The sequence below is a fragment of the Lygodium microphyllum genome, chromosome 17, assembly GCF_053477565.2.
Source record: "Lygodium microphyllum isolate KBCC chromosome 17, Lygodium_microphyllum_v1.1.10, whole genome shotgun sequence".
Classification (NCBI taxonomy): domain Eukaryota; kingdom Viridiplantae; phylum Streptophyta; class Polypodiopsida; order Schizaeales; family Lygodiaceae; genus Lygodium; species Lygodium microphyllum.
In genome coordinates this window covers 78,280,179-78,424,357 of record NC_141151.1, presented here as the reverse complement: position 1 = coordinate 78,424,357, position 144,179 = coordinate 78,280,179, and the positions used below count along the sequence as shown (strand labels likewise).

At 41.8% G+C, this 144,179-nt stretch overlaps 2 protein-coding genes and 1 pseudogene across 3 annotated transcripts in view; all 3 read right to left on the bottom strand.

Annotated features, from left to right (window-relative positions):
• Positions 1 to 32,171: 32,171 nt before the first annotated feature.
• LOC148022068 (CBL-interacting protein kinase 32-like) lies at positions 32,172 to 100,737 on the bottom strand. Of its 2 annotated transcripts, none has more exons than XM_087697679.1 (14): positions 100,034 to 100,737; positions 70,709 to 70,771; positions 70,537 to 70,608; positions 70,307 to 70,414; positions 70,120 to 70,200; positions 44,290 to 44,343; positions 39,057 to 39,182; positions 38,890 to 38,979; positions 33,426 to 33,548; positions 33,226 to 33,342; positions 32,901 to 33,014; positions 32,740 to 32,796; positions 32,570 to 32,644; positions 32,172 to 32,483 (listed from the first exon to the last, which is right to left on the bottom strand). In XM_087697679.1, the coding sequence occupies exons 1-14, from the start codon at positions 100,217 to 100,219 to the stop codon at positions 32,418 to 32,420; spliced, it is 1,332 nt and encodes a 443-aa protein (XP_087553805.1). In that variant the 5' UTR covers positions 100,220 to 100,737; the 3' UTR covers positions 32,172 to 32,417. The 2 variants fall into 2 exon arrangements, with proteins under 2 accessions (XP_087553805.1, XP_087553807.1); XM_087697681.1 differs by lacking the exon at positions 100,034 to 100,737 and adding an exon at positions 97,863 to 97,932.
• On the bottom strand, positions 71,228 to 76,147 carry LOC148022069 (uncharacterized; annotated as a pseudogene).
• Positions 100,738 to 138,664: 37,927 nt separating the features above from the next.
• Positions 138,665 to 144,179, bottom strand: part of LOC148022067 (uncharacterized) — a 6,094-nt gene continuing 579 nt past the window's right edge. The window contains exons 2-7 of the mRNA XM_087696788.1: positions 144,057 to 144,179; positions 143,680 to 143,948; positions 142,924 to 143,001; positions 142,773 to 142,847; positions 142,638 to 142,692; positions 138,665 to 138,725 (exon numbers count right to left, since the gene is read on the bottom strand). The exon at positions 144,057 to 144,179 is cut by the window's right edge and continues 77 nt beyond it. Coding sequence (XP_087552914.1) covers positions 138,665 to 138,725; positions 142,638 to 142,692; positions 142,773 to 142,847; positions 142,924 to 143,001; positions 143,680 to 143,948; positions 144,057 to 144,179 — 661 coding nt within the window. The remainder of the gene's footprint in view (positions 138,726 to 142,637; positions 142,693 to 142,772; positions 142,848 to 142,923; positions 143,002 to 143,679; positions 143,949 to 144,056) is intronic.

The window sequence follows — 144,179 nt, the reverse complement described above, 5'->3', positions numbered from 1 at the left end:
AGTCAAGTCGTCAGCAATGAACACTAGTCGGGGTGTTTCCCCTTCCTGAGCTAAGTTTACCTCCTTGACTTTGGTTGGTCCCTCGATTGGTTTGCTTGTCTGCCCTTGACGTTTGGCACCTAACAGAACTACTACCCTATCCCCTTTTTTTAATTTCATGAAGCGTTTAGGGAGGTCCTGCGGCTTTTGCTATTCTTCTGTTTGTGCATCCCTGGGTTGCTTTGCCTTTTCCTTCCTTCAGGTGGATGGGTAGGTCCCCCTTGGTACGTCTGGTCATGGGCGGCCTAGGGATCTCTGGATCACTATCCGAACTAACTTCTGATTCAGAGTCAAACCCTCCATCTTCGCTAGAAGAGGTGGTCTCCCCTGGTGGCCGCAGAGCAAATGGTGATTCAGTCCTAAGTATTGATGTCGTTCCTAACTGGGCTAGGCATGCTTGCTCAAGGTCTATGGCTCCTATGCGTTCCAACCAAGTGCGATCGCATTCCATGTGCATGACTCCTCGCTCTACTCTAAGGGTCTGCCTTTTCTAGGCTTGGCGTTGACTCGTATCTGCTCAATTTCTCGTCCTTTAGTGTCGTATTATATGGTATCTACTTCACCCTCGCTCTCATCACTGAAGGATTGGCAGTCTTCGTATTCATCGTTAGAATCTTTGTCATCGGATTGCTCGTCGTCTCTTAGGGTTTGCTATGCCTCGTGTCGTTGGTCAGGAACTAGGGCCCAGTTATACATGAGGTTTAAATTGTGCTCCCTGGTCCATTGTCACTTGGATTCCTCTAAGAGATCCTGGAGTGGTTTGAAATTTGTAGCTGGATTGCCAGCTAGCTGGTTCGTTAGGTACTCTAGTATCCCCTGGAGTTCCCTTTTGTTGGATGGTACGTGGAAGGTGATATGCTTAGGCTTTCCACGGAGGCTTCCTGCCATCATGCAGACTGGTGTAGAGAGTGCTTCGTTAGACTTGCCGATCGTTTTGATGGCTTGCTCATATGCCTCATGATCTGAGAATGGCAGGTCGATTGTAGCAACAACGTGCATCTAATCCCGCTCATCCTCTAGGCATGGGATATACTTGGTCAAGGGCCCGTAGGGCTTCTTGACCTGAGTGTTCCCTTTGAGCATGGCAGAAATGGCGTTTAGGTCAACTAGTGAGGTCTTCCAAGTGTCCATCTCTATTGTCATGGCATCCGTTCTATTGCCAATGAAGATCAGGCCGTTACCCTAATCTTCGATGACTCTAGCGTTGTGCATCTAGGATCGGCCTAATAGGATATCGTAGTCCACTCCCTTCATGACTATAAAGTCAACAGAGAACTGGACACCTGCGATCTTCACTGGCCAATTCTTAAGTACCCCGAATAGCTTCACTCTCATACCGTTTACTAATGTGACATTAAACCTAGCAGTTTTAACAGGCGGGTTTCCCCAAGTCTGGAGCACTGTGTGGCTAAGCACACTAACCCCAGCTCCAGTGTCTATGATTCCCTTTCTTGTTGTGTCACCTAGGGCTAGGACCGGTAAGACTGCATGCATCTCAGAGCCTTTCCAAAAGGCATTGACGTGCAAGGATTTAGGCATCGAGTGCAGCGTCAAACTTGGTAATTGCATTTCTGCATCATGGTCTTGAGAGTCTATCGTGACCTACTCTTGTGACCCTTCGACCCACTGCTTAAGATCTTGCCATAGGGTAGGATGCTGCTTAAGCAGATCTCCCAAGCTAAGTGTTACAGGGGTAATCACCAGTGTGGTCAAGAGATCGTTGGATACTCGTCCCTCCCCTAACCTAGATTGTCCGGGCCAATGGGCGCGCTGATATGAGGATCTATCGTGTCAAGGCTTGGTCTTAGCGGCACTGCTTGTGGCGTGGTTACTTCTGTCAACTTAGGTTAAGGCGGTGATATCAACGTGCTTACGCTGGAGAGGTCATCGATCTCGTCCTCTACGATGGGCTCAGCATCTTTGAGGTGCTCTTCAGCCTCCTTCACCCATTCCTTCACCTTTTCTATGGCCTCTAACTGTCGCTTCGGATGTGGGTATTCCCCTATCTTAGCGCTTCCCTTTTCGGCCATCTTAGGGGCTGAAGTCTCTACCTCTACATCTGAAACCTTCTTTCCAGCAAGCAGAGTCGTAGCACTCTCGGTTTTTAGTGCGACTTTAGCTTCCAATCTCTTCTTCTTCCACCTGCGGCTTTTCTTCCCTATCAAGGCTGCGTCAAGGTTGATGGGTCCTGGCAGAGAGATGCCGGCCTGCTTCGTTTGGGCTCTGGTCATGACCTGCAGTGGAATGGTTTCGCTTTGGGAAATCTACGAAAAGATGGGTAATTCCTCACTCTGCGCACCTTTGGTCAGCCTTATCTCTATTTTGCTACTCTCTTTCAGGGCACCGTGATGAGACATGGCCAGGGTGACCGCAAGTCCAACAGGTGACTGGATCCTGCGTCTGCCCTCCTAGGCCCCTACCTCGTCCCCTTCCTAATGCCATCACCGACACAGGTCAATAATCCATGAGGATCGCATTGCCCTTGTCGTTGTGCGAGACGTAAGGGTATATGTAGGTCTCTTCATCATTTGGCTCCTCCACGTAGTGGACTGGAGCATCACTCGGTGGGTGGGTCACGTAAGGACCAGGCGGTCTAGGAATGCTGGTAGGGTTTATGTCCATTCTAGGAACGGCTAGTTTCATATCATTAGGCACGGGAAGAGCCAATGGGGCTCCCCTTTCGAAGAATGGATACGGCCTGTTCGTTAGATAAGGCTGGCTGTAGGGTTGCAAGTATGGAAGCCTTCTTGGTAATTTACAATGCGCGATATCATGGCCGAACCTACCGCAGTTAGCACAAGGTCTTGACCTAGGGTCTTGGCACTCGACCGGCAAGTGGTTTTTGCCACAGTACATGCATTGGATGTGCGGGCATGTTGGTCGTCTCAGCATGTCTTGCAACTTGGCTAATTCTATCTTGACCTCAGCCAATGTCTCGGTGGCTTTCTCCTTATCTTGGGATGATGGGATTGATCGCTCATTGGAGGCTGACGTTCTCTCTGAGCTTCGCGAGTTGGTCTCCTCTAGATTTGAGCTCCTAGAGCTCCGCTCTTTCAGCTGATCATCGACTCTGATGGCTTCTTCAAACACTCTAGCCACCACGTCCCGCTGCAAGCTTGAGTTGCCTGCCAAAGCCTTATATAACTCCTCGTCTCGAATTCTGCTGATGAATACAGTCAAAACTGCTCTTTCAGTCGGTCACTCGCCCAGAGGGATTCTCTTAAAGAGACTCCTCACATGGGTCACGTAGTCGCGGATGTCCTCCTTCTCTTTCTGCTTGATGTTCATCAAGTGTACTAGTAGGTTATTGGAGTATCCGGGCTCGGTGAATCTCTTGACAAAGAGATCCTTGAGGTCATTGAAGTTGGCTCGCTCTACGGCATCTAGGCTTGTGTACCACGTCCTACCCTTGTCGCCTAGGCAAAGCCCAAATTCTTGCGAGCATTGAGTTTGGTCGTTGAGGCCATTGGCTTCGCAGACTTGCTCAAACTGCTCAACAAAGCTGTATGGGTCATCGTGAGGTCGGTACTTATCGAGTTGCTTGGCAACAATCGATATTTTGGCTTGGCTCTTTGAGCCTTGGTTCGCCCCTAATACTGCGAGCAGCGACGTCGCTAGTGCGGTGGCACTCTACTCTACTGCTGTATTATCGAGTAGCCGTTTCATGAGAAGCTCGCTCAACATCAAGTCTCCCTCTAGTTCTCTCTCATGGTCCATTCGGTTTCGGCCAACCAAGTTCAGCACTCACTGCACCTCATGCAGCTTGATGCTAGCTCAAGCATCCTCAATCCTCCTCCATCTCCAAGCTCCATCCTCCATAGCCGTGCGTGCAAGAGAAGAGAAGAGAAGAGAAGAAGAGAAGAGGAGATGGAGAAGAGCTTCACCCTCTTGATCCCTCACTTCCACACACTCACTCCCTCACACTCTCACACTCCCTCTCTCAAGAGCACACACAAGCAAGAAGGAGAGAAGAAGAGAGGAAGAAGAAGACTCTTTTTGCCACACACCAAAAGAATGAGCGTTCTCATTCACTTTTCAACTTTATATACAAAGCCCTAAATCCTTTTTGGGCGGTCATCCCCTTTTCCCTTTTTACATGGCCGGCCGTAGCCTAGGCCCTTTTTCCCATTTTCCACCATTCTAATTTATCATATTCCCAACTAATGAGTACACTTTGCACAGGAGCGAGTCTAGCGCTCTTTTACAAGGATTCGGGAGTGCTTCCACATTTTAATGGTGTGCCTTTTACTCTTTTGTTGTCTCGGGGCGACATGAGACTTTCAGAGGGTCGTGCTAGAATATTTAAATTTTTCAGGGTTTGGTTACTGGTCAAGGTGCCTTTTTCTGCTTTTATCCTGCGCCTTTTTTTGCTATTTCCTTTTTTTCATTTTCCGCTTCTTTGTGCTGCAGGAAACACGATAACACTCTCTATGTTCCTTATTTTATGGACTATTTTTCTCTAAACTTCAACATTTCCCTCCAAACTGCTCTATGATTCTCGCTAGATTTACTAGGTACTTTTTTATACTTCTCAGCTTAACCTCCGTAGGTTGGGGTGGCATCTGCAGCCCTGCGTGCAGAGCTCTGCATACGATACTAAGTTTCTTCTTAACCACCTCCAATGACTCTCCTTCTTCTGGGACAGTGGTGTCCATCAATATATCTAAGAAGGCCTTTTGCTAGGTATTAAAAGCTACCTCAGCGGCTTCTGCTTTGCTCTCCGCAAGGATCTTCTCTTTCTCTACCAGAGCCAGGCGCCATGCCAATGTCTTCACCCTTCTTTCATTTTTCCCTACCCATTCCTCGGCTCTCTTCTTCATCTCTTCCATGCTCTCACCCTGCCTCTAGACCAGGGACATGAGTTTCTGCTCTTGGTCCTTTAGCTCTTTGATCATGGTTTCCTATTCTTTCTTTCATTGGTCCAGCTTGTCAGTCATGGTTTCGATCTCTTTCTGTTGTTGCTCTAACTCATGCTTTCTTTCCTCGTCCCTGGTGGTAAACTTAGCCATAAGCTTTTCGATCTGATCGGTTTTTGCAATCAACTCTTCAAGTTGCACGATAAGGAGCTTGTATTCTCTTTGCATCTTCACGAGTTCCTGTGTTTCAACCTCTAGCTGCTGCCTCCAGCCCTCTTCCTTGCCATTCTTAGCCTTCAACTCCTGTTTGAGATCAGAGATCTCCCTTTACTACATGGCTATTACTCGGGTCTTTTCAAGCTGAAATGCAGCCACCGACTCTTTTTTTATCGCCAACTCAGCCACAACTATCTTCCTTTCCTCCTTAGCCTTCTCCAATTGAGAGATCAGCTCGACGAAGTACTCGTCGTTGGTGGCATCATTGTTGTGTGGATGGGAGTGGTCGAGGCCTCCACTTTCTGGCGCTTCGGATCCTGCCTTGACTCGGCGTCCGTGGCCAGCCTTTTATGCTTTGACTGTGGTCTTGATGCTCTTCCCTTAGGTTAGTTCTTTGTTAATAAAGTATTGTATCCACGCCACGAAGTTTGAGACATCTGTGCTGGTGGGGATGTTCGGGTTTGATTTGCACAAATTCAATGAAAATCCACACAATGGAAGGTGAATCTAGAAAAAGTGTGATATTTTTTAATGAAAATTTTCAAAAATTGGACGGATTGGTTTAAAATCCCCAAATTTTCATGTGTTGGATGTGTGGGAGTTTGTGTGGTGCTGATTGTTGAAGCTGCTGTGGATGAGATGGTTGACACAATGGTAGTTGTGAGCAACAATGCCATGAGGGACACCATGTGTTGGAGTTGACGGTGTGTAACCGGTGCAGCAATGGCAGCAAGGCCAGTAGCACATCAGCTTTGATACCACTGTTGAATTGAATGCATAGCTAAATAAAATATGAAGTGCAGTAAGAGTGAGAGTGAGAGTGAGAGTGAGAATAGACACGTAGAGAAGAGTGCTCGGATCGGGCCCCTCCTCTCTGGGTGGGCTCATAGCCCCTAGGTCATCTTCCCTAATTTTCTTTTTGATTGACCGGTGTGTAGCTTTGGCCAAGTCTTCCTCTTTCCTTCTTAGCTCCTCTTCTTCAGTAGCTCTTCTCTCCCTCTCTTTCTCTGTTTTCCTAGACTCTTCTTCCAATCTATTTGCTTCCTGTTTTTTCTTCTTCTCCCTCTCTTCGGCCTCCTTGTTGAGGGATTCCCTCTTTGCCCTCTCTAAATCCTCTTTCTCTTTTTTCTGGCCTTCATCCTACTTCTTCTTTTGTATCATCTTTTTAACAGGTTTCTTTGATGTCTTCTTGCTCATGTGTTCCTTCTGTTCTTCCCCTTCTTCTTCACTCTTAGTTCTATCACTGGATACCTCTTTGTCTTGGTGAGGGGGCGATCTCTCGGGTGTTTCTCCTTCTCCTTCCTCTACATCTTGAGCCTGTTTTACCGCCTCCTGAATGAGGGCAGTCAATATGCTTCCGTAGCCAATGACTGAGGCTTTGGATGAGGCCTTCTTTCTTTCTTTGGTCTTGGATTCTGGGGAATCCCCACCTGCTGCTTTACTACCCAAAGATAGCGCTTTTCCCGCCTGGTCAATGGTCTTACATACATAGCCATTCCAGTCGACTTCGTCCAAGGTGTGAGCTACCACATTCTCCAGCACATGCACGCTGATTCGATACATCAAGGAGTTGTAGTGCTAGCTGGAGAAGAGCGCATGCACTAGCTTTGCTTGTAGACGAGCTTCCGCATCAGGATGTCCTAGATGCTGATGCCATCATTGGTCGGCACTTCTTCTCTCTTCATCTTAAGCATGGCATAAACATCTCTCTTATGCTTTTTCTCTACCTTCGGCTCCAACCCCAACGCCTTCTCCACCAAGGCTGGGTTTTAGTGTACCTGCACCTACTTGGCCTTTTCTCCCCTTCCCACCGTCACGGTGCCGCACTCCTAGTCTAGGTTGTATGTCCTGAGGAACTTCGCACACTTCGTGTGGTCAGGCTCTTGTGCAAACTTCTCAAGGTACTTTGTGAGGTTGCATTGCTCGACAACTCTCTTGGTTGTTTCCTCCTTGGCTACCACACCCTCTATGTTATGGATGGTTCGAAATTTGAGCTAGTTGTAGGCATAGTTTTCTAGGGTGATGCGATATTGCGTCCTTTCCTCCTCTGTGAACGGGGGTCGGTGGGCACGGTCTTGCCGCGACATCTTTCGTTCTTGTCATGAACCCGAGTTTTCATTAGTGCTTTCAAAATAATAACTTGCTGGAAAAGAAAGACTCTGTGTTTATTGATTGAAAGCATTAAAATCCAAGGTAGATTCTTCCCTTCAAATCTAACTTGTTTTTTTTTCCTTTATTTCAAAGTTCTCGTGTCATTTTCCTTACCTCACTCGTTTTTTACGTGTTTATGCGTTTGCTTAACTTTCCTTGGTTTTGGTTTGATTGTCCTCACCCCCCTCCCCTTCCAGCTTGAGAAGAATCCTTCCTAGGATTGAAAGTTAGGAGGTCAAGGTCATTCTACAATGTATTCTAGGATTTACCTACGTAGGAGCCAAGTATAGAAATTGGGATTGTACTCTAACTGAGCTTCCCGGTCTAGATCAAAGGGTCGACTGCCTACGTGTGTGATGTATGTGAGAACATATGTTAGAAAGTCACTGGAATCGACATGACTAGCAATATGTAACTCTTCCTCATTCAGTAGGCGATCGAGGTAGGGGTGTCCTTTGGTGTGCTCTTCCATGGGTCGGCCACGAAGAGTGGTTAACACTCTATACGAGGTTGGTGCGATGTAAGTGGGGTCGTACTACTCCGCTATTTTGATTGCGTGGTGCTGCTTAGCATTGGTCATTATTTGGCATCCTTTAACTTCCCATTGCAATCAAAGAGTGTACTAGTGCCTTAAGAACGGGGATTCAGTATCAACAAGTTTTGATAATTCTGCAATTTCTTGGTTAGTAATGGTAGAAGTGGTTTGTTTATCGTAGGACGTGATGAGGCACTGTTTGATGGCCTTCTCTTTGGATATTTCGCTGGTGAGCAATTCAACAGCAGAGTTAGAGGCTTTTACAAATGCAAATTCAAACGTCTCCCAAGAACAAGGCATCGTTCGAACTTCATTTGCAAAGGGTTCTTGCAGTAGGCCTAAATCCAAGCAATCATAGCTCAGAGCTAACGACATGAAAGTGGCATCGAGTTGTCTAATGCAATCAACCACATCCTCCTCTGTGTCCTCAGTCAGATCGGTGGCCAGTGTTAAGAATGATTTCCACTCATAATAGTTGCTCTGCTGGTTGGGGTTTGATAGGACTAGAGCCTTTGACAACAAATAGTTGCGGTTGCGAGTGTTCTTGAGATTGCGGTTGGACCTCTTGAATTAGAGCTAGGGTAGTAGCAGTGACGTCTGACGGACTACTGCCTTCGGTATGAATCAGGAAAGTCTGAGCGGCTCTATCGGGTGTTGATTCATGTGACAGTGTTTGTCGTTTGGGTCGATAGGCTTGTTCGACTTTCTTGGGCGTATGTGTGGATGAGCTTGATGGATATGGGTGGCGGCTTCTGGCTTTGAGGTTTTATGGGACTTGGTGTGATCAAACTTGAGAGTGGCATGCGAGTAGTGCCTTTGACCGTACTGGCCTTAGGGATCCATATCCAAGCATTTCCCTCATAGTAGCCTCGTGCATGCAAGAGGACTTTAGGGACCCATCTTGGCTTGATCATGCGTCGATTTCTGTAACTGCGCCTTGGCCTCCTAGGTTTAGAGTTTCTAGTTTTATAAGGACATGAGCGTCGACTCCTAGGCGGCGGTTGTGGTCGCTTGGGCCTCCATTGAAGCCTAGACTGTTGGACCTTAGCCTTTGCTACTATGAGCGGCGATTCTAGAGGTTCGGTGGGTGGTGGCCGAGCACTATCCCTCTCCTTAGACTTGGCTGCTAACATTTCTACCTGTGGTCTTGCAGACTTTGACGAGGTCGCACAGCCCTTGCTGAAGATTGTAACAATGCGAACGTTGCCTATGGCGAGGTGGATACACTGCGACTCATAATCAACATTGCAGTGAGTTTGCTTCTTGAAGGTTCGCCCTAGCAGCGATTCCGTGCCTGTGTCTTCAGCGTTTGGCAACACGTAGAAGATCATTGGTATAGTCTTAGACTCGATAGAAACGGCGGCCCTGCACTTGTTGAGAAGTGTCTATAAGCGGCCCCCATATGGGCTTAATTTGGCATTGGTGGGCTGTAGTGGTGGTTTTCCCAATTGGATCCAATGATTGTGAGCTAAGACATTGAAGTCTACTCCCTCGTCAATCAAGGCATTGAAAGCGCATGTTCACTTGGCAGTGACCGTGATGAGTAGGTATGCAGGTTCTATGGCTTCCTCATCCTCATCATCCATTTTAGTGATCATGGCTACTCGTACTTTGACTGGGGGTTCTAACATTGGTAGCTCATGCAGAGGATGTGTGGGAGGATAGTACTTCTTGACACGACTACCATTGAAGAAGCCTATGCCCTTGCCGTCTAGATTCTGGAGCTCAACGTTGCCAGTTCGGCTGATTGCACAAACTTTGAAAGGTCCAAGACCTCTAAACTTCATTTTTTGCTTATGCCCCTTAACTGAGTACAAGAGTACTAAGTCTCCCTATTCAAAATCGCCCTGCTTGACGTGCTTGTCAAACCAGCTCTTGTGTCATGCATTCTCACATATGAGTGCGTAAGTGGCTAGAAGACGAGTTTCCGAGAGGCGTTCGAGCTTAACCAGGCATTGCGTTCATGCCTCCTTTCCTTCCCATTGTTCTTGAAGTGCTATTCTCAAGCTAGGAACGAAGAACTCTACAGGGAGAATTACTTCAGTTTCGTAGGTCAATCTAAAGGGAGTCTGGCCGACAACCATTTTATAAGTTTTACGGTAAGCCCACAAAGTTGTCATCAACTTGTTATCCCAGTCGTTGCACGAAGCAAAGACTACTTTGGTCAGGACCTTTACAAGAATCTTATTCATGGACTCCTTCATTGATGAAGTGTGTGCCCTAGTCATTGACTAGTTCGATGGGGCAGCCGAATTGTGAAATGACCTCCTTCCACAAGAACTTGGCACTCGTTCTAGCATCATTCTTTCATGTCGCTCTCGCTTCTGCCCATTTCGTTAGGTAGTCTGTGGCCACAATGATGTATTTGGCGTGTGAATACTGTGTTGCTGGACTGATGGGTCCTATGAAGTCAATTCTCCATTTTTCGAAGGGTTGTCGTGCAATGATTGGGATCAACTCTATTTGATCCTTGCGAATCGGGACCTTTGTCCGTTGTCACTCGTCACAATGCTTAACGAATCGTGTTGCATCACAAAACAACATTGGCCACCATAGTTGAGTCTGCAGCACCTTCTTGTGGGCTGTCGTGTCTCCGCTAAAGTCCCCACCAGCGATTCCACTATGCGCCTTTGAGAGCACATCGTGCATCTCATGCTCGTACACGCATCTACGCAGCAGTCCATCTTTCCCTAGTCGATATAGTTGGACTGCTATCAACTAGTAGGGTTGGATCTTGAGAATGAGTTGCCTAAGTCTTGCCTTTTCTATCAATCGCTCAGGCAATCCGTGCTCAAGCACTTGAACTATGTCATCTGCCCAATATGGCATTAGATCAGCCGTAAATAAATCTCTCGCTAGAAAGGTTAAAGAGATGGGCATCTGGCAATAATGCCTTCTCCAGTGGCCTCTCCCGTGGGGATGCATGACATATGGTCAGCCATGTAGTGTTGTTTTCCTTTCTGTATGACCACACAGAAAAGTCAAACTCCAAAAGCAGGAGCCACCGAGCTATGCGTCCTGTAGCGCAAGGTTTATTCATTAGATATAGCAAGGCTTGATGGTCCACAAAAGTAAAGGGTGTAGCCAATAGATAATGTTGGAATTTCTTCACAGCAAACACCATGGACAAGCCCTCTCTCTCTGTCATTGAGTAATTCATTTCCATCTCAGTGAGTTGTTTGCTAGCAATGCTCACTAGGGTAGTCCAGGTTGTGTTCACCAGGTTGGCACAACACTGTCCCCACAGCAAATTTCCAGGCATTGATATGCACGTGGAAGGTAATGGTTCAATCTGGGGCTTGTAGAATAGATACTGTGGTTAGAGACTTATTCAACTCTTCATATGCTCGTTGGTATGCTTCAGTCCATTCAAAGACAATTAGTAGCTTGTATAAAGGTCTGAAAATCAAGGCGTAATTCAACACAAACTGTTGATAGTATCCCATATGGCCTAAGAAGCATTGAACTCCCTTATAGTTGATTGGGGGCAGAAGATCAACAATAACCCTGACTTTCGAGAAGTCAATGGCAATGCCATTCTTTGGCATCACGTGCCCTAGGATGAATCCATGCTTCACCCAAAACTGGCACTTTAAGGTGTTCAGGGAGAGACGATATAGGCGACAACGCTCAAAGACTGCTCAGAGTTTGTCTAAGTGTTCCCTCCAAGTCAAGTGAACACACAAGTCTTCTATAAAGACTTTCAACTCTTTGCAAAGCATGTCTTTAAATATGGCACACATGAGGCATTGAAAGGTGGCGGGGACATTAGTCAACCCGAAGGGCATGACTATGTAAGCAAAGGTACCCCACTCAATGGCGAAGGCAGTCTTATGCCTGTCGACAGGATGCACTTGTACCTAATTGTATCCCGAGAAGCCGTCCAAAAAACTGTAGGCTTCCTTGCCAGCCACTCTTTCAAGCATGTGCTCCGTATACGACAACGGATAGTTGTCCCTCTTAGTAGCAACGTTCACCTTCTTGTAATTAACGCACACTCTGATTTTTCTGTTCTTCTTCATGACAATGACTATGGACGATACCCAGTCTGTGTGCTCAATTTTGTAAATGAATCCTACTCTCATCAACTTGTTAATCTCTTCCTTCACCGCATGATCATGTTTTGGATTCATAGGGTACATGTTGCTTCACCGACGTAGCATCTGGCGTCATGGGTATGTTATGAGTCACTACACTCGGATCTACCCCCTTAAGCTCTTCTAAGGACTAAGCGAATACGTCTATATACTCTCACAAGATAGCGACAAGACTCATTTCATCTTCCTCAGTCAAGTCATCAGCAATGAAGACTGGTCGGGGTGTCTCCCCTTCCTGGGCTAGGTTCACCTCCTTGACCTTGGCTGGTCCCTTGATCGTCCCTTGATCGGTTCACTCGTTTGCCCTTGACGTTTGGCACCCAACAGGATCACTATCCTATCCCCTTTCTTGAATTTCGTAAATCTTTTAGGGAGGTCCTGCGATTTTCTCTGTTCTTCCGTTCGTGTGTCCCTGGGTTGTTTTATCCTTTCCTCTTTCAACCATCTGCGCCTCAAGTGGACGGGTAGGTCCCCCTTGGTGCGTCTGGTCTTGGCTGGCCTAGGTATCTCTAGGTCGCAATCTAAACTTACCTCCGACTTAGAGTGGAACTCCCCGTCTTCGCTAGAAGAGGTAGTCTCCCCTGGTGGTCGCAACTCAGATGGTGACTCTGTCCTAAGCGCACTGGTGTCGTACTGGATTGGGCTAGGCCTGCTTGATCGAAATCTATGGCTCCTACGTGTTCCAACCAGGCACAATCACAATCAATGCGCGTGACCCCTCGCTCTATCCTAAAGGCACTCTTTTTCTGTGGCTTGGAGTCTGCCCATATGTGTTCTATTTTCCGTCCCTCAGTGTCGTATTCTATGGTATCCATCTCACCCTCCATTAGGGGAGTTTTGAGGTCTCGAAAATGCCCTGTAAGAGATCCTAGAGAGAGAAAATAATTTAAGAAATAAAATCATTTTATAGAATTTTTAAATCTAGGTCGCCATAAAGTTGGCAAGGTTGTCATAATGAAGATCTTACCTCTCCTCATTAAAGTGAAAAGTAATATTCAATTTGAATTTTGTTGGATACTCGATTGCCTCCCTCCATCGTTTCTCTCTTCTTTTTTTCTCCTCCTTAGTAGTCTCTTCTTTGTTTTCGTTCTTACTTCTAATCATATCCTTAGCTATGAATCAATCACCCAATGATCTCTGTAACTTAGCTATGGATCAATCATCTAATGATCTCTGTAGCTCTCATAAAAGACCTCTCTATCATCTTCATATTGAGTTGGATAGTGAGTATGAACCAATAAGAAAGAGAACAAAATCTATCACAATTACAGAGTCTATGAAACATATACTGAGGTTTGAAGGAAAGAAGAATATTGATCTTTGGTTAGATGGAAAGCTATATCCCAAAGATCCTAGTAGAAATAGCACTCCTCCTTTCTATAATAGCTCATCATTAATGAGGTTTATTGGTGATGGCTACAATGGATTTTTAGGTTATACACTTAATCTTGTTGCAGAAAAGGATATCCTTGGACTAGAGAATCATCTTTTGATGAAACACAATATAGAGTTGTTGCAGAAGCTAGAGGATTATCAACAAAAAATTCATTCATTGGAAAAGCGTATCAAAGCTTATCAACGAAAGCAAACTTTATTAGGCCTTCGAAATCGACAAAGAGCTCTTAAAAATATTGAGAATCTCAAACGAGGAGGAGGAGGATGTGGTAAAAGAATCCAAGCAGCAAGGTATATTTTTTTTCACTTGAAAAATCTTAAATATGGCTTTATTTAAATTACTTGCATTGATTTGTGATGTTAATTTTTCTTAGATCTCTTCTATAACCAAATGCAAGTGAAAGAGATTCTTTAAAAGCAGCTCAGTTTTATTATCATCTTCTTCCTTCAGTAGTTTCAAAGGATATTTTGGAGAAGAAAAAATTTAAAAAGGCAAAGAAACAATGCTTGGAGTCATTTGTAAAGGATCATTCTTTGGATTCTGAGTTAGTACAGAAGACACTGGATAGTATTGGTATCAGTCGAGATGCTTATATGCAACTTTTTCAGCTTTTACAATCAAATATGAAGCAAGGACAGGTACGCAATTGCATACTTTCAAAGCCATTTGTGGTTAGGACTATCAGACATAGAGTTAATAACAAAGTGATGGAGATTCTAGGTGAGCCTTTTCATATCAAGGCTAGCTTCAAGGGCAAGAAAATGCTTAATGATCAAATTTTATGACTTGTCAGTTAGCAGAGGCATAGGGAGTGGCTAGATTTATGATTAAACTTGATGAAAGTGAGATTCTGAAATGTAAAAAATTGGACAAAATCTCTATCACCTTGATGAATAGAGCACTTTCGTCAAGTCATTGCAATCACTCAACATCATTTAGTGTTCAATCTTAATATAACATTTGGTGGCTAGGAGCATTTGAGGTAGATACTGAGAATTTTGATATACTATATTGGGTTTTTCATCAAACATCAATACCTAATGTTATTCAAAGGCAACAACCAGGAGAAGAGCTATTTGTTGAAGGATTTGGGAACTACAGGATTGAGTGGCACATAGCTGGTGACCTAAAGACACTCAAATGTATGTATAAGGTATCAAAGGGAGCCAACTCGAGATCTCATTGCTTATACTGCATGTCACCAGCTGCAGAGTTAAACTCAAGCAATTGGAATAGAGCACCCTCTAGGCACAATAAGGATCCACAGTTTAAACCAGTCTTGGACATTCCTTTAGTAGCGAATGCCCATATTTGTACACTTCATGCACTTTGCAGGATAATTGAAAAGCTTGTTCATCTCTATATAGGATTTGTATGGAAGCTGAAGCCATTATCAACTAGAATAGATGCTATAACAAAGGTTGAAAAAGTTCTCTCTGCAATTGGTTTGCATGGTGGAAATGTTGTTATTGAACCAGATCTTCAGAAGTCTAAGGATGGTAATTGTGTCCCAAAAAACCATCTATTGGTGGAGTGAAGGCTAGAAGATTTCTAGGCTTTCATGGGAGACTTGGCAAGATAAACTCGAGAAATGGTAGCTCAACTATTAAATTTAATCAGTGGAAATCCCTACCTAATGCAGTTAAGGATCACACTGATAATGGACAAGCTCGGAATAAAAAAGCTAAAGTTTGGGAAACACTAGACAAAGTGTTTTTTTATTGTGATAAGACTGAATGGAATGATGATGATCTCAAAGACTTTAAAAACCAATTGAACATTTTCAAAAAGGCGATGACAGAAGCTTGGGGTGATCAACACTTTACTCACTATATGATAAGAAGTTTTTATATGTCTATTTCTTCATTGTCGAACTCATATAATGTTTTTTAATAACTTTCTTTATTTGTTGACTATGCAGCATATTCTATACAACCATGCTCCATACTTTATTAAACAATATGGATCTCTATCTATCTGGTCAACCCAAGGTATAGAAAAATCACATTATCAAGCAAGAACAAAATATTTCAGACACACAAGACATGGAGATGGAAGACACAAAGCCAACAGTTTATTAGAGGTCTTTCAATGGTTCTATCAACAAATTTGGCATAAATTCAAGCTTAAAAATACAACCACATCAAGCAATATATCATCTTTAGCAAGGACTATACAAATTGTTACCCAAAGAAGAAAAGATAGATATTTAAATTCTTGCGCAAAGCAAAGATTTACCGAATGGTTACAAACCAAACAAAGAGTTGGGAAAAGATGGGTTTCAAGAAACCCTTAATCTTTGGCATCTTCTAGTCTGATTGTGTTGCAGAAGAGTCCTTAGTTTCAGGCACCTCAACAGGGCCTTCAGAGGAGTCCTTGGTTTCAGGTAGCTCGACAAGGCCTCTAGAGGAATCTTTTGTTTCATCCCACTCAATAAAACCTCTGTATTTCAAAAACTCTTGTTTTCGATAGCCTAGAAGAAGCTTCAAATTCTTACTATCTCCTACATAAGAGAGCAAATAGGAGCCAAGAACTCCAAAATATCCAGCTCTAGATCCACTGTATCCAGGCATGAAGCCAAAAACTCTTATGGCTTCTTCCTTCTCCACTAAAATGATCTTGTCCAAACCTCTGCTGAAAACTTGAGATCCAATTACCTTTGAGATAGCTCTCAAAGCCATCATTGGTAGACTTGGAGAGCTTGACAATCTACTATGATATATTACAATTGTTTGATTGTTTAAGTTTCCAATATAATGGCCAAGGCTTTGATTTTTTCCAAGCTTCATTGGCCTAGAGCCCTTGGCCCTTCCAAGAAAGTTGTCCAGATCTTCAATCTCAATCTACACAACAAACCACAACAGTACAAGATATAAGATATCTATCTATAATGCATAATAAAGTCTAACATAAACTCAATGGGTAACTTCGAATTATATTTCATACCTTAGGGTGTTCGTCTTCTTCAAGAAGACTATCATCATAAAGATTTATTGAACTCTTGGGCTTCTCATCTGATGGAGACTTCAATCTCTCTTCATACCCTACATCATCAATATGAAGTTTCTTCTGGACCTGCAAGAACTCTTCTTTTGTAGGTAGCGCCCCCTTTTCGTATTCTATGATCTGATTAATACATGTATGTAAGGCTATAGAGCTATCTTGGAAATTCTCTCCCTAAACATCAAGACTTGCTAGTGGTTCTTGTTCATAACCTATAAAATTCATGTCATTTTTGCCCCAATCTGCGAGGATTGCTAAGCAATAATCTTCTCTAAGATAAAAAAGATGTTGAATATCATTTAGCAACACATATCTCCTCTTGTTGATAAGATAAGTGGAAAATGTTGGAACACATGCAAGAGGACCTTCTTCATCAACCTGTGCACTTGGCTCGATCTCCTTTTCTTCCACCATTGTGATATTGTCACTCTTGAACAAACCTACATCAAAACCTTGGACAAGTTGATTCTTAACATCTTCTTGGAACATCTCCTCCTTCTCTTCGACCTCCTTATCCATACTTGCAATATCCACTAGCTTTCCCTATTGGTCTATATCTAGAGAAGAATTTTCCATGTACTGAAGATACACAATAAATCCAACGTCCTTGTGGATCATAAGGCATTGGTGTTGATAGCTGTGGAAAGGGCAACATGTTTCTTTCTTTCTGAATTCCTCATCAATGAGGTTGAACCTGCCTAGCAAAGTTGACCTGGATGTACTGGTGGCTCCCATGACATCACTATAATGAACAAATCCATTGACTTCCAAACCTTGCACATGTCTATCATAAAAACATCTGTACTCCTTAAGTTTATCTTCAAGATCCTCCAATAACTCCTTCAAATCAAAAGGAACATTGAAAATTTCCCTGATATAGCTAAGCTTGGAAGAATTTCCAGTGGTGTGTAAGAAATCAAAGAGCCTATCATTAGATGTCTCCATTAGCTCCTCCTCATCCATTCCTTCCAAAGATAGCTTCCTCTTTGTCATCTTGACCAGGAAAATGATTATCCCTGAAAACAAAGCAGAATGGCAACAATATCCACAACAGAGATTGGTGGGGATTCGCACCATGAAGGAGATGCGGTGCCTATAACCACGGAAGGCGAAGCCACAGCTTCAACACCTTCTATACCCAAGACATTAAAGAAATGCAAAAGGACTCCTAGAAAGGATAGTTCTCCAAAAAAGAAATATCTTTGACATATCGCCTTGTAAGCCTTCGTATATAGAAATTTGCCCTTCAACCCTTGTATATCTCATAGAGATGGCAGATAGACATTTGCTACAAAATTTGTACATATATTTTATATTGATAGTAAAGATGTCTTTCCTTGAATGTCCTTGCAGTGTATATTATTTTCTCTCCTTTTCGATATCTGCAAAAAATAAATTACAAATGTTTGTTAGTTAGAAACTGAGATCTTGATATATATCTAAGTAGATATAATATGATGTGAAAACTTACTCGTTTCTTGTCAAGTTGGAATACAAAGGAGCATGGTAGTTCAATGTCTTCATTTTGTAAATCCATCCTTACTTGATGTAGCGTACATGATTTTCCGATCTTTAAGATTGCAATAATATCCTCGTTGAACCAAATATCAAGATTCACTATAGGATCTTTGATGAAATCATTAAGATTCTGGTCTAAAGCAACTAGACTACTACCAACAAAATGCCATCGACTATAGTAAAAGCTAAGGATAAAATTTTGAGTAGCAATCATATATTTGCAAGCTATAGAGTCTTGATCTATCTTACATATAATTTTTCCTTCTGTCCTTATATCCCATCCTTCATCAACAAATTGTATGATATGATCATATATTAGTCTCTTCATTGAAAGCATGGTTTTTGTTATTCTTATCTCCATATTAGAGAAGAAATCAATAAATATATTAATAGGCATAAACAAAGTAACTTTGCTTAGCCTACTTGAGATATTAGATTTTAGTGCTTTCTGAATCTCAGAAAATATCTTACATCTATAGCCCTCACTAGTAATTGATCCCCATTGGCAACACCGCATAGGAATAACATAAGAATGGTCATAAAAGAATATTCCATTCTCTGCAAGCTCTATCTTCTTTCTGCCTCTATACATTTCTTCTCCAATTGAACCATGTATAACATCAATAACATCAATAATAGACTCCACTGGTTGCCATTCCTCAAGATTAGAGGGATAGACATCTACAAGACAAACACATATTATAATGGAAAAACCTAAACCATGTTTAAGAAATGAAAAACTTTAAGAATCAAATTCTTACAATTTGGTCTATGCATTGGAAGCTTTGAAGATCCAGGTTTCAAACACAGCTCTCTATGTATGAACACATGTTGCACTAGTACCTCTTTGATGCTATTCTTATTTGCTCCAAGCTTAAAATCTCGGATTCTGCCCATCCAAGCAGAGATAAACGAGCTCTCATGTCTTTGCCTTTTTCCACGTTTTGCTTGTTGCATGGTGATCCAACTACCTTTGCTAATGATAGTAGAAATCCATCTTCCATCAGTTTGGAATGAGTTAAACACTAATATGGATGTGATTTGGGAGCTTGGATCCTTGTTGAAGGTCAAATTTCTGTATCCATCTTCCATCAGTTTGGAATGAGTTAAACACTGATATAGATGTGATTTGGAAGCTTGGACGCCTTGTTGAAGGTCGAATTTCTATATCCATGGTAGAAGAGAGAGAGACATGCACAGAGAGAGAGAGAGAGGACTAGGCTACCATAACAGAGAGAAAAACAATATAGGAATAAAAGAAAGGAGGAAAAAAACTGAGCGCTATGCTTTTCACCAATTTGAATTTCGATTACATCAGTCATTATCATTAATCTAGAAGCATCATTAAATAAAAGTAGTCGAGACTCTATGCCATTAATACAAAAGATGTCATAATCACGAATATAAGAGACTAAAAATAGATAATAAAAGTACAAATTTGTAATATTATTATATTTATATATTTTTGTAAAATAATTTTTTATTTTTTTTAATAGAAGTTCTGTTACAGAGGCTTTGCTCTTATTGGTCTAGAGCACTCTCTCTCCACATCCTAAAAGGCATTTTCGAAACCTCAAAACTCCCCTAATGGCTTTCGTCCCACTGAAAGATCGACAGTCTTCATATTCGTCGTTGGAGTCCTCTTCGTCAGACTGCTCGTCGTCTCCTACGTCTTGGTATATCTCTTGTCTTTGATCAAGGATTAGGGCCCAGTTGTACATGAGGTTCAAGTCACGCACCCTGGTCCATTGCCACTTGGATTCATCTAAGAGATCCTGGAGTGGTTTGAAGTTTGCTGTTGGATTGCCAACTAGCTTGCCCGTTAAATATTCCAGAATCTCCTGGAGTTCCCTCTTGTTATTTGGCACTTGGAAGGTGACAGGTTTAGGTCTCCCCTGAAGGGTTCCTGCCATCATGCAAACTGGTACAGAGAGTGCATCTTTAGACTTACTGATTATCTTGATGGCTTGCTCATATGCCTCATGATCTGAGAATGGCAGGTCGATTGTAGCAAGGACATGCATCCAATCTCGCTCGTCCTCTAGGCATGATACTTGGTCAAGGGTCCATAGGACTTCTTGACTTGAGCATTCCCTTTAAGCATCGCAGAGATGGAATCCAAGTTGACTGGTAAGGTCTTCTAGGTGTCCATCTCTACCCTCAAAGCATTCGTTCTATTACCAAGGAAGATTAAGCCATTACCCCAATCTTCGATGACTCTGGCATTGCACATCCAAGGTCGGCCTAATAGGATATCGTAGTCCACACCCTTCATGACTATAAAGTCAACGGAGAACTGGACACCTACGATTTTCACTGGCCAATTTCTTAGCACCCCGAATAGTTTCACTCTCATACCATTTGCTAGTGTGACATTGAAATTAGCAACCTTAACAGGTGGGTTTGCCCAAGTCTGAAGCACTGTGTGGCTAAGCACACTAACCCCAGCTCCCGTGTCTACGATCCCCTTTCTCGTTGTGTCACCTAGGACTAGGACCGGTAAGACTGCATGCATTTCAGTGCCCTCCTAGAAGGCATTAACGTGCAAGGACTTTGGCACAAAGTGCAGTGTCAAAGTCGGTATTTGTGTCTTTGCATCATGGTCGTACAAATCAGCATCTTGCTCTCGTGATCCTTCAACCCACTATTTCAGGTCTTGCCATAGGGTGGGATGCTGCTTAAGCAGGTCTCCCAAACTTAGCGTCACCAAGGTGGTCACTGGCGTAGTAAGGAGGTCGTTGGCTGCTCGTCTCTCTCCTAATCTAGATTGGCCTGGCCAATGGCCGTGATTGATTTGCAGGCCTGCAACATCAAGACTTGGTCTAAGCAGTACTGCTTGTGGTGATGTCCCATCCCCCGACTTTGGTCGAGGGGGTGAGACTGGCGTGCTTATGTTGGAGAGATCATCGATCTCAACCTCTAGGATGGCCTCAACGTCCTTTAGGTGCTCTTGGGCCTCTTTCACCCATTCCTTCACTTTCTCTATTGCCTCTAGTTGGCGCTTTGGATGCGGGTATTCCCCTACCTTAGCACTTCCTTTTTCGGCCGTCTTAGGGGCTGAAGTTTCTGCCTCTGCATCAGTGACCTTTCCAACAGGCAGAGTAGTAACACTCTCAGTTTTCAGTGCAACCTTAGCTTCAAGCCCCTTCTTTCTCCACCTGCGGCTCTTCTTCCCTATCGATGCTTAGCAGTGATATGCCGGCCTACTTAATATGGGCACAAGTCATGACCCGCAATGGGATAGGTGTGGCCTCCCCATCGAGGTTCTCGACACCAAATAGTCCCAATGGGACAAATGGCACGTTGGCTGAACTCGAAGATGGTTTTCGCTTTGGGCAGTTGACGAAGGGATGAGTGATCCCGCACTCAACGCATCTTAGGTCAGCTTTATCTCTATTCTGCTACTCCCTCTCAGGGCAGCGTGATGAGACATGCCCTGGGTGACCACAAATCCAACAGATGATTGGATCCTACATCTACCCTCCTAGGCCTCTTCCTCGTCCTCTTTCTAATGCCATCACTGGTACTGGTCGATAGTCCATAAGAACTGTGTTACCCTCGTCGTCATGCGAGACGTAAGGGTATACGTAAGTCTCTTCCTCATTCGATTCTTCCACATAGTGGAACGGAGCATCACTCGGTGGATGGGTCACATAGGGACCAAGTGGTCTAGGTATGCCTGTAGGGTTTATGTCCATCCTAGAAATAGCCGGCTTAATATCGTTAGGCACAGGAAGAGCCAATGGGGCTCCCCTTCCGAAGAATGGCTACGGCCTGTTTGCTAGGTAGGGCAGGCCATATGGTTGCGAGTACGTAAGTCTTCTTGGCAATCTACAATGCGCGATGTCATCACCGAACCTACTGCAGTTAGCGCAAGGTCTTGACCTAGGGTCTTGACACTTGGTTGGCAAGTGGTTTCTGCCACAGTACACACATTGGACGTGTGGGCGCATTGGTCGTCTCAACATGTCTTGCAGCTTGGCTATCTCCATCTTTACATCAGCCAAGTCCTGGTTTATCTCCGTGGCTTTCCCCTTATCTTGGGTGGTCGGGCCTGATCATTCGCTAGAGGTTGAAGCTCACTCTGAGCTCCGCGAGTTGGTTTCTTCTGAGTTTAAGCTCCTGAAGCTTCTCTCTTTCAATTGGTGGTCAACTCTGATGGCTTCCTCAAAAACCCTAGCTAGCGCGTCTCGTTGCAAGCTTCAGTTGCCTACCAAAGCCTTATACATTTCCTCGTTTCGAATTCCGCTAATAAACACAATTGACACTTCTCTTTTAGTTGGTCATTCACCCGTAGGGATTCTCTTGAAGAGACTCCTCACGTGGGTCACGTAATCGCGAATATCCTCCTCCTGCTTGACATTCATCAGTCGCACTAGCAAATTGTCGGAGTATCCAGGCTCGACAAATCTTTTGATGAAGAGATTCTTGAGGCCGTTGAAGTTGGTTCGCTCTGCGGCATCTAAACTTGTATACCAAGTTCTACCCTTGTCACCTAAGCAAAGCCCGAACACTTGAGAGCGCTGAGTCAGGTCGATGAGGCCGTTGGCTTTGCAAATTTGCTCGAATTGCTCTACGAAACTGTATGGATCGTTGTGGGGCTGGTGCTTGTCGAGCTGCTTTGCAACGATTGGGATTTTGGACTGGCTCTTGGAGCCTTGGTTTGCTCCTAATCCTGCTAGCAGTGATGTCGCTAGTGGTGCGGCACTTTGCTCTACTGTTGTGTTGTCTACCAGTCGCTTCATAAGAACCTTGCTCAGCGTGAAGTCTACTTCAAGGGCTCTCTCGTGAATAGTTCAATTTCTACCGGCTAGGTTCAACACTCGCTGTACCTCACGCAATTCTGTGCTTTCCCTTTGGCTCCTAACCTACTGGTCTCTGTTGTACTCTACTATGCTTTGCAGTGCCTTATGGGCTAGCTTCCTCTCCTCTATTAAGTCTGCGATGATGGCATCTGATGTCCTGCCACAGTGCTCATACCGAGCATGTGCATCATAGCTACTAACCAGCTACTGAATCGCCTCTATGAAGACTCCTAAGTCGAGTTCCTCGTTCGGCCTGTGGTCTAGGTTTTCTTCTGCCATCGTCGTGTTCTCGTGCTCCACCAAGCTATCGATCAGGTTGAGTAAGTTTGTCAAATCCACCTCCTTGGCACGCTTGCTCGGTCCTACTCCGTGTGTCGATAGTCTGACTATGTCTTTGGGTCTTCTCCTATTGGTGGGTTCCTTGAGTTGTTTATCTAAGTGAGTTCCTTGACTTATTAAATACAATCCTCAATTTATCTCCTCTCAGTGTGTATATTCCTTCCCGTGCACTTGTGCTTAATCAGGCTTTCAGTTTTCCTTAAGTGTACTTCAAGTGTAAAAATTCAAGGTGAGTGCGGCAAATAATATCTAAGCGTATTACGCACTCGCTTCGTTTTGGGCCTGATAGGCTTGTCGATCAATTCTCTGGCCGTCTTGACAGGGTTTCGGGTTTTCCTGCTACGTTGCCTTGCTCATTCTTAGTTCGATCAGGGTTTATGGCTCAACGGGTTGTCTCTAGGACTCTAGGTCTCGTGACAGTCTATGCAAGCTACTAACCGGCTCCAACTTACGATTTTGCCTATTCCTTGCGCCAGAATCGATTTTTGAGCATCAGGAGGACTCTCGACAGGTTGTGCAGCTGAGCTCTAGCTAGGTTTGGTCAAATTTCTGGAAAATTTGGAAAAGTCCACACTCGACTCAACTTGTCCGAATTGCAGGGGCCGAGTAGGTGACTCGGACGGGCCGAGGCGCACGGGCCGAGGGCCGAATGGTTGACTCGGACAGGGTGGACTCGGGCGGGCTAAGGTGCTGACTTGGACGGCAGGCCGAAAAGGACTACTCGGATGGGTCACTCGAATGGTCTGAGGGAGTCTACTGGGACGGGCCGAGGCACATAAGCCGAGGGCCAAATCAAGTTTGTCCGAGGGCCGAGCGGGATGGTTGGCCGAGGGCTGAGTTTGTAAGTGGGACCAAGTGATGTCACTCGAATGGACCGAGTAGGGTTTTGGGCCGAGTCTGCCCAGAAATCGGCCGCTCGGACAAATCGAGTTGCGCGCGACGAGACAACGCCGAGGCGATTTTGATCAAAACTGACGATTTAGCTAATCATTTCATACACGACCTTCCAGATCACAACTTGGGTGTAAGGGAAAGTGATTGATATACGTGAAGCGATCGGTAGGCTCTCCGGCGACAAGATCGAATCGATTCTCCGCAGGCTCTCCGGCCGTTTTCTGGGAGAGGCATGGCACATCAGAGAGCAGAGCACACAGCGGGTCCCAGTCAGAGAGGGGCCCACCCAGACGACTTTTACACAGTTCTTTCAGACAGACAGAGTGAGAGCTACTGTATCAGCCTCCAGCCAAACCTCCGGGCTCACACTACAATAGGCTGAGGACCAGCGCACCCGACGCTGCACGAGGATCCATGGGTTTCGGACCCCACAGCCACACCGACAGGAGATCCGGAGGATTCTTGATCTACATCGACAGCAGACTGAGATTCGACGACACTCGACACATTGGATCTCAGATCTCCAATTTACTCTTTCTCCACCGCCGATGTACCACATCCTGCATCCAAGAGGGATCACCTGCTATTAGCGACTTCGACGACTGCTACTACATCCCAGGATAGTATATCTCCCTGCATCTGTTACATACACACATCGCACCACTTTATCACAGCCGACAGTTGTTCCCCTATCACAGCCGACATTTGTTCCCCCTTTGTAGCCATTATCTGGAGTACCAGAGCTACATACGCACATACACATACACGACACTTATCACACTCAGAGCACCGTATTTTCAGTTTCTAGTTTTTAGCTTTTCATTTAGCACTTTTATTTTGGATAGCTGGACCTCATCAGTTGTATCACAGTTTGTCTCATAGGCCAGTTTTGGTCTTTAGAAGATGTTAATATAACTCTCTCTCTCTCTCTCTCTCTCTCTCTCTCTCTCTCTCTCTCTCTCTCTCTCTCTCTCTCTCTCTCTCTCTCTCTCTCTCTCTCTCTCTGTGTGCAAGGGTTGCAAATGAGCTCTCCCTTGGTCTCTTGGCTCTTAAAACCCTTCCCGCATAAGGTTTGGACGCTCCCAATTACTCACTTGGCGACATTAAGCATCCGAAGCAATCTTTTTTCCATTTTTTGCATGATTTGTACCTTGTTTTGCAACGATAAACCCTATCCTTTCCGGATTCGATTTCCTAATCCTAACCTATGCTAAATGCAATAAGAATCGAAAGCAAAAAACTAAAATGATTTCTCCATGTTTTCAAATCATCAAACAAACAAAATAACCCAAATTACTTACTTGCTTCGAAAATCAAAAAACCCAACTTCCTACCTATCTCATGCTCTGGTTCAAGGATGAATCCCTTACTTCAATGCTCAATATGAGACGTGCAAGTGCTCAAGCTTGAATCTCTTGGTCCCGGCAACGGAACCAAAATGTAGAGGGAGCTCACACTCAACTGCCAAGACCCACGGACCGCTTATTGTTTCAAGTGTTTCAAGCAAGCTCTAATGGCTATCTCTCACCTAGCCAACGCGCCGTCGATCTTACGAGTGTAGTGAGCTTACCTTGATGCTGAAATGAGTTGCCTCCTCTCTCACACACGCCGGTAGCTCCACGATCCTAGATGCTAGCTCAAGCCTCTTCCATCTCCAAGCTCCATCCACCATAGCCGCGCACGTGAGAAAAGAGAAAAGAAGAGAAAAGAAGAGAAGAGGAGATGGTGAGGAGCTTCACCCTCTTGATCCCTCACTCCCACACACTCACTCCCTTACACTCTCACACTCCCTCTCTCAAGAGCACACACAAGCAAGAAGAAGATAAGAAGAGAAGAAGAAGAGAACTCTTGTTAGCCACACACCAAAGAATGAGCTCTCATTCACTTTTTTGAACTTTATATACAAAACCCTAAATTCCCATGGGCATCCATCCCTTTTTACATAACCGACCATTGTGGCAAGGTCACTTTTTCTAATTCCCTCTTCCTGCTTCATGCCCTTAACCTATACCCGTCTATTCTTTTACAAATGGCACAGGAGGGAGCCTGGCTCTCTTTTACAAGAGTTTTTAGAGTGTCTTTCATTTAAAATTACGCTTTTGCTCTAAGTTAGCTTTAGGAGCCGCCTCTACGCCTTTGCTCTTTTTTCAACTTTTTTCACTTTTTCCTTAATTTTTTCGCCATCTCGCATTGGGGTTAACACTAGATGAACAACATGCTAGAACATTCACAAAGATGTTGTCGAGGAAACCCCAAAGCATTCAAACATTAAAGATAATTGCTACCCCTAGTGTCACAGGCCCTAAGTAATACTAGGGTTTAAGGTTTCGTATGATGGTTAAGCCATTCAAGGTTAGGTTTTATCATAAATAGGTACTTTGTGCATCATCAGCACATTAATGTGGCATATTCACTGTGGTCACCTTAACTGTTGCACTTTCTTTCAGTCATTAATACATCACCTCTCATTTTGTGATTGAGTAACATTGTGCATTATCTTTTCATTCTCTATCAATTAATCACGCATTTACTTCACACCTAGGCCAACAACCATGAGGTGCCCTCATAGGAAACCCAAGTCACAAAATTGTACACCATCATTGAAGCATCCAACCTTGCCACGAAAGAGGGGTCCAAATCATCATGAAAACAGAGCACATTAGTGTACAGCCAAGGTGACACATAGCAGAAATAAACAATAGTAGGGGGGATGAGAGAATGAGGAGGGTTGGCTAATCACCAAGGATCAATGATGAATAACAAATAATAAATACAATGTCAGAGCTCCTAATGTCCTTGTCTGACTCAGACTAAGGCTCACATGCAAGAGAGGACCACACAAGACACGGCTACTAATACTCCCTCTCAAATCCCGGATATGGCAAAAGGCTGAAGGAGATATGGATTCGAGGGTAGCAAGAAGAGTGCCAATGCCGGTGCAGTCCATTGATGAAGAAAGCCAGTCACAAGGAGTAAGACCCCCTCTCCATATAAACAACCGATTAAACAGACGGCCATTAAAGGGGAAGGCCAAAGGAGATATGGATCCGAGGGTGGCAAGAAGAGTGCTAATACCGATGTAGTCTGTCGGTGAAGAAAGCCAGCAAGAAGGAGCAAGACCCCCTCTCCATATAAGCAACAGATCAAATGGAAGGCCACCAAAGGGCAATGGAAATAGAGAGGCCTCAAATGGATCACTCCAAAAAACTCCAATCAGTGATGGATGAGCCAAGCTTCTAACCCATTTGAGAGACGATAGCGAGGAACTATCGAAGGCGCCATAAGTTGCATAGAAACACCAGGGACCAAGGGCCAAGTGGTAGGGGATGGTGGCTCAATGGTGAAGAAAAGGGACAGCCGCCCAAAGTAGAATGGAAACCCTAAAGAAACTCCTCACGATCCTAAGAAGCCCCATCACAAACACAAAGAGCCAGGAAATCCAGAGCCGCATCACCAATATCATCCCCCTTTGAAATGGATGGGAGACACAAGGGAACCACCAGAGGAGATAGTGGGGAATGGGATGGAACCTGTGGAATAGATGATGCACAATCAAGAATGGGTGCGGCAATAGAAAACTGCCTCAAAGAGCCATGCACAATGGAAGGAGAATGAAGCATAGATATTCCCCCTCTCCGACCAACCTATCACAAAAATGGCTAATACAAAAGAATCCCCAACAAAGATGGACGGCTCGATGAGGACAACAAAAGTCACAAGTCTAGGAAGGCCATAAACTGAGGGGAGAGGGAAGCCTAAGTCACAAACATATAGGGCCTCAAAAGCAGAGCTCAATGGATGGTCAAATAATAAGGCAAGGTGCCAACACCACTAACAGGCACTGAAGAAATGTCACCACCAGTGACGATACCCTTGAACGGACGGAGAACCAGTAGCAAATCACCTCAGGGAGTCGTAGGACTCAAGGCACCACTAGCAATGAGCCAAGGCTGCTTAGAGGAAGAGACTATCAAAGAAGACTCCTCCAACTGATAAAACCCTTTGCTCACTGACAAAGGTGAGGATATATCCTCCAATACTTCGCCTCTAGGTGCGAGGTCTTTCCACAATGAGGACACATCGGATGTCTTGTATGCTTCCCCACAAAAGGTGTATCAAATTCAAAAGATGACTCCAATTCTTCATCTTTCCTTTCTTATGCTTGACTTGTCCTGTACATGTAGAGAAAACTGCACAAGCACAGCCATCTGCGTGGGCTCCGCAAGAAACCGGCTCACTGTGACGCGCATCTTGCTTAAGCACCAATGAGACTAGCTTCTCCCAAGTGAGAGTCTCCGAACTACAAGTGAGAAGACTAGTGTAGAACACATCATAGGTTGATGACAAAAGATGAAGTGTCCCAACTAGATCCTCGAAAGAAATGTCTATACTAAGGAATGAAAACTCATCCAGAATCTCCTCCATCCTGTGGATGTGATCCCTCATCATAGGGAAATTTGCGACAGAGCCATCAACTCAAAAGAGAAGCAATGCCCAAATATCTTAATCCAGAAGAGAGAGGTCAATCTCCTCTGAATCTCTACAACAATGCAAAGATGTCGAAAATGTGCTAGCACAGAATCTATAAGACTTAAGAAGAGAAAAGAGCGAGCTCTAGCATTCAAGTGATCCCATAAAACTGCCAAATCTGCAATCACACCATCATGAGGATCCATAGTAGGTTGGGATATAGGACTGTAACAAAATCCCAAAGGCCACAATCATCGAGGAGACACTATGCGGCACCACCATAGAGGGTAGTTCATCCCATCCAGCGTGTCAGATGTGAAGAGAGAGGGACTCGCACCTGCTCATGAGATGTTATCAATGCCAAGTGGAGACTAGAAGCACCGAAAGAATATAACAAGAAAAAGTAATACGATGGTGGTTGGTATGAATGATCCCGAACCACACGATCCCCCATAACATACCTATCGGCCATAAATGTCCAATAAAGTACATGCAAGAAAACAAAGATCCTGCCATTGGAATAAAGGTGACCAATAAGAGGGGTCCTCCAGGTAATCGAGGTCCGTCGGGCCACGATACAAAAGAAGATTGATTGGGGCAAGGTAGACAAGGAGCATCCAATGTTGAAGGGAACCCACAATGTCTAGTAGAGAGAAGGGGAACAATAAATGCAAAGGAAAACATGGCTTCAAATTAGAAACACAACCAATCCAAGGGCTAATAAAGAACCAGGAGTGCCCAAAAAGTTAGTCCTTGTAGTAAACGCAAATTTTCCCTCATATTGGTCTGCTATGGAGGTCACCCAACACTGAAAAGAAGTCGCCCCGGTCAAAAAAGACCAACCAATTTGAAACCCAACAAAGATAGGATGTTGTCTACCTATAAACGGGCCGCCCATCAAAGAACAATGCTACCTAGTTGAGAAGAGATGCCACCTAGCCTTAAATGTTGTTGCCTAGCAAAAAGGAGACTACCCTCCAAAAAAACATAGATTTAGGGGGAGCTACCTGCAGAACATGCAAGCAATGCAAGGCCTATTCCTACAACAAGTGTGACGGGGGTTGCCTGCACAAAAACGTAGGTGATATAGGGCCTGGTTTTGCAGCATGTGTGACGCAGGCTGCTTGCAGAAAATGCAAGTCTATTACAGTGTCGCCCAACCAATAGAATGGCCACCCAAGAGCAAAACGCAAATCTGCCCTCATTAACACAACCTTTTTAAAGGTTGAAAATAGACTGCCCTACCCTATTTGACTCCGAGCGCAAGGTCTGCAGCACGTGGCGATGATGCTTGGCAAGTTTTGCCATCAATAGCACACTCCTCTTTGAGATATCCGGCTCCCATGTGTGTTTCTGATACAATGTGGGAGTACGCAACAGAAAGAGGAAAGTGAACACAAAGAGGAAACAAAGAGAGAGAAGGAACAATGTGACTGCAATGGCTAGATGTAAGAGACAACAACAATCAACCCCAACACGCAAATCTATGCGTTAGTGTGGGCACCAAACAGTAGCAAGGGAATGAGAGAATGAGGATTGGTTGATCACGGAAGATCAATCATGGATAATGGATAATAAATACAATATCAAAACTCCTAATTTCCTCGTCTAACTCAGACTGAGGTTCACAGGCAAAAGATGACCACACCAGACACACGACTGCTAACAGAACCCATGTGTTGGTACTAGCACATGTATGTGCACCTTAAAGTGCAAATGCATGAAATTTATATTGAAATTCCAATATATGGCCCTCAAATCCATTAAGCCTTAGACTAAGCAATTTACATTAATGTTCCATCTAAACAAGACAATCCATGCAGATGGATTAAGAATCAGAAACACTTCAAATCAAATCTCACCCATGTCTTTGCATTGAGAAACCTTATACAGACCAATCATTATTCCAAAGCGTAGAATCTTATTAGTGAACAGTGAGCTCTATAAAGTTTCAACATTTGCACCACGTTAAGCATCCTGTATTCCAGCTGATCATTAGGACCTCCATGGATCTTTGTTTGCCTAATAATATAAACAAAACGAAGACTAGCCTGAGGAGCACATTTTTCATTCATCAGCCCAGTCTATGCTCTCTATTCTGTCATACCCTTGACCTTCAAACAGACACAAAATTTATGAGTTTTCAATCCTACATAGTTCTAGTTGGTGGGCAGACACAACTTACCTTCAATAACTTTCAAGCTGTGCAATGGGTTTTCTACATTCTGTCCCTCTAAGATCTCTTCATTGTGTTTGCTTGAACATGTTCAATGGATCCCATTGTTGGAAAATAATATTTCCAAAATGCCCTGTTTGCTTTGACAACAAACAATGGTTTGATGAAACAAGCCCCAGAAGTGAAAGTGGCAAGTGGAACCCTGAAACAAAATCAGGAATGCTTTCATCGAGTCTACTACTGGACTTTGGAGAAGATCATGAAGGTGTCTGACAGTATGCTACAAAGAAAGCCTCTTTAGAAAGGTTACTACAAATCCAGTTCAACCTGAGAAGGATTTGGCTTTACATCTAAGCAATGCAAACTTGGATTGAAGAGTGGTGAGAAAACTTTTTTAACTATAGCAAAGACTGGTTGCTAAGAAATAAGAAAAGATTTGAATTTAGCAAAGATAGGCATTTCTTCTTTTTCAGGACTACCGTGCTGAGTTTGTGCATCACTTGCCAATGCAAGATAAAACTTTTGACTCCGTCCAACAGATAATAGGAATTAAGAAGGAAGAAAAGCCCAGTCCCTTTGTCCTTCACGTATAGTAGTATTACTGTTGAATGTAAGACCGTGTTTTCTTATGTTTCCAAGGGAAAAACTGAGCATCCTAGTTTCTTTGAGTGGTATCTTCACAACCACCACTATCCGTAAGCATTCAGTATTTTGTTAAATCTAGGACCTTGTCATCCTGATAAAAAATTGTGGTAAGTTCTGAAAATATCGAAATACATAATTTTCTTAGGTTTTGAACCGGAATCCTCCGATAGCTTTGTTCAGGAGGATTCTCCCTTCAAGCCCCAGATTTTTCAAAACCTTCTCTGAAATCATGGTCCTCCAAAAGCCTAGCCACAAGTAGACTATAAAATTCCATGACCTCAACCCCAAGAGGAGGCTTCTTGTCACAACACCTCCATTTGGAATCAAAGGTTTCAGCATGATGAGACACAATGAATAGACGATCGACAGTTCAAGAGAGACACAATCAGCTCAGCATGTATGCTACTGCTATCTTAAAAAATGCTTAACCCAAGTTAGTTGGTCAAACAGGTGGAGGACTGATTGTTACATTATGTTTCAACTTTTAAGACACCACCCAGACAAAACAGACATGTTTGGTGTCTCTGAAGACCAGGAGAAAGTGAAGAAGTTGGGCCTATTTGCATTATAACCCTGCAGTCCTTGTGGGAAGCCAGAAACAAGCAGTTTTCCACAGGCTCAAGAGTAGAAGTCACATGGAATCTAGTAATCCATAAGGTTAAAGTCATTTTGGAATACCTCTTGTATGTTAGGCAAGTTGGTAGCAGGGCTTTAGTCATGCTAACAAGCTACTTTGACTAAATGACTACTCCAGCGAACTATGTAAATTCTTTGTGCTATTAATATAATACATCTATTCACGTCCAAACAGACATGCATGCAAGCTCACAGGAATGAAAAACCAAGAAGTACAGACTTGCATAAATATAACAATCCAAGGTACCCAAGGCTTATAAGTTCCATATAGCCTTGACCTCTCTTGCCACTTCTATGCCTCCAGATCTTAGATCCAGAACTATACAACAATTGATAGTATGAAAAAACGCCCTTTTGCACTTTAATCCTTCATTAACACTTGCAGGCCTCTCTAAATCCAATTTTATTAACAAAATAAGCTTTGTAAACAACTCTGCTGCTATTCATAATTTATCAAAGCACAAAAGTAACTACTCAAATGATCCAAAAGTTAAAATGAATAAGAAATTTTAATGCTACATGCCTTCTCTTATTATACAACCTCCAGATCATCTTTCCACACTGTCCTTACAACCTCCAGTTCTCTTATTATACAATCTCCTCCATTTTTCTGCACTATATTCTTACAACCCCAGTTCTTATTATACAACCTCGACTTCGTTTTTCCACACTATATCCTTCAGGCCCCTTGAAAAATCCTGATAAAACTGCAATTTGAACAAATATTGGTAAGCAGGAACAGATAACTCCTTGCAAAAATCAGTAAGAAGACCTCTTGCTAAAATTCACTTACATTGAAGTATTCCAAGGTGTCACCACCAGCTTTCCGAACTTCTACAACATAGAGGCATGGAGCAACTTCAAACACCTGAAAATATTGTGAAGACAACAGGTTTAAAACGACAGTTTATCAAAATCAAACAGCTTATATTACAATATGGAATAAAAGATATGCCAACAGACCTCAGTTGCAACTGAAAGATGACCTTTGCGACCAGTTTCTGCACCTTCTAACCTCATCTATTCACCCCCAAAAGGCGATAAAAAACAAACACAAAACTGCATCATTAAGTGCACCCCCAATTTCATGTACATCTTTCAAATTCACAAACCGCTAAGCCCACCTTATAATTTTGCCTTTGTACACTAAAGCCTAAAGGTATGGCAGTTTCCTCCATTTTTGACATAATCTCTGGGGCAGAATGCTTTGATGTGAAATGTAGCTCTCGCTTGACATCCTGAAAAGCATCAAATTATTCAATTTTTGTTTGCTGTCGGTGTGCAATTCTGTGCGTGCATGTGGGTGTGGGTGAGAAGAAGAAAAAGAAGGAAGGAAGTCATACTAAAATCTATTGAAGTCCAAAATGACCTATGACAATAAAATCATGAAAACTAATCCATGATCTATCATCATGATGAACAATATTAACAATACGTAGAGAGAGAGACCTGATTTTTTTCAAACAGTCCAGACAAGTTCAAACCCTTTGATAAAGTAATCAGTTCAAATGCATTGAAAAAAGCAGGTTTTGACACTCCCCCTTCTCCTGTCATTACTAATTGATCCTGAAACAAAAAGAGCACCAGTTCAACCTGACATGCATAAATATTAACCCAAGTGGTTTTGTAACATAAGTTCGTTACCTGACCTTGCCATCATTGAAAACTGCATGGACATCATCCAAAGGCACATCATCATCTTGTACAAACTTAGGTGGTTTATACCCTTTCCTGAACCATGGATCCTGTAATATTTGAGGAATCGTGATCCTCTAAATTCAACACAGTTTAGTACTCTTCTTTTTTTTTTCGTAATTTTAGCACACACACACTCTCTCTCTCTCTCTCTCTCTCTCTCTCTCAAAATGGGTAATTACAGTGTGCTGTACCAGATCCACACGACTACTATATGTCAGACAGAAACTGAAGAGATCACAGCATGCCAGAGAAACAGATGTCCCCTAGTAATGAGCCCTGCATACTCCATGACACTGAACTGCCATGAAGGAAACCCCTCCAGTGACCAATATGACTGCACACTGGATCATGAATCAAAGATCTACACATTCTGGAGCATCCAATTATGCCAGCAGCCCCAAAACAGCAGAAAGGAGAGAACTAGCAGCCTGCATGGCTATGCAGAACTAGCCTTTTTGGGTTGACCAAAAACCCAATCATGTGGATGCATGGTTCACAAAGTAACAAAACTCAAAAACTAGAGATAGCAGAGACTGACTTCTGACACTGGAACGGAGTGTAAACACGCGTTTGATGCGATGGGATTCCTACATGACCTGTCTGAAGGATATCACCTGTCCACTGAAGAGCCAAAAACAGCTGCGCCCACCAACACAGCCCTGCCCACCCACTAACTCTCTGCTCACCACCACCTGCCTGCCCTATACCCCACCTCTGCCCACGATTCTGCACAACACTCCCACCCACAGCTGCCCATCCTTTTGCCCATGAGCCAGCCATACCTGCATCAGCCACCCAACACCCTGCCTCTGCCCTCTTTGAGCCCTGCTCACCTTCCCACCCCACCCAACCATTTCCCCCCTCAACATAGGCGCTCCCTTCCGTCCAACCTCGAAATATGGACGCATATTCAGCTTCTCATCCACCCTTGCAGCCTTCGTAGGATTTCTCCCTCAAGCATCTCCCATACTCCCTCACAACCTCAACAGGTATTATCACAGCATCCTCTGTCTCTAGTTAACCAAGAGGCGTCTGCATCATAAACACATGGAGCTAGCGTGTCGCCCAAGATTGCAGCCAGTCCACCACCATCAGGGGGCTCCATGCAGCCTCCTGTAAATATTCAGCAAGTGCCTTCCTACCAATTCGCTTTACTCTGAACATAGAGTTGGCACTCATGGACAGAGTGACAACCCTTGAGGGGTCTTCTTTGGCCCGTAGAAGTTGGAGACCACGTGCCTATTCACGTTCTTAAGGACTCCATCCAATCGGCTCTTATGGCACCCTAATGAGGGTCACACAAGTGGTACACCTAGGAAAGGGGTGATTGAGGCTCTAGTTCAGCTCACTTGAGCAGATAGAGGTAGTGCTTGCCACCATCCTGCTCGATGTGAGATCTTGAGTGGTGTACTTTGACAAATGGATCAAGGGTTTGTACTACTCATCGCTTGGAAATGGCATTGTCATCAACATCACTTTTCCTAGCCTCAATGACTACTTCACACCATACCTTTTCAAGATTGGCAATGCCTTCAGCCGCGTCATACTATGAAATAAGACATTTGCCGATGCAGTCATGGTTGGCCCACAGATATCCTTCTGTATGAGTTATCATACCCATTGAGCCTCTTGGACTATCAAGATTCCCTCTATCCATGAGGGTTTTCTCACCCATCTGATCATATATACAAGTCTCCCTATCCACTGCTTCACATGTAGGATGACCGGACATCTTGCACTAGAATGCCCTAGGACACACCAACACTAGACCTTCTTCAAGGATGAGGGGGGTGGTAGACCCATGCCATGGAGGAGTGATGCGAAGTGCCACAAATGACACAATGCTAGACAAAGGAGGAGGCATCGCCAGTGACACCGAGAACACACAAATGAGGGATAGGGGCAAGAGCAAAGAGGCCAAGGGCAGTGGAGAGTGTTCAAGGACCTAAGATTGCCAACCCACACGGAAACACCTTAGCCTCCTACAACTTCCATAGATAGTCCCCTCGTGACCTAGAAGATAGAGATTCCACAGTCCCTATTTCCACTAGTGCCATAGATAGATGTGACACAACCCATAGAGGCAATGACACCAACAACCCCCCAGGAGATGCACCAAGTTGCAGATGTACCATGATCTTCTAGACTCTCCACCAAGCAAAGATCTCAAAGTTGATCCAATCTTAGGAACCCAATACCAGGCAAGTGGGAGAAGCTAAGGAGATCCAAGAGAGTAAGCAAGAGGCAAAGGACTTCGATGCACACTGAGGACTTTTTCCCATTACATGCTACAACAAAGCCAACGGAAAGGATACATGAGAGGTGTATGCTAGGAGACAACATAGACAGGGGTGGGCCACAGAGTCAAATTGATCTAAAAGGCTCTGACGCGACCCATGAGTATACTCTCATAGAATGTACGAGACTTCGTAGGATGACACTTTAGGCAACACCATAGGCCTCATGAGGCACGATTTGCACAAGACATTAATGGGAGGATCGATTGATTTTCTCATGTTGGGATCCCATGACTCCAAGGAGAGTCATGTGGGTCTCTATAAGAGTGGAGGGGCACTTATTGGTCTGTTGGTCATTTATGCCTCGATGCTACTTGGGAGGAGGGGGAGGAACTCTTATTTTAAATCAGAGGCCAAGACCCATGGTTTATAGTAGAGTTCGGCGAGGGACCCCACTTCAATGTCACGATTTCATAGCGTCTATTCTACAAGGACAATCTTCGAAAGATAGTCGCACAAATTTGGAGATCTAGACCTTTCTCAACTAGAGGAGTAGCTAGTAATTTGAATGAGAGCCTACAAGAGATCTGTTCTTTCGTCAAGGAAGAGTCCACAAAGAGGAGCCATGGCCTTCTAGAGAAGGAGAGATCCACTGAAGCATCATTGGCTGGCCTACAAAGGGAGGAGGTGAGATGATTAGGATGTAGATAGAAAATTGAGAGGATGCACTTGTGGTGGATCTTATCCTTTCAAACCAGCGTGACTATACACGCCACGCTTCTCTCTACTACCTCCTAACATACAACCTCTCATGTCTCTCTACTAGCTTTGCTACAATGTGTAATGAGGGAAAATCCTCAAAACATACGTCCAAGTCCTCCACCTCCTACTCACTTTGCGAAGTCCCCTTAGCTTGCCCTACCCACTAGGTGTCGAGGACTTAAGATAGGATCAACTTTGGGATCTCTACCAAGCGAGAAGAGAATCTAGGCTATCTAGGAGATGATGGTGCATCTACAGCCTGCTACATAACCTGGGGGGCTACTCATGTCACTACCTCTATGGATCATGTCACCTCTATCTATGGCACTACTAGGGTTCTACAATTGGAGTGCTACGAGCAAGGCAAATTTTGGCAAAGCATTGCATTGCCTCACCCTGATGTTTGAGATGCTCACATTCAAGCACAAGGTTGTCACGTACAAAAGGTACGGTACAATAAAATAGGGTACTAATTGGTACCTTAAGATGTTGTAAGGTACGATACGATATTAGTATGAAAAACAAAACTTGATTATTTTGAACTACAGATGATAGAACACATGTTAAGAGCTAAAATAGCAATGTCACTTGAGTTAGCAAGATGAATACATGAGGGTAGCAAGGCAAAACCTCCTGTTCAACACACTACAAGTAGACAGATGGAAGTGTATACGTAATACATCATACAAAAAAGCAAGTGTAGGGTGGATAGACAAAGAGGCTCTTCTTCTTTTTTTGTGCATGTGAGGCTTGCCTTTTTTTTCCCCTTTTTTTTGGGCGAGGGGGGCCACAAAGAGAGAGAGAGAGAGAGAGAGAGAGAGGCTTGAAATTGTGTATTCATCTAGGAAGTTGGGAGAGAGAGTGAGTGAGAGAGGCTTCAAATTACGATAATAAACATAAAGCTTGGAAGTTCAAAGACATTGTATGGTCCAATCTTCATGGACAAAAAATAGCCTGTTTTTTTGTATGAATTGGTATGGATATGCATGGTACAGTACGGTATGAACCGATTGGAACGAACCAGTCTGTACATAGTACGAATGCAACTATGTTCAAGCCTTGTCTCATGCCAAAGCCTGAGATGCTCACATGCTATAGAGACAATCCCGAATCTCCTTTGGAATTGCCCAGCCACTAGAGTATTCTTGAAAGACATTCTCAGCAATTGCATGCCAAATTTCCAACACAAATTCTTTTGATTAGGTGACATTTTAGGCTTTGAGGACAATTTGGACCCAAAGGAACCACACATTCTTGGGATTTTTCAGTTCTTTCATCCCTATAACTAGCTTGAACATACACTACAACAACCCTTACATGATACCTACCATGTTGGTGATATAGACAATTCTTATATGGGTATGTTTTACAACTATCTTTATTTTTTTCAATAGACTTTCTCATGAAGTCTATTCTCCTGTAAATTAGTGAGATAATAAACAAAGGTTCACAAGAAAAAGATGTGTGATGTTGTCATTCACTCTTTAGGAAAAGAGTTCCTTTGTGATTGCTATAGACTCTGAGATATTGATCAGGATTAGCACTCTCTTCTTTTTGACAATGGTTGTGTTTGCTCTAATATAGTTGACTCTGTAAATTAATACAACACAATACAATACATGGTTGCATTGAAATGTGTGATAAGCTTCTCCTCAAGGAGCATCTCATTTTATGGAGATGTATGCGATGCTCAATTTATGGAGATGTATGCTTGGTTTTGTTCCTTCGGGTTATATGGTTGTTGTCAAAAGGATTGCTCCTACTTGCAATAGATGTGGTGCTTAAATCAGAACACTCCACGCCTTTGCAGCTTTGAATGATATTAATTAGACCAGTCCATGCATTGTTTGGAGCTTTAACTTATGCAGTGCTTTAAATGAGAACAAAGATCTACATGTCATAGATGTGGTGCTTCAAATGAGAATGCTCCATACATTTGTTGGAGCTGTCTTCACTTGCAAGAGCTTACTCATCAGTTGCCTTCCTCTCTCAAACTTCAGTTTCCTTTGATGGGATCAGCAAGCCATTATGGCTTTTTGGATCTTCCCAGTTAGATTGAAATCTTATGCCACTTTGCTTTCCTGGGTATGCCTCTAGACACTAGAGAATATGGGAACTCCGCAATTTGTTCATCTTTGAGGCCATTCTTTATAATGGCGACACATACTGTGCAAGATATCTGGACTGATCTCCCTACAAACTTGTCACTCATCTCTCTAACAATGTTGTCACTTGAGGACTGGATAGACCCCAGCATGATATTTTTCATCCAGTTTGCATGTTGATCATCAATACCATATTGTTGCACTCAAAAAGGAAAAAGTGTGTGAAATACACAAACAGACTGAAACCATGCATCATAAATCCACTACAATTTCCAAATAGGCAGTTAAATGCATCCATGGTTTCTACTTACAAGCTTTGGGTTTGGATTCAGAATCTTTGTAATCAGCCTACGAGCCCCAGGGGAAAACCATGGAGGAAACCTCAGGTCAGCCTTATGAATCTGTTTAAGAAAAATGAACAGCTCTCTAAGATATTGACAAACTAAGTATGATAAAACGAAATCTTACAAATGCTCACCTTCCTATAGAGGTTCATAAGGTTAGAGTCGTCAAAAGGCAAATAACCAGCCATAAGGACAAATAAGATGATTCCACATGACCATATGTCTGCTTTGGCTCCATCATATCCTTTATGAACTATGACCTGTAACAAGCTTCATCAGAATCAAGCTGTTACAAGCTGTTTATGGTATCAGAAAATTACATTGCGCAAGGACAATATCGTATCACAACCTGTTTGTGATTCAGAAAATCGCAGAGCATGTATTTAAAAGAAGTTTTGAGAAGAAATAACAACATTTCAATATACAATACATACCAACATGTACTCAAAGAAATTTTAAAAAGTCACAATCGCCTCCTAAGTGAAATTACTGACATGCATATGATGTAAATGTAGAATTCAAGTTTTATCAAGAGCAAGCACAACCTTTCAATTGCTGATATTAGGCCATAACTATCACAATGCATTCAATGCACCTGATTATTTAACTACTGCTTATCCCCATGGTTAGTTTTATTTCTTTACCTGTGCAGGTAGCCACGATACAGTTGACAGACCACAAGCCCCTTTGGGAACCTAACCAACCATCAAAATTGAACCTGTCGTTGGAATTTGGTTTCTGTTCTAAGGCTTCTTCAGAGGTCTTTCTTTAGTTATCTCTAGCTTTCAACGACACAGTTTTTGAATAAAAGCAAACCCCTCTCCAGGAATTTTTCATTAGTGATCTGCATTATGGATAGGTGATCATGGTTTATTCTCCTTTATTCTCACATTCACAATAAGAACATAATAACTTGTTTGCAAAATATATCTAAGCTGAAAGTGAAAGGTGAAGATTTTAAACTTCTTGATCAATCTTGCATCAAAATCATAAAAGTAATGAGAGCTAAATACATAGGCTCAAAACATAGAGCCTGAGATTAATGTAACTATCTTATCAGTGATCAATCATCACACTTTCATCATCTTTCTAATTATTTCATGAAGAGTATGTACTAGAATGAAATTGGTGATCATTCACACAGATTATTGATTTATCATGTGAATTAAGTTACCATCATCTTATTGAGCCATTGCACAGCTGCATTCCACTAAAATCCTAGAGTATTATCTCTTCCAGACCTGGAGCTTTACTTACCATGGCTATCACTAGGAAGGATGGAATAAAATTGAAACAATGAAATACCTGAGCATCACAGAGGCCAAAAAAAGCTAGGACGAAATATAGTTAGTACACTAGGATTTTACTAAAATCCTAGAGTATGAACTCCTCCAAACCTGGAGCTTTTCTGTCAAGGCTATCACTTTTGAGGAAAGATGAAATAAAGTTGAAACAATAACATACCTCAGCATCACAGAGGCAGAACAAAACCTCAAGGACAAACCTATCAAGCATATATTCATTTGACACCAACAGCACAACAAACCCTGTATCTATGATGATCATCTCAATGGCACAATTCAGGATGTCCTCAATCATCACCAATCCACTCTTAACAGTCACTAATGGGAAAACTGCGGGCCACCATTTTCTGTCAAGTATTAAGAGTAGTTTATTGAATTTAGTAAGCCGGTTCATAAGTCAATTGAATTAGTATCTAGGCTCCTTCTAAATCTCAAGTTCACCACATGATCCCAACAATGATGAGGTCCAAGGTCACTCTGCTATTGTGTCAAGGGGTAAGTCTCTTGTGCCTTGAAATGATGGCTTTGATCTAACTATAGTATGGGCCCCTCAACTGTCAACCAACTGGTCAAGGTCATTGTGCTCAGCAAAGTGCAATGGCACTAGCTAGTTTGACTCTAGGGCATGGGGTAGGTGCAATCTGGCAAGATGACTTTGTGCCTAATGAACTAGTAGTGCCTATGGAAACTGATTTGTGGAAGAAATCCATTATTGCTCTCTATCTCTGTCCCTTTGGGAGAGCTGGTCTCCTATCTCGTAGTAGTGTTGTGGGGCACCTCTAGAGCTCCAAAAGGAAAAGCCCTAGACATCTCTAGTCCTCATATTCCATGACACGTCGGAGAAGTCCGAAGCGCTCACACAAGAGGCAATGATACCTCCCACATATGTCAAAGTACACTATACATTTACATATGTAGTGCTCCTCTATCTCGGGCTCTTTGTCATACAGTGCCATATTTTGTCCTCTGCTGAAATATCTATCCATCTGCCTATATCTATCTTTAGTTGATGAGAGGAGGTGTGCATCTCTCTAATAACAACCTGCATACCATGGGAGTGGTCCATGTCCATATACAATGATCAAACAATAAATCCATCCTCAAAGAGATCTAGAAAGTGGCTTTAGTAAAACTCCATCTTCGGTCCTAGAGGGAGCAACGGCTAGGGTCCAAGTCCTCCCTATCTCTGTCAAAAGTGGTGCAGCAATGGAAGCATAGACAAGTGCTGAAAGAAACTATTGAACACAAGACAGAAGAGAAAGAAAACAGAAGAACACAACAAAGAAAGAGAACTTAGAGATGTGCTCCAGAAATGGAATCCACGCACTGGAGAGTCGTGAGGGATGATTGCATCACCTGGACTAGAAAGTAGTAGAGGAAGGGACCACCAAGCTCATCTCTCAATCTGAAGAAGCTGATCCCTTCCCCACCTTGGACTTCCCCTTGGCCAAAGGATCGGAATCAGAGTTTGAGGAAGAGGATGACTCGTCGGAGGAGTCCACATTTTGCTTCTTCTTCTTCTCCTTCTTCCGTGAGGCTACTAACTCCTCACAATCCTTTTGCAAGTGGCCTTTCTTGCCACAACAATAACACTAGGCCTTCGACTTTTTCTTCCTATCGCTCCTCCTTAAGCTATAAAGGCCTCACTGGAGCCTCCATAATGAGACGGAAGCCTCCCCTATAAGCTCAAAGATGCCTCATGCTCAAGTAGCATCAAGGACTCATGTGTGAAGCTCATAGGTGTAGATGACGTCTATGCTCTCAAAGCATTACCTACTCCATCAAACTCCAAGGAAACTTGTAGAGTACCGTTCCCACGAGATGTGCCTCTAGAAGGGCAGGCTACATGTGTCAAAGCTCATCCTGTACTTGTGTTACACAGAGTAAAAATGATTGTATAGTGTCCTTAGACTCAAACTTCATCTGTTAAAGCTGGCCATAAAGGGTCATTGCACGCATGGTGAAAGGTGCCTCGTTGAACATCTGAAGCTTTGACCATACTTCTAGAGATGTCCTGCAAGAGGTAACCGCCAGTAGAACTTCTTCGGAAATACATCAAAGAATAGCAAAATAGGTACGGGCATCATCAGAATCCCATGTGAGCACACAACTTTCTCATAGTTGTCCTCATCAAAATCTTCGAGAATAGGAAAAGGACGCTGAGATTGAGGAATAGCTCCACATAAAATGTACCAAATCCGCTTCTACACAAAGTAGGCTTTCATCACAATACTCCATGTAAGATAGTCAAGTCCGTGTAATTATCATATGTAGAAGTGCACAAAGGAGCCATCTGGAGAGAATAAGAAAAGAAGATAGAAGGTAGACAAAGAGAGAAGATAGCCAACCAAATAGCATGGTATAAACAAAAATAGAGTTCACATGCAGTATTCAAAATGAGTTTTTCTTCTTCTTCTTCTTCTTCTTCCTTTTTTTTTTTTTTTTCGGGGGGGTGGGGGGGACATACCCTGTGAGCCACTACTCATCCCTTGCATTCCATGAAGAAGTCTCGTGTCTTACCTAGCCCAACTACTCATAGGCCTCAAATGCTCTCCTAGATAGTCTGTCAACATGCATAGCATGCACTCTGTGGATCAAACTGCTGATCTAAAAAAGAATTCATACACCATTGATGGCTTACTGCAAATCATCTCTAAGGGCATGATGACCTATGATCTCTCCAAGATATGTAGCCACACCAAGGCTCCAAACCGATGCACCATACATCATGGCTAGCGAGACCAATGTATCAAATAGCCACCTTCGTATTCAAGGCTCCTAGAAGTGTGCCTCGTATAACAGCAACTCTCCAACATGACCATGTAGCATATCCACATGTGAGTTGATCCTTGGCCGCCTATACCATAGCAAATCTCCCCCCTAATGTAGTAAATGTGACTCCTAGGTAGACATGAGTGTACTATCTCCACCTAACCAACTCCTAGGGTTCATGAAGACAGACGTTCTCCTCACTAGGGCTGATGTGTGAAAGATCAAAATCTTGGTTTTCCCAAGATTCACTGTCAATCCACGTTGTGTACAAAAATCCTAAAGAGCATGTACATATCGTTGTAGACCTTCTTATGACTCGAAGACCAAGAAAATGTCATCAAAATGAAGCAAAATGGAGACCAATGTACCCCATCTCCTCCTTGTGTGTTGTGGTCCTCTATCTCATCAAGAGTGTGGGAGAGAGAGGGCATCCCTGCTTTACTCTTGTGGCACTAGAGACCACGTCTAATAGTCCTCCTTACCTCTTTAGCAATCTATCCTATGGAACTGTGTCAAAAGCTTCATGCAAATCCACAAAGTAGCAATAGAGCTTCGTTCTCGTTTGCACAACCATGGTCGTCAGCGTGAAAATATGGTCAACTGTAGGAAAACCATTCACCTAATGGGGCTCCTACGAGTTCTTGTATTGTTGTTTCAATCTCCTAATTATGTCCTTGATCAATAACCTCGCAGAATCCTTAGTCATTCTTCCTCTAACATATGTCAAGTCCTATGTCGGCATATGTCCAAAAAGAACCACTATGTGGAAAGGTAACTTACATATCTTCTTCCCTATGGCTCTAAGCTTCGTGCAGCAGCCTCCATGTGCTTTCCAATTGATATCAGCAAACTCCTCCTCAAGGCTCTAAAATGAAACAAAACTGCGCATCAACCCCTAGTTAAAAGTGAAGCAGGCTTCTATTGTAGGCACTAACTTGAATAAAAATAACCTGCACACCAATGAGCTAATTCCATAGATCTACATAGGCTGTCAAAGAGGTTACTACAGTCTGCAAGAATAGACTCACAAGTCTGCATGTCTCCACAGTTCAAACCCCTGTTGGCTTTTCTAATGTATAGATGTTTAATCTTCAGAATTGGCCTCTTGCTCATGAGGTTGGCCATATAAACCTAACACTGAACTTACAGGCATACAATCGAGTACCACAGAAAGTAAAATGCTATCCTTCAACATTTATTCAGATGTAAAGTAGAGCACAGAACTTTGTTAAGAGATGCACGAACATAGTTTTTAATATAGCAAGGTTTACCATGGAAACAGCTGGCCTACCTCTGGAGCCACATAGTTTGGAGTACCACATGTAGTATGAAGAAGGCCATCCTCCTGCAAAAGTCATTGATTGGGTATCAAACCTCAAGAAAAATTCAACAAAGCAACAAGAATGTAAAACACAACCTTTCAAAATCAATGTTTGATTTCTTTTTATGCACAAAAAATTGTGTTTGGCCTATGCAAAGAAATTGGCCTTTTTTCAATACAAAACAATTCATACTCTTGTATGAAGTAATATCAAATCAGCCCACATTACACATGCAGTTTTTCTACACTGGAAAGTACATGTATGCACATGCATATGTTCTTTGGTAGTATACATTCACCCACACATCCACCCACCACATCACATGCATACATTTTAAAATGTTGTTTATGTATGCCATGCCCCCCCCCCCCCAGTTCCCTGCTTTTGGCCGTCCCTCGTCCCCATCCCCGTCCCCCATCATCCCATGTTACTATTGCGACAAACCACAATCAGCTATGGAGGAGAGAGAAACAAGGCATTGGCAATGAGTGAGCTAAAGCAAGAGAGTAAAGTACACTTGCTAAACTCAAAAGATAGGGTGAAAGTACAACTCCAATTTAGGTTATAGATTGACCTAACCAACCTTCCATCAAACAACTAGAGTTAGGTTTATTTACTCTAGAGCCTAGTGTCACTACTTTAAGTTTCTAATACACTAGGTGTACGCACCCTACATTGACACTTTAATAAGTGTCCACACCACACGAAATACATTGGGCATTGCCTAAAATTGCCAAATTCTAACACCCCCTGTAGTGATAATGTCATGAAGTACAAGGATGATCAATCATCAAAGGGTAATAAGTTCAAGGACTTTTGAAAAGCCTCAAACTTCTCACATGGTAATGCTTTGGTGAAAATGACTGCAACATTTTCCTATGTGGGCACATACATCAACATAATGATAATGGACCTCAATGTGATGTGCAAGCATGAAACACGAGATTTCATGCCACTGCAATAGCACTCTGACTATCAGAAAGAAGGGGTGTAGGACCCTCCAATGGTGAATGTAGATCAACCAACAATCTACGCAACCGTACACATTTCACTATTGCCGTGAAGGCTACCCCGCACTCAGTCTCACAAGACGACGTGGCCATAGTAGACTGTTTCTTGCTTAGCCATAAAATGCATGAACAGCCCAAGAAGAAAGTATCCACTAGTAGACTATCTAGTGTCTGCATCACCAGCCCAATCTGAATCACTCTAAACTTGTAAGTGCAAGTCTCCCCCTGGGAAATAATAATGCATCTGACTGAGTACCTTGTGAATATTTAAAGATCCACTTAATAGCTTGCCAATGTACCGTCCATGGGTCGTGCATATATCTACCCACTTGAGATACTACATACAGAATGTCACCGCATGTGTTGCAAAGGTAAATAAGACAACCAACAGCCTGGCTGTAAATTGCACATCATGCATCTCTTTACCATCATGCATAGACAGCTTTAAACTTGGCTTCATAGGAGTGCACATAGGTTTGCAAGCTTGCATATTAAACCCATGTAACAGCTTATCCACATGTTGTGACTATTATAAGATGATACCATGCTGATTTTGGGTGAACTCAATCCCCAAATAATAGTATAGGCAGACCATATCTGACATAGCAGATACATGTTTTAATTCAGCCTTAAAATCTGCAATTTTTTCCTCTGTAGGTGCAATGAGCAACATGTCATCTACATAAAGAATGATAATCAGCTAGTCTCCCCCTTCATTAATGTGCATAGAGTAGGGGCAGTTGGACTATTTTTGAACCCTTTGCTGGCCAAATAAGCATCAATTTTTTAGTACCATGCACGAGGAGCCTGTTTGAGACAATAAAGAGCTTAACGCAACTTGCATACCATGTGCTCTTTCCCTTTAATCACAAACCCTGGAGGTTGTGACACATAAACATCCTCATGCAAATCCCCATTCAAGAATGTTGTCTCAATGTCCAACTAATATACTTTTCAGCCATAGTGTGCAGCCATAGCAATCACATATCTCACCGTACTCATACGGGATGTACGAGCAAAAGTTTCCTCATAATCTATGCCCTTCTTCTACATGTAGCATTTTGCTAGCAACCATGCTTCATACCTATCAATTGTACCATCAACCTTACGTGTGAGTTTAAAAACCCATTTTGTGTCAATGGCCTTCTTGCCAGGTGGTAAATTCACAAGATCCCATGTAGAGTTACTAGCTCATCTTGCATGGCCTGCATCCAATGTACGTACATCTTGTTGAGCTTTGTCCAAGGAAGTAGACTCATCATCATCCTGTTAGAGTGAAGCAATGCGGAAGCGAATGACCAAGACAAAGAGTGCACAAAGAGAGAAGAGAGAGAGAGAGAGAAAGAGACAGTGAAACATAGAAAATATGCAGTGAAGAATGTTGTATAAGGATGCAAAATTATACACAGGTGCCGAGAGAATATCTACATATATCTCCACCTCGAAGATCTCAGTCTCCGTCAGCCCCGAGGCAGTCTCCGCGGTCTGCAGCTTGAAATCTATGAACACAACTGTCCGAGGCTGCTGAAAAATGAGCCTATAAATAGGCTGGAAAAAATGCCCCAAAGAATGCAGGTCGGCTGCAATTAATGCAGCTGACTGCTGGCCGACTGGTGCAATCCGACTGCATGCCATGTGGCACCTGCAACTGGCCAATTGCCTACCACGTGGCGCCTGCGACGACTGGCTGCCACGTGGCAACTTGCTTGTCCACGAGATGCCTCTCTCTAAGACATCCAACATTGAGCTCATAACTAAATGCTCATCACAATCATCTACTTCCGTAATAAAAACCAAATGTGGCACCCCCTGCATCATGTGTTGCATGTCTAGCAACCCTTCTAGTGTGCTGAGGTAAAGAAGCATCCATTTTAATCTCCTAAAGAGTTTGTAACAGCCATCTGGGGACAGTTTTGGCTGCATTTACGGCAGCCTTTCATGTTGTACTACTTCTTCCACCGCATGTGGCAAACCATCATCAATACCCTGCTATTCGGGGGCATATAGTGCAGCAACATCTTGTTGTATTAAATGTGTCCTGCCATTTACAGCAAGCACGGACTCCAAGAAAAGTGGTAAAAGACCCTCAAAGACATCACCAATGTCATAGGTGGTTGGCATTTGAAACTAATCATGTGAAAATGCAGAATTTTCAACAAATATGGCATCCCTACTAACAAAAACTTTCTTTGTGCATGGGTCGTACAAGTGATAGCCCTTGCTTTCCAAACTGCAGCTAATAAATATGCATTTTACAGACTTGGCATCAAGCTTCCCAAGAAGCTCTTTTGAAACATGCATGTAGGCTATGAAACCAAACACCGGAAAGTAGTTGACTTTGGGTTTCTTGCCATGACAAGCTTCGAACGATGTGATCGTCTTCAATGCCTTAGAAGGTGCATGATTCAATACACAATTATCACATTGAAGGCCTTCTTGCCAAAATTTATGAGGCAGCCCCTTGCTTTTCAACATACAAGAGTCGTTTCCATAAGAGTGTGATTCTTCCTTTCAACAACTCCATTTTGCTAAGGGGTCATTCTAATAGTGGCTTGATGTGTATTGCCATGATCAAGTAAATATGTCTCAAAAGCAGGAGACGTGCACCCCCCCCCCCCCCCTCTCTATCCGTGTGAAGTGTCTACACTTTTAAGCTAGTTTCAACCTCAAGCTTTGCCACAAGATGTTTAAAATCCATGAATACATCAGATTTGGCCTTCAGCCCATACACCCATCTATACCGTGAGTAGTCATCAATAATGTAACAAAGAAAAGATAACCCCCAAGTACATGTGTCCTCAAGGGACCACAAACATCAAAGTAAATAAGTTGCATTTTTTAGACAGCACGCACTGCACCATCCTTTTTTAAGGCAAACCTGTGCATCTTGCCTACATACATCACTCGCATCCATGAGGAGGTGGAGTCTCCACTTAAGCCAATGCATCTACGAGATGACACCTCTAAAGGGTCATCAAACTCCCGAAACTCATATGTCCATAGCAAGCATACCATAGCTCCACATTCTATAGAGCAAGCGAAAGAGTAGTGACTGCCAAAGCATCATGAGACTGTCTGTCATGTGTATGCAACAAGAATAGACCAAAGTAGTGACTGTCAAAGCATCATGAGACTGTCTATCATATGTATCCAACAAAAATAGACCCTTGTACAAGGTGCCAAACAACTTGAGTGCATAATCCATCTCTCTGTCTCTAACAATACATTTGTAATCCTCAAAGATGACATAAAAGCCATGCTTATTAAAAGTCGAGATAGACAATAAGTTCTTTATTATGCCAAGCACAAAAAGACATTTAGAAGCATGAAATCAGAATCATTTGTAGCAATAATAGTGACTGTCCCAATACCATATACATTGTAACTGCTTGAATGCAAAGAGATAAACACACACTTCTTGAAAGCAATATGCTTTGATAGTCTACTGTCAAAATACCATGTTCACTGCATTTCAGTAGCATTAAATGCTGAATCAGTTATAGAAGAATCATAACTGCATGTGAGAAATGCATAATCCTTCTCCACAAAGTTGGCTGAAACATCACCATCCGCTGATTTGTTCACCGATGTCTCTTGGAGTCCTTGTCTTTCGTCAATCTCTTTCTACATTCATCAATATAGTGACCAGGCTTCTTCTAACAATGGCATTCTTCCAAGTCTATTCATCTTGCAACAAGAGGCCTTCCAACTCCACAAAATCTAAGGGGCTGCTGTTGTAACCAGCCTCCCTTCCATGGATGGGTGGTAAATCCTTGATTACAACTTAATTATAGCAACCAATAATAAATGCAAATCTGAAAATACAAATTTACCTATTGATCTTGAATAATGCGCACCCAAGTTCCAAAATTGGCATCCCTTTCGGTATTTCTTTAGCATTATTGAAGAAAAAGTTGATTTACAATGGGATTCTCCCGATCCCCTTCACAATTCAAACTCCCCTTGCTGTCCAAAGTGACCAGCAAGTCTTCAATCTAATTTACCCCTTAATTCGAGCACTTAATTGGCCTTCACCCACTTCATAGATGATAGAAATGACCCAAATTCAATGGCTGCCTAGTCCTCCACCTGAATTTAGCTGAGATTCACCTTCACCCCTGAAAAATCCAAGTCTTGGAGCTTCCAATTTCTAGCACGCTTCTCGAGGTTGCTACTAAACCCTAATTTCTGCTGTGAATTAGAGTTTACAGCCGAGAAATTAGCAATTTCTCAGCCTCCAAAGATCCAAAGGCTGAGATCTTTGGAGCAAAGCTGTGAAATAACTGAGAGATGAGAGAGAAAGCTGTAGAGAGAGAAAATTCAGAGTTTTGTCACGAAGAATGACTAAAAATCAATCAAATGCAACTACTGCCCTACCACAACCTTGTAGATGCAAAGAACTGAAGAAAATCAATCATTTACTACTGCTGCCTTGTCTCAATAGCCTGTAGATGTTGTCACCTGCTGTTGATTGGTCTTCTCCTACCACTGGCTCCCTCAAAAGGTCCTCCAATGGCTGCAAATCAGACCAACAACATCTCCTCCCTCTCTCTTGCAGGCCGAATTCACTAAAATGCCTCTCTCCAGCCTCTAAAGACGTTTTTCAGTCTTGCATGGGCATTTTTGACAAGTGGCAACCTTCCCAAATGGTTTTTCCAGCATTATCCATAATTAAATATGAATTTTCAATCTTTAAATACTAAAAATTAATCTAATAATTATTTCGGTGCCCTAAAAAATAATCTGACTGGCCAATAATTAAATTAGCTAGGCGACTTTCATTCGTGAGTATCTCTGCGTCATTTTTGACCATCAGATTGGCGTTAGGTACCATTAAACACCACTTCGTTGGCGTGATGTCAAAAGTGCTAGCATGATGTCAAACCTATCGTGGTGTCAAACCTGTCAAGAGGGACCTGTCGTGAGGCAGTATCCCTCTGACGTGAGGCAGACCTGTCGTGAGTAGGAATGTACCTGGCGCGAGGTAGACCTGTCATTAGCACTATAGTGATGCAGAGATGTACTGAATGCATTGACGCAGGCGTACTACATGCAGTAATGTACTGACACAGCAATGTACTGACAAGACCCAGATGCCAATGTACTGAGATTGCAGACGTAATCAAATTGATATGACACGAATGTACTCAGAATGACATGAATGCAGACCTGGGCGAATGTATTGATGCACTGGCTTGTGGACTAGGCAATGATGCATTGACTTTGATTTTGATCATATCCTGGAGTATGCAGTAATGCACTAACTGGGGCTGCAATATGTATTTCTGCAATGACTATAAACAGTGTAAAGGCATTTGGGATCGTAAAAGATTACTGGGCTTGCAAAAATTTAGTGAGGGTTTAGAGAAACCCTCGAAATTTGCAGGAATCACAAAAATTGCTCTGATTTGACAGTACAAAGTATAAGATGAGTGGCTTTGCACAAAGTGTGTGAGAGATGGATAATGTAGACAAATGAAAGCATCAAACCATGGAAAATGAATATCTGGGAGACGAATCTAATCAAGAACTAACACAACCGTCCATGGAAGCAATATTCAATACCCCTTCTAAGAACACACAATACAAGACGTATGGCCGTAGGTTTAGTGAGGGTTTAGAGAAACCCTGGAAATTTGCAGGAATCACAGAAATTGCTCTGATTTGACAGTACAAAGTATAAGATGAGTGGCTTTGCACAAAGTGTGTGAGAGATGGATAATGTAGACAAATGAAAGCATCAAACCATGGAAAATGAATATCTGGGAGACGAATCTAATCAAGAACTAACACAACCGTCCATGGAAGCAATATTCAACACCCCTTCTAAGAACACACGATACAAGACGTATGGCCGTAGGGTCCGTGATTGGACCATCTCCCTAGCATCTGACAACAAGCATGGAAAGACCTCACGCACCATGAATGAAAAGAAATACAAGACGTATGGCCGTAGGGTCCGTGATTGGACCATCTCCCCAACATCTGACAACAAGTATGGAAAGACCTCACGCACCATGAATGAAAAGAAATACGAAAAAATTCATCTCATGATTCGCTCTGAACTACGAATTATGAGACAAGAATTGGAGGAAGAAATACGAGAGCAGGTCAAAGCCGAACTGATAGTAAATCGGAAGGAAGAAATGCAAGACATGCAGATAAAGATTAAGAATGACTTATAGGCACAAATGCTGTCAGAAATGCACACGCTGAAACTGAAATGCTGAAAGTGGTAGATGCCTACAAATCTGAAATCTTAGAACTCGGGGAAGAATTGAATACATTTAAGAAAATAGAAATGAACGTGCAAGAAGAACTACAAAAAGAGAAAGAGGCTTTGAAAGCATATGAAAGGAAAGTTCACTCATGGGCAAAAGTGGCAAAGACAACACAAAAGCAGATAGAAGAAACCAGCCCATGGATTGAGGTAGTAAAAAAGAATAAGGGAACATCAGTGAACAAGACTGAAGTAATGAATGCTACCTTGGAAGAAGAGGCTAGGAGACGGGCTAGGGTCTTACATGTACGAGTAGTAGGATAGGAAGACAAGAGCAGCCCATAGGAAGATGCTAAGACACTTGCTGACAAAATTGGGGCTTCAAACGTACCTATCGTCAATGCTTGGAGAGTGGGGACAGAGGACTCTAAGTCCCAAGCTCTGATTCTTCGCTTTGAGGACATAGAGAAAAAAAAGGCCTTCCTCTCCAAGAGGAGAGCCCTCAAGGGTGAGAAAATTTATTTGGATGAGGACCTTACCCCAGCACAAATAGCGCATTGCAAAGAACACATGCCCAAGGTATTGGAGACTCACAAAGAGGGAAAGTGGGCCGTTTATAGGGATGGACGAGTCATCATCACTGACAAAAGGACTTCATGACAGTACGAGGCCTATAAGACACTTCGGATGTCAATATGGAATTGTAATGGAGCCCTACGCTTGGATGCTGATTACTTTGAAGATAGCTTCCAAAACATAGATACAGCAATGTACACAAACACACCAATATAAAGGTAGCCGACTACCAGATGTGCGGGGATACATGTGGGGAAGTGCATTTCGTCCAACAGCTAGAAAACCAGGAAGCACTAGGGGTTCTGGAGGTGTGGCCATACTATACCAGGAAGACCTCAAAGGGATAGTGCAAGTAATGAAAAGAGATGATGATGCACGATATTTACGGATTAGGATACATGCAGGAAGACCACGGGATATATTCATCGCAATATGCTACTTTCTTCCTGCAAATTCTACCTATGCCACATGAGATGGATCTCCCTTTGATGTACTTTATGAGGATATCATGAGATATGCTAGCATTGGGCCTTGGGGACATATTATTAGTAGGAGATTTCAATGCACACACTGGAGATAGACAGAGTGACTTCTATATGCATGATAATGTCATGTTCAAAGAGATGGACATAGATGAAATAGGCCTACATAGGAGAGCCCAAGATAAAGAAGTGAGTACCTATGGGACACACCTATTGACTTTGGGAAGTGCACATAGACTAGCCATCTTTAAGCCAAGATCTGACAATCTGACATGTTGGAATCTCAAAGGAGGGCCAAGTACTGTGGACTACTCGATAGGCTCACCAGCATTGATACTAGACATCCAAAACTTTAAGATATCCAAGAGACCAATTGGCATAGCAGCAAATCATGCTATTTTGGCATTCATGCTCTCTTGTGTACATACGAAACATGAAACACCATGCCTCCCTAAACATCCCAAATACTACTTTACAAAAGACACCTCAGACTTCTACAGTGGTTCTCTGCAGACCAGTTTACATACATTAGACTTGAGCAGATCGTTGGAAGAATGTACAAGGGATTTAGCAGAGGCCATACATGGATCAGCCATGTATGCATTCCCACACACCTTGCCCCAATGTAGACCCACATGATCTACTGCTCCCCAAAAAAGTTGGTATGATGATGAGTGTAGAGTCACCCTAGCTCGCTTACAAAGAGAAGTGGAGCTAGGCACTCAGACACATCGCCACAAAGGCGTTCTTCAAACACCTTGTGCGGAAGAACAAACGAGACTACTTAGCGAAAGCAGAAGCAGAGATATATCAGCTATTTTTGGGGTGGGATAGTAAGAGTGCATGGAAGATGTTTCATGAAAGACAACCCCCCATACAGATTACATCACCAGATGCTTGGCTTGACTATGGGAGACAGCTGTATGACCTGCCAGGACAGCCACCTATGCAGCCCCCACAAGCTTGTAGGCCAACGTAGTAGTCTTTCTTCACATGGAAAATGGTTAGGGATGCAATTTATAGTTTACAAAATGGGAGGACATAGGATGAAGATGGACTAGTGGCAAAACATTTCGCACATGCTTGTGAAATATTAGCACCCCTATTAGCACATATGTTCAATAGAGTAGTATATGAAGGTTTCCCTATGAGTTGGTCAAACAATACTATAATTCCGCTATTTAAAAGTGGTGATCCCCTGATTCCTAGCAACTACAGGACTATCATGATCGGTCATACTTTGGCCAAGATATATGGATCTATATTGGAGCATGAACTCAGTGAGTGGGCTGAAATGCAAGGCAAGAGAGCACAAGGACAGGCAGGTTTCAGACAAGGATATACCACGCTGGACCATATTCTCACACTTAGAGCCATTATTGAGGAGGGCCGAGCCCGAGATAAGAGGATCTATTGTTGCTTTGTAGACTTTCGCAAAGCTTTTGATACAATGCCTTGTACACGCATCATGCAAAGATTGCAGAACCTTGGAGTACCAGAGGGTATACGATGGGGTATCTATGCATTATATGAGGCAGTGACAGGTCATGTATAAGCACCTGGGGGGCTATCAGAGAGGATTGACAGTACCATAGGAGTGAAACAAGGATGTCCACTTTCACCCACATTGTTTGGTCTATACATAGATAAAGTGTCTGATTACTGCATGCGGATGATATTGTTCTCATTTCAGATTCACCGGAGGGATTGCAGTGCCATCTAGATGCTTTGCACATCTTCTGTAGAGATAAAGACCTCACAATGAACCTTGGGAAGATCAAAACCATGGTTTTCAATACTTCAACAGCATGGGTGACTAGATCTATGTACAGCTCACATTTGGGGGAGACATACTTGAGCATGTGAGGGAATATGTCTATTTGGGAGTCACCTTCTCTAGCCACGTTTTTTGTTGAGAGGGACATCAGAGGCATGTCTGGCACGTGGATACGCAGCACTAGGGGCACTCGAGAGTCAATGTGTTCACATACAGTTCCAAGAGCCTCGCACCGAACTTTGGTTGTTTGGCACCCTAGTCACACCTACATTACTATATGGAGCAAAGGTATGGGGTTGCAACTTGTACCACAGGCGTCTTAGCCTACTCACTGATCAGATTGGAGTAGAGAGGGATTATTATGATGGTTGGGATAGCATGGAAAGGCCATTGATCATGATGATAGCACGCATGATTAGGAGTAAGCCCTCCACCCCACATCCCATTGTCAGAGCACAGCTAGGGGCATCACCAATAGTTACGAAGGCACTCTTTAGGGCAGTGACCTTTTGGCACAAACTATGGGAACTTCCACACCATAGATACTCTAGATTGGCACTAGCCTCATCTAGACAGCTAGCAGCAGCAGCAGCAAGAGAGAAGAACTGTTGGCTTTCACACATGGCTATATGGATGAGCCTACATGGTTTGAATATTGACCGTCTTCCACCTTTGGATTATAGCCTTCAGAGTTGAACCAGGTGATCAGAGTTGATATCTTGAGGATTGAGACAGCAATGTAATATCTCCGCATATATTAACGCAAGACAACCTCTCTCCCGCATGGGAAACCCCCCTAGGCTCAATTTTTTTCTAATTAGTTAGTGCAATTTTTTTTAATCTCCTCTCTCCCTGTCAACAGGATGTCAAGGAGAGAGAGAGAGAGGTGGACATGCATGCCATGTGTGTGTGGGGGGAGAAAGAGGAGAGAGGAGGCCATGTGGCCCCTCTCTAAGCCCTCCCAAGGGGGCTATGAGGGCCGCCAGGTGGGCGGCGGCATGCCACCCGCCTCCCCCCCCCCCCCCCCACTTGGTCGATGAGGCGACCCCCCCCCCCCCCCCTCTTATATAAGCTCCACCCTTCCCTCCAGTAGGTGGACGTGCAGCACAACCCCCTCCGCATCATCATCATCATCATCAACAGTTTCGTCATCTTCAAAAAAAAGTTCGTTGAGAAAAGAAGAGGAAGTCGTCGTTTCTGAGTTACAGAGAAAGAGAGGGAGAGCTTGGAAGCTTCCAAGAAGCTTCCAAGGAATCTTCCCTTAAGGGGGTATTTTCCCCACAGAGCCAGGAAATTCCATCCTTCGTGCAAAAACAAAGGAGCTGGTGCAAATTACCGATTGGGTAACCTGCTAGAAATTCCTGCGAGGTAGGGCATCTGCTTTCGCACACGAAGGCCACTAGATTTCCGCGAAAGATGATACCCAAGAGGCGCGCAACTAGCAACTCTGCAGGTGTTTCTACCCAAGGCGGAGGAGTGGCCGCTAACGGGGTTTCGTTTGTCAGAAATCATGTCCATGATTCCGCACCCCTTGCTGATGAACTCAATGCGTTAAATGATTGCGTAACCTTGTAAATACAAAGTTCATGAAATACGTATTGAATAAATTCATAGGAAATTTTTGCATTAGGTAAACTCATAAAAATTGTTTCATTGCATTGTTTAAGAAGGATCTCTTGAATTTAATAAAAAATCCAGCGCATGAGTTGCATGGAAAATTTGCAAACATGAGATGATTTCATGGGAATCAACTGCACTAATAGAACTTAGCATTACCTTCGTGTCTCAAGTATATTAATTATGCTCCATCATGTATTGAATTGGAAATGGCATATCCTAGGGTCTTCTCTTAGGATTGATAGTGAAATGCATAAACTATCACAATCATATTAGACGCATGCAAGGAAAACTTCTACATGCATGGGAAAGTTTTTCGCATAAACAAGGTACATGTTAAGTCACATGCATTGAAAGGACCTTCGCATCATGTGTCGTACAAAACTATTGCATACATCGGAATGAAAACATGACATTAGAAGTTGTCGAAATAGGTCCAACGTTGTTTTGTGATCGTTACTTATAATTGTCAAGAATGGTAGAATGTTGTCAAGAGAAACTACTGACCCATGATCCCCATGTCAAATCCTCGGTAGGTGATTTCGAGATGGATAAGAAAAAGGGTTAATGCATATGAGGGGTACTAAGAGGGCTTAAGACAGAGTAGGAACTGTTGTAAAGAGAACCATCTTGACTAGCCATAGTCAAGGGGATAGACAATCTTGATCAATTAAGATCAGAGATAAAGGTACATAGGTACTTCAAGGGATCTAGGAGATAACCATCCAGTTGACCATGTGAAACCCTAAGGGGGAGAGTAAACTCTAGAAAGGTATCATAGCTGAATACGACTTGATTAAGGATAAGCTAAGTTGTATCCTTGGAAAGAATGCAACACTTGCTTAAGAAACTGGTTGAAATGGTTTATCATTGATGTTCTTAATGAGGATTGATCTTGTTAAAGATGGAAAAGAGGGTGCTAAGTAGAGTGGTTACTTGCTGATTTGGAAAAGGATGTTTTTTCTAGTAAATATTATTAGGCTAGTTGCTTCAGCTGTAAATAATTTCCTAAAGGGATAATTAAGGAAGGATGGCACTAGCTACCCCCGCGAACCGCCAAACCCTAACCAAGGGGGTTATAAATCCGCACCGGGAATGTGGACCGAACCCGCCGTATGAGGTCTCTCTGTGGAAATTACTTGGCGTAGAAGGACGCTTGGGTGCCAAGGGGGGCTCTGGCTATAAAATCCCAATGCCTCCGGACCCTACACAAGTGTTCTACGTGACTCGAGATGGGATCTCAAGACCTTGATACTAGTTACAAGGCAGAATCTTGGTAGGATAAACCTTCAGGTTTTTATTTCTGGGAGACAAAGGGCTATTTTGTGCGTAGGCAGAGAGAGACACTTAATTCTCCTGCATGAGCGAGAAACAAACAATGTCTCCGGACCCTACACAAGTGTTCTACGTGACTCGAGATGGGATCTCGAGGCCTTGATACTAGTTACAAGGAAAAATCTTGGTAGAATAAACCTTCAGGTTTTTACTTCCGGGAGACAGAGGGCTATTTTCTGCGTAGGCAAAGAGAGATACTTAATTCTCCTGCATGGGCGGGAGACAAAGATTAACTTGGAAATAAGTTAAGGAACTGCTTTATCTTGTTTTATCTTGTCTTCGTGTTTGTGCCCTAATTTACGTGAACGAACATGTGCCCTAACAGGTTAATTAAGGAAGCTGCTTTTATATGTCAAACATAATCTGGTAGGTAATTAGATAACTAAGCAACCCCGAGGAAAGTGTGGTGGATGTGACCGTCGGGTCCATCCTACAGCAGGGTGGTCTCGGTTAGCCAAGAGCTTTCCTCAATGGATTTTATCGATGCGAACGTTAGATGGACAAAAAAAAAACTTGTAAGTTAAAACCCGATTCTTGTCGTTTTAGGGGACCGGAATGGGACTATGCCTTATGGGCAGAGAGGTTGAGTGATACATCCCTCTCATTTCCCATTCTCATTGAACCAAGTGCGGCATGGATCCGCTTCGGTTCAGGTGTTTCTGCACAAAGTAGAGCACCTGAAATCCAACGCTAGACATCCGTTAGGAGACCCGACTGTTAGGAACCCTAACTTCAGGTCGGTCCTAGTGGGGACGGCCAGATACGTTCCATTGTGAAGCACATTTGGGAGACTCTAGCTGACAAACCCTGTGTCATTCCTTGGGAGTGCTAGGCAGCGTCTTCTAGGATTATCTTTTAATGGACTGCTAAAGACGTGTTCCGCAAATAGATAGGCAGACACGTTACAAGCAAGGACATGGATCCATCCACCACTCCCTCTACGATCAAGAATGGAGTTCTACAGGAATCATTTATTGTGTCTCTCTGATGATGGTTTCACTATTCGGCCAGCATATATGGACACCCATCTCTCCTATGTGCTCGAGAGGCGCCAAACTGCACTACTACGAGATAGGAGGCCACCTCACCCAGAGGGACACACACAGAGAGCAGTGACAGACTTCTTCTACAGAGCCGATCCTACTGACACAACCAGCCTAGCAGAGACAAAGCCACCCCGCCAGACACCTTACAGGCCACACCGTGGAGTTACATTGGATAAAGCCATTTCTCTTTGTCGAGCACGATGACCCCGTCTACCAGGACCACGTCCGAGGAGCCCACACCACATCCGGATTAGAGACATTATCACAAGACACCAAAGACTCACCACCAAGCATATGAGCAAAGCAGCTAGGGACCGCATCATAGCTGAGATCATGTGCAGATATTGAGATCAGCTACATCCCATAGTCGCCATCACACTTTTGTACATGGTTCTATCAGATCTAGTTCTCCTTTCCTTTCCTTTTCTTTTCTATGGAACAATGCTACACATGGTTCAACCCTAGTATAGTCCCATCGTATAGTTAATTTCAGTATTGTTTCATAGGCCATCCACTTATTTGTAATGTTATCTTTATCTTACTGATGAGATGACATTAGATATGGATGTACTCTGGATTTTGTCTCGTAGGCCGCATTGGCCATATGTAGACATTAATCTCTCTCTCTCTCTCTCTCTCTCTCTCTCTCTCTCTCTCTCTCTCTCTCTCTCTCTCTCTCTCTCGTAACACGTAATCGTACTAATTACCAAAAAGGTACAAGATTGCAAGATGTATGATGGCTCTAGGACATTATGCATAAAACTAGCTCTCTTTTATAGAAGGTCAAATGACTTAAAGAGCACAAAAACACAGCAAAAAAGCGACAAAGATTGTCATATGCCAAGTGACCAAGTTCTCCCTGGAAAGATGAGTGTGTTGAATAAGGTCCAACTGCCAATGTAGGAGACCTTGCAACTTAGCAAGGTGTGTCTGCACCCAAGATGCAAAATCAAAAACAAAAGCATTCCAAGTTGTCCAATTGTGCCAACGCCCCAAAAATGGAGGAATGGAAACACAATCTTCATATCCCGTTGTGCCAGGGTAGGGTATTTGGGCCGAGTAAAGACCCAATCAAAGGGATGCAATGGCGTACCAACCACAGCCCTCCAAATAGCAGCCAACAAGGACCGTATTTTCTGCGCCAAAGGGTACAAAAGGAAATGGTGGTGAGAAGATTCTGCATTGGTGAGGCAGAAAAATAGGTGTCATTGAAAATTTGGCATTTTGCAAGTGCTGCGACAAGAGGCAGCCTACCAACCATGGCGTGCCAAAGGAAGACTTTTCTTTTGTACGCAGTCTTATTAAACCAATCCTCCATGGCAATCATTTCCACTAATCTTGGGATTTACCCAAGCCCCAAACAATATTTCCCTAGCAACTAGCCCATGGTGGCCCTTAATCATAAGGTGATACATTTGATTAGTGGAAGCCCTTTTAAGTGGATACTAAGCATAAGCAAATGCTGCCAATGGGGCAATCCATGCATATGCAAGGCCAACTTGGAAGTGCCAATCCAATGCTTTTTGGACAACAAGGCATGCATGCAATGTGGGGCAGACAGGGTACTTTGGTTAGGGACCACATATAGGGATGTATGGCACAACTCCTTAAGGTATGCAACAACTGTATCCGGATATGGCTGGTAATATGCATAATCCCATGTATAGCAATGTTTGCGTGATGCTAGGGCACAAAGTGGCAAGCTTGGCAATCCATATATGTAATCCACTGCGTTTGGGACTTATGGCATTAATTTTAGTCATGCAAATGCTCCGGTCATGAGGGAAATGCAACTACTAATGCATGCAATGTGCGAGAAAATGTATCTTGCTATGGCTGGTAGTATGCAAATTTTTATACACAATCACATTGCAATAGTCCAAAGTATGCAAACATGAATGTCTCCTAATGCATTTTGTGCTCCTAGCATATTAAGTATACGTGAGGGGCCAGTCAACTAGATGCGGATTAAATGCTGGTTAAGATAGAATTGCAATAGTGTGAAAGTTTCAAGGATGTGTGCGCTCCAAATAGACAAAGACCTAGAATCTAGTAACGGTTTCAAGGCAAGTACAATCAGAGATAAAGTTTCCATGCACTTGGTGGTGAAGCTTCAGCATTGTTTCACCTATCAAAGAATGCAACCAGATAGAGGAGGGTCACCTGGCATATCATCCTCAATGTTGCACTTTACCTTGACAAGTTCTAATTAGAGTCAACTCTTGATTGAGCTCTTTCAATGTTGCACTTTACCTTGATGAGTTCTAATTAGAGTCGACTCTTGATTGAGCTCTTTCAAACAACATAGCATAGAAGGTGGTATGCAGATGTGCATGGTTTGCACCTACCCTCTAAAACTATACATTTGCAAGGTTGCTAGCATGTATGGAATACATGGAATGTACATTTGGGTGACCTATATTTGCACGGCATGTATGGGATACATGGATGGTATACAATGTACATTTGCAGGTGATGCAAAGGAAGTACAATTGCATAAGTTACATGTGGTTTGTAGCTAATGTATACTTTACATGACTATCATGCAGCATATCATTGCTATGAGGGGTTGTTTATACTCAATTTAGGCATTACAATACCTTATGTTACATGTGGTTTACAACTGATGTGTGCTTCACATGACTATCATGCAGTACATCATTGCTATGAGGGGTTGTTAATGCTCCATTTATGCATTATTATACCTTATGGTCTTTGGCATGTAGATGCCTCCCTTATGGTTCTGACAGTGGCTATGATTCATGTGTGTGGATTCTAATTGGTTTAAGTAACTAAAATTTCACATACAAAGGGCATGAGTATGGTTAAGCGATAGGTATACATGTTTTTATTACGATGCCAACATGTATTTCCAATAGTGGCAACCGCTACAACAATGACTACAACAAGAAATTAATTCCCATAAATTAAAATGCACACTTTACCTCTTAAATCTTGGATAATGGACGACCTATTTTCCCAAAAACTAGCACCCCTTTCGGTATTTCTTTATCTTTTATTGCAAATGGATGGAGTACAACTGAGATTCACTTATCTCCTCTGCTAATCCAAGTACTACTTGCTATCATTAATGACCAAAACACCTTCAAACCAATATGCCCCTTGGTTTGCTTGGGGAATTGGCCTTCACCCTACTCCTTGTGAGACAAACTTAGTCCCAAATTGAAATTGGCTAGCCAACCTCTTGAATCACCCTGACATTCTTTCATTTCAGCTACTAGAATTCAAGTCCTACGCCCTGAATTTTTTAGCATGCATCCCCAAGTGGCTATAAAACCCTAATTTATGTTATAAACTAGGGTTTACAGCAGAGATTTTCAAATATCTCCACCTATGATGACTCAAATGGCAAGATTTTGCTAAGATAACTCTAGAGATGGTTCTAGGATGAGAGGGAATGTTGTAAAGAGAGACATTGCAAAGTTTCGTCACGAGAAAGGCCGACAATTTATTGCTTTCCTACTCAAACAGTCATGGAAGCTGTCACCTACAGCTTAGGACCAAAATGAAGAAGAACAAGTCGTCAAGCTATGTGAGCTTAAAACATTGAAATTTGGAGTATCTAGGGCTGATGGTGATTTGAAGAAGACCTCTAGAATGAAATTGTCTTGCTAGTATGGCGTCACAATCAGCTAGACAGCACCACCAACTAAGATATCCACCAAGGTAGGGGTGTGGATAATAGTGGTAGAGGGCTGAGGTTGAAGATGTGATGGGGGGAATGATGAAGACGGAATGAGAGACTAAGTATGGAGTGATGCTAGATGAATGCCCATGCCCTATTTATAGGCACGAGTCACTGAACTATCTAGGGTGGTGCCTCAACTCTCTCAGATGGTGCCCAAACACTACTAACTAATACAAATAAAGCCTTTGCCGGGCTATAATGGAGACCAAAATAGGAATTAATGTAATAGAGTAAACTTAATGACTTTGGTATCTCAACATGCACAAATTCATTAGGAGAGGAGAATGCTCATCCAAGAGCAACTAAAGAGGTTGAAGATAAAGGTGATATTTAGAGCACAATTAGTTCAAATAGATCTCATCAGGGTTAAAAATGAAATATTATCTCAAGAAGAGTGGAAACGAACTGCTAGTATAAGACAATAGATACAAGAGCACAAACGCTCTACAAGAGAGGAGATAGCCTCAACATCAACTTGCAAGTTCCAACTCCTAGCACACAGGTTTCTTTACTGATACTTACATGTTGGATTTCGCATTACAATTCAGGGCTAACATTGCAAGCATTTACCGGTCATAAAACTAGGCTAAAGGTTTGGTTTTTCAATTCTTGCCTCAATGAGTAGTACCTCTATTAGAATGGAGACACAGATAATATCTTCTCTCCCATGATTGGGTCTTGGACATTATTTTCCCTTATCACAACATCCATCCTTTCTACTCTTTCAATTGAGGTGTTTTATCATTTAACATCATTTCCTCCACTACTACTCTATTTATTTTCATGTTAGGTGGACTGCTATCTTGGCACTTCTCGGCTAGCATTGGAGCTATCTCCCAAGGTAGAGTATTAGGGCTTGCCTATGCCGCTTGGTCAACATGAGAGCCCTCTCTCGAGATTGAGTATGGGTTGTTGAGCTAAAATATGCATTACTTGCTGATTAGCCTCTTAAACAGCCCCAAAACACACTAAAAATGCTCTTTTAGAGTAAAACCCTAAAACGGAGAGCGGTTCGAGAGAGTTCAGTGGAAATCCTAAACGGGGAGCGGTTCGAGAAAGTTTAGTGAAAACCCTAATTTTTGGGGCGCCCTTCCACATCTATAAATAGACACGCTGCCCCCATTCAGCAATGATCCTTCTTTTGCAAGTTACACCAGCCCACACACCCTCTGCTGCTATTGGCGCCCAGTTTCCAGCCTGTAGCCCGTCTCCATCTATTGTCCAGCCATCATCGGCTGCAGCCACATCATCTTCAACCTGTCCATTGCTGTAAGCGACAGCTCTCAACTGCTGGCGACTGCTCCAAACTGTCCCAGACTGCTATTTAACCTGCTATCCATCATCTCTAGGGTCAGCCAGCCTGCGTTTTCAGCATTGCAGGCCCTGACACTCTCAAACACTATTTCAACCTGCTGTTTACAGTAGACTGTGCACAGTTTCCAGCCCCCGATCGGTGGTACACTGCTGCGTTTTGGTGACCAACCTGCTGCCATTCACTATTCAGCACTCCTACACTCCGACTGGTGGTCACAGACTTGGAATCCATCTTCGGTGGATGTCACACTCCAACATTGCTCTGCCCTTGAGCACACTGTACACTGTTACATTCATTTACAGCATTCATTCACTTCAGAGTTGTGTTCTCTCTCTCCCTTCTTCTGTTTGTGTTTGAGTTTTTGTGTTTGAGTTTTGAGTTTTGAGTTTTGCGTTTAGGATTTGAGTTTTGGGTTTTACGTTTAGGGTTTGAGTTTTGCCCTCTGTGTCTGTATCTGTGTCTTTGTGTTTCTGTCGTGGTCGTACACTCTGTGTGTACTCAGTGCAAACCCTAGCAGTCTTCTTAACATGGGTATGTTCCATGTACCAAATGATTGATTCTCCTTTGGCTCTTCCAGTAAAGGGATGTCAAATGTACCTTCATCCTCAAACTACATCATTTGCTCTTGGTTCTCGGCAATGCATGAAGTCCAACATCAGATCCTTCTCCCCCATCGGCATTAACATCCATGGTTGAGGGGATTTCTACCCTTAATTTGGTATCCTCAGGTTTTAGCACATCTTCTCATCTTTGACATTGGCCTCCCTTCCCTGTTGTACCTACCCTTTGCATTGCATGATCATTCTCATCTTTGTCAAAAGGCACTTGGGCAAGTGAACAATTTTCCCTATGAGGGACACTATCCAAGTGGCACATTTTTGTGTTTGATTTCTCTATGTTTCAATCATACTTGTACACTCTCTCTTTTTTTTCGCAAACCCTAGTGTATCTCCACACTAATAACACTTCAAATACAAGGAAACGCAAAGATGATGCATAAATTTATACTAAACAAGAAGAGGATTCAGAAGGATAAATAATGTGGAGGTCAACATGTCAAAGTGAAGCAATGCGAAAGCGAATGACCGTGACAAAGAGTGAACAAAGAGAGAAGAGAGAGACAGAGAAAGAGACAGTGAAACGCAGAAAATCTGCAGTGAAAAATGTTGTATAAGGATCCAGAATTATACACGGGTGCAGAGAAAATATATGTGTATGTCTCCACCTCGAGGATCTCGATCTCCGTCAGTCTCGAGAGCAATCTCTGTCACCAGCAGGCTGAAATCTGTCAAATACAATGTCCAAGACTGCAGGAAACCCAACCTTATAAAGGCTGAAAATAATGCCTGAAAAATACCTGAAATAATCAGGTCGGCTGCATTAAATGCAGCTGACTGCAATCGGCTGGACAGTCCGACTGCTGCCACGTGGCAGTCTGCCATGTGGCACTACTGACGTGGCACAAGGAATGACTCTCAACCCTCTTAGATCCTGGACAAGGCAACAAACGGAGGGATCAAGAATGTCGGTGAAGTAAAGCCTGGGGAAGTGCCTTCGTAACAAATCCGCAAGATTGTCTTCAATTTTACAGTATTCCACATTGATGGTCACATCCAGAAGCTTCTCCATGATGAAGTGATATTGGATCTCTATGTGCTTCATCTAGGCATGGAATACGGGATTCCGTGCCAAGGCAATGAAACTCTCATTGTCGCACCTCAAAATAGTAGGATGAGTCTAGGCGCAGCCAAGCTCCTCCAACAACCACCGAAGCAACACAGTCTCACGTGTGGTAGAAGACACAGCCCGATGCTCTGCCTCAGTCGAAGATAGGGCTATCGTGGGCTGCTTCTTGCTACTCCAAGAGATAACACCAGCACCCAAGGTAAAACAATAACCTGTAGTAGACCACCTTTGACCCACATCGCCAACCCAATCTGAATCACTCCAACCTGCAAAAACAAGATCAAAAGCACTTGTACTTGCCAAATAGGAAATCCTGAGGTTGGAGGTCCCCCTTAGAAACCCAAGTATCCTCTGAGCAACCTGCCAATGCACCTACTGAGGTGTACTCATGAACCCAGCCAAGAGACCTACCGCAAAACATAGATCAACCAGTGTGTTGAGAAGCCAAATCAATGATCCAATTAGCTAACGGTAGTGGATAGCATTCGCCAAAGGAGAATCTACGTGTGAAGTGGCCTTCCAGTTCAGATCTATAGGAGTAGAAATGGACCAACAATCCTCCATCTCAAAAGTCACCAAGAGCTCCTGGACATATCTCTGTTGAGAGATGAAAATCCGCCTCTGAGACTGATAAATCTCGTGGCCCAAACAGAAATGAAGAAGTCCTAAATCTGTCATCTCGAACTTCTAATGTAGGGCTACCTTCGTCTCTTCGACCTTCTGGGCATGATCACCTTTAACAATCAAGTCATCAACATACAAAACAAACAACACACGACCACCCTCGGAAGTGTGCACATAAAGCTTCGGATCGGCCCTAGAGCATCGATATCCCAACTTGGCCATGAAAAACAAATCAATCTTCTCGTTCTAAGCACACAGAGCCTACTTCAAGCCATACAAGCCTTCTTCAACCTGTAAACCTTCCCATCTAAGGAACCAAAGCCAGGAGGCTGCTCTACATAGATCTCCCCCTTCAAATCACCATTCAAGAAGGCTAACTTCACATCCAACTGAAAGACATGCCATCTACTATGACCAGCCAAGGCAAGAATAGCATGAATGGTCGCCATGCGAGCAGTGGGGGCAAAAGTATCATGGAAATCAAAACCTGGGTGTTGTGCAAAACCTTTAGCAACAAGGCGAGCCTTGTGCTTGTCCAAAGAGCCATCACTATGGTACTTGGTCTTGAAGATCCATTTGACACCAATCACCTTCTTATGAGAGGGACGAGGCACAAGAGACCAAGTGCCATTCCACTCAATAGCCTCCAACTCGGCTTCCATCGCCTTCCGCCAATGATCAGAATATAAAGCCTCCTTCACTGATGTAGGCTCTCTATCCAGCATAACACGAGACATCAAACAGTAGTTAGAGAAAACAAGCTCTGTAAAATGTGTCTAGTGCCTCTGTGACCTCCGCGGTCCATCCTCTGGTTTCCACTCCTCAGGGATCCCCTCGATCCCTGAATCTTGGAGCATGTCACGGGTCTAACGAGGAGGCCAAATCTCGCCTCGGCGCTCTCCATCTCATGAAGTTTTTGAAAGGTCCACCGGCAATGGGGAACCAATCGATGAATCGGAGGGCTAGGTAGTAGGCTCCTCATCCGAACAAGAATCCTCAAGAGACACAAGCTCGAGAGGGACAGTCGCTGGGGCCTAGCTCTCACCGGGATCTCCAAGTACAGGGTGATTCTCACCCCCCGCTGGGGCTGGAACCTCCACGAACCGAACATCACGGCTCGTGTAGACATCCAGCTTAACACGATCATATAATCGGTAGCCTTGAGATTGCGAGCTATAGCCCACAAACACCTGTCTTCTAGAAGTTGCTTCAAATTTGTCACGTTGTGTCTTCGGGTTGTGAACATAAGCATCACACCCAAAAACCCTGAAATAAGAAACATCAAGCTTGGATCCAAAGTATACCTCAAAAGGTTGTTGGTAGCAGAAGTAGGAGAACGATTAAGGATGTGAACTGAAGTAGCAACAACCTCAACCCATAGACATTGAGGTGTCTGACGATGCTTCATCATAGTATGGGCCATCTCGATCACACTGCGATTCTTCCACTCCAAAATGCCATTCTCTTGAGGAGTGTTTGTATTGGCAAACTCCTGGTGTATACCATGATCTGTACAAAACCGTTGCACAAAACCGAGCAAACTCATTAGAAACAAATTCTCCTCCCTTATCCGATCGTAAGGTCTTCAACTTCCATCCTGATTGGTTCTCCTCAAAGAGCAACCAATCCTTGAAGTTGGAGAAAGCTTCTGACTTCAGCTACAAATAGGCCCGTGCCATCCTGCTGTAATCATCTACAATGAGCATGAAATACAAACTCCCTTGAAGGGATTCCATCCTCATCAGGCCACAAAGATCGGTGGAAACAAGCTCCAAGGGTACGGAAGACTGCCTCAAAGCCTTGCTGGAAACAACATCACGAGTCTGCTTCCCACGGATGTAAGATACACAAGGCTGTTGACTCACCACAATATTGGGAAAACCGGTCCTTAGACGCCTTTCGAAGGTATTCATAATTGAGGTGACCAAACCGAGCATGCCGCTCGGACTGTGTTTGAGAGGTAATAAGAAGAGAAGTCAAGGCAGAAGAATACTACAACTTATAGACTCCATTCTCCTCATAACTTGAAGAAAGAACCGCTCTTGATCCTCAATCAAGAATCCGAAAAGAATCCACATCAAATCGACCAAAAGGCGGAAGGCACAAATCTTGTGCACCGAGAGAAGATAATACCCCAAAGCCGACACATAAAGTACCTCAGATGCATGGGCACCACCACGCCCATGTGGAATAAGATGCATATTGCCCCTAACCTAAATAGGAATCTGTCCATGAGAAGGCCGCAAATGAGTAACACCTGCTGAAGAAGGAGTCATGTGCCTAGAGGCACCACTATCAACAATCCACTCCCGAGTGAATGGGTCAGTCAACATAGCATCAGAAGTCGGCATAGTCGAATCCTCAACCACCTCCAAATGAAGAAAAGCAGTTGATAAGGAAGCAACCACCGCTCTGGAATCCTTTAAAGATTTCTCGTTCTTCTCCTTCTCCTTCTTCTCCTTGTCGGGGCAATCCTTCTTCCAGTGACCTATTTTGCCACAAATGTGACAAGTAGACTCCTTGTCTTTGGCCTTCTTAGATTTGTCTTCCTTCTTCTTCTTTGGGTCCTTCCCCTTCTTCTGAGAGAATTGACCAACCAAAGCTTTAGATTTCGAAGCATTGGTTCCCTTCAATTGCTCCTCTTGGTCCAAGACCATAGGAACCAACTCTTCCCACCGAATAGTCTCACACCGCCCTAAAGCAATCAAGGCAGAATAAAAACCACTGAAGCAAGGCGGTAACTGTGAAAGGAGAGTTATTGCCATGTCTTCGGAAGTGAACACCTTCCCTGCGTTTTGAACTTGCATCTAAAGCTGCCTTAGCTTGTTGATATGCTCCTACATGGATGATGACTTGTTGACACTTATAGTCTTCATTTGCACTTTCAAAGACACACGCTTCATGACGGTCATCCGATTATACATCTGATCCAACTCTAGCCATATCTCCCTAGCCACTGTCAAATGCTCTATATGAGAGATAGCAGCAATAGTACATGAGAGAAATAAAAACGAGCGAATGCATGCATTGAGTTTATCCCGATGTGCCTGAGCCTTCACCAACTCCGCTTTCTCACTAAAAGAGAGTCTGGACTCGTCTCGCGAAGAACAGTTGATTGATTCCATAACAAGCTCCACCAAATCATAGGACTCCAATATGGCAAGCATCATGACCCACCACATGCGGTAGTTCTCACCATCGAGCTTTTGATCTGAAGGAAGAGCTGGTAGGACGGGCACCTTCCGGCGGTCCATGATTGCCTGAACTCTCTCGGCCTCAAAAGACATCTTTACCTACAATGCCTGCACAAAACACAAAAAGCAGTCCCCCTCTGACTATGAAAATGCAGCCTACTAGGGTTGAGGTTCACTCGTCCTATTCCTTCTTCACCCGCTGGAGGCGATGAAAAGGTAAAATCTGCACTTGAAGGCCAAAAATGCAGCCTTCTTCCTTCTCTAGCAGCAGCAACTTCAGCAAATCTTCTCTTTTCTCACACGCCCACGCTCGCTTAAGCCTTGTTCTGATGCGCAGCCCACCTGCTCGCACTTGAACACTGAAAACGCAGCCTTGTGTCGCGCTGAAAACTCCTCTTCAGATAGATTCACCCTAGGTCAGTCCTTCAATGCTCTGATACCATGTCAGAGTGAAGCAATGCGGAAGCGAATAACCATGACAAAGAGTGAACAGAGAGAGAAGAGAGAGAGAGAAAGCGACAGTGAAACGCAGAAAATCTATAGTGAAGAATGTTGTATAAGGATGTAGAATTATACACGGGTGCAGAGAAAATATCTGCATATGTCTCAACCTCGAGGATCTCGATCTCTGTCAGCCCGAGAGCAATCTCCGTCACCAGCAGGTTGAAATCTGTGAGATACAATATCCAAGACCACTGGAAACTCAGCCTTATAAAGGCTGAAAATAATGCCTGAAAAATACCTGAAATAATCAGGTTGGCTGCATTAAATGCATCCGACTGCAGTCAGACTTCCGGACAGTCCGACTGCTGCCACATGGCACTGCTGCAGGGAATGACTCTCAACACAACAACACTATCAAGGAAAAGCTTGCATCATTCTCCATAGTTGTGCCTCTGAAAAATAGGCCAACCAGGTAGAGCATATAGCCTAGTATTAAAGCATGTTTAGGCCTCTCATAAACTTGCTTAAATTGTGGCTACTATGTTCTCTCCATCTGACCTCCAGTAAGGTATACTTCAGGCAATATCTTCTAAAATAAACTTCACCCAGTCTTTTCAATCTTTTAAATTTTCGCATATCCAAAAACTCTGCTTCTATACAACATAAAATGCAATTTAGCAATATGTATACTTTCTACAAAGCGGAAAGAGCAAACAAATAAATATCACACTAGAAATCTAAACGACAAGCAGCAAGCAGCCTACCCTTAATTGTTGAGGAAGCGCACTGAGCCCAAAATCAGATACTTTCAAATTACCGTGACCATCAAGAAGTAGATTCTCTGGCTGTCACCAATCAAAAGTAAATAAAAGCACAAAATAAGGACTGGAAAAAGCAACAACCGAGCAATCCTCTGAATACATTCCATTGATCCAAATGACAGACTCCCACCTTTAGATCCCTATGATATACACCCCTACTATGGCAATAATCAACAGCATTTAGAAGTTGTTGAAAATATTTCCGTGCTTCATCTTCCTTTAGCTTCCCTTTTGAGGCCTATTGTGCAAGGAGGAAAAATGAACATGTGAGGAGCCAGACAAGACAACAGCCAACTTGAAACCTTGATTGAATGATAATCTTCCTACAAATTCAAAAATAAAAACATGTGACAAACTTACAATTCTATTGAACAATTCGCCTCCTGTTACATACTCAAGTACAAAATAAACTTTTGACTTGCTTGCCATAATCTGTAGATGCATCATTGTGATATCCCAACACAAGCATAGAAATTGCTTTTAGTTTTCAAAAAATATGAACATCATGTGCATCAAAGAGAAAGAGGATCACCTCATATAGCTGTACAATAAACGGATGTTTCACAAGTTTCATTGTTGATACTTCTCGCTTTATCTGAAAAGGTGGAAAACGACAACCACTAGAGGATTAAGGACCTTTAAATAAGCATACACACATTCAAATATACATAGATACAGAATAAAAACAAGTATATCATAAAGTAGAAACTTCAACCAAGCTGTTACCAAAGAACCCACCTTAAAAGACACATGAAATATAAATGTGAGGAAAAGGTATAAAGTACAAACTTTGTGCAGGTTGTTACCAAAAACAAATCAGCACTTGCCTCTGATGGTCAGTGGAGATGCTAGAATGCAATCCCTCTTCCTAAATAGCAATGCATTCTCAAATAACATAGTTCCAGTTTGCTGATGCCACAATGCTACTTAGTAGCCTTATTGATAAGGAACCATCATGACAGATTGCTTATTTGCATGTACGCCTTGCCAGGTTGCTGGTATAGAGGCTAAGCAAGCAAGGACTTTTGATTCACTGTCCATGCAGACCAGGCTAAAGCTGTATGTCAGAGGCACCTAACACATGGGCAGCAATAGCAAAGAAAGCACAAGGAGTGGAATAGAAATCAAAATGGATTGAAGTGGTAAAGGCTCCATCAAGCAAAGATGAATTTGTAAACACTGCACTAAAACAGGAGAAAAGAAGTAAGAGCTTTCCATTTGCATGTGGTGTGATGGAAAGAAAAGCAAGACCCATTGGAAGATGTAGCAACATTATGTACTACAATGGGATCAAGGACACCCCCTTCTGTGAGAGTGCGCAGTGTAAAGGAAAGCAAACACAGAGTGAATAGAGAAGGAGATTAAAAGAAATGCAAGAGAGAGAAGGAACAAACTAACTGAATGACACAAGGCTGCAATGATCAGCCCCAACATGCAGCACTGAGTGAATATGGGCACCACATGGAAGCAAGGGATGAGAGAAGAATGGGAAGGGTTGGTTGAATGATGGATCAATAAGTGAGGGGGGCAAGCAGCTTATAAATAGGCAAACTGAGGCCACAAGTAGCATAGAAACCAACTAGGCCCAAAATGTGTGCGTGCATGTCAGCCCACCTAACCAACCAAATGACAAAAAATCACAATATCAAAGCTCTAAATGTCCTTGTTTGATTCAATCCAAGGCTCACAGGTAGGAGAAGATTGTACATGACACACATGATTGCTAACATCCCCTCTCAGATCTTGGATGTGGCAAAAGGCCAAAGGAGATGGAATGAATCCAAGGGTGGCAAGAGGAGAGCCACTATCGATGAAGTCTATCAATGAAGAATGCTAACCAAGGAGAGTAAGACCCCCTCTTTAGATGCCTAATCCAACGGGAGGCCACCATAGGCCAAGGAGAATGGAGAGGCCTCAAATGGATCACTCCAAAAAACTCCAATTGAGAATGGGTGAGCCACACCTCTAACCCCATTGAGAGATGATAGCGAGGAGCTATCAAAGGTGTCGTAACATACCAAAAAATAACAAGGACCAAGGGCCATAGAAGGGGTGTGCAAGCAAGAGAGGATGGTGGATTGATGCTAAAGAAAAGAGACCGCCAACATGAAGAAAAGAACTGAAGTACATTGTAATCCTTGAAGAAGCTCCTCCAAATCTAAAGGGATTGGGATACAAGGGAACCACCAAAGGAGATGATAGCACAATCGGAAACAAGTGCAGCAATGCAAAGCTATCTCAAAGGGCCCTCACAATGGAAGGGGAATGAGGCCTGTATAGCCCCCCTAATTGATCCTAAAGAAGAATCCTCATCAACAAATAATGCTTGCTCAATGAAGACAACCCAAGTATGAGCTGATTTGGGGTTGGTACACAAAGAATAAAATGTATTAAAACTTAGGGCCCATAAGGGTACATTCACATGTACAACATAATAATACACGTGTACAATACACGGAGGTGAATAAAGGACCTTTACATCCCAACAACCTCCCACTTAAAGGTCCAAAGTGAACCTTTAACCAACTCCCACCAGTCGTATGCAATGCTCATGCTAAGCCTTGCTTAAACTTTTAGTGAGAACACCTGTAGGGTTGTCCTGTGTTTTGATCTTGGTTAATGTGATTAGACCACCTTCCAGAATCTGTCTGATAAAGTGATATCGCACATCTATATGCTTTGTGCGTGAATGATACATGGCATTCTTAGCCAAATACACAGCACTCTAGCTATCACATCCCAACACTGGAGTACTCATGGACATGCCGAGATCCTCTGCAGGTCTACTCAACCATATAGCTTCCTTAGAAGCTTCAGTAGCTTATATGTATTCAACTTCAATAGTACTCAGTGCTACGATGTTCTACAACCTGGAGCACCAAGAGACGGCCCTGTCAGCAATTGTAAAGACATACCTGCTAGTGGATATGCAAGTGTCCAAGTCACCTGCCATGTTTGTATCACAATAGCCTTGCAGACCTGCACCCTGCCCATAGTGAATACACTTTCTTTGTGTACCCTTTAGATATCTAAGAATACACTTGACAGCCTCCCAATGTGGTTTGCCAAGATTTGACATAAACCTGCTGACAACTCCCACTGCATGAGCAATGTCTGGACGAGTAGTGACCATAGCATACATAAGAGAGCCACAAGCCAATGCATAAGGGACTCCCTTCATAGCATTGGCTTCCATGTCATCTTTTGGGTTGTTGGCTTTACTAAGCTTAAGATATGGAGGTAAGGGCACCCCAAGAGGCTTAGCTTCAGCCATGTTAAATCTGTCCAGTACATTTTCAATGTAATTATCTTGAGATAAGAACAGCAATTTCTGTGTTCTATCCTTGCGAATCTTCATCTTCATGCTCAATATATGCTCTACATTCCCCAAATCTTTCATGGAGAAAGCTGATTTCAGTTAATCTTTGAAAGCATCCAAGCTAGTCTTTCTTTTCCCAGCAAGCAACATATCATCCACATACAAAACAAGTATGATGGGGTTGCCATCTGTATCCTTTTTCATGTACAAACAATGATCTGCATGGTTGCATGTAAACCCATGAGAGAGCATAAAAGTGTCAAACTTTTTGTACCACTGCTATGGTGCTTGCTTCAGCCCATACAAGCTGTGTTTTAGTTTACACACCAACTGCTCTTTTCCAAGAACTACGAAGCCCTCCGGCTGTTTCATGTAGATCTCCTCATCAATATCACCATGCAAAAAAGTTGTTTTCACATCCATTTGGTACAGCTCTAAATCCAATATAGTAGTGAGAGCAAAAAGCACACATAGAGTAGTCATCTTCATAACAGGTGAGAAGACCTCTTGGAACTCAATCCCTTCCTTCCGTACATACCCTTTGGCAACAAGTCTTGCCTTGTACTTGGGTTTCCCATCAATTGTCTTTACTTTGTAAACCCATTTGTTTGAAAGAGGCTTTCTTCCGTTGGGCAACAACACAAGATCCCAAGTATCATTAGCATACAGAGATTTAATCTCTTCCTGCATAGCTAGCTTCCACTTACTGCTGAATTTGCATGACTTGTCACAAAAAAATAGGCAAAAACAAGTCGACTACAATTAATGCAGCTGACTGCCCAAAAACGTAACCGACTACTACTGTGCCACGTGGCACCTGCCCAACCTGCTAATGTGGCATCCCGCGTTGTTGACATGTCCTGTTGCGTTGTCTGTACTGCTGACGTGGCCAGGGAATGACTCGCTAACACCCCCTCTCAGATCCTGGACAGGGCAGAAGATTGAGGGATCTAGAATGTTATCAAAGAGGAGCCTGGGGAAGTGCCTTCGTAAACAAATCTGCAAGATTATCCTCTGTCTTGCAGTACTCCACATCAATGATCCCATCCAAAAGCTTCTCCCGAATGAAGTGAAACTGGATCTCAATGTGCTTCGTCCGAGCATGGAATACAAGATTCCGTACCAAGGCAATGCAACTCTCATTGTCGCACCATAGAAAAGTAGGACAAGTCTGGGGACAGCCAAGCTCCTCCAACAATCTCCGAAGCCACACAACCTCACATGTGGTGGAAGACGCAGCCCGATACTCCACCTCAATAGAAGAAAGGGCTAACATGGGCTGCTTCTTGCTACTCCAAGAGATAACACCTATATCCAAGGTAAAGCAGTAGCCTGTAGTAGATCACCGGTGGTACACATCGCCAGTCCAATCCGAGTCACTCCAACCTGTAAGAACAAGATCTGAAGCATCTATACATGCTGGATAAGAAATCCCTAAGTCAAAGGTCCCCCTCAAATACCGAAGAATCCTCAAGGCAGCCTGCCAATGCACCTGTTTGGGTTTACTCATGAACCCGCCCAAAGACCCACAGCAAACAAAGATCAACACGAGTGTTGAGTAGCCAAATTAAGGATCCAATCAACTGATGGTAGTGGGAAGCATCCGTCAATGGAGAATCTGAGTGTGAAGTGGCCTTCCAGTTCGGATCCATAAGAGTAGAAATGGTCCGACAAGTCTCCATCTCAAAAGTCACCAAGAGCTCCTGAATGTATCTCTACTGAGAGATGAAGATCCCCCTCTGAGACTCATAAATCTCGTGACCCAAGAAGAAATGAAGAAGAAATGAAGAAGCCCTTCTTGGTTCCTTTTGCAATCAATATGGAACCCTTTTTCAATTTCCACAAACCACCACCAAACAGTATAGTGTAACCATGCAAGTTAAGATATCCAATAGATAGTAAACTCTTCTTGATGCCAGGCATATATCTGACATCTTTCAACACAAGCTCTTGCCCATTATCCAAAGACAAGTGTACAGTGCCTATCCCATCAATGTTGCAAGCATGGTTATTTCCAAGATATACTTTTCCATAACTGCCTACGTTGAACATAGCAAAACACTCCCAGCAAGGAGTTACATGGAAAGAGGCACCAAAGTCTACAATCCAAGTCTAAGTGACACCACCATCAATTGACAAAAGTGCATCAATCACATCAGTCTTGGTAATCCACATATCCTGCATGTGACATACAAGGGCATCATAATCTATTGCACATAGTACATCAGCCTCTGCATCCGAGAGCTCCTCTATGACTACACTGGAGGCCACATTGGCCTTTTCCTTGCCTTTGGCTACATCAGATGCATCTGTCTTATCCTCTTTTTTCTTTTTGTCTCCTACATTCTTCTTTCTCTCTTGTTCCTTCTTATAGTACCTGCAATCAGGCTTCTTGTGGCCCTTCCGACCACACTGATAGCAAGTAACATCACTCTTTTCCTTTTCTTTGTTGTTACTTCTACTTCTCTGTCCAGCATTTGCATTTTTCTTTTCAGCCCTGCCTCTAACATTGTAAGCTGAGTTGTTGCCTTCTCCACTAGACTTACATCCAATTTCTTCATTCAAGATTGAACCCCTCACACCATCATATGAGAGATTGGGGTTATTACTGAGAGAAACTACCAAGGTCTCCCAGGAATCAGACAGTGTCATGATCAGAAAGATCACCCTCAACTTATCATCAAAATTCAAATTAGCATCCTTAAGCTGATTTAAAATACCAGTAAATGCACTCAAGTGCTCAGTTGTAGGCTTGGACTCATCCAGCCGCATATTCACCAACTTGCACATTAAATGCACGTGATTAGCAGGTGTGGTGATCTCATAGATAGTTTTCAATTTCCCCCATATTGCATGACCAGTATCTAAGCCCTTAATGTCTGTCAAAATGTCATCAATGACACCCATCTTTATATAAGCCACAACCTTTTTGTTGACTTTGACCCAATCTGCATCAGACATTTGTGCAGGTTTATCTTCCTGCAAAGCGTCTTCATAATCCTTTAAGAACAATATGCCCTGCATACAGTCTTTCCAAAGGTCAAAACCCCGACTATCAAACCATTTGATTTCCATCAAACTCTTAATGTCAGAACTAGAAGAAGTTGCAACCATTTTTATCACAAACACAAGTGTAAATGCATTGAACTGCAAGAGCACAAGCTAAACCAACAAATACACTGTTGTTCTTTCCCAAACAGCAATAAACCTCTGTTGCTTTTACATAAACCAGACACCACATGGGAAAATACTGCAGAAATTTACCAAAATCTGCATAAAATCCCAAATTTCCAAGTCCGACAGTGAGTAAATGTCAGTCAATCTAACCCAGCTAAGCAAAATTTCATCAATACATGAAAAGCCCCAATTTTTCTAGGTCCAATATTAAGAAATTTTACTCGGATGAGCAAAATTCCAACAAAGTTGGCAAAATCCCCAGTTTAACTAAGGCCAACATGCACAATGTCTGCAATTTCTAAAACAAATGTCACTGTCAAGCATAAACAACATCAAATCTGGGAAAAGCCCCAAATTTCCAGGCTCAAATTTGCACAAATCTGAAAACTGTGCTTCCATGCGCGAACACCCAGAAGAGCAAGAAATAAGAGAGATTGAAAATCCCCCCCCCCTTGATAAATCAGAAAATTTTCAATCTCTCTTATTTCTTGCAGCCCCGTGCGACACATGACCAGAAACGGTCGCCTGCTAGTCCGGAAGGAGGGGGAGGGGGGGGGGGGGGGGGGGGGGGAGAGGGGGTTTCCCTGATCCCCCCCCCCTTGATAAATCAGAAAATTTTCAATCTCTCTTATTTCTAGCAGCCCCGCACGACACGTGACCAGAAACAATCGCCCACTAGTCCGGGCTCTGCGACACATGACACCCATTAGTCTTCCGCTCGAGTGCCCGCTCGCACCACTGGTCTTCTGCACAACTGCTCACTGGTCTTCTGCACGACCTGTGCTGCACAGGTCGTTTTTCTTGGAGTCAACCTGTGATGGTCATTTGCACGCGACTTGTTCTACCTCACGTGTTGAGTGATGTTTGTAGACTGTTGTCGGTCCTATGACCAGACACTCTTGGGAAACGCAAACGCTATAACCAACGCTCTGATACCAGTTGTTGACTGCGCAGCTAGCAGAAGTGTGAAGATTTGCACCAATGGAAGTGTGTAGGTGAGTGAGAGTGAGAGTGAGAGTGAGTGACAGAGAAAGTACGAGCTGATTTGGGTGTACCAACAATGTGTTGGTACACAAAGAATAAAATGTATTTATACTTACGGCCCATAAGGGTGCATTCACATGTACAACATAATAATACACATGTACAATACACGGAGGTGAATAAAGGACCTTTACATCCCAACAAGTACAGAGTTTGGTAAGGCCAGGAACTAAGAGGAGATGAAAGCCGAAGTCCCAAACATGTAAGCTTGATGGACAATTAGGCAATAGCTACAAGGAGCCATCAGAGTGCAACGGATGCACAAGCATGCGATCGACTAAAAGAAAATGAACATCAGAGAAGAGGGAGAGAGAAAAGAGACAATAGAACACACAAATCTGAAGTCGATGAATGCTAAGATGAAGAAGGCAGATGTGTCCATGGGCTGTCGAATGTATCTCCATGAGCCAATCTCTCTCTCCACCTGAAAAACCAAGTGAGAAATGAGCGGAGCGGGCCTGCCTACAAATAGGCCAAAAACATAGGGAAAATGTGATCAGTTGGCTGCTGCAAAATACAATCACTGCAATAAAATAATCACAATAAATGTTGCGCAGAAAATCTGACTGCCACGTGGCATTCTAAAAATGTCTAGCCTGCTTGACTGGCCAGTAATGCTAAAAATGACCTAGTGCATACATGGAATTGCCGAACTTGTAAACAGGAAATGCGTAAATGTGTCTGAGAGTACTAACTATACAACAATAAGTTGCCAATGTCTGTCCAGGGGATGATTAAATCTCTTAACACCCCCTCTCAGATTCGGGACGGGGCATAAGACTTGAGGATCTAGAGTGTTGTTGAAGAATAGCTTGAGAAAGAGCCTTCATAAATAAATTTGCCAAGTTGTCCTCCATCTTGCAGCACACCACATCAATGGTCTCATCCAAGATCTTCTCCCAAATGAAATGATACTGTATCTCAATGTGCTTTGACCTAGCCTTGAGACTGGAATACGAGTTTCCATGCCAAACCAATGTAACTCTCATTGTCACCATGCAGCGTAGTAGTGTGAAGATATGCTAGGGTTTGCACTAAGGAAACACAGCACGTATGGCCAAGACTCGAACACAAACAAGCAAAACTCAAACCCTAAACGCAAAATGCAAAGTGCGAAAACTCAAAACTCAAAGACAAAGACAAATATAGAGAGAAGAAACTCTGAAGTGAATGAATGTTGTAAATGAATGTAAGAGTGTACAGAATGCCCAACAACAAAGCAATGTTGTGTTAGAAGAGTGATGTCCACCAAAATTGGAGTGTTGTGATCACCAACTGCAGAGGATGATACTTGACGATGAGGGCGAGAGCAAGAGGCTACAAACGCAATAGTAGAGAGGCCGCCCAAAGGAGAAAGGGCACAACCAACTATTGCCTACACGCAAGAGAGCCAAACGCAGGCTCCAAAAGGTCACCTAATGCTGAGGAAGGGCACTAGCAATTGTCGCCTGGTTAATGAGGGTCAAACGCAAGCAGTAGGAAGCAATCTGATCAGCTGACGATGGCTGATGGAACCAAATACAGCAATAGAGAGGGTGCCAAACAATAGGTGACATCTGTGGAAGGAGTCAAGCACTACAAGGGCTGATGGAGGAGTGGTAGCCATTGCAAAGGGTAGACTGCCACGTGGATGAAGATTGATGGCTGAAATCTGCACTAAAAGAAAGAGGCTGAATGGTGGGCAACCTATCTATTTATAGATGTTAAAGGATGCCCCAAAAAATTAAGGTTTTGGGGTACTACTGAAACTCCCTCGAACAGCATACCACATTTGCGTTTTTCATTAATTAAGCATGTTTTCAGGCTCTTTAAAAATGCTAATCAACTATAAAGCATGTTTTAGTTCAACACCCTCTCTCAAGCCCAAAACAAAGCCTAAAAGGGAAGGCCGGCAATGTCTACCCCAAGGCGTCTTGCTCCAAGCCAAGGCATCGAACAAAGGGTGCACGTTGGCTACCCAGTGGCCTACCAAGACTACAGAGGCAATGGTTATCTTACCAAGGGAGTCCAAGTAGTCACCCTAGAGAGAACAGGGCATCGAACAAAGAGTGCTTCTCGGCTACCTAGTGGCCTACCAAGCCCTATGAAGGCAGATGGAACCACATTAAACTTTTTTTCTTTTGTTTTTGGGATGGAAAGTTAACTTTAGGGTGGTAGCCCATTAAGTGACAGTGGCCCAAAAGACGATAGTAGAGATGATACACCCAACACATCACAAAATAGTACAAGCTTACCTAACCACTCCAGGATGTCGATGACGAGAAAAAGATAATGAAGTATCATAGGAAGAAGGATGGTGGTATAATCCGTCGATGGAAACAACTTAGGATCCATCCAATGGTGCTCTACACAATGGGATGCATAGTATGCTCATGCAGTAGGTGCCACTTGGACAATATCCCTCGTGGGGAAATTGTTCACTTGTCCAAGCACCCTAGTACAAATATGATCAAATCATGCAATCAATAGGAAAAGGTACAACATGGAGGGAAGGCCAATGTTAAAGACAAGTGCCAAAACCTATAGAATACCAAGAAGGGTAGGAACCCCCTCTCAACCCGAAGATCAATACTGAGGAAGGAAGAGGAGCTTGAGGATATCAATCTTCGTGTGGATTCTGAGAAAACCCCAAATCTGAAAATTAGGGTTTCTGCACTTTTTAGGGTTTGCAAAAATTGGCGGGCCAGACTGAGAAAATGGCTAGTAGAGCTGAGAAAATGGTAGGCAGAGCTGAAAACAGCCGCAGTTTTTCCAAAACAGCAGCTCCTCGGGCTGTGTGCAAGGTTGTGTATTTTGTACTTTTGTGGGCACACATTTCGAGAAGGGTGTGGTACAACAGTATAGTGCTGTAATTTACTGGCTGAGTGCTGATTTAGGTGGCATTGTGCACACTTTGGCATTTGAGTGACAGTTTGGTACATGTTTCTTAATCCCATGGGGGATTTTGGTACTATGAGGAGTATACTCTATACTTCAGCACTGAAGTATTTGGCTGCAGATTTTATCTATCATTGACAGCATGGCACGTCAAGGAAATAATGATTAGAGCAACATCCTTGGTGTCCTCACTCAGGAGGACAAACTTGATGGCTAGAGTTTTATGGTCCATAACCTTCTTGCGGCGAAGGACTTGTGGGACTATGTTACAGGTGATTTGCAGCAACCAAGAGGTCTTGCACCTCAGACACCTCAGCGTAACGCTCGAGGACAAGTTACTGGTGTTGCTGGTGGTGGTATTGGTGCTGCTACTGCTGCTGCCCCTCCTCTCCCTCCTACCAAGGATCGGAGGAAATGGGACTCGAAAGATACACAAGCACTTTCTTTGATTGCCTTGTCAATGAAAAGGGCAATTATTCCGCACATTCAGTCTTGAAAGACCTCAAAATCAGCATGGGATGTACTTGAGCGTATTTTTGCAGCACGCAATGAGGCCAGGATATCCTATCTCTACAGAGAATTGGCCAATGTGACCGTGGATAAAGGTGAGAGCATGACAGAGCACCTTACTCACATACAGGATTTGCGTGAGCAGCTACTCAATATTGATGAGGTCATTCAGGATGTAGAATTGGTAAACATCACACTGAACTCTCTTCCAGAGTCATATCTTGGTTTCCACACCTCTTTGATGTTGTTTTTGAAAAGAGGGCAGCAGCCCCTTACATTTGTGGAGTTGAAAGGCCTCTTGCTGCAAGATCAACAGACTCGGAAGAATGTGGCATTGCGTTCAGGTGATGTGGCTATGCTTTGCAAGTTCAAAGGCAAAGGAAAAGTCAAGCAAAATGTAAAAAATCAGCAAAAGGGTGATGCTGGACAGTCATCAAATAAGGTTGTCCAAAGACACAGAAAAGACTAAAGAGAAGGGGAAATGCCATTATTGCAAGAAGCCCGGTCACTATATCGATGAATGCAGAAAGAGATTGGCCAAAGAGAAGAAAAAGAACTCAAGTTTGGCTGTCCAAGAAACATCAACCAGCAAATCTACTAACGATGATACTTCAGCCAACTTTGTAGAGGAGGACTATGTATTTCTCACATGCAATTATGATTCTTCAATGGCTGATTCAGCATTTAATGCTGCTAAAGCGCAGCAAACATGGTATTTTGACAATGGGGTGTCAAAGCACATTACTTCCAAGAAGTGTTTGTTTATCTCTTTGCATTCAACCCCTATTGGGAAGCGTGTTACATGTGCGAACAGCAACAGTTATGATGCATGTGGCATTGGGACAGTCACTATTACTGCTGCAGATTGTTGTGATTTCATGCTTCTAGATGTCGTGTTTGTACCTGGCATTACAAAGAACTTGTTGTCTATCTCTGCTTTCAATAAGCATGGCTTTCAGATCATCTTTGAGGATGACAAATACATTGTTAGAGACAGAGATGGATTATGCACTTAGGCTGTCCGGCACCCTGCATAAGGGTCTATTTTTGTTGGATACATATGACAAGCAGTCTCATGATGCTTTAGCAGTCACTACTCTTTTGCCCGCTATGCAAAATGCGGAGCTATGGCATGCCCGCTATGGATACATGAGCTTTGGGAGTTTTATGACCCTTTAGTGGTGTCATATAGTAGATGCATTGCCTCCAGTGGAGACTCCACCTCCTCATGCATGTGAGGGATGTATTTTGGTCAAGATGCATAGATTTGCCTTAAAAAAGGATGGTGCAATGCCTGTTGTCCGAAAAATGCAGCTTATTCACTCTGATGTTTGTGGTCCCATCAGGACATGTGCACTTGGAGGTCATCAATACTTTGTTACATTTATTGATGACTACTCTAGATATACATGGGTGTATGTGCTGAAGGAAAAATCCGATATGTTCATGCATTTCAAGCATCTTGTTGCAAAGCTTGAAGCTGAAACTGACTTAAAAGTGCAGACACTTCGCACAGATAGAGGGGGAGAGTATATGTCTCGTGCTTTTGAGACATATTTGCTTGATCATGGCATTACACATCAAGCCACAATTAGAATGGCTCCTCAGCAAAATGGTGTTGCTGAAAGGAAGAATCGGACTCTTATGGAGATGACTCGTTGTATGCTAAAAAGTAAGGGGCTACCTCATAAATTTTGGCTAGAAGGCCTTCAATGTGCAAATCATGTGTTGAACCGTGCACCCACTAAGGCACTGAAGACGATCACACCATTCGAAGCTTGGCATGGCAAGAAACCCAAAGTAAACTACTTTCAGGTGTTTGATTGCATAGCCTATGCACATGTTCTGAAAGAGCTTCCTGGGAAGCTTGATAACAAGGCTGTAAAATGCATATTTATTGGCTACAGCTCAGAGAGCAAGGGCTATCACTTGTACAACCCACGTACGAAGAAAGTCTTTGTCAGTAGGGATGTTCTATTTGCTAAAAATGCTGCATTTTCACATGATTAATTTCAAATGCCAGTCACCCATGACATTGGTGATGTCTTTGAGGGTCTTTTGCCACTTACTATGGTGTCTGTGCCTGCTGTAAATGGCAGGACAGACTTAATACAGCAAGCTGTTGCTGCACCATATGCTCCCGAACAGCAGGGTATTGATGATGGTTTGCCACATGCAGTGGAAGAAGCAGTACAGCATGACACCCAATATGGCTGTTACAAACTCTCCAGGAGAGTAAAATGGATGCTCCTATACCTCAATGCACTAGAAGGGCTACAGAAATGCAGCAAATGATGCAGGGGGGCACATTTGATTGATTTTACGGAAGTAGATGATTATGATGAGCATGTGTTTATGAGCTCACTATTGGATGATGATGAGCCTACTTCCTTGGACAAAGCTCGGCAAGATGTACATTGGATGCAAGCCATGCAGGATGAGTTAGACTCTATTGCCACTAACTCTACATGGGATCTTGTGGATTTACCACCTGGTAAGAAGGCCATTGGCACAAAATGGGTTTTTAAACTCAAACACAAGGCTGATGGTACAATTGACAGGTACAAAGCACGGTTGGTAGCAAAAGGCTATGCACAAAAGAAGGCCATAGATTATGAAGAAACTTTTGCTCCTACATCCCGTATGAATACGGTGAGATGTGTGATTGCTATGGCTGCAAATTATGGCTGGAAGGTACATCAATTGGACATTAAGACAACATTCTTGAATGGGGATTTGCATGAGGATATTTATGTGTCACAACCTCGAGGGTTTGTGGTTAAAGGGAAAGAGCACATGGTATGCAAGCTGCATAAGGCTCTTTATGGTCTCAAACAGGCTCCTCATGCATGGTACTCCAAAATTTATGCTTATTTGGCTAGCAAAGGGTTCAAAAATAGTCCAACTGCTCCCACTCTATACATTTAGAATGGGGTTTGGGGGGGGGGCGGGCAACTTGTTGATTATCATTCTTTATGTAGATGACATGCTACTCACTGGACCTACACAAGCAAAAATTGCAGAAGGCCGAATTAAAACATGCATTTGCTATGTCAGATATGGGCTTCCTACACTATTATTTGGGGATTCAATTCACCCAAAATCAGCATGGTATCATCATGTCACAGTCACAATATGTGGATAAGCTGTTACATAGGTTTAGTATACAAGATTGCAAAGCTATGTGCACTCCTATGGAGTCAAGCTTAAAGGTGTCTATACATGATGGTGAAGAGATGTCTAATGTTGCAATTTACAGCCAAGCTGTTGGCTGTCGTATTTATCTTTGCAACACACGCCCTGACATTCAATATGCAATGTCTTAGGTGAGCAGCTATATGCATAGCCCACGGACCATACATTGGCAAGCTGTTAAGCAGATCTTCAGATATTTGCAAGATACTCAATCACATGCATTATTATTTCCTAGGGGGGGAGACTTGCACTTACAGGCTTACAGTGATTCAGATTGGGCTGGTGATGCAGACACTAGGTAGTCTACTAGTGAACACTGTTTCTTTCTAGGCCGTTCATGCATTTCATGGCTAAGTAAGAAACAGCCTACAGTGGCTACCTCGTCTTGTGAGACTGAGTACAGGGCAACCTTCACAGCAACAGTGGAATGTGTATGGTTGCATAGATTGTTGGTTGATCTACATTTACCATTGGAGGGTCCTACACCCATTCTTTCTGATAGTCAGAGTGCTATTGCAGTAGCATGAAATCCTGTGTTTCATACTCGCACGAAACACATAGAGGTGCATTACCATTATGTCAAAGAGATATGCTATGCAGGAGAGATCAGCTTGATGTATATACCCACACAGAAAAATATTGCAGACATTTTCACCAAGGCACTACCACGCGAGAAGTTTGAGGCTTTTCGAAAGTCCTTAAACTTGTTACCCTTTGGTGATTGATCATCCTTGTAATTCATCACATTGGCACTGCAAGGGGGTGTTAGAATTTGCCGATTCTATGGAAAGAGCCCAATGTAATTTGTGTGGTGTGGACACTTATTAAAGTGTCAATGTAAGGTGTGTATACCTAGTGTCTTAGAAACTTAAAGTAGTGACACTAGGCTCTAGAGTAAAATAAACCTAACTCTAGTTAGTTGGTGGAAGGCTGGTTAGGTCAACCCTTGACCTAAACATAAGTTGTACTTTCACTCTATCTTTCATTCTAGCAAGTACACTCTTCTCTTTTAGCATGGATCCTTTCTATATCTTCCACATTCCACCACCAAAGGTAGTGAAGTAACCCCTATTGTCTAGCTATCCAACAGAAAGCAAGCTCTTCTTAATGCCAAGTACATACCTAACATCATGAAGAATCAATTCTTCGCCATATTCGAGAGCCAAGTGTATGGTGCCTACTCCCTCAATATCACATGCATGGTTATTCCCTAGGTAAACTTTCCCAAGGTTACCTTCTACATAAGAAAAATGCTCCAAAGATGGAGTTACATGAAATGAAGCACCACTGTCAACAATCCACGATTGTGACAAACCATCATGAGTAAACAACAACGCATCTATCACATCCCTTTTAGTGATATACATGTCTTCCACTGTCATGACATGTGGATCTGAAGATGCAACCAGCAAATCAGCATCTTTATTTTCTTCTATCTCCTCAATAACAGCATTAGATACCACATTTGCCTTCTCTGTTTCTTTAAGGGCAGAGCTGCCCTCCTCATTCTTTTTACCATTCTGCTTTTTGCGTTCTTGCTCCTTTTTATGGTACTTGCAATCGGGCTTTTTATGCCCTTTGCGTCCACACTGATAGCAAGTGACTTCTTGCTATTTTTCCTTGCTTTTGCTGCGATTTTTTTTCTTATTTGCAACATTTGACCTCTTTTCAATTCGTCCTCTTACATTGTAGGCTAATCCACTATTTTCCCCACTTGCCTTGCATCTAATCTCCTCATTGAGAATAGAAACACACACACCATCAAATGTCAAGTTGGGGTTGTTGCTCAATGACACAACCAATGCTTCCCATGAATCTGGCAAAGTCATGAGCAAGATGATAGCCCTCAGCTTAGGATCAAAAGCCGGCAAGCCTATGTCAAAAGGCGACATACCAACGAGACAGTAGGGTTTGCGGGGAGGAACACGAAATGAACTTGGCAAACATGGAGAAGAGAAGAAAAGAGAGAAGAAACTCTGATAAATGGAATGAATGTGATACAAGGGAACAAGGGTGTTGTAGCACAAGGAAGATGATGAAGACAGCTACGAGCCACGAACCGCAATGTCCTCCTAAAGGGATGTGAGGGTAATGGAGAGGCTGGAGCAATGTCCTCTTGAAGGGCTGTGAGGATAGTGGAGAGGTTGGAGAGAAGAGGTGACACACTAAATGAATTAGCCGTAAGGAATGAATGAGAGAGTGACCTATAAATAGGCACAGTCAGTCTAGGGTGGCGCCCCTTTTTGGGTTACAAACCCTAAACACAAAACGAAAAAAAGCAAACTGTAGGTAAAGGGTGAAGGGTTTCTCAACACCCCCTCTCCCCTCTCAGACCCAAAAAGGGAAACGAGAGAAGTGAGGTGCAGACGCAATGCTACATGCTGAAGAATGCTCATGTAGCAGGTGCCAATTGGACAGTGTCCCTCGTGGGAAAATTGTTCACTTGCCCAAGCGCCCTAGTACAAAGATTATGAAAACATGCAATGCATAGGAGGAATGTCAGACTTTGTGGGGTGCCGAGAACCATAAGCATATGCCCGTACTCGATCTTGGGAGGTGGGTCCATGCTAACCAAGGGACGAAGAAGATCCACCCTATAATCTAAGAATGCCACTTGAAAGGAGACCTTTAAAGATAATCAAGAGACCGGATGAGTTGTAGAACCCGAAACTCAACCTCGAGAGAGAAGCCACTAGCTCCATGACTCCATGTGCTAGAAGAAATACGAAGGCCTAGCCACCAAGTTACTGCTAAAGATCCAAGGGCCCCGATCTAAGTAGGTCCTCTAGATGCTGGATATGAGTAGAGGAAATGACTACTCAAAGGAGAGCCACTCCTCAAAAGTGAAAGGTGGTGGTGTGTTAAGAACTTCGTGGCACATAGGGTCCCTTTCTGAATCGGAAGGAATAGAAGTAGGAGCCCCCCCTGAAGCGAAGAAGAATTGTAAGCCCCCTTTGAGAGTGAAGTAAGAAAATCCCCCTCTGAATCCCAGTTTGAGAGATAAAAGGAATCCAACCACTTATGGCTCACCGACTGCAAAGCATCCGATGACGAAGGAAGTGCCGCCGGCCATGCCAAAGAAGGTATCTAGGCTTGGGAGAAGAAGCCGGAAAGCACCCAGAAGTGGCCTCTTGAACCTGAGTGAAAGAGGATGGAGAAGGAGGAGGCTCAGGATGAGCCAAGGCTGGGGAATAGTTGCGGGCTCTCAGGAGAGTGGACTGTGGAGGAGATGTGGGCTGGGGAAGCCACTATACTCGGTAGTGGGTAGGGAAAACCTCCACGCAGTGGGGTGGTCTCCAGGAGGGCTTATCGCCTCATAAGGTCTTAGAGCCTCCGTGTGCTTAAAAGGACTTAGTGCGCGTCGGATGCAGCTTATTGCCTTGCTCATGATACTCTGATAGCCGATGCAGAACAAACTCTGTGGCCCAGAAAGGAGAGGTGGCACAAGGAGTACCTGGTGGAAGATGCATATACTCCGGAGGGGTGGAGAGTAGAGGTCGATGTCGACAATCTTCAATGAGATGACCATTCGTCCCGCAATAGTAGCACCCAATAGAAGGGCAATCTATCCGTGGAGACACCATGGTACCGATGTGGCAAACTGGAGAAGGGAGGATTGGAGGGAGAAAAAGGATATCGGATCCCAAGTGTTGTGACCACCAGTCAAAGTGACGGAGTGAGAGAAACACCAAACGTTGATTACCGAAGTGTGAGGAGACTAAGGCGATTGTAGAGGATGATACCTAATGATGTGGGTGAAACACCAAAACATAGCAGTAGAATACTACAATAAAATGCCGCAATAGAACATCGCAGTAAAGCGCGACAGTAAAACGCAGTAGTAGAATGCCACAGTAAAATGCCAGAATAGAACACTATAGTAAAACGCAGCAGTAAAACGCGACAGTAGAACGCAACAATAAAATGTCGCAATAAAACGCGGTGATAGCAGCAATCGCAAAGGTTGGACCGCCACGTGGTAGAAGACTGATGGCTGAGATATGCACACAAGGGTGAGGAACCTACACGGGAGGGATGAGGCTGAATGGGGACAGCTTGTCTATTTATAGATGTTGAAGTAGCAGAAGAAGAAGAGAAGTGGATGTCGAACCCGCCACCGATCTTTGCCTTCACTGGAGTGGAGGCTCTTTGCCACTGTCTGAGCAGATCCAGCTCTAATACCATGTCAAAAGACGACGTAGCAATAAGACAATAGGGTTTGCGAGGAGGAACACGAAGTGAACTCAGCAAACATGGAGAAGAGAAGAGAAAAGAGAAAAGAAACTCTGATGAATGGAATTAATGTGATATAAGGGAACAAGGGTGCCGTAGCACAAGGAAGATGATCAAGACAGCCACGCCACAAACCGCAATGTCCTCCTGAAGGGGTGTGAGGATAGTGGAGAAGCTAGAGGGTGTTAGCAGAGTATTTGTCAGCTCATGTATGAGTCTGAGCTTGATCTGGGCTGGGCCTTTTTATTAGGTATTTTAGGTATTTTTCTGGTGTGGCATTTTATGCCATTGGGGCATTTTATGCACCAGTCAGCCAGCATTAATGCTGTCCGACCAGCATTATTGCTCCCCACTTTTTTAGCCTATTTATACTCAGTGCTCCTCCTCAGTCAGTATCATCATCTTCACCATCTGTAGACTCTGTGGAGAGAGGAGCTAGTGCCAGTGCCAGTGCCAGTGCCAGTGCCCACGCAGCCAGTGACTCACTGTTGTATGCGACTGTCTCGTGTTCAGATATATGGATTCCATTTCCCGTGCATACATCTGAATTCTCATCTGTATCGTATTCTTTTCTTTTCTCTTTTTGTCTTGTGTTTCAGCAGTTTATTTCAGCACATGTTTATGCTTCCACCGCTGCTCCACTTCTGACATGGTATCAGTTTTCAGGATGTGTGTTTCTGCTGTGTTTTATTGCTGATTTCAGGACTGTTTTGTACCCCTGCTGATCAGGCGATTGCTGTAGCAGCCAGGTGACCTGTTTTGGGGCTGTTTTCAACCTGCGTTTTTTCCATTTTTGCCATCGTTTGCTGCCTACGCACCCTCTGCTGCCTGCGTTTTTCATCTGCAGCTGCTGGCGACAATTTTCTACCTGTTTTTCTCCAGTTTACAGCCTGCGTTTTGCTGATTCAGCGTCTCTCGTGGCTGGGTGACTGTTACTTCAGGCCGTTTTTGCTGTTTTTGGCAGTTTCTGACTGATTTTTTGACTTTCTGCAGCAGATTTTGTCTTCTATTGATCAGATTTTGGTTTATATTGCATGTGAACTCTCATTTTCTGCCGTCTGTGCTTGTGTTTTGGCTGTGTTTCCTCTCTAAATTCCATCTCTTCTCTATTTCTCTTCTTATCCTCTCCATATGGCTCCTCCGTGCACTTCCACTGATGATAAGTTACATGGACCTGATTATCTCACATGGAGTGCTGTCATGAAAGCTTGGTTTGTGCAGAAGCGGTTATGGTACATCGTCTGTGGAGCTATTGCTCGCCCTCTCCGTCCTTTTCCTCTTCCTGAAGACTTTGATGAGGACAACCATGAGGAAGCGGTGCTCACATGGGACTCGGACGATGCCCGTGCTTACTCGGCGTTGCTTTGGTGTATTTCTAAAGCGGTCTTACCGGCGGTTACCTCCTGTAGGACATCTCCTGAAGTATGGCAGACGTTGCAGCAGATGTACGAGGCACCTTCCACCATGCGGGCAGTCACACTTTATGGCCAGCTCCAGCAGATGAAGTTTGAGCCGAAATATACTATTCAGTCTTTTCTTCTTCGTGTTACGCAAGTACAGGACCAGCTTCGGCACATGCAATCTGCTCTTCCCGAGGCGCATCTCATCGGGACGGTCCTCTACAAGCTCCCCCCGGAGTTTAATGGAGTGGCCAATGCTTTGCGGGCGCAGACATCATCGACTCCTGTCAGTTTTACACATATGACCTCGATGCTTCTTGAGCATGAGACATCCTTGAGATTACAGGGGCGACTTCTGACACATTATGGAGGCGAGGCTTATGTAGCTTCAGAGAGGGGTGACGGGAAGAAGAAGTCGAAGGCCCAGTGTTACCACTGTGGCAAGAAGGGACATTTGCGGAAGGACTGCAAGACGTTAGCGACTTCCAGGAAGAAGGAGCAGAAGAAGAAGCGGGATGTTGACTCTACCGATGAGTCCTCTCCTTCATCAAACTCCGACTCAGATCCTCCGACCAAGGTGAAGTCCCAGGCGCGGAAGGGATCCTCTTCTTCGGATCGCGGGAAGGGCTTCATGGCCCATTCCTCGGCTGCTTTCTAGTGGTGGTGATGAGGTCATCCCTCACGACTCTCTTGTGCCAGAGAGGGAGTGTGAGCGGGTGTTCAGATGGGGCAGCCACGCCTCATCTATACTTTTATACAGGTGCACAGGTTCCAGAGAGGGACGTCCCTGACGCATCGACTTCAGTCTGGCGGAATCAAATCCTGGAGCTGGGATTGACATCCAGGGATACTTTGGCGGTCTGGCCAAAGGTGGGGAATCCATGGTCACCTATGTTCAGGGGCATTTTTGACAGGATGGTCTTGTATGCTACTGCGAGACATTGGTGATGGACACAGAGACATTCTATGATCTTCTCTATTTTCAGGTATTGTACGATCGACATCGACATCAGGTCAGTATCATCATCTTCACCATCTGCAGACTCTGTGGAGAGAGGAGCTAGTGTCAGTGCCAGTGCCAGTGCCCACGCAACCAGTGACTCACTGTTGTATGCGATTGTCTCGTGTTCGGATATATGGATTCCATTTTCCGTGCATACATCTGAGTTCTCATATGTATCGTGTTCTTTTCTTTTCTCTTTTTGTCTTGTGTTTCAGCAGTTTATTTCAGCACATGTTTATGCTTCCACCGCTGCTTCACTTCTGACAGAGGGAAGAGGTGACGGACTGAATGAATCAACCATAAGGAATGAATGAGAGAGTGATCTAGAAATAGGCTCAATCTGTCTAGGGTGGCACCCCTTTTTGGGGCTGCAAATCCTAAACGCAAACCCTAAATGCAAAACGCAGAAACACAAACTGCCGTTTCTCAACAACCTGCATCCTATAACAGACTCAAAATACCAATAAGAGCATTTAAATGCTCTGAGGCGGGCTTAGACTCATCAAGCTTCAAGTTGACTAACTTTTGCATGAGATAGACTTGATTGACAAGAGTTGTATTCTCATACGTAGCCTTGAGTTTCTCCCAAATTGCATAAGCAGTGATAAGTCCCTTGATATCAACCAAGATGTCATCTTGGACAGCCATGTTGATGTAAGTAATGGCTTTCTTATTCATTTTAGTCTAATCCTCATCTAGCAAAGCAACAGGCTTATGTTCTGTCAAAGCATCATCACAATCCTTCAGAAAAAGTATACCTTGCATACAATCTTTCCAAAGATCAAAGCCATCGCCATCAAATTTACGAATCTCAAAAAGATTCTGTGTCAAATGTAGATGCACTGCCAGCCATCTTCAGCAATAAAATACTGCAATAAAATGTTGAGTACTTTCAGCCAATAGCAAGGTTGCTAAATATAATAGCAAGGTTGTTGAATATAACAGCAAGTACACACACTTGTACTTCCAAAGGTGTCCAAGAAGCAGATATTTTGCTGCAATTTCAGTCCCAAGAGCTGATTACAACATGTACATGAATCAAATCTGATACATATGCATTAATGATAGCTCCCACTTCAATAATACATCACCGTAATGCCCAAATGCAATAACCCAAGTGTTGTATGTACCACTATTTCACTGCATAATGAGCATTCAGCAATACATGTACCAAGAGAAGCTGCTCTTTTACAACAATTGATACATCCCAAGTCCAAATTTCTCCCACTCAGCAGTGAATTTGCTGTAATTTCAATATCAAAGCACAAATTGGCTCAAAATGCATCACCGATGCAAAAAGCCCCAAAAATTTTCCAATAAATTTGCCCCAATTGCATTAATACATCATCCTGCGAGTCAAACACAGACAAATGCCGCAGAAATTTCACAAATTCTGCAAAACCTCAAATATTGGGGTCCAAATGCACAAAGTTACAGTGAAATTGGCTCAGATGAACAAAATTTCACTTGTATAGGAAAAGCCCCAAATTATTGAAGCAAATGACACAATGTCTGCAATTTGTGGGTCAGATCTCACTGTTCTGCATGACCAGCATCAAATCTGGGAAAAGCCCCAAATTTCTGGGTCAGATGTCACTGTTTTGCACGATCAGCATGAAATCTGGGAAAAACATAAATCTGCACAGATCTGAGCCCTGTCCTTGTGCACATTAACCCCTGTCAAGAACAGGGGACCTGCTTGCAGGAAATAATTTAAAAAATTTTGAAAATGCCAGAAACACGCCATCATGACCAGCGTGATGGTTGCCACCTGGACACGCTTGATTTGCTGGTCACAACCTACTCGTGGCCTGTGTCTGGTTGATGCAGCTGTCGTCCTGTCCGCGTTTACTGCTGGAATGCGCCACCCGCTGCTGTTCGTGCCTACACCTGCTGCCGACAGCCTGTCCCTGGCGCCACCGACTGTTGCCTGCCTGGTTACGATTGCGCCTGCTGCCATTGGTCAAATGTGACCTGTTGACTGCTTGAATCCACCTAGAGCTGAGGTGACGACTTGCCTCTCTGCTCACACACACACGCAGAGACTAACTCGCACAATTCTCAGGAAGCGCGCACACTCTTGCTGATGCTCTAATACCAATTTGAAGGGCCATGAGAGGAAGCACTCAGGTAGTGTGCGTGTCAATCGAGGTGTATTCAGCAATGCAGAGAGTGGAGATTCAAGAGATGGGTGTGTACCAAATTCCAATGTGGTACACACAAAGAATAAAAGAATGTATTTATACTTAGGGTACGGTACACTTACACCTACAAGGGTGTGTTCACATGTGCAAGTAAATATATACACGGGAGTAGCGTAAGGGCCTTTACACCCAACAGTATCTCACATGGTTGCACGGTTATCTACATTTCTTGGCGCTAGATTGGCCTAGTAAAGAGTTGCAGCAAGATAGATCTAAATGTTAGCAGTCATGTTTGTCATGCCTTGTCATCTCCTGCCTGTGAGCCTCAGTCTGAGTCAGACGAGGACTTTAGGAGCTCTGACTTGTCTATCACTTGTTTTGACGGAGGAGGTAGCTCATTCTAGAGTACTCAGTTTATTGCATTTCAGTGCATTTTCTCCTCCAATCGGGATTTTATGTGCGTTTCCCGGGGCAGTTTCTGCATTCTTCAGCCTGCCTCACGTGCCGGACATTGTCCACCCTTTCCGGGATATTTCTGAGCATTCCTGGCATTTTTACCAGCATTAAATGCTGGTCGGATCAGCATTAAATGCTGGTCGGACATATTTATGGCCTCAAATTTCAGGTCGGCCAGTTTTTGGGTTTTTTTGGCTATTTATAGCCATTTCCCACTTGGCAATCAGTTGTATTATCATCTTCCCTCCTTCTTTGGCAAATGCACATTCAGACTCCGTCATCTTCCTCCGTCTTCGGTGCTGCCGTCATCATTAGCCTGATCTGGTGCCCTCACTGACGCTTCCGGCTGCGTGCAGGGACTGATCAGTCCACAGTTTTGTATTCAGCATTCATTACAGTCAGTGCAGATTTTCTTCCTTCATTTTCTGCTTTCTCTCTCTCTCTCTCCCTCTGTGTTCGTGTTTCTTCTTCCGTTGCGCACTCTCACATGGTATCATCGCCTAACTGAGAGCACAGAGGAGAGCTTCCATTGCAGAGGAGGACACCATCAAGTGCAGCCTTTCTTCCCTCCTTTCCAGCCCTTGGCGGTGCTGTCCAGGCTGAAACGCAGCCTTATCCCAAAGTTATAGGTAGAAGGCATGATTGCAGGAAAAGACAAGTCACTTTCCGCCACTTTCAAGATGAAAAAATGTGCTTCCATGATAGGGCATGCTTTTTTGGATCAAACCTCACCCTCTAGCCACTAACCTTTTTTCCAATGGATAAGAAACACCTGGAAAAGGTTAGAAACGTTTCTTACTAGTTTCATATGTTTCCTACGTAGGAAACGTTTTTCCATGCAACTATGTCAGTGCAATTCTTTTCTTCTATTTTCTACATTTATATCGACCTCTCTCTTTCCATGTTCATGTTTTTCTATTGAGCACTCTCACATGGTATCATCACCAAAAGAGAGGACCCACAGGTTCTACAAAGAGGAGACCACACTCTACTTTTCTTGTTTTGTGCAAATCTGTCGTGAAGATCAGTCATTTAAGAGGGGACGATTACTATCCACTGTTGGCGACTGCATATTGTTGCCCCAGCTTCATCAAATGCAGATTTTTTGCATTGTTTGGGCCTTCTTCAACATGTGCAAGCATCTACACCCTATGTTCTAGCAATGCAGCTGATTTCTCCTCCATTCGGACAGCTCAGCATCAAGATGCGATAGCTTCTTTGTGTGTTTTGCAAATACTTTGATGGAAGATGGATCTCTGATTTGATAGGTTTGATGAGACCAACGAGGAAACAAACCAATATTTTGAAGACCAACACTAGTTACAACGTCGAAGAGGCTGTCATTGTTGTCTAGATCATCCCGAGGATTGACACGTAAAAGACTGAAGATCAAAACCCCAATCTCACAAAGATTGGCATTTTGGCAGGTCCAGAAGAACAATGCAGCCTCATTCACCACCAGCTTCTATGTTCCTAATACGGCTCCTATTGAAGGGCCTTGCCTAGCCATTCAAGCACCATCAATGCACATGCCTATCCTTTGATCTTGCAAAGTGGTGTGTATACTAGATACCTTTGATCTATGGACTTTTGTTACAACCCCTATTCACCATCCAGTAGAGGATCCTCATATCGGTTCTACTATTGACAAGGTGGCTCTTTGTGACCGACTCAACTCAAAGCCCAATCTTACCTCTTCATGAGCTACCAAGACTCGGTTCTTGTACATGTTCATAGAATCTAAACTACAACGGAGGTTTGGACAAAGTTGTCTTCTCTTTATGAACAAAAGACCTTCGCCTACCACATCTTCATTGAGAAGAAGCTCCGAATACTATATGTTGATGATTCTTCTTCCATGAAGGATCATATCAACAAAATGAAGGAGTAACAAGATGAACTTGCTTTCAGAAGTGGATGCAGTGATGGAAGCGTGGAAAACTGTTGTAATAGACTGTTGAACACAAGACACAAAGGAAAGAGAAAGAGAAACACAAGAAAAAAACACTGCACAAAGAACTCACAAGTAAAGAGATACTCGGAAAATGGAATCCATATACCAAGATATGAGACAGTACAGAACCAATGTGAGTCACCGGCTATGAAGGGACTCGCACCTGCTCCTCTCCCTCCACCAAAACTGTCAGATGATGAATGGCACATGATGCATGACAATAATAACTGTGGAGGAGGAGTGCCTAATAAATAGGCAAAAATAATGTCATAAATGATGTTAGGTCGGCCAGCATCAAATGCTAAAATGACCGTCATAAAATGCCAAATAAAATGCCTAAATAATCTAGGAAATGTCTTGGTGCCCTAGCCCACTGACATGCACAGACTTAAACATGAACTAACATATCTGCTAACACTTATATCTGTTGGCCGAACAATATCATCCAAAGATGTTGGTATGATTCCTATTACTCATCTCACATCTCCAAAGCATGGTCTTCTACACCAATTTACTCAATTCTAGAGTTGGGGACACTATTCTTTGGGAGAAGCTTGCCTCGCTTATTTTAGAACAAAATGCATGACTCAAGGAGATTGGAACCACTGGATCCAAATCCTCAAAAGCTTTCATTGCAAGTTCAGGAGGGGCCAATAAGAAGAACAAAAAGAGGAAGCAGGCCAAGCAATCAGAGCCATCTTCCGACTTTGATACAAATTCGAAGGGGAAGCACAAAGGATATCCCAAGTGTCCACACTCTAGCTCGCATCAAAAGAAGAAGTGTTGAAAGAAACACCCTCACCTTTGTCTAGAAGCAAAGGCTGGAGCTACATCATCAAAGTCTTTATTAGTAGATATGTCAACTCGTGTGTGAGTCTATGCATGCCACATTGGACTAGGCATAGTGTTAGATATTTTAGGCATTTTATTGTGCATTATTTGTTGTACGTTAGGGCTTTTTTTATGCCAATCGACCAGCATTAAATGCTAGCCGACCAGTTGTCATTTATGGCACATTTATGTCCTATATATTCTTGCTCCTCCTTAGTTATACAGTCATCACCTAGAGGTCTTGTTGGAGAGAGGAGCCAGTGCCAGTGCCCACCTAGCTAGTGACTCCACCTGCTCTTCCTATCCTCTCCAAATGGCTCCTCCGTGCACTTCTAGCGATGATAAGTTACATGGCTCTAGCTATCTAACTTGGAGTGCTGTTATGAAAACATGGTTCGTACGGAAGCAGTTATGGTATATTGTTTGTGGAGCTATTCCACGTCCTCAATGTTCTTTTCCAATTCCAAAAGATTTTGATGAGGACAATCATGAGAAAGTTGTGCTTACATGGGATACGGATGATACAAGTGCCTATTCTGCTCTTCTTCCATGTATTTCTAAAGAAATTCTACCGGTGGTTACTTCTTCAATCATTTTTCCTCCGTGTTACATAGGTATAGGACCAACTTTGACACATGCTGTCTACTCTTCCAAAGGCACGCCTTATAAGGACGGTACTCTACAAGCTCCACTCGGAGTTTGATGGAGTAGCCAATGCTTTGAGGGCGCAAACATCCTCGACCCCTATTTTACCCATATGTCCTCGAAGCTGCTTGAGAATGAGGCATCTTTGTGTCTACAGGTCAAGCTTCCGTCTCATTATACAGGTTCTAGTGCGGCTCTTGCAACTTCAAAGAGGGGTGACAAGAAGAAGTTAAAGGCCTAGAACTCTCACTATGGTAACAAGGGACACTTATAGAAGGACTGTAAAGAGTTAGCGGCTTCGAGGAAGAAGGAGAAGAAGAAGAAGAAGCAGGATATGGACTCGCCTGTTGAGTCATCCTCTTCCTCAGACTTCGATTCAAATCTTCCAGCCCACACCAAGGCCAAAGTACGGAAGGGATCCTCATCTTCAAATCGAGCAAAGGACTTGGTTGCCCCTTCCTTTGCTGCTTTCTATTACAAGTGATACGCTCATCCCTCGCAACTCTCTGATGCCAAAGAGGAAGTATGAGCGAGTGGTGAGATGGGATAGGCTTCAGTATTGGCTTCCAATCAACTTTAAAGTGTTTAGAAATACAAAAGAATATTTCATCTACCAAACCTAAAAATAACCACCAACATTTGAACCCAATTTTATGGAGCATCTGCTTTGATGATTGTCTTGCATATTTACCATGCAATCCTATATTGTTTCTCTTAAACCAAGGGATTTCTCGTAATGAAATTGTGAGAATATCACTTTCTTCATGACAAAGTTATTCAGAAAGTGCACAGGGCTTAAGATCTCGAATCTCAGTCATTGTGTTGTAATAACAGGCTTTAATGATATTTAGATCGAAAACAATGACAAACTTTGATGTAAATGGAGTTATAAAACTACCCAATGGATTCACCGAGCTGAGAGAATAAGTTTGGTTGTTATCGTCACTTCGTACATGTTGTCAGCTCATGTTCCATGTTGAAACCTACAATTTCTACAACAAAGAAGAGAAAAATGGCTCTCAAACTTAGGCTGCTCAAATGTGTGTGTGTGTCTGTGTGTGTGTGTGTGTGTGTGTGTGTGTGTGTGTGTGTGTGTGTGTGTGTATGTGTGTGTGTGTGTGTGACTGAGAGAAAGTCTAAATAGCTAATATTAACTTTCTAAATGAGTAAACGCCTACTTCTTAATCCAATCTCATTCTTTGAGTGGGCTAATTAATGCTTGGGTCATTAACCACATGTGAATTGCTCACTTGGTCAAACTTAAGCTCAAGGCTTGCTTTACAGCTTAAGCAAGCTACTTACTAGTCAAAACTTTCAAATGATCGTTAATTCTAAGGTGCAAACTTTCAATTGAATGAAATTTTCACATTGCACCTTGTACCACATAGTATATACACTTGTCCGCTGCATTCTCAATGTCAAATTCTTCCCTACCAATGCAATGGTTATTGTGCCAAGAGCTAGAATACCAAAATTACAGAGTTTATTTTAATTAAATCATTGAGTCAATTTCCCATTCTAGTGACAATGAGAGACTTTCTTGTCCCCTTTCACTATTTCAAATCAAACCTTACCACTACAAGCCTACAAGATATTACTATAAGAAAACTCCCAAATGGCAAAAACTACTTTGTCATGTACTCTAACACAAAGCATTTTAAAATATTGAGAATAATGGAATTAGGTGGATGAAAAGAAGATGAGACTCATCAATTGTTGATCTCCGTCTTGATGATAGACTAAGGTATGGCATGATACCTAAACATGTTCTCCATGAAGAATCCTGTCATATGATAAACTTTTTATCTTCTTGCATATTGGACTAAAATATAGTTACATAATTTCCCATAATACTTGAAACTACTTTTTCCAACAAAAATCTCTCTCTCTCTCTCTCTCTCTCTCTCTCTCTCTCTCTCTCTCTCTCTCTACCTTCATCATCATCAAATCCGCAACTCTCTATCTTTCTCGTTGTTGTTTTTTAACTTCAAGCCCTTGCTTCAAGTATTTCAATTCCTTAGGGATCATGAAAGAAGCCATATTAATATACTATACATCAACCAAGACAAAAGGCTGAATTTCCTTTCTTGTAGTCTTCAAATTTTTTAAGAACCTTTTGGTTTGTTGCATGAAGATTTATATTCCTAAGTCCATGTATGTATTGTACATCTCACATGATCTACAAGAGTAAGCAGTAATTTTTCACTCTCCAATTGATTGTAACTAAGCTCATCCCTAGGAACATGGCTTACGTAAAACAGCATTTTCCCAATCCCGTGTGAGTGTATTTTAGCTAAAGGCACTCAAACATGCTTGTACTACTAGTCCGCTTTCAGATTCTATAAGGACTACCCTCCTTTATTCCATGGCTTGTTTGATCAAGCCCAGTAAAATTTGGAGCCTTATTTATTGTCTGATGGTGTACACACCATGTATGAATCCTTATTGCTCAAATCTTTAACAGTGCAAATGTTTTTGTTTACTCAATCTACCCCTTATCGAGGAGTTATTTGACAATCTGGCTTGGCATGCTAGTCCAGGCGTTTTGCACAGTTTAATGCACATCAACCACAATTGTCTGCGGTGAAGCTTCAGAATAAAGTTACAAGAAAACTAGATGCGTCAGTTTCACATTGTATAAAAATGTGGAAGACATAATAAATCTTCATATGAAACTGGATGATTTTGCTTCAACAATGACAGTGAGGTCATACAGTTTCAGAGTACTTGAGGTCATTGTTCTATGGTAAAGGTTTGGAATAAGCGATAAGAAAGGATCTACATTTGGATCGTAACCCTGGATAGTTCAATTTCGGCATTGTATCAGACTGAGAAAGAAATCATAAGTCATCGCATGGAGTCAGGTCATGAGATTTCAGAGTACTTGACGCCATTGTTAATCCATATCTTCGTAGGCTTAATGCAGAGTAGAAGACACATTAGATTAAGTGCGGTTGTTTCCAGCATTCCAAGAGCAGAACTTTGCTCAAAATGAGAGTAAACTGTGTTCTTTACTGTTTCCCTTGAAAGCTGTTTGTGAACAGAGAGAAGACTATGATGTGTTCTCACCTGCTCGGCCAGCTTTTCCTTCAAAATTTTCTCTTTATCCAGGATTTTAATTGCCACGCTCTGTCCAGTTTCAATGTTCCTTGCAAACTTGACTTTGGCAAATGTTCCTTCGCCGAGGACGCGGCCGAGCTCGAACCTACCGACCCTGGTACGCAGATTGTCTGTTCTGTCATTGGCCTTGTTCATGTCGGAGGATGAGCAAGGGGAAAAGGATGAAATTGAGATTTTTTTTTAAGGGTCAGGATTGATGCTGGAAGCGAAGGATGTGTGGTGTGGGACAGTTGTACAGAGAGAAAATAGAGGAGAGATTTAGATAAACAAGGGTGAGAACTTGTTTTGATCTGAGATTGATGAACAGGGAGTGCAGAGAAAGGAAGGAAACGAAGGTGCCCACGGCCTCAGAGCCGTGGGGAGGCGTCCCCTGCTCAGTGAGAGAGAGAAGAGGGAGACCGGCTATGGTATGAGCGAACCCAGAGACACAGAGAGAGAGAGAGTAGGGCCTCAGAGCCGTGGGGAGGCGTCCCCTGCTCAGTGAGAGAGAGAAGAGGGAGACCGGCTATGGTATGAGCGAACCCAGAGACAGAGAGAGAGAGAGAGAGAGAGTAGTGAATACAGGCCCTTGAAGAGAAACAAATTGGGAAATTGGCAAAAGAGCAAAGCAAGGAGAGAGAGAGAGAGAGAGAGAGAGAGAGAGAGAGAGAGAGAGAGGAACCAGGCCCACTAGCGAAAATCCCCCGAGTTGAGGGAGGAGAATGGTGGGTAGCTTTCAGCTTTTCCCGTTCAGTCAGAGAGAGGGTGTTCTGACGATCCCCTTTTTCTTCCTCTTTATTTCTTCCAGCGATAGAAGGAAGCTTGGAAGATGGAACCACTGATGAGGTCTAATGATGAGCCTCTCACTGACTGTTTGTCCATTGTTTATTACTTCCACACTCGCCTTTTGTCACCCTCTCACTCAATTCCTAATCCATCCTCCAGGCTCCAATCATTCTAACGTGCAACAAGAGTTTGCTTATTGTGGGTGGACCCTAATTGGAGGAGCACATGTATGATGGGGCCTTGTTCTCATACCTCCATCATGGATCACTCAATCGTACATATCACCTTCTTTACAATTGAGCGGGTGTAACGCTCCTAGCTCGAGATGAAGATGTGGGTGCCTGGGAGAGGAGTTGTTCTCATCGAGGTGTAAACATGTTGACTTTCTAGCTCAAGACATGGCCACGCACAAGAGTTCTTCTCATTAGTTCTCCTTGTTGCAGCTCTCAAGCACGAGAAGTGGGCACATGCGATAGAGAGAGGAGTTTGTTCTCATCGATGTGGAAACGCATTGGCCATTGGTTACATTTTAAAAATTTGGGCCACGTGTTAGTTGTTATGGCCAATTATGAAGAAAAATATGTTTTTATTCTAGTCAATTGGGGACAATCAATTCCAAGCACGCATTCAACAAGTCAGAGGAGCCACCAACAAAGCTCCAACTAGGATAGACCATGAGATGGATGTAGTAAGAATACCACTAGTATGAAGCTACAAGTTGGTTTTTGGCATAATCTAAACACCAAAAAAAAAGGGACTACATGCAATCAGGCTCTATCCACTAGAATGTCACACACACACACACACAGAGTATCTTGAGGAGGATTCAAACATGTATTGCTCTATCCACTAGACTGTGAATAGATCCACACACACACACAAAGTACCTTGAGGAGGATTCAAACATGTCTTGCTCTATCCACCAAAATGTGAATAGATCCACACACACACACGCACACACACACACAAAGTACCTTCAAGAGGATTCAAACATGTCTTGCTCTACCAACCTCAACTTGCTGAGGATTCACCATCTTCCAAAGTAACTTTACACAAGTGAACATTTATACATAAAATATGAAAAATGTGATTTGGCCACTTGGTTGCACATGTAGCCCACTCTTGTGAGTTTTCAAATTTTTGAATCCTTGTAAGTGAATACTAGTCTCATGTCTCCATGCCTCATTGAGCCCTTGTGAGTGGATGTTCATCTCATGTCCCCATGCGTTTTATACTAGACACATTATTCCCATGGCATGTGCATGCTCCCCACTTCATAATTGGCCCTTGGGTGGCCCTTTCAATTTCATCCATCTTGAAGTTTCTATGACTTTTAAATCTCTACCCCATATCCATGACTTTTAAATTGCAAGCTTGAAGCTTCTACCATATCCATGAGGATCCTTATATGGGCCAATATTAGCCATACAAAATTCATCTTTACTATCCAAGTTTAGACTTGCACAAGCATTGGGTTTAAATTGTTCAATACTTAGACAGCTCATTGCATGTAAAGCCCAAGGGTTAATCTTATTCATTGTTATGGCAATTTTGTTAACATTCATTAATTGATTGACTCATCCCACAAAGGTTTAGTTTCTTGCTTACATTTAGTGCATGCACTTCTAAAATGAGATGAACACCTTGTCCCCCTAATTTCCCCCCTTCAAACCCAAAACATTGCATGATAGTTGATTTTCATGGGTAAAGAAAGCATGACCAACCAAATGTGATCACACATACACAATCCACTAGGTTTGAACCATTGAAGCATACTTTGTACTTACACAAATTTGAACAACTTGATGGTTAGCCAACCTCTAGCTATTCATTCGCAACTTACTTGAGCATTATGAGTGCAATAACCTAAGCGCATTTTATTCATAAAGTTGTATACCTTAGAACTAGAGAGATAATGGGTGCAGATAACATAAATGGTTAGCTAATATTAATTTTTCTATATACAATGAAGTAAAAAAGCTAATCTCTTTTTTCTTTACAATGTGAGTATCTTCTCTATCTATTGTTTGAAGGTTTGGCTTAGGGATCCACAACTGATCAAAGCCTTTGAATCCTATATGGCACAAGACGGAGAAGTTTGGTATTCAAGAAATAAAGAGGCCTTTTCCAAGAAGGGTGATGGGAGTTATATTTATTCTCTCTCTATGTGTGTGTGTGAATTTTTTAATTAAATATATAAAATAAGATGATATTTTAATGGTTGAATATGTGTATGCAATTTGTATATACTCTAAAAACACTCAAAAATGCAGATACAATGTAAAAAGTTAGTTGAATTTCTCTTAGTAGTGTGTAAATGAGATGGGATAATAATTTTAATGGTTGAACATGTTCATACAATGTACCTAGCACCTAGACTATAAAAACACATGAATAACATACATGCACATATGAACACATACACGTATGCACAAGTACAAACGTATATGTACATGAATACACATAAACACATAGTCCATATGCACACATGCTCATACACACTTAAACATATATGAGTGAGAAAAAATGGGGAGAGGGAGAGAGAGGAGAGAAGAGAGAATGGATACATATTTACAAAACTATACAAAGGGATGCACGTGTATTAAACACACATATACATGTATACATATATATGCACACACATAGAGAGCATAGGAGAAACAAGAAGAGAGAAAAATGAAAAAATGAGAGAGAGAGAGAGAGAGAGAGAGAGGATAGAAAAGTATGCGAGTGAGATCATCAATGAAGGAAGCAAGTATTAACATAATACTTGCAACCACTCAATGTTGAAGTCTTTGTAGGACCCCATACATTAGAATGTATCAATTCAAGTAGCTTCTTGTGCACATGTTTTTCATGTGGAAATGCTTACCTTGCTTGCTCTCCAAATTGACGTGCTTCACATACTTTATGCATCCCATCAACCCTAAACTTGGCAAGTCATCCACAATTTGCTTTAACTTCATGTCTTTTAGCTATTGCACATTCTTCTCTCATGCCAAATTTCAATATCAACCACAATACCCTGAACCTTGTGCAAATATAGTAGCATCTATTTCAAGCAAACTTACATCAAGAGTAAACAATTTGCTAGCATGTTTTCCTTTTGCAATCATTTTTAAGATCTTCTACATAACAACCATTAGATGTGAACTGAACCTGCAATCGCTATTCTACCATCTGAACAACACAAACTAAGTTTTTTGTAATATTTGATATATGCAATACATCAATCAAGTACTTAGTTTTACCATCATGTATACTCAAAGGAATATTTTCAATATGAGTAATAGGGTGAGTTGTATCATCCCCTGTCTCCACAGAGCTTGGAGACTCTGGATTGCACATCTCTCTAAACCACTCTACATGAGAAGTCATATGGTTAGAGGCATCTACATCTACAAGGTGTTGCATAACAAACAACTATTCACTTCTGTCATCATTGTTTTTACTACTAGATGCATAATTACTTTGCTGCTTTTTCCCATTTCTAATTTCGTCATTCTCTTTTAAGTAGTTTTAAGAAATGTGGCCTTTCTGACCACAATGCCAACACTCCTTGCTATTACCAAAATTATTTTGCCTATTAGAATATGTAACTTGACCCCCTTCCTCGGGATTGTCTTTCTCTATTTTGCTATGTATCATAACTTTGACCACATCCATCACTTGGCTTCTACCATAACCTCTACCTCTACTAATAGGATAAAACACCTATTCAGACTTGTTCTTGCTTTGAGAAGAAGAGAAATCCAAGCCAAGGTTCTTCTCCTCAAGTATTAGCATAGAAATAAAGTTTGTAAAATTAGGAATACCATCTCTTGTACTCATAGATGACATGAAGCTCTTGTATTCATCTCTTAGTCTATCTAAGCATGCACACACAACATCATCATCATCAACTACTGCACTGATAGATCCAATAGCTTCCACAATACTCTTGATGTTTGATGCATAATCATTAATGGACAAGCTCCCTCTTTTTACTTGGTTTAGCTTTGATTTGAGATGTAGCTTTTTGGCATTTGTGTTTACTTCGAACATCCTTGATAGATTCTTCCATGCAATAGCGAGGATATTAAATTTATACAAATAGCCCATGATGCTATCTGTAGTTTACAAACAGCCAATACATGACTTTACTTTGTGTTTGCGCCCAATCTTTCTTAGCCTTTACCTATTCTGTAATAGCATTTCTCACAATAACGTTAAGTGCTACTACCAAGTCTCCTTCAATGTAATTCCAAACACCTTTGCCCTTCAAGAAATTTGTCATCCTGAACTTTCATGCAAGATAACTATGATTATCAAGCTTCTTGCTAACAATTTGGTTGAAGTTGTCAAACATTTTGACAAAACAAAAACTTGTAAAAAATTGCAATCTACAAGCAAGCTCATACCATGTGCACCACAATTAAGCACACAATCATTTTCAGTAACAATACAACAATAACTGCAATCTAAAATCTATATATAGATGCCTTCTTTGTTTGCAATCCGGCGAATGCTTGAAACTTTACATATTTGAATTTTGTAACCTATGCACGTGTAAATGGTTAAAAGAGCCAAAACTACAGTATACACATAAACTATTATTGGGACCACTTGTAGGTCCAAAACGAAGGTCGAAATGACATCACATGCCAAAAATCACAACGAGAACCCCTAAAGGATATATATGTAGAATATACACTAGTCTTCTTGCTTACCAAGTTTCATTGCAATTAGAGAGTGCAGCCTTGCCAGCCTTAGAAATCTCTTGCAAGGCAAATCAAGAAAAGCTATAAGAGCTTCTTACCCGTTGCTTACTTGCTTGCTTTTGCACTCCAAAGCCTTCACCTTAGCCTTCAGTCGAGATCCACATAGCCATGGGATGGATCTACTACCATGAAAACAAACAAGAGGGAAGAGAGGTGAAAAACCTAGGAGCATAAACACAAATGCAAAGGAGGCTTAAGCACATAAAGAGATAGGGTCGAAATCTTCTTCTTCTTTATTCTTCTTCCACATAAAGAACTAAGTCTATAACATGATAAACTACTAATATGAAAGTACCACAACATATGTACACGTGGTCACTAAGTGTGAACTTGCTAAGGAATGAATATGCCAAAACCAAGGATGGCTAGACTACATGGGTGTAGTCCAGCTATAGAATCATTGGTGTATCCTCATGTCAATCACCTAACATGCAATTGAATAATATCCTACCACATCACCAAGGCACATAATAGATGCCAGCTCATGTAGAGCTTGACATTTCAACACAGTGAAGATTGTTCATTGAAGGAGCTTAAGTAGGAGATGATCAACGACATGGTAGGAAATGAGCCATAACTTTGCAAGCAATTCATTTCTTTGCAAAAATTCAATACAACAATCTAGTTTCTACTCGAATCTCTAGTAGCTTCACTATTTTGAAGAACTCATCATGTGTTCTTAAGGATGGCTAAATACACCTAGATGTAAGCATAATATCTTCATTTGTGAGCATGCCAAAGCTGAGTGTTACTTTAAGAAAAACCACTAGGATTGAGTGGGTACCCATCATGGTAATCATCACATTTATGAGTGTCAATCATAAAAGCATACATCACATCAATACCTCCTACTCAAAAGGAAAGATGTCTACCACTACATAAGTCTCATCATTGCCAAAATGAAATCTATATGCATGTGCATCCTCAAGGCTATGATCTCCTAGATCAAATGGAAACTCAAGCTCTCTAGTTGTGGTCAACTTACTCATTGGTTTCCTTTTTCTCTTTTGAGCATGTTTTATTTCATTTAATAGGCTTTTACTCCCCTCCCTAGAGTTAACATGGTGGCACCATAGGCTTTGCAGAAGCCAATGTGCTCTTGCTCAAAACCATTATAATTCTCACATTTGCTAAGGTGAGGTGGATGCATTGGTTGTCATAATCAACATTGCAATGGGTTTTCTTCTTGAAGGCCCTTTCTAACTAGTAGCGCTTCTTTCCTCACCACCTCACTGTACAATAACCTGGCATTTTCCAAGTAAAGCGTAGGGTTTTCTCCCATATTGGTTGACCTTGGCTATGGTTGGGATTAGCTAGGATTGTCCTATTTTGGTCCAGTCCTTGTAGGTAAGGATGTTATGATTTGCTCCTTCATCAATCAGTGTGTTAAGGACATGTTCCTTCTGGGTGGTGACTCTTAGCCTCAAATACACTAATGTTATGGGCTCTTTGTCTTCAAGGTCAATCTTTGTGATGGAGAATGTATGTACAGTTAGAGTTGGAAGTAGCATGGGAGACTCTTGTAGTGGGTGAGCTATGAATAGTACTTCTTAGTTTGACTTTCATTAAAGAAGCCTATTCCTTCATCATCCAATGTCTTGAGCTCCACATTGTTAGATCTACTTATTTGATAAATTTGAAGGGGTCCAAGTCCTATAGACCTCATTTTTTTGCTTATGGCCTTTAATAGAATATAGCATCACTAGGTCACCTTTCTCAAAGTCACGTTTTGACATGTTTATCAAACCAAGTCTTCCTCCTAGCTTTTTCGTAAATGAGTGCATGGGTGGCTATGAGTCATTCCAACTCTACTAGGTGGTCAGTCCATGCTTCCTTTCCTTCCCATCTTTCTTGCATGGCAATCCTTGGGCTTGGAATAAAGAATTTGATCAACAAGATTGGTTTTGTCCCATAGATAAACTTAAAGGGTGTTTATTCAATAGCCATTTTGTATGTTGTTCGATATGCCCACAATACTGCCATTAACTTGTATCCAATCATTACATGAGGCTAATACTTTTTCCCCTAACACAATCACTAAGACGTTTTTTATTGATTTAGCTTGATTGCTAACCTATGGGTAATACAAGGATGATTTTCGATGGATTACTAGGAAGGTGGATAGCAATTCAACAATGACTTTGTTGATGAAATGCATGCCCCGATCGCTTACTAGTTCAATGGGATAGCCAAATCTATAGATCACTTGCTCCCAAATAAACTTTGTTGTTGTCCTAGTATCATTATTTCTAGTTGCTCGCACTTCAACCCATTTCCTGAGGTAGTTAGTGACTACGACTATGTATTTGGCTTGTGAGTATTAGGTTGTAGGGTTAATGGGACCAATGAAGTTAATGCCCCATTTTTCAAATGGTTAACATGACATCAGTGGTTTTAACTCCATGTTGTTCTTTTGAATGGATACCCTTGTGCATTGGCACTTATCACAATGCTTGACAAACTTGTTAGCATTGCAAAAAAGCATAGTGCACCATAATTGAGACCGAATAACTTTTCATGTAGTAGTGTCTCCATTGAAGTGTCCTCCTACAATTTCCCCCATATGGGGGAAGGGCAAGAAGTGAGCTTTTTGAGTGAGCATTCAAGCAAGCTTTTCTGGGAAACCTCCATTTCTTGTTCCACATATTCCACGTATTCCTCCTATTCTCTTATCAAGCACCACTTCTGCCGCTACCACCACCACCATCACAACCACCATTTCTTGTTCCACATATTCCATGTATTCCTTCTATTCTCTTATCAAGCACCACTACTGCCTCTACTACCACCACCATCACAACCACCACCACCACCACCACCACTATCATCGCCACTACCACCACCACCACCCCCTCTACCGCCACCTCCATTGCCGCTATCATTACCACCTCCAGTGCTTTCACCACTACCCTCCCCTCCCATGTTTCTCCCCCCATGTTAATTAAGGTCTCTCTCTCTCTCTCTCTCTCTCTCTCTCTCTCTCTCTCTCTCTCTCTCTCTCTCTCTCAACAACTTCTCACTTCACCTTCTCTCTCGTTTTCTCTCTCTCTCCTTGTGTCGCTTACAAATACATATACACCCACTCTCTCTCTATCCCTCTTTTCTTTCCCTCTCTCTCTCTCTCTCTCTGTTGTGTCTCCTTTCCCTCTCTCTCTCTCTCTCTCTCTCTCTCTCTCTCTCTCTCTCTCTCAAATATAGCAACTAAATAAATCAACTAATGAATATTAGATCAGAGAGCACTAGACCAAATAAGCAACTCCTCTCTTTCTCCCCCCCTCTCTCTCTCTCTCTCTCTCTCACACACACACACACACACTCTTTCTCTCTCAATTAGGAGCTTTTCACTTTCTCCTCTCCACAGACACACACACACACACACACACACACTCTCTCTCTCTCTCTCTCTCTCTCTCTCTCTCTCTCTCTCTCTCTCATACACACTCTAAATAAGCAACTTCTCTTTATCTCCCCCCTCTGAATTTTGCAAGGGTTATCCATCTGTTTTTCACAACCCTCTTATTATTACAAGGGTTAAGGGTTTGGATGAGGTAAATTATCTTAAACACTTTTAGTTGTTAATATCAAGACGAAAAGAATATCACATTGTTATCCCACATGCATATATAATCCAAAGGTCGAATACTCGCTAATACTCGCTAGACTCCAATGCTTTCCTCCGCCACTGCTGCTATCTCTACACATCAACTGAAGCATTCACAATCGTTAGTAAAATAATACAATTAAACCGACAAAAGTGAATACCTAGCAGTCTTCAGCTACATAAATAAATCAACTGGTTAGAAATAAATCCTAACCTTAATTTATTACGAGTGCGCACTCTAAACTCATAAACGTTTATTAATTTAATATGCATTTTGTGGAATCACCCGCTATGGAATCACCCATGTACACACTAAATTAATGAAATGCCCGAAAAGGATTACATACCTCTCACTTTTATGTGCATGATTTGATATTATATCCTGATATATCACTTCCATTGTGCGCACATAGGCAAAACTACATTGCACATGTTTTTGCTACTTTCAATCGAGCATTATTGTGTGGACTTACTACAAGAGGATAGGGTATCAAATAGTTTGTTACATTCACTACAGTAATGTGAGATATCTATTGTTTTTCACTTTGTTCAAATAGTTAATATCGAGACAACAATATTACCTCATTGTTACTCAATCCACTGTGCACACATACATCCACATGCATGCATGTTTCTACACTCCACCCTTCCCTAGATATTTTGCACATGCTTTGTTTACACATCTTGTGGTATTGCAATTGAGAAAATGCCTATATAGAATCTCCTTCACTTGCACATTCCTCTTTCTTTCTCCTTTTCCCTCTCATCCTCATTTTATTGCACTTGTAAATAAAAAGAATCTAATAATTTTGAAAATATATATTTATAATGCACATCAAATATCAATCGAGATCCATTGTTGGGGGGTGTAATTGGTGATCCCTAACAAAGTCTAGGACTGAACCACGGAAGCACACTAGCTCGGTCAAGTAGGGAAGCATGTGCTCCAGAAGGATTGTGTCCATGGGGTTTTCCTCAAATAGGGGTGGGCATATAAAGGTGTTGGGTGGGTTCATCTGCATCTTCTCCATGCTATCATCCACAAATAGTGTTGTTGTTGGGCTAAAGTGTGGCCAATCAATGTCATCAAAACATTTCATGAAAAGGGGCTTTGTGTAACTCTTTTTGGCAGGATTTGTTGTGGGAGTTGCTCTGCACTTTCCTTGTCCATATTGGAATACAAAGGTTGGTGCTTGCTTTGATGACTTCACACATTCACTTCTAACCAATTGGAGCAACTCACTTAAGTTGTCTTCCTTCATGGAGCTCCAGATGGCAATGTCAAACAATGTAGCTATATTTCTTCAAAAACATGGCAAGCCTTGGCCACAAAATCACCCAATACTTTCCCACTTCTAGGGGCTTCATTGGTAACGATCCCTTTTGCTTTGGTCGCCTATATAGAAGCACCCCATTCATATCAAACACAATTAATTTTCAAGTTGTGGGAGGTAGCTGTACATGCACACGTGGAAGGGTGAGCACCCATGTATTGGTATGACGAAAAAGAACACTACATTACAATCAGATATTGTACAAGTTTACGTAAAAATGTTACCTTTATTCTTAGATATCTTCCATCTTTGGCGAAGTGATATAGACATGCAATTAGTCTATTGAAATTTCGCACTACCGATGCAAAGTCACCACATCCTGCATTACAATCTAAAATGGTGTCCCCTTCTTTTGTGTACGTTTGCAAGAACGAACTCCAAAAAGCCAGGCTACCACATTGCATGCCACCTACAGTATTTGATAGTCATATAACGTATTAGGAATCTACTAAATATTTACAAAACATATCAACAATAGTTTAATAACATTGGATCTCATATTGACCTCTCATTGGGGATCCTGATGTATCTCACACCCACTCATTTATAGTAATGTCATCTTTTGTGAACTCTGGAGGGACGATTCCATTGTAAGCAATATCTGAACGCATGTACACTAGAATATATAGCACATGTACCTGCATTTAAAGATTGAAATACTAATTTTAGTAATTATACTCACTAAATGAAGCCAACAAGTGTGATACATAAATAGTATCTAGAATGAGCATATCATGACTTTAAAACTCTCACCTCTCTACCTCTAATGACAAATATAGGTGTCTTGCAATGAATAACCTGTGCCATGTGTAAAGCCCAATACTTTGCCCTGACTCCATCCATCGGTGTCCATCCTCCACAACTTACTCGATAAGCTCTACCATGGAGTGTGTTGTGGCAAGGAACAGTAACATCCCTGCTCCTTGAGAACATAATCATCCAAATACATGGCATCGATTGACTCTGCCTCAGTATGGGAGTTCCATGGCAGAATTCCATCCCCCAATCCATGCACGGCACTATCTTTAGGGAGATGAACCACCATGATATGCATGCTGTGTTTGTGGTTTCTTCGTCAACCTTGACCATCTTGTTTTGGTTGACCTCCTCCAATGCCTCTACCAATCAAGAGAATGCCTCACTTGGCTGATAATTTTGCAATGCATGTCCGATCTCGAATGGGTTGTAGAGAATAGTACGCCACTCCACCTTCGCCATCATAGCGGCATGGGAGACGACGACTTGCAAGGAGTCTTCCATAGGGCTTTCAATGTTGTGGATCTCTGCACATTGACTCCTCAATAGTAACATATTCTTCTTACTTAATGTTAATGATAGATAATATTCTTCTTACATGTTTGTTTACCTGCATGTGTGGTTAGAACATCTTGCACCATTGTAGCTTCGTGGGAGACAATGTCTTGCAAGTGGAATTCCACGTGACTTTTAGTATGGCCCTCTGTATGATAAATTCATAATTAGCAACATATTTTTCGTTCAAAATGTTATTGTAGATAATATTATTGAGATACGTTAGTTCACTAGTGTTTGTGGCTAGCACATCCTCTAGCATTATAGGTTGAAAATAAAAAATTGTATCCCCCTTTTTGAAAAAATACAGACCATTCTTATTAGAATTGTATTGTGGGAAAAGAAAACCACAAGTCACGCTTGTTTACCGGTAGCTGCCACATCCCCTAGCACGACCAGTCCATGTTCTTACATTCTTTCCTTCCCTACACAAGGACACACATCACTATTAACATCATATAATGATAGAATATTTTAAAGCTCTGGCATCATCCAATTATGACATGTGTGGAATTCATGAGCATGGTTTCTTTACCTCTCTACACACGCGCCATGTTCGATGTGACCTCAAATCCAAGACACTCAATTCTTCTATCCTCTGCATGTTAAAAAATATTGTTGATGTTACTTTGGTGATGAACAAGAATTATGTGCCTTCACATCATGAGTTTTGTACAAAATCAAGCTTACCATCTTGGTGCTCTATTATACATGTGTCAGTTCCATGTGATGCCTCACTGCTTCTTGTCATTGTCCTGTATCTCTCTATAGCGGTGTGTAAGGTAACACTCTCCACTGCAAGATATGGAAGAACTTGTTGTATTCTTCTATCCATGCCAATGTCACGGACCTCCTTGGTGATGCCTTCCATTGTGATATGCTCTTCAATGGTATCAATGAAGGGCCTACATGGTTTGGTGGTTACGATTCATATTCAAGAAAATATTTTTACTGGAGGGACACAAGAGATGTCTTGGCTATAGTACTTCAAAACATCAAACCTTTTAGGTGTGGAGAAACCATATTAATTGGTGATGAGGGCTTTGCTTGGCCTCTCTTCAATGATATTGGATGTGTGCTTGCTCTTGTGTTTTCTTTTTATAGTAACCGTACTACTAGTATCAGTTTCCTATGAACCCATCACAGTCTCTTCATTAAGAGGCAACAAAGTGCAATACACTCCTAAGAATGTAACTCATTTCACTTACCATGCCTCTAGATCCTTGTGTCTCTTGTGTTTATTTTTTCCTTGAGTATTTTTGGTACAAACTTTTCTCATTGGAGGGGTATTCACCATCTGGATAGTCAAGGAAAATAGGGCATCTTCGATATACTTCATCATCCCATTGTTGCTATATCTGGTAATCCTTATACATGCACTGATCCTCTTGCATGTTTGCATAGTCCTCACTCTCTTGACAGAGTTTGTATAGCCCTCCTCTCCATCTGCCCATACATAAACCTGACTTTCAAAGTCACCATTACAAATCTTGAATGGATTGGCAAGATAGCACCGCAGACATGCTACTAAAGAAGGATATTGTGAACTACCTATACAAAAGCCTCCATGCTACCAACTTTGTTGACTTTGGGGACTCTATATCTTCGTCTGGCTTGAAATCATGGAAGACAATGAGAAACAATTGCTCTCTATGCTTTCTCTTTATCTCTTGAGTGTGTTGGAAGAATGAATCGTGTTCCACTCGAATGTTATAGTAGTCCTCCCAACTCAAAAGCAATCTCTTTCCGCCGTCTTGCAACATGGCCCAAAAGGTCTCTTGTCTTACCCAACTTTGAAATGGCATTTCCATCTCCTTGAATCAAAGATATGTTGTTTAATACCAATTCGTCAAACTTATGATGCACATAATTTAGATAAATAATAATAACCTACGTTTAGGCATGCCCATCAATGTTTGATTTTTCCTGTCAGAGTTCTCCATGGCCTTCAATATCCTTACGCGATCTACCTCATTTAGCTTTGAGGATGCCAATGTGTATACTCTCTCCTCATCAATACACCCCCTGTCTTGGAGCCCCACTCCAAGCATGAGACAGTTCTGCATTAACAAAAACATTGTTACGTTGGAAAAATGTAGTATAAGTATATACAGATGGCAGGTACAAAGAGGTAGCAACTTACTGATACCACTTCTCTCCAAGACTGGGGTCTGCAACTCTTAGCAAACGTCGAGTTTTCTAGACGATATTTTCATTGACACTATAGTATGTCTCACCCCACTTGGTTCTAAACTCAGAGTTGGAGAGTTGTGTCTATTTTTGTTTGATCGGTTACACTGCCATATCATACTCGCCCTGCACTTGGTAATTAGGGACAACATCATTGCAAATGCATAAGGAAAAACATTGTTAAGATAACTTGAAGAACTACATACCTTCCACATAACATGGGCCAGTGCAATCAATGGTGCCTTGTACCATGCAGGAATGGGCGCCGGCTTTTTGCGCGCTTGCACCCATGCCTTTGCCTCATCAGTTAGCTTTTCAAAAATAGTTGCATGGTCAGCCTGCCCTAGCATCCTTACTTCACAAACAAGGTCTAGATACGAGGTATGGATAACCCCCTTTTGTGCCACCCTATGTACATTCTATATTAGGATCTCATGCATACTAGGATCTCATGAATATGGTCCATTGCATACATGTTTGTACGAGAAATAGTTGACAAAATCTCCCCCTCTGCCACACTTGTCACTTTCCCAAGGCGACAGTCAACGTGCACATATTGCCTTGCATTATTTGGAAAGATTGTTGCAAACAATCAATTATGTTAAGGATGATGTAAGAAACAAACACATTGTAGAATGTTAAGGTCCTATGGTTTAGGGCCACTCACATGTGTGTATCTCATTCATCCATGCTGTGAGATTATGGTTACCATCCCAAACATAAAACATGCAATTTGACAAAAAAGGCCCAATCGATGCCGCTAGTTTCTACCTTGAAGTCCTCATGCTTCTTTATCCAATGGGGATCCCACTTAGTTCTAATCATATCATCAACCTCCTTGCACTGGTGTCTTGGAGTCTCTAATGACACTAGAAATATACCCATCCCTCTAACATACTCGTTGCTAAAATAGGTTTCTGAGAGTTGCTTGTACCTCAATGTGACTTGTCTAATTGTAGGCATGGAAACCAAATGACATAATGGGATGGGTGGCAAAGGGGTGGATGTCTACATCTGAATGACATGATGAAGTAATTAATGTCTTATCAACGTAAATGAATAAAAACCATAATCTAAATCATACTACCATCTCTTACAAGCACTCACTGTCAACATTTCCAATTGATCTTCTATGCATGCTTGCACAATACGTTTATCGCAAGTGACTGTGAGAGCGATCTCGCCAGTTGTTTCACTGGCATCTAGCATGCGCTTCTTTTTGGTTCTTTGTGTTCGGGTTGCGTATGGCCATGCCCTTGTTGTGCACCAAAGGACTCGATGCTTTGACGGTCATTACTTTCCTCGTCAGTATCACTCTCCAATAGTACAAACTTTCTCTTGCCCTTCCTTGCCTGCGTCATCGAAGCCTGCCCACCTTCTCCTGATGTCACTCCTTCCCCACATGCAAATGCAATGGTTGCTTATAGCTCGGTAGAAGTCAATGATCGTGTTTGTGTTACTCTTCCTTTGGCTCTTGGAGGGCGACTCCCCCCTTGTGATTGCATGTTGTTGGTGGCAATATCCTGTTGTCCTGTTGTAGATCGTGGAGGAAAGTCAGAGTCCTTGAGAGACTCGTCTGGTCGTCGCTCTCTTTCCTGCAAACAATGATGTGAAATAGGATAAGAGGGGGAGATAGAGCAATCGTAACAAAAATCAAGAGAGGATCTGCTTACCGTCTGTTCAATTGGCCATTACACAATTGCGTTTTCCTCAATGTTAATCTTAGTATTGCCTTTGCCACGAGCCTTCACACCCCTCTGATGCACAATGGTGATAAGACCTCCCACTCCTCCAGGGAGCAATCTCGGTGAGGGTAACGGACTAAACCTTCTGCAATCCTTTCATCGGCCTCGTAAAAGGGTAACATGATCTTGTCTTTTGAAATCAAATTTGGCCATGATAGAGGGGCTTAGGGTTACTTCTTACAAATATATTGCTTCCTCAATTTTATGCCAATAAAATACCAATTGAGAGAGAGAGAGAGAGAGAGAGAGAGAGAGAGAGAGAGAGAGAGAGAGAGAGAGAGAGAGAGAGAGAGAGAGAGAAGGGGAGGAAGGAAGAGATGACATTGGGGAGAGAAAGGGGGAAGGAAGAGACGACATTGGGATAAGAGAGAGAGAGAGAGAGAGAGAGAGAGAGAGAGAGAGAGAGAGAGAGAGAGAGAGAGAGAGAGAGAGAGAGAGAGAGGGAAGGGGAGGAAGGAAGAGATGACATTGGGGAGAGAGAGGGGGAAGGAAGAGATGACATTGGGATAAGAGAGAGAGAGAGAGAGAGAGAGAGAGAGAGAGAGAGAGAGAGAGAGAGAGAGAGAGAGAGAGAGAGAGAGAAGGGGAGGAAGGAAGAGATGACATTGGGGAGAGAGAGGGGGAAGGAAGAGATGACATTGGGATAAGAGAGAGAGAGAGAGAGAGAGAGAGAGAGCGAGAGCGAGGGAGAGGGAGAGGGAGAGAGACAAAGAGAGGGGGGAGGAAGGTGGGGAGAGAGAGAGAGAGAGAGAGAGACAAGGAGAGAGAGCGAGAGCGAGAGCGAGGTAGAGGTAGAGGGAGAGGGAGAGAGACAAAGAGAGGGGGGAGGAAGGTGAGGAGAGAGAGAGAGAGAGAGAGAGAGAGAGAGAGAGATAGAGAGAGAGTGTGTGTGTGAATGAGTGAGAGAGAGAGAGAGTGGGAGGGGGAGAGAGAGAGAGGGGAAAATCCTGGGATAGAATGGTGAGATAGAGTATGTGTGACTGTGTTAGATAGAGAGGGGGAGAGAGAGAGATGGAACCGTACTGAGGGTAGGGGACAGAAAAAAAGAAGTTGAATTGCAAGGGGGAAGAAAACCCACAAATCCAGCTAGGTGAAAAATTATTCTCGCAAGGAATGGGTTGCCAGAAATTTTTTTCGTTCGATAAGGGGCTGCCGCCGTCGGCGACCCTTGTCTTGCAAGGAAAATTTGCACACATCATATATCCTCTCTCTCATCACCCTTTCTCTCTCCCCCCATTATCTCAACTAATTAACAAATATTTACCTAATTAACTTTATGAGCGAAAGAGAGAGATATAATTTTCTAAATAGTAGATCTTTACACTCCTAGAAGCATCATATGAGATAATCATACAAAGTAGAAGCTTATACACACTTGTTCAAACATTGCTTTAGTGCTTAAAAAACACATTCGCTCAAACATTGCTTTATTCATGTTGTCTCTCTCTCTCTCTCTCTCTCTCTCTCTCTCTCTCTCTCATCACTTTGTTACTCTCTCTTCCCCCATCACTTTATTACTCTCGCTTCCCTCGCCCAACTAGATTTGTGGTTTTTATTTCGCCTATTAAGGGGCTGCCGGCAACCCCTTTTTGGTGAAAAAAGTAATCACAAATCCGAGAATATACAACATGGGGAGAACAGAAAAAAAAACATGTACCCTATTGGTCCCTATTCTCCCCATGCTGTATATTCTCGGATACTCTCGCAAGGAATAGGTCTCCATTACTTAGTTTATTTTAATAAACATTGTGTGTATACATTCTAAATAAAATTGATTTATATTGCACATTTTTAAAAACTAGCTCTAATTATGAAACTTCTCTACTTATAAAGATAATTGTTATTATTAATGAGGTATTATAATGTCAAGGATGGTTGGGAGCTAGAAAGGGAAAATGCAAAAAACCTATAAAGAATTACATCACATGGGGTGCCCGCACCTTCATTTTGGGGCATCATGGAGTAGTCTAGCTCAAGAGGAGAAGCTAGCAATCAACATGGAATGTGGCACCAGTTCATGTGGTTTTGTAATGATAGTGTGGACCATACATTGAACATTTTTCCTTCCATTCAACATGCACCGCCCAAGGTTCCACAAGTATGGCCAGTGGCATGAGGCACTAATTTGACCGTAGAAGAAATCCACATATTGGAGAGGTGGGTTTGTTTTTACAAAAGGTGGCACAAGAGGCAGATGTTAACGAGGGCTTGTGAAGATATCAAAGATGTATTTCATAGGTGGCACGGAAAAGGATAGACTCAGCATTGGCTCTAGATGCAAATGTGAAGGGCCACATAGTGGTGAAGGCCTTAAAGCATGAGGTTTTCAAACTAGAGACAGCTAACTCCAGTGTCATGCATGAGTGTTATGATGTGCACATTGCAAAGAATCCAACATATAATTGTCAGGATTTCATGGACCGTGCCGCAGAAGGAAAAGCATATTTGGCATGCAAGCACCTATACTACATGTACCTTCAAGTGTTTGGGATGGATGCAAATGCCAACATGTTTATACACCAACCCACACTCACTGAAAAAACTTGCACATTGTATTTGGAAGTAGAACTTTTCCAACACCACCTATATAGTGACCAACAATGCAATGCCAACACTACCTCTTAGCACAACCACATTTTATTTTGTTGAGAAGTCACCGTTATAGACTCCATTTGGATAGTAAGCCTTTGGTGAACTTGTCTCTCTTAATTTGAAAAGCAAAAGCATGTTTCCCAGAGTTAACATAATATAAATGTACATTTGGATTGCTTGTATGAATTGTCTTGTATCATATTTGTTGGGGAGAGGAGGGGAAGGGAGAGAGAGGGGGAGGGGAGGGGAGGGAGCTATCAATGCATTGAAATTAAAGTTCTAAAAACACCGAGTGGCTACCCAAGCATTCACATTGAGAGAGAGAGAGAGAGAGAGAGAGAGAGAGAGAGAGAGAGAGAGAGAGAGAGAGAGAGAGAGAGAGAGAGAGAGAGAGAGAGAGAGAGAGAGAGAGAGAGAGAGGTGTTTAGGAAGAGAAGCATTTATTACAACACGTGCCATAATCTGATGTGAGGCATTATGATACAATGTGGACTAATCGCATGCATGAGAGAGAGAAAGTGAGAGAGGGAGGGAGATAAATATGAAGAGTGAGTGACTAACTAAGATTTATATACATATATATATGCATGTATGTATGTGTGTGTGTGTGTGTGTGTGTAGGTGAGAGGGAGAGAGAGAGAGAGAATATAGAGTGAGAGGGAGAAATTGAATGTACAACCTTAAACTGAGACAAAGTAAAGACATGGAGAAATTCGTGAGAGACAGATAGAGGGGGGAGAGAGAGAGAGAGGTGTGGGCCGTGGTGTTCCATTCTTCCGAGGTGATCATATGAATGAATCCACGTTACGTGCTAGAGAGAGAGAAATCATTTGCATGAGATGGAGTGCTATTTGATCGAGTGAGCTAGAAAGAGAAAAAGAGATTATACATGTAGAGAGAGAGAGAGAGAGAGAGAGAGAGAGAGAGAGAGAGAGAGAGAGAGTGTGTGTGTGTGTGTGTGTGTGTGAGTGAGTGAATGTAGTGGTGGCAATTGTGGAGGTGGTGGGGATAATGGTAGTGGTGGTGGTGGAGATGGCAACAGTATTGGTGGCAGCCATAGAGATGGTGATAGTGGTGGTGGAGGTAGCGTGGTGGTGGTGGCAGCAGTGGCGATAGTGGTGGCAATGGTGGTGGTAGTGGTGGTGGAGGAAGTTGTTGTGGTAGTGGTGGTGGAGGTCAAAAAAATCAAGGGGTGGAATAAGTGGACTATGTGGAACAAGAAATGGAGGTTGCCCAGAGAAGCTCGCTTCTCGCATGCACTCCCCATATGCCTTTGTGAGTATGCCATACATTTCATATTCGCAAACACACCGCCTCAGTAAACCATCTTGTCCTACTCGATAAACTTGACTAGAAATTAACTAATAAGGGTGAACCTTGAGAATGAGTCACCTTAGTCTAGCTTTCTCAATCAGACGATCCAAGATTCCTTTTTTAAGAATATGTACTATGTTGTCTACCCATTAAAATGTAAGATCTACTTTATATAGCTCTTATTTGCTAAAGACCTTGAAGAGATGGGTATCAGGGGAATCATCCATGATGCCTTGCTCAATTGCTTCTCCAATGGTTATGTGAGAGATATGGTTGGCCATATAGCATCGTTTATCTTTATGCACTATCACTAAGAAGTCAAAATTCAACAAAAGCAATAGCCATCTGGCAAGGCACCCAATTACACATGGCTTGTTTACAAGATAAAGCAATGCTTGATGGCCCATATGGCCAAGGAAGCATTGCACACCCTTGTAGCTGGTTGGAGGTGGGAGGTTGACAATCATGACTTTTGAGAAGTTAGTGGTAGTCCCATCCCTCAACACAACATGCCCTACTATGCATCCATGTTTGGCCCAAAATTGACACTTCAAGGGGTTTAGTGAGAGACCATATTGTCCACACCTCTCAAAGATGATAGGATGTTTTTCTAGGTGCTCTTCCCAATTGGTGCAAATGCATAGGTCATCAATGATACTTCCAACCACTTTTGAAGCATGTCCTTGAAGATAGCACACATGTGGCGTTGAAAGGTAGTAGGGATATTAGTTAGTCCAAATGGCATGACCATGTAGGTAAACACTCCCCATTTTGTAGCGAATGTCATTTTGTGCCTATCATTCGGGTGGACTAGCACTTGGTTGCATCCTAAAAACCCATAAAGGAAGCTGTATGATTCCTTCCCAACCACTCTCTCAAGCATGTGCTTTATGTAAGGCAAAGGATCATTGTCTCTCTTTGTTGTTGCATTCATGTTTTTGAAGTTTATGCACACTCTAAATTTTCCATGCTTTTTGGGTACTATAATGATGGGTGATACCCAATTAGTGTGCTCAATCTCATAAATGAATTGCATGCTTAAGAGCTTGTCAATCTCTTCTTTTACCACATAAGCATGCTTAAGATTCATGGCATAAGGTCTTTGTTTCATTGGTGCTGTGTTTGGAACCATAAGGATATTATCAATCACAATGCTATGTTCAATAAGCTTTCAAACCAATAGGAGGGTTACTCTTACATGGTATGACTTTTTAACTTATTATTTACCACCCAAATTAGTTGGGTTGTCAAGTTACATTTTTCGTGGAGGTGTAAAAGTTCTTGTTGGTGGTGTCTCTACTTCTTTCCCTTAGTGTTCATTGGGAGTTCCTATCTCCATCTTCTCTTTTGGTGTTGGTGATGCTTGTTTGGGGAAGTATGCAACTTTAGGTTTTTGATAAGATTTTAATTGTAGGGTTGCTTGCATGGCCTTTGTCTTAGATTGGATACTCTTGGGAGGGACCTCTTGTCTCTTAGAATTTAGAGCAACTTTCACTATTATCATTATTATGATTTGTGCTCTAGCTATGTTGATATAATGGATCATACATCTATCTTTTGGAAGCAAGAGGATCCGATTACCTTCATAATACCCTTGGGATTCTAGAAACTTTTTGAGAACACATCTTTGTTTAGGATTTCTCCTAATATTTCACCTTCTTCTTCAAGAAATTTTCATTGGATGGTTCTTGGTCTTAGTGCATGGTTTCATGGATTGCTTTCTTTTTTCTTTTGTTGTATCTTCTTCTTGGCAAGTGGAGTTGAGACTTGGTTCATCAATGGCCACTAAGGACTAGTCTTGATGGTTTCTTTAAGCTCCTCTACTAAATCCTCAACCCACTTGATTACACGCTTTCTAGCTTCATCTTTCTTTAATGATCCTTCCTACTTAGTAGGGTTCTCATGAGTGAAGGTTAGAAGGTTGGCATGTGTATTATTTTTACTGAGTAGGCAATATTGGAGATTGTTTGTAATTTGAAGTGATTGTCGTGAAACCTAGTTTCCAATGTCCTAATGGTTTGGTAATATATAGAACATGATTTGCATATCGTCTGGTTCATGGCAATTAGGATGTTAGACTAATAGCATATGATATCTACATATGAGTTTATCTTAGCATTTGTAGTAGTGGTTGTGTTTGCCCTAGTTGGCTCCAAGATTTTTAGGTGAGGTATTGCAATTGGCACCCTCATTTATTAGGCATCCAATGTGTATTCCTCTTTAGCAAGTAGTTTGACCCTAAGTTATACTCGATAGTACGGTTGCTTCATAATCAAGGTCAATCTCCAAGATTTGGATAGCTCTTACTTTGATGCCATTGCTCTTCCTAATCATTGGTGGATCATGTAATGGATTGCCTAGATAGTATTACTTCTTAACAACTATTGTTGAAATGTGTAACACCTTCGCTCGCTAAGGTCTATAGTCCCACATTTTTAAATGTGCCAATATAATGCACTTGAAAGGATCCTAGATCATGAAACTTCATCTATTTCTCTTGCCCTTTACCAAACAATAAGTACATGAGGCCTCTTGCACCAAAGTTCTATTATTGTATGTGTTTGTCATACCATGCCTTTCTTCTTAGCTTTCCCATTAATAGGGCATGAGTGACTAGGAATCTAGCTTCCATCCATTTCTCTAGTTGTACAAGTCTTTTGGCCCACTCTATTCCATCCCATTATTCTTGAACTACAATTCATAAACTTAGGTCAAGAAATACCATAGGTAGAATTACATTAGTTCGTAAGTCATTCTAAAGGAATCTACTTAGTTTTTGTCTCATAAACAGTTTGGTAAGCCCATAGTACCATCATAAGCTTGTTATCCTAGTCTCCTCCCATGGAGTTAATCTTATAATAAGTTTGGTAAGCCCATAGTACTATCATGAGCTTGCTATCCTAGTTTCCTCCCATGGAGGGGATTATATTTGGCAATACACTAATAATAGTCTTATGCGTAGACTTTTCCAAACCATCACATGAGGATAGTAAGGCAAAGATTCATGATGGATAAATTAAACTTTCTGTTTGATGGCCTTGCCATATGGGGCTTATGGCATGATCTGTGGGGTAAAGGATTGAGTTTTCATATCTGTTGTTCTCTTTTAATTCTTGCCTTGTTTGCTGGGCAAATAAATGATAGGTTTGTTTGCTTTGCTATTGTTTAGTTTTTGGCTTTTTGTAATTAACAAGATGTGGTTCAGCTTCTATCCCTACTCTAAGTACAATCCATTTGCTATTTGGTTCATTTAGGAGCAAATGAGTTATTTTTTATTGTCTATTGATATGGATGTTATTGATCCTTCTTTAGAGGAAGTAATTATTTATTTTAGAGATCCTATTTTTGTACCAAGGGTTGGATGGTAACCCACAGTGGAAGGCATTCTACCTAATAAAGCAGAAACTTTTGATCCTGCTTGGACAAAGCAAAAAATGTTATCCATGAATAATAATACATCTTATTTGTTGACAATTAATAATAGTGAAAGATTCATCTTTTCTTCCAGTCACATTGAGAAATAAGTATTAGTTGATAGTGGTGGTTTCTAATTTTGTATAATCAAAATATAATTTCTTCCATACTCTTAGCTAGCCATCCTAGACTTGAACTGAGGCCTCACCTTTGAAGTGGTTCCTGTCAATTTGCGCTCTCCAAGTGTGCCTAGAGTCTCTCCTCCCTCTTCCCTCATTTAGTAACGAGTTTTGTTGGAAATGAAAACCAAAGAGAGAGGCAAAACTTGACAAAATATTATTGATAACTTTGTTTGAGAAGTGCTTCCCTTGGTCACTCACAATTCTATAGAGAGCCCAATCTTGAAATGACTTGCTCCCATAAGAACTTCTTTGTGCTTTGGGAAGCTTATTTTCTTATGTCTTTAGCCTTAGCCCAATTTGTTAGATATTCCAATGGCAATGATGATATACCATTCTTATGGGCATTGAGCAACTAGAACGATAGGGTCAATGAAGTCTATATCCAAATCTTCAAAGGGCTAATGGGCTTAACTCCACCTTGTCTTTCTTGATAGGGTATTTTGTGTATTGAAACTCATCATAATGCTTAATAAGGAGAGCTATGTCTTTCAATAAGGTTGTCCTCAAATATGGGAATGAAGAACTTGACTAAAATTGGGACTATAGAACTCCCTATGTCATAGTCTCAACATTGAAATAGCCTCTCATTATTCCTTTACATTGTCCATGCAAGACATAATTAATTTCACGCTTGCTCACTCATCTTCTCAAGAACCCATATTGGCCTAACCTTCAGGGGTCTAGTTTTGAGCCGATAAGGATTGGGTTTTGAGTAATAGAGTCATGCTTTTTTGATGGGCTTCTCAAGCAATCTACTCTCTAAGATTGAACCATATCTTCTATGATGTTAATTTAGACTTGCACAACTTGGCCTTGTTTTGTTGGATTGAGGACAAGCGGGAATTAGGGAGGTTATAATCGATGTTGGTACTCCGTTAGTTACTCATGACATGTGTTTCACTATGTTGATACTCCATTACTCATTCATGATGTGTTTCAGTATTCAATGTCACTTTCCCTTTTGTAAAACTATCAAGAATTCAAAGGCAAAGAAATAATAATAGCCATCATGCTATTCATCTTGTAGTGCATGACTTATTTACAAGGTAAAGCAATGATTGATGATTAGTAAAGAAAGTGAATGGAGTGGCTAGAAGAGAATGGTTGAATTTTTTAGCTTCATAAAACATCCAAAAACCTTCTTTTGTATTGTATATTAATCTTACCATGGCTGAGTTTTCGGTTGTGAAGCTTAATAGAGAATCAAGTCTATGTTCACCATGTTAATGTAGCACTACTCGCATTTCCATTTTTAATGCATCAAACAAAGACTTTGAGAAACTCTCATATCATGTGCTTAAATATCATCCATATCAAGTGTTAGAAGGTTGCCAGTGCATTGGTTGGATTGAAGGGCTTGATGATGAAAGAAGTCTTGTGTGTATGGCATCCTGATGGACTTGCACCTTAATATACCTTGCAAATTTTTCTAAGAAGCTATAAGCTTTCCTTTTTGCTACATGCTCTAACATGTGCTCAATGTAGGGTAAAGGGTAGTTGTCCCTTTTAATCAAGTATTGATGTTTTGTAGTTTATGCACATCTTTTTTTTCCATTATTCACTAGTACCACAAGATTTAGTAATGCTTAGTTTGTGTGATCGATTTCCTCATTGAACCCTCTATGCTTAAATCTTGACATTTGCTTAGAAATGGTAAACTCATTCTTTTATTCACATCGATAATATTCTATAACATTATAGTGATTCCACTTGTGGCAGAACTTTATCTTGATTATCGTTATTACCTTTGGTTAAAACTATTATACTAAACATTCTTAAATTAATATGGAGAGCTCTAGATTAATATCTAGTTTATAATATAAGTTTGTATTTGCATAGAAAGTACATCAAGGCACAAACTTCATGAGCAAGAAGAGTTGAGCATACTTTTAGCTTCATGAGCTCACCATGATAGGGGTATAGGGTATGATAACAACTAACATTTCTAGGACACTAGTTGATGCGAGTTATTCCTTCATGTGAGTAAATCTTGATGACACTCTTGCACTTAGCCAGTGTGCTAGCTCTTATGATAACAACTAACGTTTCTAGGACACTACTTCATACGAGTTAGTCCTTCATGTGAGTAAACCTTGATGGCACTCTTGCACTTAGCCAATGTGCTAGCTCTTATGATATTCCTTAATGCTTCAATTAGTGTCACCTACAAGAGGCACCCTCTTGTATTACACTTTTTGTTTCTTATAGTATGTTTACATGAGTCAAACCAAGGGGGAATTGTGTAGGTAGCTAGTGCGCTTGCCCATGTGATAATCCCTAGAGCTTAGGGGAGTGTCACTTACATGAGTCACCCTCTTATATTGTTATTTTATACCTTACATTACCTTCTCTTGCAAGGGTATGTGTAGATGTGCCCATATTCTCACTTTTGATTTGAAAGAGAAAATTAAATGTCATGTTGAAAGTTGCATCAAACTACTAACCAATATAAACGAAAAAGTTTTTGAGTTTCCTTCTAGCTTAGTACATGATTATATTCAAATTCTACTTAATTTAGTCAAAATCCAAGTATCTACTCGATTGAAGGATTGAACTCTATCATGTTGATCTACTTGATTTAGTTTTTAGGCCTTTAGATCTTAGGACGACTTATGATAAGTCAAACTACTAATATGTGTTGATTATGTATGTTCTTAGTTCAAAACAAATTATGTAGATGTAAATGCACTTTATTACCACAATTAGAAAAAAACCCCTTGTTACCCTCTTCATACTTTGAAATTGTCTCTAAACATTGTATTGTATCTAATTGATAATGGATAAGTTATCCTCTATGTTTGCTTCTATGAAGATTTTTCTTAGGTGTGCCTTATTTTTGCAATATATTATGCTTCAAAATAGACATTAATAATTGTTCATGCTAGTCCCAAGAACTTTGGTATTAAACACAACTAGTTGACATTTCTACTTTTAGTAATAATTTTTTTGTAGTCATGTTTTAATTTTTTTTAAAAAATAACTTCATCAAGGGAAGTCCATGCTAAGTTCTCTAACTTGTCTAGTTAGTATATGAAACCCTTGCCATCTATTTGCATTGCATATTAACTAGCTTATCTCTATACGATATTTCTAAAAAGGTTATATGGTTTGCTTATTACATGATTGTGTTACAAATTCATGCATCTTGTTCCACCATCATTTGCATAGTTTAGCTTTCTTTGTTATTTGCAACATAGATACACAAATTTGCATGTTCAATCTACTTAGATGTTCTAAGAAACAAGATAGTAAAGGGGCACACAAATTTGTGTGTTTAGCCTAGTGAGATGTCCTGGGAAAATTTTTCATTAAAGACCCTTTACTTTTCTCTTATGTAGATCCATTAGTTCAAAATCAATGATAAGAATGGAAAACATTGTGTATTACCTAGGCATTCTTGTCATTGATTATGTAGATCTTTCATTGGCCAAACTCCTTAGAGTCTTTGTAAAATGACATTGTACATGTTTTGGAGGGGTAGAAGAAGACAAGAGAATTGATAGAAGAGGTGGAGAGGAAAGCTACTTGCATATACATTAATATTACAACAAGGAGGTAAATAATGTTATCTAGGATGGTGGTTGATGGTTTTTGCTCAACACTTTTTTGTGCCTTTATATTTTAATGCATTTATTAGTCAAGACTAAAGCTTATTGATAGAATTGGTCCAACAATTCAAGCACTCATAATAAAAGACGGTCCAATTACTTCGTTATTCTTCAAAGCTTGATTGAAGAATTACAAGCAAGACATCACTATCACCACCAACCAGCCACTTTGATTTAAGCTTAGATTGTGCACTCAAAAGAAACCAAATAATCTACATGGATATATACAAATATATCACCTACTTATTAAAATCTCATGATGATACTTGAAGATTTAATTGAATCTACAATTAGAAAGTACATTTCCTTGTTTAGCAAGATGCTTGTGCTCAACAATACAAGACCAAATATTCAACATGCAAGTTCTATTGAGTAGATCTAGGCATAGACTAGGAGGATGATATTGGTAAGTGGTCAAAGATGCATTCTGTTACTTGAAAATCACTTAAATACTTGGGTTGTTCTACTCACATGGCACATCTTCTACATTGCAAGCCTATATTGACAATTAGATATGTGTGTGTCTGTTACTAGATTCTTTATTAATTGTCGATATGTATGTGTCGTGGTTCAGCAAACGAAGAACCAATAATGGCCAACTCAATTTGTGAAGTTGAGTACAAGGTAGATTTACATCCATAGTAGAAGGCATGTTGTGACTCATGTTGGACAATCATCTACTACATGTGTCTTCATTGACAATTACCTCTATGTCTACAACTAACCAAGTTTCAAAAGCAAGCCAATGCAAGGCAAGTAAAATGGTAATTGTAGTTAACATCTAGTAGTTAATATAAGGTTAATTGGCAATTTAAATGGCATAATAAAGTATAGAAGGTGATTGAAAGTGCAAAAAAGTGGTGAACCATCCAAATTTCCGTTACTAGAGAGGAAACCACATATTTTGTATCACATGAGCTCATATGAACAACCAATAGTAATACTTTGTTCCAACATTTCACACATGAAATGACGTTTCCAACATGTGCTTTACTATAATGACATTCATTTATTGGTCCCAATAAATCAAATAGTACCTTTGGTCCTTGCATATGATTGAGTCAATCAACATGCCTAGTCATGTGGTTTTTTAAATATATTGTTGTACTATTGTGTTGAGGCAATCATGAGGTTTGATTTCCTTATGCCTACATCCCATAAATTATTTGGAAATGGCCCATTACTAGACATATTTCACATACTTCGGACAAATAAAGAAAATCCCATTGTTTTTATATACTTGTTTCTTGAAGAACATAATTTCATTATTGCACTCTACTTTATTTTATGTTGTTCCACTCATTTACAATTTTCTACTCTATGACTATGTTTGCAACATTAAAAATCTTTATTGTTGTCATTTCTCCTTTGATGCCATGTAGCTTGTGCTATAGTTTGCTAGACTTACTCAAAGGGTTAATAATGGCTGGACTAGGCATGGATGTTTAGAAAAGAAATTTATAGAAATAAGGCTTGTCCTACATGCTTTGGTGCACCATTTTGGTCAAGTTAAGCACTCTTCAACTTATCTCATCAAGCCATCCAATCATTTGTCATGTGTCACAAACTTACTTTGTGTAGCTTGATATTCTTAGGGAATCTTTAAAATGCTTCACAAATAAAATTGAAATCAATAATTTATGGTAAATGTGAAACAATCAATTCATTAGGGATTGGGCTCAAACGCGGGCCCTAGGAGAAAGTCAACAACAAAATACTCTCAAAAAGTTAGGGGTTGTAATACACTTTCTGCAAGCCAACTCCAAATCTATCGGAGTTTGTAAACTTGGGTTGATAATGTTTCAATGTGGAGTATGTTCCACATCTAAACCTTACCAACTTATATATCACCATGAAGTTCTTGATGAATAGTACCTAAGTTTGTAAACTCTAACTAGAGCTCTTTTGCAAAGACCTTATATACTTCTACATTTTTTGAAAATATTCTACAATTGAATTTCTTAACAGGCCCACTTTTTAGGCCTAGAATCCCTAAAAGGTCTCTAAAACAGTCGCAATATGCAATTTTTTGGCTACCTTGACAAGTTCTAAAAGCTTGATTTGCTTGTTGTGGTAACTTAATCTTAGAGTAGCCTACATACATTAAACCTTGAAAACCTTATGAAAACGTGAACCTTTGATCCTTAAGAGTGTAGCACCACTATGCACTAACTCAAAAGGAAGAATGTCCTATGTGGAAGTATGTTGACAATAGTGCTACTAAAGCTAACCAAAATAATGCAATGAAGCTAATTAGATGCTTGTAACACCTCAAATGAATGCATAATGCAAGAGGATAGCTAGAAAATGCAAAAACATTGGAGTGTTAGAACAACATTATGTGTTATAGTGCCAAATCATTGTCAGATGCTAGGTGACATGTGCAAAATCTTTAGTATGTTTTTTCTAGAAAAGATTATGACAAGTTCTAGCAACCTAAGACTTCTAACTATGCAATTTATTGAGACAAATCTCATTATTTTGTGATAATCAAGTAGTATTATGCAAATTGCTAAAAAAGACATATAAAATTGATAAGTTATGCCACATGTTTGTATGCAAATTATTGAGATCTAAAGTTGTCTAAGTAGATTTCATTTGCTTACTCCTACAACAATTTGCAAATGGACAAATCTCCTTATAAAACTAATGAGAAAATCTAAGAATGAGATATTGCAAACAAGGATTGTAGGGTAAGAGAGCAAGTTTTTGGTTTTGTCAATGCAAATAAAATGATTTAATGTTTTAATCTTAGCTAGCTACTCTAGCTCATGTTTCGCTAAATCTAGGAACTTCAAGAGTTATTTAAATCCTTTGTATGTGGCATAGAAAATACTAGCATTCCTTGTGCGTTCGTGTGCATGGAACCCATACTGCTTCACAGCAACTTCGTTGCACAAGTGGCGTTGTGAGGGAAGCGAAGTTGCCATGTGATACCTTTGCTTCCATGTAGCACAACAACTTTGCTTCCTTCACTTCTTCCTCGCACACTATATTTCACTTCTCCCATTTTCCTCTCTCTCTCTCTCTCTCTCTCTCTCTCTCTCTCTCTCCTCTTTTTTCCTCTCTCTCTCTCTTCCCCCTCTCTCAATTCTTTTTCTTTTATTGTAACTTAAGAAACCTAAAATGTTTCATAAAATCTCTCTCTCTCTCTCTGTTTTTTCTATTTTGCTCTCCATTTTTTGTTAAACTCTATCTCTCTCTCTCGCCCCTATTTTTTCATCTCTCTCAGCTTTTCTCTCTCCCCCCTCTCTCTCTCGGATTTTTTCTCTCTCCCCTCCAATTTTTAGTATTAAACTCTCTCTCTCTCTCTCTCAATTTGTATTCTTTTATTGCAACTTAAAATTCTAAAATTTTTCATAAAATCTCTCTCTCTCTCTCTCTCTCCCCCAAAATTTTATCTTCTTCTCTCAACCTTACAAAAGTTTTCCATCTCCAATTTGTTATACTCTCTCTCTTAAAATTTTTCTCTCTCTACATCATATTTCCCCTCTCTCTCTCTCTCTCTCTCTCTCTCTCTAAATTTCCTTCTTTCTATCTCTATGTCACTCTTTCCTCCCACCTCTATCTGCCTTGCTAAAAAATCTTCCTCTTCTTGAAACTTCTCTCTCTCTCTCTAAATCTTTTCATCTCTCCCCCCAAAATTTGTATTCTCTCTTTCTCTCTCTCAATAATTCTTTTTTCCTACCCCAAATCTCTCTGCACAATTTTTTTTACAATCTCTCTCTCTCTCTCTCTCTTTGTGAGCTCGGGCATATGTGCTATTCCATTTGGTTCCATCTAACATGCTGCCTATCAAACATTGATCTAAAGCAAGGGTATATGTAAGCCTTGGATCAACAATGGGAGCTATGGGTAAATGAGAGGCAACCTCTATCAACTCTAAATTGGGAAGATGACGACAATGTGGTAGAACGTGTGTGGTTATCGAAGCTTGCTTGTCATTATACGTTGATATGTTCCATGATCTACCCTCATCTATGCAGGGAGTGTGTCTCTCTCTCTCCTCTCTCTTTCTCATTCTTTCCTCCTCTCCCAAATGTAACCTTTCAGTCTCAAAGGTTGATTTGGCCTTTTGTAGGTATTAATATTTCTTTCTTTCTCTCTCTCTCTCTCCAAAATTTATTCTCCCTCTCTCTCTCTCTATCTCTCTCCAATTTTTAGATTCACTCTCCTCTCTTTCTTGTAAATTTTTAAAATCTCTCTTCAAATTTTATACACACACACACTCTCTAAATTTTTAATTGACACTCCTGACTTTCTCGATTTCTCCTTGAATTTTCTTCTCTCCCTAATTTAGGTTTTCTTATTCTCTCGAGCCGCCAAAAGTTTTCCTCTCTAATTTTTAATACTCTCGCTCTCTAATCTCTCTCTCTCTCTCTCTCTCTCTCTCTCTCCATCTTTAGAGATGCAGATATATGATGTTTTTTTAATGATCTTTTATCTCGTAAAATGGATTTAAAAAATGAATAAAACACCCGAGGAAAATCTTGAGCGGGGGGGGGGGGGGGGGGGGTGAGTACGTGGGGGATTTTTATATTCGTGTTCTGTGTCAAGAGCAGGGACCGTGTCACGATTTTCGATCGTTCTCGGCCAATGATGGCAGAATTGTCCGACAAAAGAAGGCCCCTCAAAACAGTTTTCCAGTCGTAGCACCGAATATGTTCTGGTAAGGGTCCCCCACCCCAACATCTCTACGCTCCACCGACAAGCTTCAACACTCACAAGACAATACAAAATATTGGGCACTTGGTGGCAAGTTGGATGTCTCACAACTACATCATATCAAATCCTACAATAATGTACTTTTTGAAAAAGTGAGACCCAATCTCATTCCCATGCAAATTGTAAGACATCATAAGAGTCATGGATGTATATGTCTTGAATTCTATGTATCTATACATATAAGACCCACAAGTCATGCCAAGCCATGGACAAGTCCATCCATTGTGTAAAAATCTGTGCCACAAGTCTAAAGGCCAAGAGTGTGTAAAATAGGGAATGATTGACATTGAGAGAGGCCAAAGGTTGAGGCTACCAACTTTGGAAAACCATATGTATATAATGTATAGATTGGAACGTTTGGATGCACTCCTATTGTCTTAGGAGCCTTGACCACTCTAGTCTCTTGGAATCATGGATCACTTTTGTAGCCATCTGCTAGAATTGACTTGACTAAATCTAATATTGCAGATATGTTCACTTTCACTATGCTATACAATCCACTGATCTAGAAGTACATGGCTAGAGTAGAATATCCACATCCAAGGATAGGGCTTTGCATCCTTACTAGGCAATCCATTGAAAGGATTCTAGAGCTCCATCATGAAAGCTGTCCATTCGATCCAATGCTCCAAGCAGAACATGAGAATGAAAGAGATTACAGTTTGCAAGACAATATAGTTGAGCCAAGCCGACAACAGGTATTCCAAAGAGCTGATCAACATGAGTTTGGATGCATCATATTACGAAATAATAACTATCTCGTAGAAAGAACAACAACGTTCAGGACAAACAACTTGCTTACAAGAAGCTTGCCCTGCCTAGATATCAACTTGGAAAATGCAACATTTTCGTTCCTTTTCCCACTTGGCCATGGCGCCTACAATGGCAACATCTATCTAGTGAATACATCAAGATGTAGGCATCAACCATGTTCTTTGTGAACACCTCACACAAGCCTTACATTCTAATTTTATACCACAGCTAAAACAAGTTGTCTTGATCGTGAACAACACAAGCACAACTTGCCTACAAAGAGACATCAACAACTACATGCACATAAAAAAGCATAGTTCCAATGAGGAGGTCATCAACCACATCCTGCACCATAGTGTTCTTGGTTCAATACCAGGCAAGACATATATGAAAATACCCCTTATCTACCCCCTATTTAAGGGACCTTACCTTATAAAAAGTACATTCCTTCCCTTAAATAACCCCCTCCTTTACACTCACGTGGTACCATACAGTAAATCCTAGTGGACCCCTCGGGGATTCCCATCTTGGCATCGATGTAACTTGAAGGACCTTATCACAATGGTTGACATACGAGGCATGCCTCATTTCTTCCTTATGTAAACTGCAGATGAGGTCACCAGTACAAGGTAGGCTAAGATCAAACAAGTTGGAATGCATTGCAAAGGAGTTCAATCTTGAATTCTCATGGAAAGACTGCCCTGTTGAGTGTACCATCCTCTTTCACACTAGGTTCCACCTTTTCTTCAACCAATACATCCTTGGCCACAGAGTTGCTTGCATTGTGGATATGTCTAGTACCATGTCATTAGGTATAAGATCCAATATAGGGGCTCCTTACATGCATATGTCATCCTATGGTTACATTAGGAAGACATTGCCAATACAACAAATGAGATATGCATGTACATTCCATCCAGTGATGATCAGTACAATTCGGCAAGAAAACTAAGAGCCCTTGTCATGGCAAAGTAAATTCATAAGTATTGTCGTACCTACTATATAAGCAAATGTAATGGATATGCTAAATACAAGTATGGATTTCTGTATGCCTCACATGATGATTTGGAACCAACAATAGACCTTGAAACTCAACGATACATCTTCTACCGTCCTGGAGATGAGCACCAAAATGTTGTGCCATACTACTCAATGCTATTGCTCCTCGAGGGAGCTCACATTAATATTCAACGAGTAACAAACTCTTCTATCTCTTACTACCTGCTGAAGTATGCAATGAAAGTAGAGCCAATCGAAAAGCTAAACATCCAGTCAAAAGATGCCAATACAGTAGGACTGCAAGACTTGGACTCAAACAAGCAAAAAGTAATTTTCGTTGCAATATTGTGCAAGCTAGTGTCACCCACACTGAAGCGGCATTAAATTGCTTATAGATTTCGATAGTCACACGAAGTGAGTTTATCACGTACATTGATAGCTCCCTACACAAGTATGATAGCACAAGCTTAGAAGGACAGGGAATATCATCATGCACCCTATAGACCTTTACTGTGCTTGGCCACAAAAACTATGTGACATTCTATCACTACCACAAAAACTATAGCATTACTAAAACCACCAATACATTTGATCATGAACCCACTCTTCACAACACCTATGTCAATACCACGAAGGAGCATACGAGATTGGTACGATTCATTGATTTTCATCCAGGCCACCAAACTGAAGGTTTCTTCTTTAATAAATTACTACGAACAACCTTTAGGTCAGAGACCAAACTAATAAGCGCCAAGAACTTGGCACAATTACACTACATCAAGTGCTAACTCTATGGTCTTATGGACAATGAGGACCTCAAAATATTCATCACGGACTACACGCAAAGAAACTTGCTCACCTCGAACTGGACCCATCAATAATTGATGAACATGATCATTCAAAAGATTCCTTTCATTAAAGAAAACCCAACTACATTCACAATACCTCCCACAACTTCTCACTGCGAAAGTAGCATTGCATCAATAAGGATAAAGATGTTATAGCTCATGAAAGAGTTTTGAGCAATTCCTGACAATACTCTAACAGCAAAACAACAAGCTATGTGACATACGACCTATACATTGTTAGTAGTACACTAGGTAGTGAAAAGAGCTTTCTCAAACGTTACTAGAGTTACAACCTCATTGCTAGGATTAAGAGCATACTGTTGACATCAAGCACAAGAGCAGCTTCAACTAGACTATGTAGCTTATCCACCATGGTCCACTACCAATTCAAGATACCAATTTGTTTACAGCAATATCAAGTATAGTTGCAAGAGATGAATGAATGCTACATTGCAATATAAGAAGTTGGCACAATCATCATCGATGAGATGTCCATGTTAATAAGGTCAACGTTCAATATAATAGTGTGTCAGATAGTGAGCGTCTACCAAGGCTCGTTACTCAATCTATTCAACAAGAATCTCATGATACTATTTGGCAATCTTACACAATTATTGCTTATTTGCAACCATAAAATGACGTTCTGAAAACAATATCACATCACCTCCTCATCATACTAGGCGCGTGGAATGCAACACACTCTCCAAACCTCAGTTCAACACACATGCAACCTGCCATTCCTATAGTTTCTACAAGTGATCAAGCATTATTTTCCAACAAAGCGAGAGATACATGAATGCTTATATCATTGCATGATCAATGAGAAGAACATCCTAGAGTTCGTTGATAAAAGAAAAATAATCATATTCACACACAAGCAAGATGTTTGCAACTACAACAAGTAGATTCTACACAAATACTACACAATCGAACATATCTAGATCCTCAAAGTTTAGACAAATGCAAACGATGAGCCAGCATTGTAGACTTGACTACATGACAATAAAATTTATGAGATAAACAAGATAGTAGTTGGTGTGATTGCAATGATAACTGAGAACATTGACCTCACCATAGGTGCAGCAAACGGTGTGATATGTAAGATCAACCACATTAAATGACAAAATCATACCAGGAATCTAGGTCACGATCCAATCAACGAACCAACAACTCACCTTGCGATGGAATAAGCACCAATGCAAGGCACTAAATGGCAAGTGGTACCATGAATCCACGTTCTGTTTGACTTTTGCATACGCGATCACTGGTCACAAATTGCAAGGAGCCACAATCAACCAAAAAGCACTTCTACACATAAGAAATGTTTTCGTGCATGGACTAACACAATACTCTCTCACATAATTGAAAGAAGAAATTTACATATTGTTGGCCTTCCAAATCCATCTACCATTGCTCCGACGCCTTTCTTGATACTATGACCCAGGTACAAAAACATCACAACTCAATTAAAAACAAACAAAGATTAAACACAACACATTCTATCACACAACAATTTCATACCCTTCTTGTAGTAAGTAATAAATCAATCTTCTAAACCTTCTTTCAAACATTATTTGTTAATACACTGATGTGTTTTTCTAATTTTTTTCTCCAAATAATAGATTTATTAACATACTGATGTGCTTTCCTCATTTTCTCATTTATAGATAGACAACAATCGTCAAGGCAAAGATGACTCTGGATGAGGTATATGAAATCCAAACAATACCTAGTATGTATAAAAATACAAATATATTACTTAACTTAACCACATTGACCTATGCATGCAGATGTTCCATCTATACATTCAAAACCACAAAAAACAACCAATAAATAGAATAGCAGGTACGTATTGACAATCCAGATGAGAATGGCAAATGTCGATGGTGGGTAAAAACCATCAACATACGTCAATGGTTTCACAACATATAATGACTTCCAAAAATTGATGGCCACATGCACTCAAATTCTTAACAATGAACGTCATCTTGCATCAAATGACAAGCTCACTATTGGCACACAATCTCCTACAAAGTTCTCAACCTTCATTTTTACTTGAAACAACAAGGCTAACTCAAATGGACTTAACATGAAGGATTCCTCAAAGACAAACTCAATAGACTCAAACTTGAGTACGAAGGATTGGTTGACAATCCACTACGAATAAACATGCCCAAGCGAATACAAGAACAAATGGCATTGGAATGTAACCAATTGGGTTACTGTACTACATATTTAACATCTTGCTCAACTAGTTTTGGTAGAAGTCACGAAAAAATAAAGCAAGGACATACGAGAAGATTACATGAAAAAAAACCACCACAATCATGGTCATGACAATCCTAGAATAACAATCGAGAATGTCACATACCTATTGGAGTAGAGAGGTCTACACCCAGAAACACGATTCCAACTTTGGTCTATTTAGCAATATAATCATACGCATCTAGGTATAAGTCTCTAGCACAATCTGCAACAACCAAAACCCACAAGCCATTCCAGAAGCGCCAATGTAGAGACACAAAAGCAAGTACTTCATTTCGTCCTGACAGTGAAGAAAAATGGCAAGGAGTATGTAGGACAAATGAACAACATCAGAAAAAAATCCAACAATTTGAAGAAGTTCCATCAAGAAAATAAAAAAGATATAGAAACATTCTAGCCGTTCAGTGCATACTTCAAGGTTAACATAGAAGCAATAGTTGGTAGCATAACGCTACAGTTGATAGCCACATCAAAATAACATCTAAGATGGCATTGACACCCAAGTGACATCAGTAGTAATCAGAAGAAGTTCCATCAAGAAAATGAAAAAAGATATAGAAACATTCTAGCCGTTAGATGATAACTTCAAGGTTAACATAGAAGCAATAGTTGGTAGCATAGACAAGGCTAGGAATTTTGAGTAGGCCACCATCTATAAGAAAAATGCAACCATAACAAGGTACAACAACCTATATGAACACCCAGCAAGATGCTAATTTAACATAGCAAAAAAATATAAATGTTCAAAATCATAATATGTGACTTAAGCTATATAAGTATACATATTCTCCTTTCAAAATTCTCCATGTATTCAAACAATGCTAAAACTTATCTACAAATGTGGTTTGCTTTAAAACACATGACATGTCTAAACACCATCAGTAAAACTACACATAACAAACATGCAAATATTGCATATGGAACTTTAAACTCCTTTACTAAGGTGCATCTACTCTGCATCTATCAGCCTAGTTTCATCTCTCCTCTCCAAATTTATATGCTCTCTTTCTCTCTCTCCTAACTCTCTCCCTCTCTCTCTCATTTTAGAGAACCCTGAATCATCTCTCTCTCTCTCTCTCTCTCTCTGCGCTAATGTGTCTTGCTACTATCACCTCTCTCATCCTGCTACTTGATCGAGTGGCTATTGCTGCTCACATGGTCTTTAAACTCCTTTACTAAGCTGCATCTACTCTGCATCTATCAGCCTAGTTTCATCTCTCCTCTCCAAATTTATATGCTCTCTTTCTCTCTCTCCTAACTCTCTCCCTCTCTCTCTCTCTCATTTTAGAGAACCCTGAATCATCTCTCTCTCTCTCTCTCTCTCTCTCTGTGCTAATGTGTCTTGCTACTATCACCTCTCTCATCCCGCTACTTGATCGAGTGGCTATTGCTGCTCACATGGTTTGGCCGCCCATCTCCAACTTCACCTCCTACCGCCCCCTCCCCTTGCCATCACTCCGTGTGCTGTGCCCCATGCTATTGTCTTGCCTCCTACCTTAGTTGCTGCAGGTTGCCAGTTGCGTGCCCCATCTACTTTGAGAGAGAGAGAGAGAGAGAGAGAGAGAGAGAGAGAGAGAGAGAGAGAGAGAGAGAGAGAGAGAGAGAGAGAGAGAGAGAGAGAGAGAGAGAGAGAGAGAGAGAGAGAGAGAGAGAGAGAGATGATGATGATGATGATGATGCACAATGCTTGCCCTACAAGCCTCTATGCATGTGGCCTTTAAGCCCCCTCCCTTGTTGGCTTGTGTCTTGCAATTGGCCTTCCATGCTACCTGTGCTATGATTGCAGGAGGTCAGTGCATCTCATATCTTGCATTATGCGCAATAGTTTGAGAGACATTTCCAACAATGTAATGATAAGGACTATTTTTTTTCCAACCATATCCTATAAGCTTTTTTCTTTGGTGTTAATGGATTATGGAAAGCTTTAGTAGTTTTGGTCGGTTGATTTAGAAAGAGGAACAAAGCAAGAAAGAAAATTGCACACTTGCTATCAAAATAAATATTGCAAAATGATAGTTTTATCTTATATATAATCAAAATTTAATGGTACGTGGCATGTACTAGAAATTTTGACGCATTCTAAAAGTAGTAGTGATATTAAATCATATAAATCTCTATATTATTATATTATTTTAGTTATAGGCTCAAGAGGTTCTGAAATTTGAAAAGGCCTCTTAAGCCTTCAACATGTCTTGAACCTTCAAAAGGCCTCTTGAGCCTTCAAAATTCTTGAACCTACAAAAATTTAAAATTTGAACTTATACCCTCTCTCTGAATCCAACATCTGTGTAGCCTTCTCACACACGCACACACGCACACACGCACACACACACATGAGCACTAGCTCATGGAGTAATCTCTCTCAAACAATTGCGCACAGGGCAAGACACGAGGTGCACCGACCTTGTGTAGTCATAGCACAAGCAGCGTGGGAGGCCAATCTCAAGACAGAGGCAAGCCAGGTGGGGGGGCTTAGAGGCCCGTGCAAGCGCGGGCTTGTAGGACAGACATGCTGCATTATCATCTCTCTCTCTCTCTCTCTAGGGTCACAGGCCAATAGGCAGGGGGGCTTAGAGGCCACATGCATGGGGTAGCAAGACAAGCATTATGGATCATCTCTCTCTCTCTCTCTCTCTCTCTCTGAGCAAAGAGGGCACGGTTGGTTGGCGACCTGCAGTAGCGACGACTAACAGGAGGTATGTTGCGACGATGTAGTGCCTCGGGATAGATCTCAAGTGGGGCTTTTTGGACTAATGTACACGTTGGCAGTTAAGGAGCCGACGTGTGCATCAAAGGAAATTTAACCCTTCAGGGTTAAAGTTTGGCCATGCATGCGAGTGCAGGCTGGTGGGCCCCCCAAACTCCCATTTTGGAAATGTCCTCTCTCTCTCTCTCTCTCTCCCCGCTGATCCATCCATCCATGGAGGAGGAGGAGCAACAGGTAATCGTAGTTTCTATCCTCTCTCTCTCTCTCTCTCTCTCTCTCTCTCTCTCTCTCTCTGTGCCCGTTGATCCATCCATCCATGGATCCATTAAGCAAGCCGTAAAGGCTAATTTGGCTCTTGAGCTGCCATGACAGCATGAAGAGATATGACGAGATGCTGTCTATTGATCAAGCATCTCATCCGATGACTACAGGAAAATCAAGCATCTTCATCAGTGACAAAAGGAAAGCTTACGAATAAAAGAAGACAACAATGAATCTTTGACGGCGCATCCGACTGGAGGAGGAGCAACAGGTAATCATAGTTTCTCTCCTCTCTCTCTCTTTTCGTAAAAGGTTCTCCTCTCTCTCTCTCTCTCTCTCTCTCACCGTTGGAGCTTCCTTGTTGCTGAGACCTCCTCTTGCTTGCGCCACTCCCTCGCTCGACTGTTTTCTCCTTGATTGCGAGGTCTGCTCTTTCACAGCTTCGCTTCCTTTCACAGCAATTATCATGATGAAGTTCGGTATGTCTAGTTCTTGCCTAAGGCTCCTGGTGCATACTCACCTCTAAATATTGATATCGTAGCTCAGCGATTTATACACGAATGCTGTGAAGTTTTGAATAGGTTTACTCTCTGCATATGCAGATAAATAGGTGAGGAGATATTGCAAACGAGAAGATCCAGAAACTCGAGGCAGATTTCCTGATAGATTTGTCTTGGTAAGAATGTTAAGTTGAATCGGTACTTGTACTTTGGTAGCATTATATATATATATATATATATATATATATATATATATATATATATCGGTAGAATTCTCATCAAGTTGCAAACTATGTGGACATTACAAGTATAGACGATGCCATGCTCAAAATTCAAAAGACTCATTCAAGGAAATCATAATGCTTGTGATCTGATCATTTGGTCTCATTTGGAAAACTCTCTGAAACGTTCATTAATGTTTTATATTTTAGCATTTGATCTGCTTCTCCCCTCTAAGAAGGGTGGGGGGACGTTTACTAAATATGCGAACCTCTTGTCTATAACTTTACTTTGAATAAAAACATATCCTTCCAGCTAACATGTGAATATCCTGATACCCTTCTGCAAAAAAATGAGAAAGGCTACAACTCTAAAGAATTGTTGGTTGGAATTTTAGCTTGCAAATAGATATGTCTATAGAAATTCTTAGCAAGCTAAATATGTATCTCTTTAAATATATACAATTTATCATATACAAGGAAATAAAAATTGTTAAACTTTTAGAGATGATATGCAAATTCTCTTAAAAGTAATAAGGGTGTTAGTAGTAAGGGTGCAACTTTGGAAATCAGCATAGAGAGAACTGCTCTTGTGGCAAAAGACTTAAACAACTCTCTATATCTCATCAAGTAGTAGATGGAAAAAGTATTTTCAAGCATTTGCAAGTATTTAATAATTAAGTGTTCATTAAGAAAGACTTTGAGCTCAACTTTGTTCATCACTATTGATGGTAGCATAAACATTGATGAGTAACTTTGTTCACATCACTATTGATGGTAGCATAAAGATTGATGAGAAAATGAAGTATTTGGATTGATCCTTGTAGACAAGTTTACTTAGATGCCTCTTGATTCATTATATAAGTGCAAGTTGATTTGGGAACATTGAAGATTATTGGTATGGTAAAATTGTGGTATCAAAGCTTACAACACTAATTTAGGATTCAAGTCTAGGAATTAGTAGGGGATTTAAGTTGGGAGAAAAATGAGGAACATGTATGGTTTCATGACAATAAGGGCCTCTGTAGTAAGGATGCAACTTTTGGAAATTAGTCTAGAGAGAATCAACCTAAATAGCTCTCCATTTCTCATCAAGTAGTAGATGGAAAAAGTGTTTATAAGCATTTTGAAGTTTTTAATAATAAAGCATTTTGTGATAAAGGCATTTAACACAACTTTTCCCTTCACTAAAGGTGGTTGCATGAAGATGTACAAGAAAAAAAAAATGTTCGATTGATCCTTGTGGAAGAATGTACTTGAATACATTTTGATTATATGTATAGGTGTGAGTTGATTTGGAAGCATTAAAAAAGGATTGGGCATTGTGGTATTGTGGTGTTAAGGCTCACAATATTGGGTTAGGATAAAAACCTAGAGGACTTACTAGGTTTTTAAGTTGGAGACAAACTAGCAACATTTAGCATTTATCTTTTAGTGAGGTTTAGCATTTTCCAAGGGAAATTGATCATGATAATATGATTTCCTATAGTTATGATTTTTGGAGTTTCCATAAACTAAGCATACTAGGTTTTTAAGTTGGAGACAAACTAGCAACATTTTGCATTTATATTTTAATATTCTCATAAAGAAACTATAAGTCCTCCTAAAGTTCTTGCACACACTTTAGTGTGAATAACACTTAAGAAAAGAATAAGGTCTATTTACTTTTAATTACATAAACAAACCTAATGTTTTAAAACCTTAGCTGCCCTTTTGGAAGTGGATAGTGTGTGATAACCTTTACCATGCTAGTAATTGGCATCGTGATCAAGATATTTGGGTCATTGATATTGCTAGTTTATTAAGCCATCACCATGAGCTTATCAAATATGTAGATAATGATGCTTCTCTTGGTACCTTTACACACGTGTTGGAGGATTCGCTACAAGTTACCTTACTACAATAACCAGATGTAGAGTTGTTATTTTCTAATGGGTTGCCATCTAGACTACTAAATTTCTAGAGATAGATAACTCATGACTAGTCTTGAGTCAAATATTTGTTAAGTCCAAACAGGACCCCAAAAACCATATGATTGAAAAAATCTTCAAATGGTTAAATGTAGCACAAGGGTAGAGATGTTGGCACAATGGGTCAATGTGGAAATGAGCTAAGAATCATTCCCCTTTGGTTCTTTGATGGTCAATGTCATAAAAAGATTTGTCCATCTTATGTGCCAAGTAACCAAAATGTCAATCAACTTGAAGCCTTCCCTACTTCTTCCTCCTCACATGCCTTGTCTAATTTGCCTTGCATTGTGACCTTGATTTTTTTGGGAGGCTTTGGAAAAGAGGGGAGCTTCCTCACCTGTGCTTTAGTCCTCAAAAATTTCTTGCGACAACCTGTCTCAAAGAATGGACGTGCCCTAACTAGTGAATTCCCAAAACCATCCTCGACAGGTTGCACGCTAATAAGTGGATGTGGTAGTTGCGCCTTGGACACCTTTGCTTGTTGGACATACATCTGCATTTGAAGAGCAAGACGTCGAGCAAACTCTAGTAGTTCCACATCACCATCTGCCAAGCACACATTATTTTAAGACAACCATAATATTTATAGGCAGTCAAAGGTAAGATTGATCATACCCAACACTTACCACACTGGAAGAGTGTCTCATCAACAATTTGGCGTATTTGTGCAATCTTGTCCTCATTTGATGTCATTGATGAGCCTAATAATAAACCTCCAATAATCAATGAATATTGACTTGCAACAATTTAACAATGATATTTTAGAGTTATTTGTACCTGCACCAACCCCACGGGGAGACATGGAAAGTGGGTCCTCAACATCGGTTGGATCCATGTGGCATAAGAATCCATGACCTATCAAAATTCTTGAATCACAATAACTTAGCAACTTAGATAGTAAAAAGCACAATAAGGAACTTCTAGCAACAACAGAATGACTCATGTGGTATATCTTTGTTGGACAAGTCGTACAAGTCCATGGATGCCTTGATGACGTGGGAAAAATTTAAACCACTGATCATCAACACCTTTGCTTGGTGCTTGCAAAGGTTGCCACGCATGGCCCACTCACATGAGCAACATGCCCACTCGCAATTTGCATTCTCAACTTTGTGCCACAAATTGGTTCTACTTTGGCTCTTCACCAAGGCAACCTTGTGATCAACATCCAAGAACCTTACATTATCATCTGGGATTCCTTTGGCACGTTGCACCGAGCTTGCAACAACATCCAATATATTAAAGTTTTTTTTGAACCCGCCCTCCTTCAACATATCCTGATACCAATAATACGAATGGCAAGGGCCCAATAGCTTTTGTAGAAGCCAATCTACCCTCCGACCATGAATTGTCTTACGTCCAGTAAGAAATCGTGATTTTAGAATCCCATGATAGGACTCGATGCTACCATTTGTCTCTTGATTTGAGTGTGGCAAATTTCGAGCTGCTCGAATCCACATTCCTTGGAAAGTAAACAATGCAAATTAGGCAAATAAGAGAGGGAAAATAATTAACTAGGCCACAAAACATTACCTATTGATGCCATCCACTGGTCCTTAAAGTACTTAACGAAGTCCTTCTCCTCCTTGTACCTATGTAAAAAGTCATCCACCAGATCTCTAGCTTCTTGCTCTGTATTCACGTGATCGATGTGCACTTGGCTTCGCATGTTCATTATCTGGCCTAGCGCCCTAAACATGTCCGCCCGTTTTGAGGTATCAGAAACCTTCTTGATCAAGTTCTTTAACCAAGCCCGTCGGACATGCCAAATGAAAAGGTATACTGGCACGCCAAAGACCTCCCTATTGCAAAGAACAAAATATAATGAACCTCCAATCCCATGCACAATGCAACATAAAAGTGCAATAAATAAACAATTAATATGGAGGAATGCTTTATAGATGGCTTACCTGATAGCTTGTATTTCTGCAAGCGCATCATCTACCATAAATGCATTAGGCTGCCATGATTTTTTTGCATCAAACATTCGATCCCGAAAAGCCAATAGCCATGCTCGAATGTCAGCCGTGGTG

Bases quoted from the DNA above. Each gene is read 5' to 3' on its own strand.
- LOC148022068 (XM_087697679.1), bottom strand. From the start codon at position 100,219: ATGAACAAGGCCAATGACAGAACAGACAATCTGCGTACCAGGGTCGGT. The intron at 70,201-70,306 runs GTGGGAGTCTGT...GATTGGTGACAG, and splicing joins TATATCATAGGGATCTAAAG to CCAGAGAATCTACTTCTTGA. The intron at 39,183-44,289 runs GTAGGCCAGCTG...AGCTTGTTACAG, and splicing joins CAAACTATGTGGCTCCAGAG to GTCATAGTTCATAAAGGATA.